Here is a 139,232-nt window from a genome sequence, read left to right on the forward strand (position 1 = left end):
CATTGTTTTCACAGTGTCATAAGTATGTGCTCGCAATATGTTCACAGTGTGTTCAGAGTGTGTACAGAGTGTGCTCACAATGTGTTCTTAGTGTGTTCACAGTGCGTTAACAGTGTATTCAGTGTGTTCACAGTGTGTTCACAATGTGTTCACAATGTATTCACAATGTGTTCACCTAATTTTTAAGTGGCATAACTATGTGATTACAAAATGTTCTCAGTGTGTTCACAAAGTGTTCACAGTGTGTTCGCAGCGTGTTCACAGTGTGTTCTCAGTGAGTTCACAGTGTGTTCACAGTGTGTTCACGGTGTGTTCAGAGTGTGTTCACACTGTGCTTACAATGTGTTCACAGTGTGTTCACAGTGTCATAAGTATGTGCTCACAATATGTTCACAGTGTGTTCAGAGTGTGCTCACAATGTGTTCTTAGTATGTTCACAGTGTGTTTAGAGTGCGTTCACAGTGTATTCAGTGTGTTCACAGTGTGCTCACAATGTGTTTACAATGTATTCACAATGTGGTGTTCACGGTGTGTTCAGAGTGTGTTCACAGTGTGTTCACGGTTTGTTCAGAGTGTGTTCACACTGTGCTTACAATGTGTTCACTATGTCTTCACATTGTGTTCACATTATGTTCACAGTGTTTTCTTAGTGTGTTCACAGTGTGTTCACGGTTTGTTCAGAGTGTGTTCACATTGTGTTCACAGTGTGCCTACAATGTGTTCTCTGTGTGTTTACATTGTGTTTTCACAATGTGTTCACAGTGTTTTCACAGTATCACAACTATGTGATCACAATATGTTCACAGTGTGCTCACAATGTGTTCACAGTGTTTTACAGTGTCATAACTATGTACTCAAAATATGTTCACAGTGCGTTCACAATGTGTTGACTGTGTGTTCACAATGTGTTTGCTCTGTGTTCACAGTGTGTTCTCGTGGACTATGTGAAGATACGATTCACACTATTTAAATGCTCTCAATAGCAGTGTGAATATATTTCCACACTGTAATACCTGTGGAAACCTCGACAGTGTGACAGTTCACATGGTCGACGATGAGCAAAATGTGATCCATGCTGTTAAAAATGATAAAATTCAACAGTGTGAAGGTGATTTCATTTTGTGTTCCACACTGTGAGCACACTGTGGAACACATTGTTGACTTCGTGATCTTTCCAGTAGGTATACATTTTTATGATCACGATCTTCGTGCTTTTTTTTTTTTAATATTCTGTTCATCCCTCACCTCTATCTCCTACTCCAATGTCCCCTTTTCCTCCTCATTCTCCTTTCTCTCATTCCAGTTAGGCTGTAGTAATCATTTATAAGAATATGATTATATTAAAAAACCCGGAAAATTCATTTACCGTTAGATTACATTGTTGCATTGATATTTTTGCATGTTATAAAATATTTTGACCATATCATATATATATAAACAATTTAATACAATCGTTTTTAATATACCATAGTGTACAGTAGGGCATATGCTTATATTTATTGTTATCATATTGTTAATATTAAATCGCTCGAGGCGTGATCTTCTATATATAGCATCGCTCGTAACTGTGATTTTTTTTTCATTTGGTAAATTGCTTGATTGTCTTCTCATCGCGTAAACTTTGAAGACTTCGAAAATAAATCTTTGCACTTAGCATGATTATCTCCATATTGCCTGTGATATCAAGCAATATGGAGATAATGCTAGTTACTATTATTATTAATATGATTATCATTATTACTATTCTGATTATTATTAGTATGATCCATTATGATATCGATGATTATTACTATTATTTTGTTATTATTATCATTTTTGTATTAGTAAAAACATTGCATTGTTTTGTCATTAAAGTAATCGATAACAGCGTTGTCTATGTTATCATACGTTGTGCACCATCAAGGTCAATATCATTATCTGTGACTTTACAGGAGAGGTGTCACGCATTGGAAAGCAATGATCAATCAACTCTTGCTTCATAAATGGCATTACAGTCGTCTAGTTCTCCTGGGCCTCGTCTTACAAAGAGTTACGATTGATCAAATCAATATTAACTGTATGAAATCCATCCATACTTAGTAAATAAATCCTTAGTAAACAAAGACAATCACACCGAATCTTCAAGAAAATGATGAATGTACGAATAAGCATCATATTATCTAGAAAATATTTAGTGAACAAATTCACATTTTAGATGTTGACGTTGCTGGCCGTCCATATGGTGGTGATTGATCGGATCCATCGCAACTCTTTGTAAGACGCGGCCCCATAATCCTATAAAATGGAATAAAGATGAAAGTTTTCTCTTATCAAAGACTCATTCCATCCCTCTTCATGCAAATTTGTTTGTATGAATATTTAAAAGAGATAAAACAAGCATGACGCTGAAATTGTTAATATTAGAGTTGGATGTCAAATAAGAGAATTACGGTACATTGAAAATCACAGCACATTGGATATGCAAATGAGGGAAGAGATGACGTCATCTACAGACTATTTATTTTGTACATGACAGGTGTCAATGTTTCCTCGTGCACAGTGTAGTGTAATCTCTCCTTGAATGTGTGGTATTGCCGCGTATTCTATGCTTTTCTGACTCAAGACCTTCCTTACTATATCACATCTAACAGGAAAAAAAAAGAAGTTGAAATACTCTAGATATATTCAAAATGATAATAAAACAGTGAGTGTGTGACATCATCGGCTAGCTCTTTGGCATATCACCCGCGAATGTCATCCGAACCGTCGTATTGCAATACCCCCTACTTGTCTTCTTTCACACCCACACACACTTTAAAAGGCTAGAGCCCCGTTTCATTGAAAAAAATAATTACAACAACAAATGTAAAATGCTATAGCAAGTTTACTATCAGCCAATCGAATCGAATGATTTCATAAACTTTAAAACGATATCATAATATGTTTTATGGAATGATCCGCCCCTGGTTCCACCACTCAGGGGCGGATTCAGGATTTTTTTCAAATGGGGGAACATTTTCCCAATGAAAATTTGACAAGCAAAAAAAAAACCCACGGCATATTTACATTATAAAGTTTTATTATGGCTCTCAAAGGGAGGGGAGGGGGCACTGGCCGGATGCCCCCCCCCCTGGATCCGTCACTACTGCCACTGTCATAATATATTTTGTATATAGGCCTTTCACCTACCTTGGAGATAAAGGTAAATGGGGTGCAATTCAAATGAAAATTTGAGATGGTTCAACTTGAAGGAAAACAGTTGTATGACAACCATACTGATTATTTACCTATACATGTATAATCCCGCGACACACACAAGGTAGGCCTATACATGAAATGGACAATCGACAATGAAACTGCCTTCCGGGGATGACGTTTTGTTAGTGATTTTTACAGACTGATTTGCCCTTTGCCAATCAGAGACCTGTTGCATAAAACTTTTACCATAAAAAACTCTGACAATAAGATTTGCCAGAGTTTTTCTTTTATGCAAAGGAAAGTAAAATATTACATCATTTTATCAATATCACGCCAAAATCTATCACAAAATTTGACTTTAATTGAAAGGGTCAACATTTTTGCTCGCTCGCAGCTTTTCAGAAATATTTTACCATACGTCATAGGGTACCCTCATTTTGGAGCTCATTACTCTACTGGTCAAAGTAACTAAGAAAATATCTTCATGGAATGGTCTCCTAACTATGCTTCCTAAATATCACGAAGCTACATGTAGCATCAATGAAGTTTCAAAGCGATTTATTCATTTCATGCCGATCCGTGCCATTTGGTACACTTTTGGACATCTCACTATGCCTTAATTGCATTCGAGAAGTTCCACAACTAGTGTTTAAAGAGAGGTTTTTGTGCCTTGGGTATAGATGCTCAAATCAAATGGGGTTTCTCTTAAAGTAGACGGTTGTTGTACATTTTTTCATAGAACGGCAATGCTTCGTTGGCCAACTGAACGACATCAGAGGTTACTGTATCAAGCGACGGAAGGTCTTGAGGTTTAGAGAATCCCGTGCTTGAGATCACATTTGTTAGGTAACTCGTGTCCTGACTGATTTCAAAAGGCCACTTCCAGGATTGAATTACACCTAGAGATGGTTCCCATTTCAGCATTTGTGTTGTATACGGGAGTCCCACAGCCTTGCAGTACTTAGGCATCATCACGTCAGGGTTCTCCAGTAACTCCGAAGCATCAATGATAGGTGGTGCAGGATCGATGTTTTCTTTGATGTACAACCAGACGTCGTGTAGACTGCTGAAGAATTGGGAGGGGTCTCCCAGCAGCTCCTTGTGTCTTCGTAGATCGAACTCATCCTCGTTGGTTTCGTCTGCATGAAGTAGACTAACGTTTCTCAGTTGGTTGTAGTTGGCTTTATGCAGAGATGAGTACACCAAGAGTGGATGGCGGATCAGAAAAGAGTGCCGATAACCTTTTGGAATAAATTCTCTCAGATCCCTTGATTGCATCGCTAGACCAATGTCTTTCACGAATACGTTCTCTGCAGTGCAAGTCTCCAGCACCATTCTTATACTCTCATATCTGCAGAAGGACAGAAAATAATACATTGATTTTCTTTTGATCTGTGGGTGTGTGTGCGCGCGCGCGTGTGTGTGGGTGTGTGTGTCAGGGGATGGTGAGTTGATATTTCAAAGACGAAACAATCAGATCGGGTCTATAAAGCCAGGGTTACACCGGAGCCGAATCAGCTGCGAATCCATCCAAATACACGTATTCGGGTGGTTTCGGGATAGGTTCTGCTCTCCCTCCGCGAATGCAAAAAAATTCAGGAAGGACTCGGAAATATTCGAATCCACCTAGCCATCCTAAATAGGCCGAAAATTCGGTTTTGGTGTATAACCCTGGCTTTAAAGGAAGATATAGGAAATATGTTCTGCAACGCTCCCCCCATCAAAATGGGTCTACAATAATTATATTCATAACAAATAAGGAATTCTGGTTATAGACTTAAGGAGAATGGTCTAGGTAATAAATGGTTTTGTCGGGGTATTAATAACATTATCATAATTATCAGGACCGCCAGAGGCGTCGATCCTGGGAGGGGCAGTGAAATTAAAATATTTGGGGGGGGGGGGCAAACAAATCGTTTTGCCCCCCCCCCCCCCTCAATAATTCCGCATATGCAAAAATAAAATAAGATTGTAATGTTACACATAAATCAGCAAGCGAGATTGAGATACCAACTCGTTCTTTATTAAAATCGTGCTCAAAATATCCGCTTTTCAGATTGGAATATAAAAATTTTCACCTCGAGCTTCGCGCTCGCATCATTTCTGTAGCAAAAACCCATACTTTTCATGATTAAATAGGTGAATAGAATGTCCCGTTCTCAGTTCTAAACCTCAAAAGAACCTGCTTCGATTTGAAATAATCTTTTGTTGGATATATATCTTGTTATTTATTAAAAACGTCCATTAAATTGTTTTTCCAGATCGAAATATCTAAATTTTCAGCTCGCGCTCCGCGCTCGCATCTACTGTTCGTTTAGATACCCATCTTAATCATTGGTATAAAAAATGCTTAGAATATCAAGCTTTCAGGTCAGAATATAAAGAAATTTCAGCTCGCTCTCGGCACTCGCATTATTTGTGTAGTGAGATACATATATCTATCCTCCTCATGAGTTACTACAAACAGTCCTAAACAGGTCCCTTTTTTCCTGTTTTCATGTCAGTATACTAAAAAGATTCAGCTCGCGCTTCGCGCTCGCATTAATTTGTTGGTGAGATATGTGTTTCTTTCTCATGAGTCGTATATATATATATATGCATATATATAATATAGGCCTATGTGTGTGTGTGTGGGTGAGTTTGTTCGTTTTGTGTGATCGAGCGCCTTTTGGAACGTTGATTCATGATTTTGCCCCCCCCCCCCCCAATCTGAAAAATGGATCGACGCCCCTGATCAGGACCCACTGGCAGAACAGTTTTGGGAACTGAATTGGCCACCTTGGAAAACATTACGTTATTATTATTATCATTATTGTTATCATCATCATTATTATTACCATTATATGACAGAAATAAAGAGTTTGCTATAATTTTTACCAATGTTTTCTAAGTGTAGGCTGTAAGTTTTCTTCCTAAATGATATTAATTGTGCGATCACCAAACTTTTAAATGTGGTAATATAAGAGTACATCCTAAGTCTAATAACTTCTACATTTTTTTAATTGTTATTTGAAATGTGATTGATATGACTCTTACATTTCATGTCTTCGTCTATATGTATTACAATGAATTGAATTATTTTAGAGCTCAATATCTCTTTATTATTCATATATAATTCATCTATATTCAAATTTTAATTACCAAATCTCATGAAGTACTTTTTCTGTACATTCCATATCAGATATCCACAAACTTACTAACAGTTTTAATAAAAATTGTGACTCTGCATGTTTCATTAATATACTTTATTATCAGCAAAAAATATAAAATTAATAAGTGAAGAACAAGTAGGTAAATCATTTGTATACAGTGGCGTAGCTACGGGGGGCATGGGGGGCACGTGCCCCCCCCCCCTGAGATTTGGTTTGCCCCCCCCCCCCTAGGTGCCCCCCTGAAAAAAAGGGAGAAAGAAGAAAAGAAAAAGAAGGGGAATGACAGAAGAAAAAAGAAGAGGAAAATAAGAGGAGGAAGACAAGTGAATAAAATAAATTTTGGGGGAAGACTTGTAAAAAAAAAATGTTCATGTTACTAAATGAAATTTTCTCTCGCGCTTCGTGCTTGATAAGATTCATATCTAGCTCAATAGGCTGATATGGAGCTTAAACAAGTTTTGAAGTCAATGTACAAAACATATTTCTGCTCGGACATCGAGATTTCATTATATTTGTTTCCATTTACAAATTTAGTGCACTCTGTAAAATGTCCGTTAATATGGCCTACATAATTATCAACATTTTAAGATCACGCTGGGTGGTCGCATTATTTGATTTGCCAAGTTCCTATTGTCTTTGTGTATTCCATCAAGTTCTCAAAATATCAATTTCAGATGTGACTGTCAAAATGTAGGCCTATTTAGCGCTGTGCGCTCGCATTTTGATTGGTTAGTACACTATATCAATTCTATATAAGCAAACAAAAACCCCAGGCCTTTTCATTACATTGTATTTTTTTAAATTCAGTTCGCGATTAGCGCTCGCATTAATTGTTAAAAATGTATTAACCATTGTAATGACTATTCATAAGTTAAAAATGCTCAAAATTCCTTCCATACTGTCACTACGCATATTAGATTAACAAATAAAGAAAATATCATTTTCATGAATTCCTATTAACCAATTTGGGTCTTTTCAGAATGGAATATCGACAAGCTTAGGAATAATAGGAAGATAGTCATCATTTTCATATGACAAAATATCCTTAGAATGTGCCGGTCCTTGTTAAAACGATAAAAAAATATCAGCTTGCGCTTCGCGCTTGCTAAATCCATTGAGTGTGATCCACATCCACTTCTCAATTTTCCTACACAATACCTAAAATAGTGTGTAAATTGATTTTTTTCAGATTGTAATATCAAATGTTTTCAGCTCGCGCTTGCAATATTAATCTTCATGATTAAAAAATGTATTCAGAATGCCTAAATTATAGGTCTAAATCTAAAACTAAAACAAGCACACGCATGTTTATTGAGACAGCCTGCATGTTCTTTATTTAAAATATGCTTAAGTTTCAGATCAGAATATCAATAATTGTCTGCTTGCGCTTCACGCAGAATATGAATAGAGTGACCCGCTTTTAGGTCTAATATCTAAATTTTCTTCCGCTCGCGCTTCGCGCTCGCATCAAGTGTTTTGTTACATACCTATCCAATTAATGATTACAAAAAGTGCTTAGGATGTCAATTTTTCAGGTTGGCATGTCAACAAGTTTTAGCTCGCGCTTCGCGCTCCCATTATTTAAATATGTACCGTATTTGTGGGTAGCTGTAAACATGTCCTTAACAGGTCCCTTTCCGATCATGATAGAAAATTTATTAAAAGTTTCTGCTCGCGCTTGTTCGCAGTAATTATCTAGTTACATACGCATCTTGTTCAGGGTCACAAACATTGTCCAGAATGTTAAATTTTCAGGACAAGATACATGAAAGATAACAAAAAATCGCTCGCACTTCGCGCTCGCACTGTTTTATATTGGGCTTATGAGATTATTTCATATTTATGTTGTTTTGTAAGAATAAAGCTAAGAAGTGACTGATCGGGACAATATAGGTGGAGATAATTTTGGGCCCCATCCCTATTGGCGAAAGTGAGATCAGCCCTTGTGACACATACACACACACACACAGAAAAAAGGTGCCCCCCTGAAAGAGCAAGGATCCCCCAGTGCCCCCAAATAAAAAAATCCTAGCTACGCCACTGTTTGTATATGATTATATGGAATAAAACTGGGCCTGAAATGGAGCCTTGCGGTAGGGTACATTTTACAGATTTGAAAGTAGATTTAAAGGAATTGTATAAAGTATAAAGTGGCATTTTCGTTTAGAAAATAAGCCTATTAAAAAGCACACAATGATCAATATGTACAGTCCAAGGTTTTTTTTATGTAGAACCATCTGGACTAACAATAAAGCACGACATTAACAAATTGTTTGTATTGTTCATAGTATGATAGTTTCTTATTTTCGGCACATCGTGCAATATACGATTCAACACGACACATTATATACTTACGACAACGCTTCTGGTTGGATCTTTCGCGCTACCAATTTCCCAATATAATGAGCTGCCTTATCAAAGGCGGCCTCATTTCCCTCATACGATGTCGGCAGATCGATGCCCTCGTTCAACTCATAGTTGATCTTTGCGATATTGGCATATCCGAATGGCTCGGGCCATATCTCGACCCCAGTAATCTGTCCCATCGAGCGTGTAAACGCTGTGGATACACATCTGTAGGTAGTCCACAATATTACTCGGTTTGGCATGTTGGAAGAACATACGGGCTGGGATGGTCCGGACATTCTGGTAAATGTATAGCACACTTGAAGATTGGATTGAAATTATTACTTTCTTCTGGGCTTATGGCTGCCCCGAGCTGTGTACTGTAGATGTGTATCGTTTTGATGAGCGTATTGCAATATCAGATCTCAATATATAGGCTGCTCACTGTCATGATAATACCGTTAATGCTACATTTGGTACGCAAACTTGGTGTTTTTATAACCCGACGACCTTGGCAGTACTTGGTATTATTGTTGTTTTCCGTTCATCTGTTTCGGTAAAGAAAAACACTTTTGTTGGGGCCGATGTCTGCCACAACCATTCATTCATCAAGGGCGACAAGAGAAGAACATATGAGGGCGTAGAGACATGCAGATAACGTGGTGTGTGGTGTTAATTATTAAACCATAAACAGAAACAGAAAAAACGGACACCCCTGCATTGTCCAGAAGACAAAAGAAAACATCATGAGTATAAGATAACATAAATTATTATTACAAGTTGTACCATCAGTTATCAGACTTCTGTACAAATAAGCAGTTTGGTATAAGTAAATCGATATGAAATATCAATTGTAGTTATTTCACCAAGCAATATACAAAATTCATGTTATCATATTATAATATTAGTTGGATGGCTCAGAATGGAATACAAGAAATATTCCAAGAGTTCGGTAAACATTCCACGAATCGCAGATGAGTGGAATATTTCTGGTATTTCATGAAATAACGCCATCCAATGTAATTATTATCATCTGTCCCATGCACTCCCCCCCCCCAAAAAAAAAAGAGGGAGAAATTTGATTTAACACGTCATATCACTTTATGTCATTTATCGTTTTTTTGGTCGTTGACATGGGACTTGCATGTAGTTCATTGTGACGTCATGGAGCGTAGGTGCGCTCTATGCTGCGCATCGCATTGCTTTCATTGTTGTACGCGTTGTATATTTCACGCATTCGCGCATGCGCCCTTAACTGTTGAATAAGCTCTCATATTCAATAGCAAATTTTGTATGGACATTCGTCGGATTTCGGTCCTTTTTAGGAATACGCTCTGATACTGTACGGGCAATTGATGAAGACCAAAATACGCGTTTTTATTGCATCGCTAGTACACTCTATCAGGGGCGTCGATCCATTTTTCAGATTGGGGGGGGGGGGCAAATTAATGATCCAACTTACCAAAGGCGCTTGATCACACAAAACAAACAAACTCACCCACACACAAACACACACACATAGGCATGTATATATATATATACATATATATAATTTGTTGGTGAGATATGTGTCTTTCTCACGAGTCATATATATGTATATATATATATATATATATATATACATACATATATATGACTCGTGAAAAGGAGACACATATCTCACCAACAAATTAATGCAAGCGCGAAGTGCGAGCTGATTTTTTTTAGTATACTGAACTGAAAACAGGAAAAAGGTACCTGTTTAGGATTGTTTGCAGTAAATCATGAGGAGGATCTCACTACACAGATAATGCGAGTGCCGAGAGCGAGCTGATTTTTTTTATTCTGACCTGAAAGCTTGATATTTTAAGCATTTTGGTACGATTAAGATGGGTGTCTAAAATAACAATAGATACGAGCGCGAAACGCAAGCTGAAAATTTTGATATTTCGATCTGAAAAAATTGACAGTTTAATGAACGTTTTTTATAAAGAAAGAACAAGATATATACCCAACAAAAGATTATTGCATATCGAAGCGGGAGTTCTTTTGAGGTTTAGAACTGAAAACGGGACATTCTGTTCACCTATTTAATCATGAAAATTATGGGTTCTTGCTACAGAAATGATGCGAGCGCGAAGCGCGAGCTGAAAATTTTTATATTCCAATCTGAAAAGCAAACATTTTGAGCACGATTTTAAATAAAGAACGAGTTGTGTATTTCAATTTTGCTTGCTGATTTCTGTGTAACATTACAATCTTATTTTATTTTTGCACATGATAAATTATTGGGGGGGGGGGCAAAACGATATGTTTGCCCCCCCCCCCAAATATTTTCATTGGTGGGGCGATCGCCCCCCCCCCCCAGGATTGACGCCTCTGCACTCTATATAGATGATGATAAAGCAATATTGACTGGCCTCAGGGCGATACGGTGTATATCGCCCGAGTCCTAGACGAGGGTGATATCAATTTAGTGAGGGCGATACTCCTTTCGCCCCCAGGCCAGTCAATATTGCTATTATTAACCAAATCAGACATCAAGAGCAAAAATCGTTAAAATTTAGATATTTTAGAGCTTCAGAAAGGGAATCTATTTTGTCATGTTGAGCAGACTGGGTCTCTGAACTTTACCATTGTGACGTTATTGAAATGATGCATCCCTGGCCTGGACATGCAATATCCAGCGTTGTCTCAACTTGATAAACATTGTGACGTATAGCACTGCGCGGTTATTTAACCAAATGATTTATGCCACAATCACATATAACCATCGGAGTCAGAAATGCTTTGATATATCATAATTTCAGGTGTTTATTCTTTTCCGGAAAATTAAGCTTACATGTATAATATTATATGATAATGTATATTGTAATACGACAATTTATATTATTAACCATCGGAGTCAGAAATACTTTGATATATCATAATTTCAGGTGTTTATTCTTTTCCGGAAAATTAAGCTTACATGTATAATATTATATGATAATGTATATTGTAATACGACAATTTATATTATTAACCGTATCAGATATCTGAGTAGGGCAACTTTAAGACATTATTGGTTGCTTATGACTGTGGTCAAATGGTCGGTCAATAAGTTTCCAATTGTTTATCCACGGACCCAATTTATTGCCCGCTCAGGAAAGTCAATGAGAAAATGCGTGGAATTGTAGCGGGCAATAAGGCAGAGCTAACATCCGGAAATTCTACGCGTTTTTGTACGCGTCCTTGAACCGCGCAGTGCTATACGTCACAATGTTTATCAAGTTGAGACAACACTGGATATTGTGTGTCCAGGCCAGGGACGTGTCATTTCAATTACGTCACAATGGTAAAGTTCAGAGGCCCAGTCTGCTCAACATGACAAAATAGATTCCCATTTTGAAGCTCTAAAATATCTAAATTTTAACGATTTTTGCTCTTGATGTCTGATTTGGTTAATAATAGCAATATTGACTGGCCTGAGGGGCGAAAGGAGAAATATCGCCCTCACTAAATTGATATCACCCTCGTCTACGACTCGGGCGATATAAATCTAGTTAGGGCGATATACGTCGTATCGCCCCGAGGCCAGTCAATATTGCTTTATTGTCGTATTACAATATACATTATCATATAATATTATACATGTAAGCTTAATTTTCCGAAAAAGAAAAACACCTGAAATTATGATATATCAAAGTATTTCTGACTCCGATGGTTATATGTTAGAATTTGGCATAAATCATTAGGTTGAATAACTCACCCTACTCTAATAATGGCCCAGGAATATATGTCTACTGGTCAGCTGCGCCCATGCATGGTCAGCAGCCATGAATACTCAACAGCCTCTATATCAGCGGCTATAAAAAAAGGAATAGATCCGTTATCTACTATGTATTTCATCATATAAATCGTTACTTTAAAAAACAACAACAACAATTAATTTCGCAAACCCAAACCGGGTCTGATACTTAAGACTATATCATCAAATATTGCAAGCAAAGATCACAAAGAGTATGCTGATACATTCCATCACTATTTTGGTGAATAAAACATGCCGTATAATAAATGCTAAGTGATTAAATATCATCACTGTCAATCAGATAAGCTGCATGAAATATTAAACAGTCTATTTTCTGGTACATAGTGAATATTATTGTGTGCTCCAAGATTCAAAAGTTATAAACTGGATACATACCGACACACTCCAAAATGTAAAACAGTGTGTTTTTCTAACACTACTGTGTCAGGATAACAATGAACAATTCCATCAAAACAAGAATATTCTTCATGTAGCAAGATCCTTCCTATGAATTCCAGCAAAGTAATAATTGGTGCAAACATACGGTCAAATGCTAATGTGCAGCTTCCAAAAAGGTCAACAAGCAGAAAAGCCGCGACGACTTCGTTTTGTGTTGTGCGCGGAATAAATGTCACTGCCCAGCTACCGGGCCTTGCCTAATATATCTCCGCATTTAAATATTTATGACGTCACATTCTAAAGCATCAAAATATGATATGCTAGTGAATACAAAGTTAAATCGACATCAATGTGTCATATTTATATCTGTGTATTTATATTCATGTATATATGTCCAACAATTGTATAGTAATATATTTTTTTTTAATAATAAAGGGGAGGACTATTTTTCCTCGGTGGGATGATACGAGACCCACGTGACCCCAAAAGTGATTAGGTTTCGCGTTCTGTGATAAAATTTTACCACACCCGAATTGGTCGTATGGTGGTAAAAAATAGAAAAATCAAGGAGAAAAGATTAAGAAATTAGTTTGGTCACTACACTTTTGACCATGCTTACTGACCCGGTGCCTGTTGGGAATAGTTCATTTTTGCTGTTCTTTACGAAGATAAAACCTTGAAAGACAAAGATATCATTCTTTTCTTGTCCTCTTAGAAAACATATTTCATATTTTTGCCAATTTTACAGGGTTTTTTTTGTTCAATGTGCATTAAGGTTATGTTACTTGATTTATTATTCGTTTGAGTATTTTGTCCTTTATCTTTTGATCAGAATGCTACAAAAAAATATGAAAACATTTAAAGATGTTTATTTGAAAGATATAGATTTAATCATCTTAAATAATTGTACGTCATTCGCTGATAACAAGGCAGACATTCGTTACCTTGCGAACCTATATACCTACTTATACTGTCCATATCAATTCATTCCTTTATCAGACGTAGTCTTCATAAACCGATGTATGACAATAATAATAGTGATAATAATAATGATAAAATTAATAATGATAATAATGATGATAATGATTATAATGATAACAATAATAATTATTAATAATAATTATGTAAGTTTGCCAAATCGGTTAGAATAACTGCCTCTGGCCACCATAATGGGCCCTGCATAACATAACACGTTATAATTACCCTTCTCCAATCTAAATGCTGAGTGAACAGCAAGAAGACAGACTGGGCCATGATTCGAACTTACGACCGTCCGTTCATGAGGTGGGTCCTATACCAATGGACTTCCACGCACGGTTGTACTTTGCCTCATCAAACAGGGGCGAATACAGCTTCCGCATTTTCCCGGAAAGGCCACTCAATTCTAATAAACAAGATAATTGTATCTTATCAAAAGCAATGCGAGCGCGAGCAAAACTTTTATATACTGACATGAAAGTTTTTTTTTTCTAAGTCTTGATCCCCTCATGGCCTCATCTTATTTCATTCACTCGTCCTCGTCTTATTTTCATCTTCCTTTTTCTCCCCTCATTTCTCTTCTTTTTTTAAGTGTTCACTCTTGAAGTGCATTTCCTGATGTTTCCTGATGGAGGTATTCTGGAGATATTCATTTTCTGTAAAAGGGGGATAGTGCCTGATCTAAGTTTCCAAAGAGACTTCTCCATGTTTTGATATGCAAAAGAGGTAATCTAGAACATGAGCTAGCCAACTACAGGTCTATCATCATTATTAACGACTAATGACTATCGTTCATCAGGGGCGGATCCAGCCTTCGCGAATAGGGGGGGGGGTGGAATTTTTTTATCAGCCACATTTTCCCCGATCGGGCGCTCGAAGTTGATTTTTGTTTGTTTCATTGAAAGGGTCACTTCTAACCTTTATTCTTATGAATCAACATAAATATATATAACAATCTCATAAGCCTTATTTAAATAGTGCGAGCGCCAAGCGCGAGCTACTTTTTTTATTTCATGTATTTTGTCCTAAAATTTGAACATTCCGGGCATTGTTTGTGATCCTAAACGAGATGTGTATTAAACTAAATAATTACTGCGAGCGTGAAGCGAGAGCAGAAATTTTTAGTATACGTTTTGATCTAATAAAAAAATGATCTGTTAACGGCTGCTTGCAGTAAGCCTTGAAGACGTAACATATTTCAACAATCAAATAATGAGAGCGCGAAGCGCGAGCTGAAAATTTTTGACATTTCTACCTGAAAAATGGAAATCCTAAGCACTTTTTGTAATCATGAAAAGGATAAGTACATGTATGTAACTAAACAATTGATGCGAGCGCGAAGCGCGAGCGGAAAAATTCGAGATTTACACCTAAAAATGGGACACTCTATTCATATTTTGGAAATCATGAAAAGGATGAGTAATTGGATATCTTCCAACATTCATATTGCGAGCGCAAAGCGTGAGCAGAACATTTTTTGATACTGTGAAATGAATCGGGATAATGATTTAAACAGAGAACAAGCTGCATATCTGAATAAACATGCGGGCGCGTGTTTCAGATTTCGACCTAGAATCTGAGTGGGCATTCTAAATACCTTTTTTATCATTAAAATCGATAAAGTGAGCGCGAAGCGCGAGCTTAAAATATTTGATATTCCGATCTGAAAAGGGTCAATTTGAGCTCTGTATTTCAAGCACTTTGTAGGAAAATTGTGAGGTGGATATGGATCACATTAAAAAAAAAGAGCTTTTATGTTTCATTATTATTATCTTTAGTTTTGACATAGGACCATGACATTCCAAGAACATTATGTCATCATATGAAAATGATGACTATATCTTATTATATCTCTTCCTAAGCTCGAGATGAAACTTGTCGATATTCCATTCTGAAAAAAGGGACAACTTGATTATTAAATTAATATCTTATTTATTAATCTAATAAGCCTAATGTGAGAGCGCGAGATCTATTAATATTATGGCCTGAAAACTGGACATTTAAAACACTTTTGTATTTATGAATAAGATGCATGAGTTAATATATTTTCAACATTATACGAGTGCAAATCGCGAGCCGGAATGTTAATATTCAGACCAAAAATGTTTTACAGAGCACTTTTTAAAAATCAATTTGTAAATCAAACAAAATAATGAAAGTTCGATTTCCGAGCTGAAATATGTTTTCTATGTTGACTTCAAATTTTTGATATTTCAAGCTCCATATTAATGTGTTAATCACCTAACAGGCAATGCGAGCGCGAAGCACGAGCGAATTTTGTTTATAGTGACATGAAAGATTTTTAAAATTATTTTCCTAGTCTTCCCCTCATCTAATTTTATTCACTCGTCTTCATCTTTTTGTGTTTCCCCTTCATTTTTCTCCTCTCTTTCCCTTCTTTTTCTTTTTTTCTTTCTTTCCCCCTTTTTCGTTTATTTTTGCTCCGCCAATAGGGGGGCTCGGGCCCCCTGGATCCGCCTATGTTCATTTTGGTCATATATCTCGCCAAAAAGACGCCTCAGCGACAGTGGCGTACCTAGGATTTTCCACAGGAGGGCAAAACATCCGCCAAAAAAATTGACAACCAAAAAAAAAAAAAAAAAAAAGAGCTTCAAGCTCGTCAGGGGGGGGGGGGGGCAATAAAGGTCTTCAAGCTCATCAGGGGGGCAGGGATACGTCCTTTGCATGGGTTGTGGCTCGTCAGGGGGGGCAGACTGCCCCCTCTGCCCCCCCCCCCGTAGGTACGCTAGTGCTCAGCGACATCTAAGAGACCATACGGTGTGAGTAAAAAATGATACTTCATAAATCGGCAATTTAAGGGGAAATATGTCATGAACACGAAATTATTTTTTTTGCCTGAATGATTATATTCTCCCAAATTATTTGATACCATATTTATGTGGTATGTGTTTACGCTTAGATGATCAGGAGGTATTCTTTGCAGTGATGTAAACTTTCATTTGCGTCAAAGTAAGGCATGACTGTTATGAATGAATCCAGATGTCAATGATGTCATAATACGACAAAGGTTGCATTTAAAATCCATTAAAAAAAGCTTTTCAATAACTTACATTATAACTGTTTCATAAACATTTTTAAGTATCAATTCTCAAGTTAATTTCATTGAATTTAATTAGTGGTAAATTGCTTGATTGTCTCCTCATCGCGTAAACGTTGAAGGATTCGAAAATAAATCTTTGCACTTAGCATGATTATTGTATGGAACCCAAGTCGAGTGATTTCCGAAGTATACATTGTTTGCTCTCTATTGACTTGTCACTTAACTGCTACTGTAACTGCATCTAAAGAATGGATGAACATTCTTGGCCTTTATACTAAGTCAAGAAACTCTACGGATCAACTTATTATGACTTTAAACACATACCTCTTCTCAGAAAGGTCCTTTCCCCCTTTTTTTCTTTTATTTCTCTTTCTCTTTACTATTATTTATGCTCACATCGTTATGTTGTATTCATGAAGTTTTATGATTATATTGTTTATATCATGGATGATTTTGTATGTTGCATATTATTATGTCACATTTGATATTGCATTATTTTCAACGCAGAAATAAAAGTAGACAAACAATAATTGATGCTTATTCTTTGTAAACACTGTGATATCAGGCAATATGGAGATAATGCTAGTTACTATTATTATAAGTACTATTATTATTATTCTTATTATAATGATGATGATTATGACTACTATTATGACTATTATTTTATTATTATCATTATTTGTTATATTATTAAAAACAGTGCATTGTTTTGTCATTACAATAATCGATAACAGCATTGTTATTTATTTATTTATTCAGTTTTATTTAAAAACAGGGTAGTCCTTTCAGAGCCCAAAGGCCTGCTTTACAAAAGAGCCCTGTAGACATAGAAAGATTTACAAGATAAATGAAATACAATTATTATAAAGTAAAATATAGTACACAATCAAAATTACATGACATCTCAATGCTATCACATTAAATAATTCAAAACAAAACTTAAAAACCTAGATTAAAATCAAAAGACGGTTTAAAAGACGAAGACAATCATAGAAATAAAGGAAATTACTTCAAAAACATGTGACTAAAATTAAACTAAGTAAAATTAATAAATAAGTTATAAAATTGACAATTTAATTGTTTATGTTATCATACGTTGTGCATCATCAATGTAAATATCATTATTTGTGACTTTACAGGAGAGGTGTCACGCATTGGAAGCAATGATCAATCAGCTCTTGCTTCATTAATGGCATTACAGTAATAATAATATAATAATAGCCAATTTTTATAAAGCGCTTTTCCCTGAATGGCTCAAAGCGCGTTACAGCATATTATTACCCCGGTCATTGGATTCATTTCAATCCCGCACGAAAAATGCACAATTTCCACTCCCTGGGGAGCATTCCTTGCATTCATCGCAGCCTCATTATGGAGCTGGCAAAATCAAACATACAATATCTTTCGCATCCTACCGGGTACCCATTTAGCACCTGGGTCGAGAGTGGCAAAGTGTGGATTAACGCCTTGCCAAAGGACGCTAGACCGCGGTGGGATTCGAACACACGACCCTCTGTTCATAAGGCGAGAGTCAGAACCACTACACCACGGCTCTTCCTCTTACAGTCGTCTAGTTCTAGCTTTTGGGCCTCGTCTTACAAAGAGTTACGATTGATCAAATAAATATTAACTGTATGATATCCATCCATACTTCTTAGTAAATAAATCCTTAGTAAACAAAGACAATCACACCGAATCGTCAAGAGAATGATGAATGTACGAATAGGCATCATATCTAGAAAATATTTAGTGAACAAATTTACATTTTAGATGTTGACGTTGCTGGCCGTTCATAGTGGTGATTGATCGGATCCATCGCAACTCTTTGTAAGACGGGAATAAAGATGAAAGGTTTTTTTTATCAAAGACTCATTCCATCCCTCTTCATGCAAATTGGTTTGTAGGAATATTTAAGAGATAAAACAAGCATGACATTGATAATGATGATAGACCTGTAGTTGGCTAGCTCATGTTCTAGATTACCTCTTTTGCATATCAAAACATGAAGAAATTATCATTAAAGTTGGATGTCAAATAAGAGAATTACGGTACATTTAAAATCACAGCACATTGGATATGCAAATGAGGGAAGAGATGACGTCATCTACTGACTATTTATTTTGTACTTGACAGATGGTAATGTTTCCTCGTGTACAGTGTAGTGTAATTTATCCTTGAATGTGTGGGATTGCCGCGTATTCTAAGCTTTTCTGACTCAAGACCTTCCTTACTGTCACATCTAACAATGAAAAAAAAAGAAGCTGAAATACTGTAGATATATTCAAAATGATAATAAAACAGTGTGTGTGACATCATCGGCTAGCTCATTGGCATATCACCCGCGAATGTCATGCGAACCGTCGTATCGCAACACCCCCTGCTTGTCTTCCCTCACACCCACACACCCTTGAAATGGCTAGGGCCACATTTCATTAAATAAGAAATAGGGCAATTCCATAAAATGATCACCCTTTTTGTACGTCCGACCCCCATTTTTCTCAAGTTTTACTTCACTTCATAAATTGACCAAGTAACCGTCCTTTGAGAACATTACAGACTGTCAAAAGAACAAGGAATCAGAGACAGAACATTTCATGATGGTCCCACACACAGGGGGTTGGACGTATATATTTTATGGAATTGCCCAATAACAACAAATGCAAAATTCTATACCAAGTTTACCGTCAGCCAAGCGAAGCGAATGATTTCAGTAGCTTTAAACCAATATCAAAACGTGTTTTATGAAACGATCGAGCCCCTGATTTCAGCAATGCCATGATAGATTTTCAACTACCTTGGAGATGAAGGTAAATGGGGTTGAATTTAAATTAAAGTTTAAATGAAAATTGAGGTGGTTCAACTTGAAGGGAAACATTTGTATGAAAAATGTTGGGGTTTTTTACCTTTATAATCCCGCGACACGTACATAGGCCTATACATGAAATGGACAGTCGACAACGAAACTGCCTTCCAGGGGAAGTTTTGTTAGTGATTTTTACAGACTGATTGGCCCTCCGCCAATCAGGGTTCCGTTGCATAAACCTTTGCCATAAAAACTCTGGCAAACAAAATTAAGGCATTGAAGCTTACACATACAAAAATTCTGACCAAAAAATAGCCACAGTTTTTCTTTTAAGCAAAGGAAGATAAAATATTACATAATTTTTTCTGATTATTCTGCCAAAACTTTTGCTCGCTCGCAACTTTTCAGAAATTTTGCCCCATACACCAAGTCTGGTCCCCTCATTTTTTTTTTTTGGGGGGGGGCGAGGGGGGTGCTCGTTACTCTACTGGTCAAAGACTTTGACAAAACGCTTCATGGAATGTTCTCCTAACTATGCTAGCTAATTATCATGAAGCTGGATCATTTAAGATTCAAAGCGATCTATTGATTTCAAGCAGGTCCAGGTCATTTGGTATAGCCTACACTTTTGGGCGTCTCACTATGCCTTCATTGCCAAGTTCGAGAAGTTCCACAACTAGTGTTTAAAGAGAGGCTTTTGTACCTTGGTTATAGATGCTCAAATCAAATGGGGTTTTTCTTAAAGTAGACGGTTGTTGTACATTTTTTCATAGAACGGCAATGCTTCGTTGGCCAACTGAACGACATCAGAGGTTACTGTATCAAGCGACGGAAGGTCTTGAGGTTTAGAGAATCCCGTGCTTGAGATCACATTTGTTAGGTAACTCGTGTTTTGACTGATTTCAGAAGACCACTTCCAGGATAGAATTACATCCAGAGACGGTTTCCATTTCAGCATTTGTGTTGTATACGGGAGTCCCACAGCCTCGCAGTACTTAGGCATCATCCCGTCAGGGTTCTCCAGTAACTCCGAAGAATCAATGATAGGTGGTGCAGGATCGATGTTTTCTTTGATGTACAACCAGACGTCGTGTAGACTGCTGAAGAATTTGGAGGGGTCTCCCAGCAGCTCCTTGTGTCTTCGTAGATCGAACTCATCCTCGTTGGTTTCATCTGCATGAAGTAGATTAACGTTTCTCAGTTGGTTGTAGTTGGCTTTATGCAGAGAAGAGTACACCAAGAGTGGATGGCGGATCAGAAAGGAGTGCCGATAACCTTCTGGAATAAATTCTCTCAGATCCCTTGATTGCATCGCTAGACCAATATCTTTCACGAATACGTTTTTTGCAGTGGAAGTCTCCAGCACCATTCTTATACTCTCATATCTGCAGAAGGACAGAAAATAATACATTGATTTTCTTTTGATCTGTGGGTGTGTGTGCGTGCGTGTGTGTAGGTGTGTGTGGTCTGTGTGTCAGGGGATGGTGAGTTGATATTTCAAAGACGAATCAATCAGATCGAGTCTATAAAGCCATTACACCGAAGCCGAATCAGCTGTGAATCCATCCAAATACACGTATTCGGGTGGTTTCGGGAGTAGGTTCTGCTCTCCCTCCGCGAATGCCAAAAAATTCAGGAAGGACTCGGAAACATTCGAATCCACACAGCACAAACTGCGGTGTTAACCGGTGTACAGAGAGGAACACACCAGTTATTTTACACCGGTGTTAAATTGACAGTGTGAGTTTAGCACCTATAGGTGTTATTGCAACACCTTTGGTTGTTACATGTACACTCTTTGGTGTTATATTCAATCTCTAGGGTGTAATTTTAACACCAGAGGGTGTGGTCCTCTATTAACACCCACTGGTGTCAGTTTTAACACCACAGTTTTTACAGTGCACCGAAGCCATCCTAATTAGGCCGAAAATTCGGTTTTCGTGTATAACCCTGGCTTTAAAGGAAAATATAGGAAATATGTTCTGCAACGCTCCCCCATCAAAATGGGTCTACAATAACTATATATTCATTAAAAAAATGAATTCTGGTTATAGACTTAAGAAAAATGGTCTAGGTAATAAACGGTTTTTTGGGGTATTAATAACATTATCATAATTATCAGGACCAGAGGCGTCGATCCTTGGGGGGGGGGGGGGAGGGGCAGTGAAATGAAAATATTTGGGGGGGGGCAAACATCGTTTTGCCCCCCCCCCCCCAATAATTCCGCATGTGCAAAAATAAAATAAGATTGTAATGTTACACATAAATCAGCAAGCGAGATTGAGATACCAACTCGTTCTTTATTAAAATCGTGCTCAAAATATCCGCTTTTCAGATTGGAATATAAAAATGTTCACCTCGCGCTTCGCGCTCGCATCATTTCTGTAGAAAAAACTCTTAATTTTCATAATTAAATAGGTGAATAGAATGTCCCGTTCTCAGTTCTAAACCTCAAAAGAGCTCCCGCTTCGAAATGAAATAATCTTTTGTTGGATATATATCTTGTTATTTATTAAAAACGTCCATTAAACTGTCATGTTTTTTCCAGATCGAATTATCAAAATTTTCAGCTCGCATCTATTGTTCGTTTAGATACCCATATTAATCATTGGTACAAAAAATGCTTAGAATATCAAGCTTTCAGGTCAGAATATAAAGAAATTTCAGCTCGCTCTCGGCACTCGCATTATTTGTGTATTGAGATGCATGTATCTATCCTCCTCGTGAGTTTCTACAAACAGTCCTAAACAGGTCCCTTTTTTCCTGTTTTCATGTCAGTATACTAAAAAGATTCAGCTCGCGCTTCGCGCCCGCATTAATTTCTTGGTGAGATATGTGTCTCTTTCTCATGAGTTATATATATATATATATATATATGCATATATAAATAATATAGGCCTGTGTGTGTGTGTGAGTTTGTTCGTTTTGTGTGATCGAGCGCCTTTGGAACGTTGATTCATGATTTTGCCCCCCCCCCCCAATCTGAAAAATGGATCGACGCCCCTGGTCAGGACCCACTGGCAGAACAGTTTTGGGAACTGAATTGGCCACCTTGGAAAATATTACGTTATTATTATAATCATTATTGTTATCATCATCATCATTATTACCATTATATGACAGAAATAAAAAGTTTGCTATAGTTTTTACCAATGTTTTCTAAGTGTAGGCTGTATATTTTTCTTCCTAAATGATATTAATTGTGCGATCACCAACTTTTAAATGTGGTAATATAAGAGTACATCCTAAGTCTAATAACTTCTACATTTTTTTAATTGTTATTTGAAATGTGATTGATATGACTCTTACATTTCATGTCTTCGTCTATATTTATTACAATGAATTAAATTATTTTACAACTCAATATCTCTTCATTATTTATATTTAATTCATCTATATTCAAATTTTAATTACCAAATCTCATGAAGTACTTTTTTTATACATTCCATATCAGATATCCACAAACTTACTAACAGTTTAAATAAAAATTGTGACTCTGCATGTTTCATTAATATACTTTATTATCAGCAAAAATTATAAAGTTAAGAAGTGAAGAACAAGTAGGTAAATCATTTGTATATGATTATATGAAATAAAACTGGACCTAAAATGGAGCCTTGCGGTAGGGTACATTTTACAGATTTAAAAATAGATTTAAAGGAATTGTATACAGTATAAAGTGGCATTTTCGTTTAGAATACCGTGAATACCTTTCACGCTATTACAAAATAAGCCCATTAAAAAGCACACAATGATCAATATGTACAGTCCAAGGGTTTTTTTTTAATGTAGAACCATCTGGACTTACAATAAAGCACGGCATTAACAAATTGTATTGTTCATAGTATGATAGTTTCTTATTTTCGGCACATCGTGCAATATACGATTCAACACGACACATTATGTACTTACGACAACGCTTCTGGTTGGAACTTTCGGGCCCTAAATTTCCCAATATACTGAGCTGCCTTATCAAAGGCGACCTCATTTCCCTCATACGATGTCGGCAGATCGATGCCCTCGTTTAACTCGTAGTTGATCTTTGCGATATTGGCAAATCCGAATGGCTCTGGCCATATCTCGACCCCAGGAATCTGTCCCATCGAGCGTGTAAACGCTGTGGATACACATCTGTAGGTAGTCCACAATATTACTCGGTTTGGCATGTTGGAAGAACCTACGGGTTGGGATGGTCCGGACATTCTGGTAAATGAAGCACACTTGAAGATTGGATTGAAATTATTACTTTCTCCTGGGTTTATGGCTATAGTCTGCAGGCACAGACCCTGATTGAAACTTTGATCAGCAAGTGTGTCTCCACGCAAAAACTAGCACATATAATATATGATATATTCAATACTTGTTGTTTTAGCGAGAGGGCCTTCAGTATACACAAGGCATGGGAAGGCTATACATTCAGACCCTTAACTCGAGTGAAGGTTTTGCACAGCTGACTAGTTTATGGCTGCCCCGAGCTGTATATCCTAGATCTGTATCGTTTTGATGAGCGTATTGCAGTATCAGATATTCATATTATAATGATATAGGCCTGGTCACCGTACCATATTATGATATTTCCGTTCATATCATATTTGGTACACACAATGGGTTTTTAACCCCGACGACCTTGGGCAGAATATCTGGTATTATTGTCGTCATCCTTTCATCTGTTTGGTGAAGAATACTTTTGACCGCGCTTACTGACCCAGTGTCTTTCATTTTTGTTGTTCTTTACAAAGAGAAAACATTGAAAGACAAAATATCATCTTTTCTCGTCCTCTTAGCAAATGTTTATCATAATGGCGGACCAAAAAAGAAAAAAAAGGGGAAGAAAGAAAAAAAAAAGGGAAAATAGAGGAGAAAAAAGAAGAGGAAAAATAAAAGCAGGAAGACGAGTGAATAAAATAAGATGAGGGGAAGACCTGGAAAAATAATTTTAAAAAAAAATATTTCATGTCACTATATAAAGTTTTCGCTCGCGCTTGCATTGCCTGTATTATATGTGATTTGTATATCTTGCTCATTATCGAGCTTAAAATATCAAGTTTTGAAGTCCATGTACAAAACATAATTCAGCTCGTTATTTCATTATTTTGTTTGATTTACAAATTGATTTTTAAAAAGTTCTCTGTATCCAATTTTATGGTCTGAATATTAATATTTTCTGCTCGCCTTGAGCGCTCGCAAAATTTGATTTGTCAGGTACCTATTATTTTCGTGTATTCCACAAAGTTCTCGAAATATCCCTATTCAGGTCTGATTGTCAAAACGTATTAGCTAGCGCTACACGCTGCATTTTGACTGGTGAGTTATGTATATCTCAATATTAATTCTATAACAAATTACTTAAAATCCCAAATTTCGTTACAATTTACAAACATTTCTGCTCGCGATCTGCGCTCGCATTAATTGTTAAAAATATTAACTCATGCATCCTATTCAAGTGCTTGATTGTTCAGTTTTCAGGTCATAATATTAACAGATTTTGCGCTCTCATTATATAGGCTTATTAGATCAATAAAGAAATTAGATTTTAATTTCATAATTAAATTGTCCCTTTTTTCCAGAACGGAATATCGACAAGTTTCATCTCACGCTTGGGAAGAGAAATAGGAAGATAATCATCATTTTCATAAGATGACGAAATATCCTTAAATGTCCCGGTCCTATGTCAAAACTCAAAGTAATAATAAAATCAGCTCTTTATCAAGTGCGATCTAGATCCGCCTCACAATTTTCCTTCACAGTACTTGAAATATAGAGCTTAAATTAACACTTTTTCAGATCGGAGTATCAAATATTTTAAGCTCGCGCTTCGCGCTCGCATTATTAATGTAGGAAGATCCCCAAGTACTCACCCTTTCATGATTTACAAACCATGAATAGTGTCCGGTTTCTAGGTCTAAATCTCGAATTTTTCCGCTCGTGCTCGCATGTTTAGTTTATCATAATAACGATTAGATTACAAATTTTCATGATAAAAATTGTATTTAGAGTGCTCAGATTCTAGGTCTAAGTCTGAAACACGCCCACGCATGTCTGTTGAGATACACAGCCTTTTCTCTATTAAAATCATCCAATTTCAGATCAGAATATCAAAAAATTTCTGCCCGCGCTTTGCGCTCGCATAATTAATGTAGGAAGATCAATTCGCAGCCACAAATGCGTAGTCTTCGCCAGATCAGACGTATCTTTTGCGTTAAGCATAACAGCAAAGACAATAACTGCAGCTTCCGCCTAGATTATAGGCTATTGTGGCTATGGCATTTTCTCTATTAAAATCATCCAATTTCAGATCAGAATATCAAAAAAAATTTGCCCGCGCTTTGCGCTCGCATTATTAATGTAGGAAGCTCGCCAATTACACAAAAACTGCAGCGGCCGCCTTGCTTCAATTCGCAGCCACAAAGGCTGTGACTGGGCGTTGTGGCGTGCGCCTGTAATCCAAGCTGTGGGGAAGTTACAAATTGATGCAGAGGTTCGAGCCCTGGTCACGTCTTTCGGATGGTGACGTTAAAGGTCGGTCCCAGACGTAAATAATCATATCTGATTGATACACGTCTGACAAAACTCAAATACACACACACACATACATTTTCGTTTAGAATTAACGTTCTTTGTTTGCTTGTTTCTTTCGTCTCTTTGGGTTACAATTTTATATGCTTTGAGAATTCTACACGTGCAATAAAGAGTCCGAGAATAATACAAAAATAATATATAAAAGATATATATTTAATGGTCCGCAATGATTGTACAACATCCACTAACCAATAAAATGCAGGCATCCGTTAGTAGGGAGTTCTTGCACTGCGACGCAGAACGCTTACAGGTGCATAGAAAATCTATTGTCAATTTGCCTCATGACAAAGAGCAACCAAAAAGAATTAGTGAATCAAGACAGCAGTTTCTTCCAGTGGTGTGTTTCATAAAGCTGTTCGTAAGTTAAGAGCGACTTTAAGAACGACCGGTGAACCTTTCTTACGCGCTAAACCATCGCCAATGAACGTTTTGGTGTATCCCACTTACCACAAGAAAGGATCACCAGTCGTTCTTAAAGTCGCTCTAAACTTACGAACAGCTTTATGAAACACCCACCTGGACTCTAGACAAAAGACATATATGCAATTTTCGTCAGCTCCGAAACTGCTGTTCCGGTTCACCAATTTTCGACACCCCCCCCCCCCCTCCGGCTGTTTATTTTGATTTGATTTGCATTTTTAGTAAAATGATTTTGTTCTTGGATTCGTTCTGCGATGCGGTGGCAAAAACTCGCTATTGCACGAATACATTTAGTACCTGATTATTGTATCACGATTGCTGGCCTACTGCCCACATCAATCAATAAGGGACATTAGTTTTCATAAACATGTTATATGAAAACAAAACATGGGACTTACATAGCTGGTGTTCGTTTCATAAAGCTGTTAAGTTCAGAGCGACTTTAAAAACGACTGGTGATGCTTTCTTACGCGCAAAACCATCGCTAATGAATATACCATTTGCCATAAGAAAGGATCACCAGTCGTTCTTAAAGTCGCTCTTCACTTACGAACAGCTTTATGAAACACCCACCCGGATTCATATCATTTTTTTTATTTAAAGGAGAACGATTTCACACAGTGTCTATAGTAGATTGGAAGTAGGAATGATTTAAACTTCGATTTCATATGAATCTATCGAAACTTTAAGTTAGAATTTCATTTATCTTATATTATACATTAAAGTTTTTATTTCTATAATATGTTTTTCTACTCATGTGCATATTCGCAGTAAAAGACAATGAATACAATCATACAATAATACAATTTCATAAAATATAAATATATGTGCCTATGGAAGATTTCATCCATTGAATATTAAATGACCGTGCTACGTGCAGGCCTATATTGCATTCCAAAATATGTTGGATAAAAATGCGATTCGGCAATTAATAACATGAGATACATTTTGCGATTTCGCAAGCTCGAAATCCCCTCGAATACATACAATGCAATGAAATGACAAAGCCTATTACATTCAAGAATATATTTTCTATGTTCATTAAAGGAGGTGAGATTAAACCTACAACATATACAAGTTTGTCATCTTATTATTCTGTTATTGATAACAAAACTGTATATTGTTAATATTCGATTATATAGTTATTTCAAGATTCAGTTACAAAAAAAGAGAAGTGCATGTATATTCACAAATATAATTTGTATAATTAGAAAGGACGATAAACTTGATAGAATTTATAAATTATCATTCCTATTATCTGAAAATAATATTTGGTGCATGCTCATTTGAAATAAAACATGTTGGAATGGGGTATGTATCGAGACAGCACTCCTCCAGTTCTAACGGAAAGCAAGAAAACAAATATGAGAATGAAATGGAAGATAAAAAAGAGATAGGGGTAAAAGGAACAACGGATATGAGGAGTAAAAGGGAAACCAAGAAAGAGTAAATAAGGGTGTAAATAAAATAGGTCTCTACTCCGTTATCTAATTGATACAATAGATGACGTCACAATTCAGTCGTATTGGCCTGTCCCCCCCCCCCCCCCCCCCTCTGAAACATTATCCTGTCCATTTCTCACTGTAAAAACGCTGCTTAAAATTTTAAGCACGTTGTTTAAGCCCGTAAGTCTAACAACAATTGTTTTAAAAAAAAAAACAACTGTTTAAACTTTTTAACAAGTTGTTTAAAAAGTTTAAACAATTACAACTTTTAAACAAATTGTTGTCAGAGTGACATGCATAATCAACGTGCTATTTTTTTTTTAATGTGTGCACTGTTTTTGGAATAAATATATCCAGCCCATTTCTCTTCTCCTGATGAATTCTGTGCTCGCAGCAATATGTCAGGAGATCCTCTGACAATGTTTATACTTGATAAGGTCTTCATGATAGATACATGTATGAGCATGGTGCACGTCTCTGTCAATCCGCACTGTAAAAAAAACATAGCCAAATATCTTGAGCTGAAACATCGAAACTCATTGAGGATATTACGATTATTATATCTAAATAAATAGAGTATAATTTGTTGAGAAAAACGCTGAAAGTTTCGTGAAAATGTGATGACAAATAACGAAGTTAATGAAATTGAAAATTGAATAAAAATTTGGGAGAAAGAGTTATATGCACGCGGTCATGAATATGCAGTAGATGGGCCGATGATGTCATACCCCCACTTATATCCAATTACATGAAGTCATAAATATTTAATATCTCCAAACAAGTGTGTATGATATGTCTCTCTTGCAACAAAATACGTTATAGCAATGATTTTCTCACACATTAAATCAGTCCATCTATATTATATATATATTTTTTTCCCATTCTTAGAGGACAAAAAAAATAGATTCAAATTAAATAATTTCATGTAATCAAATATAAAATAATAAGTGGGGAAGTGATATCATCAGCTTGCGTTATCATGAAAACATGCTTAGAACTGTAATACCGAAATAATGCAAAATAATAACAAAGGTCAAAACTTTTTTGCTACTTGTCGTCAGTCTTTGTTTGTCTGATTTCACTTCTTTTCTGTTCAAGTCATATTATTTTCAGCCTGGAGTACCCCTTTAATTTCAAGACATTTCATTACATCCGTTCCATTTCCACATGGTCTATTTTATACCGCTTTTCGATCAAAATGTCAATCCGTTAAATTGTTTTTTTTAATATCTTTTTCCCCTCCACAGGGATTTTATTGGCAATCAAAAATCAATAGATACAGAGTACAATGAATACAATCACTGATATAAACAATGAACTGACAAGTGTAACAAAAAAATTTTACATGTGGAAGTCAAACAATAAAGAGATTTTTCAATCGAAACCATCTTTTGTCAATCTGCGTTGTTTAAAATTAAGTTGGGCAATGTATTTCTCATTTTGGTAATAATTGATTATTGCGGATTTAATGATACTGAAAAGAGGAATTGTATTTGATTCATATTACTTTGCATCATGTTTGAATGGAATATGAAATGCAGAACTGAATTTAATTTAATTGAAATGTGGATGGATAGACGGGTGGTTAAGTTCATAAATTATGAATTTGTTAAATGGATATTATATCTTACACTCTTTCGCAGAGAGTCCTGGGCCGAATCCACGTACAAGACCAATCATGCAGTCTTTGACCAAACAATAATACTACACAATTCTCCGAATTGTAAGAGTTTGGTTGACCTGGGTGCCATAGATCTAGACAACATCAAATAGAGATTTTAAAAAATGAGAGTAGGCTCCAGTGTGTATAGATAGGAAAGTAATTGTGGGGGTAAAATACATCAGAACAATGAAAAATACATAACCATATCATAATGTGAAAAGAAAACGTATACTAGTACTTAAAAAAGTCATAATAATAGACAAGTGTTGAATATGGAATGATAATGGAGAAGGGGGGGGGGGGCAATTTTGTACAGAAAAAACAAGCCCCCCCCAAAAAAAAAAAAAAAAAAAAAAAAAAGAGGATTTCACACTCAATTAATGGTGATCTATCACACTAAGAAATCCCGGTGCAAATGGGGTGTACGATACGTGCGTACACCTCGCAATACCATCGAGGTGCAAGTTAGCTCTTTTGCGAGAGTACGTGTCTGTTGTGCACCCCTGTACTCTTTGCGTGCACCCCACCAGTCTCGCTGATAGACGTATGGTATAGATAAAGTTGATTTGTGATCGAAGATTACCCGAAATAACAATGCACTAACGCCACACTTTAATAATTTTTAAAATATTCAATATTTATGTGATAATTGTTTAAAAAACACATTTGATTACGTATACATTTGGAGAAACAGTAAATAGAGCTACTTGAATCACAACTATCAGCACAAGTCAAAAAAGAAGCGGATCATATCCCTAGAGACCTCCTCCCAGATTCAGCGCTTCTCGTTGGCATAGCGGGAAGAATCTTGATTACAGAAACAACGAGGTGAGTTCGAGTCCCAACCAAGGTAACAAAAAATCGATACAGAAAGTAAATGGACCGAAAGTCTCGACAGTCTTCTTGTTATTTTAGGTGGGGTACATTATGCACCCTCAGGGGTAGACGTTTACACCCTCTAAGGTGCAGATGGACACCCCAAATACGTGTGCACCCCTATGGGTACTCGTATAGGAACAAGCCTGTGCACCCCTAGGGGTGTAAAATTGAACCCGAATTTCTTAGTGTGTATGTCAGGAAAAATTTGACAAGCAAAAACGTCCTCGCTTGCGAATGTACGGCATATATTTCCCTTACAAGATATTTGTTAAGGCTACGAAGGAGGTGCCGGGGGGGGGGGCACGGGTCGGGTGTGCCCCTACCTGTATGGCAGGGGCCGCGCGGAACCAGGGGGGGGGGGCTTTTTTCCAAAACCGTTTACAAAAACGTAAAAATTACCATATGATTGTAATTTTTAGCATGGTCAGCCCCCCCCCCCCCACTTTTGGCTCAGCCCCCCCACTTTGAAAACCGTTCCGCGGCCCCTGTATGGATCCGCCACGGGAGGGGGGGGGGGTTATCGAGGATAGATCACAGATAGTCGCAAGACTAATTGGGTAAGTCCATTTATTAATGGTCACGTCATAGTACATCCTACTGAATCAATACAAAGCTATATCCAATTCAATTAAAACAAACATTTATTTTCTTCTATTTTTCACAATTTTTTTTTGCTATAAATTATACATTAAAAATCATTTGTCATAATATGAATATAGGCTATAACATATTTGTTTTATAAGCATTTTACACTCACTGCTCTGCGATCCAATTTGACTCCCATCCAGGCAATCAAAACGTCTTTGTGTATCGTTGTCGTCACATCCAACCCAGACAAACCCGATACCGACATCGCCCAGGAACTCGAGGACGAAATCCATTTCGGACCTCGAGTTCGGTACGAAGGGAATAGAATCGAGTTCGGAGCATAGTTGCACGGCCTGCTCGTAAGTGACCGGGTCCGCCCAGGCGAGGCGATAGCATCCGTCTGTTCTCCGCAACCACCCAGCCGGACACGTCCGATCTAGGAACAGGACAAAATATGAAATTCATTCATATCTTTTCATCTATTTAATCATAGGAACAGACTGAATATATTTTTATTAAAAAACTAACAACAAAAATAGACAGGATATAACGACACTTGACAATGGTGAAAATCGTCATCATCGTCGTCGTCATTATTATCAATAGTTTTCCCAGCTTTTCACTAATCTTCTATTTATTTCATTCGTCCAATGAGATGAAATGTAGCCATCGACTTCGGGGGCAGGGGTGATGATTTCAAGTAGTAAAAGGAGAAGAGGGAAGGAAGAGAGAGACGAGAGAAAAGTATTTAAGTTGATGTTATTGAACGTACAATCCCGCCCCCCCCCCCCCCCCCCCACTCCGGGGTCGGAAGGACCGCATGCGTGTTCCCAAAATGTCCGGTAAAGGAGTACTTTTTCGCGGGACAAGTCCGGCCCGCGAATTGTAAAAAAGGGGGTGTATTTGTATTTTCACTCGGAGATTTCTTTTAAAAGGGGGTGTTTTTTATCTCTCTCTTTGGACTCTTGAGAAATTTTTAAAAGGGGGTTATGAAATATCGTGAATAACATAGAAAAATAGTTCAAATCCCGGGATTAAATTCCTAAAATTCCTGCTAGTTTTGAAAGCTCATTAAGGATTATTTCATTTTGAAAAGTAAAGTACGGACCTTTTGTTGGAATGAGAGCTCACCTGAAATAGGGGGTACATATTGAGCAGTGTTCCGGATTTAGGGGGGTCTCCAAGGCAGAAAAAGCCCGCAAAAATCCCTCGAAAGGGGGTTCAGAAATTTTGGCAGACCTTCGATAGGGGGGTGCTTTCAAAGGGAGGGAACGAGCATAGGCGTACCCTAAATAACACTGAGTGGGAGGGGGGGGGCCGGGCGTACAATACCCGATATAATATACAACTGAAGAACAAGAATTATGTCGCGATTGAACGAACATTGGTCTGAACTCCCACCGAAATACTATATGGCCCGGCGTATTCTGAACTCTGGTTTAAAGTTGTGGTTTAACTATGGAGAGCTAATTGGAGCACAAATCCCTAACAGTACACATTCAATTTATTAACTCATAGGACACGCAAATTGTTCATAATTGTCTTGAAATGATAACTGAAGTATTTTTCTTCATTATGAAAGCAAAAGGAAACAAAATAGTAAATATAAGGAATATAATATAGACAGAAATTTTGAATTTTTGGCTCCCCACAATTTTAGGACAGAGGTAAACCGTGGTCTAAGTTAAACCTGACTTCAGAATACGGGCCTATGTGTTAAAAAAATGCAACAGGCCTTCCCCTATAGAAATCATTCCTTCTATCGAAGTAGGCGAGCATCAATGACAACAAAATAATTTAATCATTACATGAGTTTACTCTACATCAAATTGGGTCCAAGATTATAACTTGTTTAGTTTAATTAGTGATTTTTTGCAACGGGAAGGGGTTCAAGAACACAGCAAATGCATTAAAAATACCCGTCACAGGACAATAAACAGTTGGGAGGTCTTTGTCGAAAGTAATTGGTGAACCAGAATAGCAGTTTCATCCTACGTTTCTGACCTGACAAAAAAAATAAACATATTTCGCTCGTCCACACTTCAGATTCACGGAGGAAACTTTTGCTCTGATTCATTAACTCTCGGCAAAAACCTCTTTGTTATTAAGAGCTTTTGACAATAGATTATCTTTGTTCTTGAAGCCGTCCCTGTTGTAGTTGCGAGTACCTCCCTAATAATGACATATGAGAAACGAACGTAAAATGGTCGGAACAATTTTTCTATTTGAGGACGACCACTTGTTATACCTTTAACGGTAACATTGAACGAACATTGGTCTGAGTTTCCTGAGGGATCCATTGCCGTGGCAACTACAGTATATTCCCCGGCATCCCACGATCCTTCGGTCATATCGGTCGTAACAGTCACGTGACCAGAATCGTCATCGACTTCGATGGGAGGCCATGATACATTCGCAGAAAACTCGCCCGTCTCTAGGTACACGACTTTGTCTTCTGGGCATACAATGGTAGGTGGTGTTGTGTCTTTGAGAAAAAAAAAATATCATGATTCATGTTTTACAAATTATAGTGTACAGTACTGTTAGAAAATTATCTTACCAGATTGCGTAATCTTACAGGAAATTGGTATTTGGTGTCTGGAACCTTAAAAATTTCCTTAATTAAAACACCCTTTTCCCCTTTTTAAACAGACCTGTTCTGTTAAATTGCAAGAAAAAAATCCTGTTTTATGAATTTACAGAATGATTCTGTTATTGCTTTCTGCAAAATCCTTTTTTCTTGTAAAATCAGGGTTTTTTAACAATGTACATGATAACGATTCATAGAAGAATATTTTCAATCTTTCTAAAATTAGAGAAGATTAGATTTTTAGTTTGGTAGTTATATTATATACCATGTTAGCGTGATAATCTCTGAAGAAGAATAATAAGTAGGAGGGAAAATAATTGAACAGTTTTCAGGCTGTATTTTTCAACATGGACTCAAATAAACTTGACTCATCCGTTAGAGCAAACTAGCAATCATTATAATCTGGTTTATGTCAAACTTGACATTAACTTTATATTTTTTAGGAGAAAACCATCATTAACTTTCCCCCTAACTCAAATTAAAATGTCAAATTAAAGGCACTTATACTACTTTCATATCTTATAAAGATAGAGTATACTTCCATATCTTATGAAGATATAAAATATCCTAATTCACCTGGTGTTTGTGTTGTCTGTGGTATTTGTGTTGTTACTGGAATTGGTGTTGTTGCAGGTGTTGTCGTTTGTGCTGATGTTGTCGTTGGTGTTGTCTGCGTCAATGTTGTACCGGCGGACGATGCTGTTGTCGGTGCCTCTGTAACGACACGGACATCCACGCCAACTGAAAATTATGAAAGATAAATATATCATGGACTGTTATACAAATTTAGTCTGATCGCAAACTGAGAAAGCAGAAAAATGGCCGAATGCAAAAGTTTTTCCAAGGGGCAGGACGCGAAAAAAAAAATCGAAGAAATTTTTAAGTGAGCGAGCGAAGCGACCGAGCATGTAATTGGGGCGATTTTGCATTTTCCTAAAATAAATGAATTTGAAAGATATTTTGCACACTTTTTGTGTTTTGTTGTTGTTGAAAATTTACAGTAAAAATTTAAGTTTTTCAAATTTCAGGGGGGGGGGGTAACTGACCCATGCACTCCACACCTATTGCACAGGGGGTGGATGAACTATTGTTTAACCCCCCCCCCCCCCCCCCGAACAAAAGGTGTAACGCAAGGATTTATGCCATTGTAGTTGACATAGACTTACCGGTTAAATTACGATGATTAAGAAATCATAATAAAAGAAGGGAATCTCCAATAATACGAATCGAGAGCCAGAATTTGCGATGAATATTGGCATCTTTCCAACAAGACCGAAGATTTTGTTTGTCCACATCGAAATCATTTTCTACCTATAAACCTTGCTTAAGGATAGATATGTAACTTATATGTGGTTAAAATGACTACAAATGTTGCATACAGACCTGTCAGTTTACATTGAAGATCAAAATCTTTCGCCTTCATGGCACAAGTGACGCCAAGCAAAATAATAATGAAAATTATAACAATAATAATTTTTATATTTAATGATAATAATAATAACTATAAAAAAATGAATACCATCGTTGACAACAAACGATGTCGAATCGACACCGAGTTCGTCCAGATTTCCTTCATCAGCAGCCTCCTCGATGACCTCCTGGACTGCGGCTTGAACGTCCTCCTCAATCTTCTTAAGTCGGTCATCGATTGAGCCTGCAGGCGTGGTCGTCTCCCCCGGGGCTGTCATTGGCGGAGAGAGAAGCATGATTACGAAGTCAACGATGATGCTGCCAGGGCTAGGGAAGATAAAACCATATTCCTGATTCCTCGGAGTGACATTAGATACCAAACCATAACTACATTCTTATTGGAAATCAATATTATTAATTATCAATTATTTACTTTAAACCGTATTTTGGTTGGTCGTACAATGACATGCGCTCAGATTTTAATATCAGATATTAGGCCTATATACAAAAAAGAGAATATGTCAATTATCATTATCAAAATGATAGTGTTATCAACCATTTTGCGCTTATGGTAATTGAACATTTTTTTTTTTTTTTTATTTTTTTTTTTTTTTTGGGGGGGGGTTTCGTTAACGTACCCCTCAATGGCCTTTGGTTAAATTAAAGTTGTTTAAGTATGTATTACTTTGTCTGAGAATTTTATACTAAACATGCTAAACGAACCTAAATCCATTGACTTGCGTCCCATTGTAGACGTCACCGAGATCGCTTCCATAGAAAACATCGTCCATCTTCAATGAAAAAATAAGCGATAAAAAGATAATTTTCAACATGCCATGGATCTGGCCACGGAGGATTATCTATTGTTACTTGGGTGCTGTCAATATGATCATCACCCCCAGTAACAACAGAATAATCCTCCGTGGACAGGGCCCTGTAACACGCTGAATAGAAAACATGAAAACCCTGTAATACCATCATTATTCTCCAATATGAATCGGGCACCACGGATATTGTGGTAAAATGGATGAATAAATCGATATTATGATAACAGAAACTCAAGATTTCAGACGACAAGATTTGAATCATGGAGGTATAAACCAATATGGAACGTTTTAATGTCAACGATCTCAAGAGGAGGATCTTAAACGCTTAAGCCTATAGCGTACACCATAATTATGATTCGTTGACATCCGAATATCAAAGAAATTCTATTAACTTCTGAATAAATTTTACTTTCATAGCCTTGAAATTAACTTAAAATGTTGTCATTGTTTTAGTCTCCATTTAAATCCAATTACGATTTGAATTTTTAATTGTCTAATATTCATCATCTTTTAATGTAGTATTTTATTTTTATTCTATTTCATTATATTTGATGAATTCTTATTTACACTTGCTCTTTAAACATTATTTATTATTTATGTACACCCCAAGTCCTTACATATGTACCTGTTTTAATTGCAAATGTTGCTTTTACCCATGCATAACTTGTGAACATTTTATTGTAAACAGGCTAATTTCAGCCTTTTTGGCTGTGTAACATGACATTGTATTGTTTTTATACGAAATAAACCATGATTGAATTGAACTGAATTGAATAATAGCATTTGATATGAACATTCTATCCAATAAAATCTTAGAGGTCAGAGTTCGGTTTAGTGGTATGACTACTTTCAGTCTAGATCGAGCCTCCCTGTAGGAGTAAAATCAAATTCTGCTCCAAATCGTAATGATGTCATCATCGGCTGCGACTTGAAGCCGATTTGGACTTTCAGTTACTCAGACCAAAGGGCATGCCGCAAAGTAAAATTCTGATTTTATTATTCCTAACATTGTGCTAAACATCGAATAAAACAATTTTATTTCTTAGAAATAAGACTAGGAACTCTCATATTTAATTAAAAATGCGATTTTATCCGAAACGGCGTGGTATCGGATCGAAAGCGCTGGGCTTTAAGTTCTTACCGTGTTGGTAAAATTGTCTGCCAGCGAGCGATATTGAGGCGATAGGTCGTTGTTGTACTGAGGGATGAAAGCACGATTGGACAGCCTAACCGTTGCATCCAGATTAACCCCAACTAGAGAAGGTAGAAGGAACATCAAGTTAAAAGATATTGAGTCACGGTGAATTTCAATTAGTGTTGGACTGTTGGGTCTATCCAGATGAAACCCCGTAGCGCAATGAGCCAAACATTTTGAGGGGGCAAGACATAACGCATGGGGCAAACAATTTCATCAAAGTTGCTAGCGAGCGAAGCGAAAAAGCTTAAATTTTGACATTTTTGGTATAGAAATCGAATTTTTGGGACACATTGTGACATGCTATTCGAAGAAGGATAATATGTTTCACAATTTTTTTCTTTCCTTTTCTTCCTTTTTTTCTCGATCGAGAAACTTTTTTCTTGAGGGGGGGTGGATTGTCCCTCAACATGGCCAAGCCCCTTACGCCGGTGATGAAACCTTTGCAGTAGACCCTCACGATCGCAAGAATTTTGGGGGAATGGGGTTGGAGTTAGTGAAAAATTGCCTTAGATCCATACTCGGGAATAGTAAAAGTGCATACAAACAGCGTTATCTTTTCTGAAAGGGGCTACTTCTCGTGAAAGTTTTTTACAGCGTTTCTTATCTGAATACATAGAGATGTTAATTATAGACATCTTTGTCATCATTATCACCATCATTATCATCATTATTCACATTAATATCACCATCGTCATCATATTACCTTCATCATCACATCGTTATTATCACCATCATCGTCAACATCATTGTCATCATGATCATCGTCAACGTCATTACAGCCATTATCATCGTCATTATCATAAACATCACCAACACCACAACCAGCACCATCAATAGCAAACAGTTCTTCGTCTATGATGGGAAACCCGTTGGCTGTTTTTTTTTTTCATTCCCTATAGTCAGTGACCACCCGGTTTCGGTAATCGATGGGTTAATGACACTTACCAATGACTATTGATCCTCCTGTGTCTGTCGGGCCAGCATCAGTTGGTTGCATTGTTACTGGATATAAAACAAATAATCATTAACGTAGATTGGGGTGTTGCAAGAAAACTACAGTGAATAAGTTGGTGCTAACTTTACACCATCGGTGTTCATATGGACCGCACAAAGGAATTTACATTAGTGTAAAATTCATTACGCCATTATTTGCCATTTTCAAGGCCAAAAGTAAACCACAATATGATATTTTGATGCCAAACTTACGATCTGAATAATCAATAACTATTGATCACTTTGGTCCATATTCGGAAGTCAGTTTTCACTTAGACCACGGTTTAACTCTGTGCTAAAATCATGGGGAGCCAAAAAATATAATGAAGAAATATACTTCAAATACTTCATTTATCATTCCCAGACAATTTTTGAACAATTTGGGTGTCATATGAATTAATAAATTGGGTGTGTACTGTAAGGGATTTTTGCACCAATTGGCTCTCCATAGCTAAACCACAACTTTAAACCAGTGTTTGATTTAAACACGAGTTCAGAATACGGGCCTATGAGACCTAAGTATTTCGAGGGAATTTGGGTATATTCATGTATGCCATAATAATCTGAACTGCCGCCATATTGATTGACATTGTTTAACACAATTATTTAATAACTGAAACAATGTGATTAATTATGCAACTCACCTGTAGGTAATGACTTTTGTCCTGAATAAATTTGAAAAAAAAAAGAAGGAAAGGGTAAGAACTACAAAGTCCACAAAATCATTTTTTTTTTTATTAATGAAACATTCATAAAGAAATTTTGAATTCGCTAGTAAAAGTTATCGTGTGATCATACAAAACAGTACACAAATCAATACAGTAGTGGGTTTGAAAATTTTCATTAAAGAGGATGAAAATAAACACAAACAGAAAGAAAAGAGGAAAGAAAGCTACCTTAGTTGAGGTTTTGCAGGCATGGTCGTTTACATGACATCAATTTTGACCAATGAGAGGAACGGATTATTCGACATTCTTAAAGAGAGGTTTATAATGAAATATAACCTATATTACAAATACAAAGAATACAGTATGAAAAACAATTTTCATTACATGAGGAAAAGGAAGAAAAAGAGGATTTATACGAAAAATACGAAAGGAAGAAAGAAGAATAATAAAATAACATGGGAAAGTCCCATAAGAATTAGCGAGCAAAGAGACCCGCCTTCCACACACCCTTACACACCATAACACACCCCCACCGTCTCCCACACACAGAAACCTACATGCACACATACACCCACACCCCACACTCACTGTTCACATGCATAGTACGACAATAATACATATACCTGTCGAGAAGTAGATGATCATGAAAACGATGGCGATTAGAACAGCGAATAGACCCAGCGAGATAAGAATCACCACCGTCCGATTCGCTTTCGACCCCGCCTTCGACACCACGTAATCCAGCATCTCATCTCCCCTCGACCTCGCCCTCGATTTCCAGCTCATCCGGTCGCCAGCTTGGGCCGCCGCTTTCTTCTTCTGCGCGGCGATGTCGTCGCTTTCGTCATAAACGGGAACTTTCCGAGAGCGGTAATCGCTACCGCCTTTGAGGGCGTGCACATCCATCTCGTCGTAGCGCGCATTGGTCATTTCCTGGGCGGGAACCGCTGGCAAGGCGTCAAGCAGTTTTCTTTGATTTGGCGGCGGACACGATGGATTTGATGAGTGCTGGGAAGACCATTGGAGCTTCGAAGCCTCGCGAGCAGCCGCGGCGTCGAATTCCTTTACCGGTTTGGTCGAGAGAGCGTCAGACTGTTGGCGGTTGGCGTGATACGAAACGCGGTTGTGAAGCGGCGGATCGTTGTGATAGAATGTCTCTGGATCATCAAGATAACCTTCTGGTTGGAAATCATCTTCAGTTTGGAACTCTGGATTTTCATGTTGTTCTTCGTGTTGAAATGATGGTCCCAAGTCTCCCTCTTCTTCCGTATATTGATTGTCCTGTAACAGATGAATAAATGAATAAACATATCATGATTTTAATTCTTCGTAGAGCGGCTCATATTGTCCTAATGGTTTTTTTAATGCATTTTTTCAAGTGAACTTTTTGGCTTGATTTCATTGTAGATTATAATATTACATGATATCGTACAGCTTCCCCCACCCGCGAAATAAGGGCATGCCTCCCCAATCAGATGCAGCGGGACGGTTCAGTGAAAGGGGGGGGGGGGGGTAACCCGGTGCCAAAAAAAAACGTAGTAAGATGGTAATTTACGTTTTTACACTATTTTATGATTTTTTTTGGGGGGAGGGGGGGCTCATCCTGATGGGGGGGGGGTGAGTGGCCTTATCCCCCTCCGTTTCGAGGCCCCTGCCCATTCACGGCCTTTTACCGACATTTTCCCGTTATGAATGGGATCTTCGTACAATCTGCGATGTTTAACCCTTAGGTCGAGCCGGATATGCTATTACCACTTGCACCCAAATAGATCTTTTATTTTTGTTTATTTCTATTTTTTTACAGTGTACGATTTAAATGGGTGTACTCACTGCTGGAAGATCTGTATTGACGTTACGTTTGATCACTGGCAAGCGTCTTTCCGGCCCATCCGCGGACTCTCCTCCAAGATCATGCTCCTCGTACTTCCGCACCAGTCCCTTGACATCGACTTCGATCTCCTCGTCGAGAACGCATCTCACTCCTTGCTTCAGACCCTGGTCGTCATCGGGGTTGGTCAATGAAGGGTCCTCGTGGACCATCCGAGGGCCGAGGTCAGGTGGTCCGCCCGGGGGTCCGTCTCCTTTATTTGGAATGGTCCAATCCTTGTAGTCATTCTGTCACAATGATCATGATGATAGTTAGATTTGATGAAGTTACAAAGAGTTTTGAATGGATAGAATAAAATATATCATATATTGTCTTCTCACCCCCCCCTCAAAAAAAAAAGATAAAGAGAAGAGGTTTGCTATACAATATATTGTACATACGATTGCAGATGAACCCCAAAACATTATCAAACTCAAATAGGCCTACATTCAATGAAAAAAAATATATATATCTACATGTACCTACAAACTAATAATCATATTATCAATAATGAAGTTACGAAGACATGAACATTGAATGAAATTATTACATAAGCATAAGTAAACCCAAGAGACGGAATAAAAATACTGATGACAAGAAGAGAAGGATATAGCAAAAAGTGAGGTACATAAATAAATATTAAACAAGCACATCGACTCTAAACTGGCACCCTCCTCCAACTAGAGGTAAGTTCAAAATATATAAATACAGAAGAAAGAATGGATGGAAGGAGAAAGTTACAGAGAGGACAGTGATAGAGGAAAGGGGAAAGAGAGAGAGAGATTAAACAAAACACAGTTACACACCACACTCACACACAAGCGCACCCCCTACGCACACCCTCTCTCACAAACACACACACACACTTTACAGGTGTTACTCCTGGCTCTGATATTATATTTTATGATTGACAGGTAAAAATAAACAGGAAACGTTCAAAGTTTTATTTATTTATAAGGCATATTAATTGAGTTTTGCGTGAATACCAGATACACATGAATTAATGGTTGGAATGAGCAGATGATGTCACGTCCGATTTTTTTTTCTTTAGTACATGAAGTTATGTATATTCACATTATTTCTCCAAGAACTTAAAGGAGAATGAAACCCTTGAAAACAGCTGAATCCATATCAAAGAGAAAAATCAAAGAAACATATTGTTGAAAGTTTGAGGAAGATTGAATGAATAATAAGAAAGTTATGAGCATTTGAATATTGAGATCACTAATGCCATGTAGATCCTCCTATTGGCAATGCGACCAAGATCTGTGATGTCACACACGTACAACTCCCTCATTGCTTTAGTACTTATTTCACTTATATTCTCACTTTTATAGAATCTATCACAAGGTGAGGTGTTCTCTTTATGAGAGGACAAGTACCGAGGTTTCACAACATTATATCATTGATGAATCATTTTTCATATGATTAGAATGAGCAAAAAGAAATGTTTTGGGGTATATTTTCAGTGTCCCAAAGGGGAGAGTTGTTCATCTGTGATATCATAGATCTTGGTTGCGTTGCCAATGGGAGGATCTCCATAGCATTAGTGATCTCGACATTCAAATGCTCATAACTTTTCTATTGTTAGTCCTATTTTACTCAAACTTTTGTTGATCTTATTCTTTGATTTTTCTGCTTTTACAAAAGCTAACTTGCTCCAAGAGTTTCATTCTCCTTTAACAAAAATGGATTGATAACTGACTTAATGCACAAGATTCGGGAGGCGCGATAGCTCAGTCGGTAGAGCGGAGGTTTCGGATTCCGGTGACCCGGGTTCGATTCCCAAGTGGTGCGCTAGTGCCCTTTGGTAAGGCATTTATCCTCATTACCAGGTCCCTCTGAGAGGCCTTAAGCCGTTGGTCCACTGGTTGCTTGCTCACAGGCATTCGTGCTTTCTTAGCAGTCAGGTAAAACAACCTCGGTATATTCATAGCTGCAACTTTTTTTAAAATGAGGGAGACATAGTGTATAGTATGTTTCACGGTACACCATGTATCTTTCTTGGGCAAGTGTTGGTCCTGAAAACGACCACCCAAACTTGACGTTTCGACAAGTGTGTTCTTGACGTCTTCAGTGAGACATATCACACACACATGCATACAAATATGAAATAATTTGGATTTCATGTAATTTCATAAGAAAAAAGAAAAGTGGGGATATGTTACCATCAATCCACCTCATGGATATTCATGATGACGTGCACAAAATATTGCTTAACTTAATTCAATAACGTTGTTCTATGCTTTCAGATTTTGCTGAAATTCTCAGCATTTTGCTCAGTGAATTTTACATTTTATTTATTTTCAGCCCAGAGTACCCCTTTAAGCAGTAAATTAGTCAATATACTGTCTTTATACTGAAGTCAAATAAAAAACAAAAGTGACATAATTTTACTCACATCACACATCATCTGTGTGATATTCTTGCTTAATTCACCGAAGCAATTATTTAAAAATTAGATTTTCCTCATTAATATACTTCGTATCGGGTTTTTTTCGTGGTGGTGGGGGGTTATATTATACATATCATATTATATGCAATCTGAATTTCCTTTTCAACCCCCCCCCCTACCATTCCGCTGCCTCTCAGTTTCTCCCCCTCACTCCCTCTCTTAATTTCTGGCTTTTAAACATGCAAAGCGAGTTACTGCGCACACACACACACACCCTCGAATGAATTTGACTTTCGAAATAAAATCTCTTCCGAAAATGATAAACATACACAATAAAAAATTAGATTGCGATCACTTTACCTTCTTAGCTTTTGGCATCCCTTGGTCAGGAGTCCTTCTCTGTTCCTTCAATTTTCCAATATAAAAGACTCAAGCCTGGTATAGCTTACAATAATCTACAAATAAAGGCGTTCCTTCGACACTCCGATTAAATTCCGTAAAACTATATCCTGAAAATCATAGGTGTATGTGACAATAACATATACATATCGACATCATACAGATGTGTCTTCGGTTCCCCAAGATTTGGCCTTTCTGAAATTATTTCCTGGTACGATACAATAAGGAGTATTAGTAAACCTTTTCAGACAGGTAAATGTAAACCTTGTTACGTAATCGTCCTCATTCATTCGTGCATTGAAGCGCAGCCATTCACACGATTTCTCGCTGTTTTAGAGATAGAGAGAAAAGGAGACAAAAAAGTGCAACGTGAAAGAAATAAGAAGGGGCAATTCACTGACGTCACAATGTCAATTATAGAAACTCGGCAGTATCGCATTGAACAGTTTATAATTACGATTTAGCGACAGATGTACTATACATATACAGATAAAAAAAATAAAAACATCAGTTATCAACGTAATAATGTCGGAGTATATAAGATTAATGGACGATAAAGATTCGCAAAGGCGCATCAGCTAGTTTTTGGGTGCGCCGTATGGGCAGATCTAGATTTTAATAACACTTTTTACAGGCACCAAGGGGGCAGGTCCCTGCCCCAGTTGGAAGCATTGCTAACCATGCAAAGAAAAACCGCAACCAGGTTGTAAATTTTACTTTTTTAACGTTTATTGGAAAAAATTTGGGGGCCACTATCCACATGCTTTGGTCTAATTGCCATATCGTCCACTCACCATTTCGTCTAATTACCAGTTGTTCCAATGGCCATAGTCCATATACCATTTGTTCTAATAAATGGACGAAATGATTGAAAACAAAATGGGTATTAGACCAACTGGTTATGAGACGAAATTGTCACAGACGAACTGGTGATTAGTCGAAGTGATAATTGGACCAAATGGTTGTTAGATGTATTAGAATTATATTAGATGTATTATAATTGTATTAGACTTAATGAAGATAGTGCATGGTGAGTGGACGAGTTGGCAGTAGACAAATTGCAATTTACCCTTTGAACTACCTTTACCATGTTTATACCCTTACCAAATGTTATACAAGATTTGAAACACCAACGACGAGGTGTTTACTTTAATATGAATAATTATGAAAAAAATACATGTAAGGCAATTTGACTGATGCTTAAATGTTATTTAATTAGTCGTTGAGAATGTCTGTTTTGCAGATATTTCACCTTGCTTATACCACTTTCAGTGACTCGCTGATCCTGCGGACCATGCAGTCCCGAGCTAATTCGTAAAAATTTTAGTTTATTAATGGCGCGGGCTAAAATAGCACACGCCATGATGCCCGGGCTGGTAAGGTGCCGCGTTTATCATCACCAGACCCATTGGCGTAAATCCCGGGGGGATGTGGGGATATATCCCCCCACTTTTTGGAGAGGGGGGATGGCGTGTACAAATATCTCCCCACTTTTTAAGAAAGAAAATATATTTTAATTAATCCGTTAGTAAAATCTTTGAATATATGTCATAAACAACCATCATATTTTAGAATTTCTATTTGAAAATGCGATTGAAAACCAAGAAAGTGGTTATTTTTGGCTTGCTCGCTTTGCTCGCTTATAATTATTTAAGAATTTCTGTTAGAAAATGCCATTAGAAACTAGAAAAAAAATTATTTTTGGCTCACTCGCTTCACTCGCTCGCAAAATAAATATTAAAATGTGTGTAAGAGGGTCTGTGGGGGTCAGTGAGAGTGTGTGCTTATACCTAAGTGTGAGATCGACAGAAAAAAAAAATCGTCAAAAAAGTCAATCGCCCCCCCCCCCCCACTCCTCAGAGTAGATTTACGCCGGTGACCAGACCAGCCCCATCCCTTATGTGCCCGAGTATGTGAATGGGTGATCGTAAAAGGCCGACAAAATTAATGCACTGTCGGGGAATCGAACCCCGGTCACAAGAATGGGAATCTTGTATGATACCACTACACTAACAGTGCTTTCTTGACAAATTTGCTGGAGTCTAATTAAAAGATTCAAAGATTAATTTCATTAATTCTCTCTTGTGGCTTGTGCAGGGACCGCGGAAGCGGGGGGACTGGGGGCTTCAGCCCCCCCCCCCCACTTTTTCCAAAACCGTGTACAAACACGTAAGAATGACCATAGAACTGTGATTTTTTTTTGCATGGTCAGCCACCCCCCCCCCCCCCCACTTTGAAGTCCGTTCCGCGGCCCCAGGCTCTTCCGTAAAAAAAAAAAAAAAGATTATTAACGGCGCGGGCTAAAATAGCACACGCCATGCCCGGCTGTTAAGGTGCTGTGTCAGCACCAGACCAGCCCCATCCCTTATGTACCCGAGTATATGAATGGGTGATCGGAAAAAGGCCGACAAAATAATGCACTGTCGGGGAATCGAACCCCGGTCACAAGAATGGGAATCTTGTATGATACCACTACACTAACAGTGCTCTCTTGACAAATTTACTGGAGTCTAATCGAAAGATATATAGCTTCATTTCCTTCTCTCTTATGCGTTATTCATGCAGTTGGATGCACATCTTTGTTGCTCTCATGATATGCAGTATCAGTAGATTAAAATGTGCATATATTATTCGGATATTTGGGAATGAGTCTATATTATTTCGATCATAGAATCCAACTATCAGTGGCGTACCGTGGGTCAAGGCATTGGGGGAGGGGAGCACCAGCAAAAATTTCGAGTCACATTTTACTATTTCCTATGAGATTGCTTCTCTTCTTGGGTTTTGGTGTCCTTTAAAATGGGGCAATCACTTTTAGTAGTCATAAAAAAGAAGCATATGCCACTCCATAAAACAATAATAACTCGAAGTGCGAGGAAATATATTTGGTGTATATTGACATGAAAACGGGAGATTTTAGTACAACAGGATTATATATCTCGTTAAACCGACAAAAATAATGCGAGCACCAGGAACAATGAAGATATAGGCCCTGAGCAAATTATGTTTCATAAAGTTATGAAAAAATGTTTCTTATGTAATATAGCATAGCATAATTGAAATATAATATAACATTAAAATGAACAATAATTTCTTCTTTCCCGCTAAATTTATCTTCCTTTCTCCCTCTTTTTCTCCTTGTCGCCGTTTTTTTTTGGCCAGCCGATTGGGGGGGGGGGGGGGCACGTGCCCCCCATGCCCCCCCCCCCCTCCCCGTAGTTACGCCACTGCAACTACTTTACCAATTCTACTGGTTGATTGTGGCGCTTGGTAATTTTTTTTAAAGAAAATGTGTCCTTATTAACAAGTTGTAAATATCGTTTTAATCTGGAAATATCCCCCATGCAGTGGCAATAAAAGTTGTGGAACGGCAATTTCATGTTTAACCATGTGCATTTGAATTCACGCGTTATCGTTTTCCCGGAGATATCGGTCATTAAAATTTTAAAATCAGACGATGGGATTCATTCAAATACAGTAGAATACATTTATAATCATTTGAATAAATTTATGGTTAAGTCTATTTCAAATTTGATCACTTCAAGATTTGTCATGTGCTTTTGATTTCGTTTTAAGGCAAATTAAAAAGGTTCGTTAATGGTCTTACAAATCAACGAATGTACATTTTTATTCAAAACTATGGACAACGAAATTCGGCTTGAGCAACCAATTTAATTTTTGAGAGTTCAAATTAATGATGTGTAAATTCGTTTGTTTTGCATTGCATCTGTATTTATTATGTAAATGTATAAGTATCATAAAATTAAAATTGTTGTGCATTGTGACTAAATTAGTGTTTGTTTAGCCAAAATTTGAATTTCCAAAATATCTTAATAGTTTTCATCAAAAACACAATTTTTTGCATCTTTTGCAAAGGGTATTGCGTTTCGTTTAAAAAGGTATTAAGGACAATTTTATATTTTTCCTTTTCACCGACAATTGTGTGGGCATTTTTATGAATATATGTTCTTTTTAACTTTATTAAAAGTCCCAACAAGGGCAGATCAAGGAGTTTCCAAGGGGGATTTTGTCGGTCAGGAAATTTTGACAACTAAAAAAAATTAAATTAAATTAAAAAAAACACTGCAAAATCGAGGTCATTTGTTCAAGGAAAAATTTGACAAGCAAAAAAAAATACCTCCCAAATTGCCTGTGCATGACACATTCCAGTAAAAAAAAATGTGCCTAAAAAAGTGGGTCCGCCACTGACATGTCCTTTTTAGGCCTATACATATTTTCAAATTTATCATAGGGGATCCTCTGTATAATAATAATATGAACATTTGTAATGCGCCGGTATCCATCATAAAAAGATGCTCATGGCGCAATAAAGAAAAGAAAAGGAAAAAGAAAAAGAAAGGAAGGAAGAAAGAATGAAATGAAACCTACTAAAAAGAGGGGTAGAATAACAATTACCTAAAAGCTTGCGTGAATAACCAGGTTTTAAGAGAACTTTTGAAAGTGGTGAGACAAGAAATATTGCGGATTTCTATTGGCAGTTTATTCCATAGGAAAGGCCCAGCATGTTGAAATGATCGACCCCCCCCCCCCCATGAATTATGAGATTGTGGTAAAGCGAGTAAGAATGAACTAGAAGACTTAAGGTTGGTGACATGGTGACGATACGGGCAGCATTATGTTGGAGTTTCCTAAGGCGATCTAACTGAGATTGTGAAACATTATATACTAAAGCATTGCATGGCATATTTGGAAGGGATGGCTCCATACCACCGTCTATATAGTAGGTCCATGATACCACCAACCGGTGCCATTATTAGGCCTTATTTCTCGAAAAAATATATTATTAATACTAAATAGGTTCATTATTGCGGAATGAAATAATCGCTAGAGGGTATTCATTTGTCTCGCAATCTACATATGGTCAACAGGGAAATTCGTGATCGCTCTCGCAAAAAGTGTTCACTAGCTTTCTAGGAAATTCGTGATCACTCTCGCAAAAAGTGTTCACTATAGCTTCTAAAGCCCCTCTCTACTTCTATCTATCTATCTATCTATCTATCTATCCATCTCTCTCTCTCTCTCTCTCTCTCTCTCTCTCTCTCTCTCTACTTCTATCTATCTATCTATCTATCTGGCTATCTATCTATCTATCTATCTATCTATCTATGTCTCTATCTATTTATCAGTCTTCTATATCTATCTTTCGGCATCTAAGTGTATCAATCCATCAAACTTCAATTTTCTTTCTATTATATGTATCTGTTTATTTTTATTTTGTCTGTCATTCTATTCATTTAGTTAATAATTTATATTTAGAAAAAAAACTTTTTCATAACTTTTCATTAAAAAAAAGTAACTGCAAAAGCATGTTCGGATTTCACTCATATGACTGCTCTCTGTACATGAAGTGCCGAGGAACTCTATATGCTCTGATCAGTAACTGTGCAGATTGCATGCGGTGGTGTGGGACTCGCCTGTGTCGCACGCTGCAACCAGCGACGTGTGTAGACTCTTCACTATTCGCTTTGTGGCTATTTTTGCGGAAAATGCCTTCGCCAGGCCAGGGTGTAAAACGGAAACGCGCCCCCCGGCGACGCTCGTGAAAGCTACGGCTAGTACCGCCCACTGACTGTCCAGTGTCCACATCCTGAAGATTACTGCTGGCTAGCGACCGACGGGTTTCCATTCTCGGCCGTTCTCTGATTGGTCAGTTAAGACAGTGCGGTGTCTGTGTGTTCCGTGTGTGTATGTGTGATGCGAAGCGTGCTGTACATGTGTTCACTGGATTTGTGGGCATAGACTAGATACCCAGTCGTTTTATTGATTTTAACCTTACAATTAATAACAACGCGATTAGGGATATTTTGTTGCTGTGTGTGCATGTGAAGGATAGAAGTTTCTTACAGCTCTTAATTAACTGACTCTCTTTCCAAGCTTAATATTTAAATGATAATTGCTACATTCCAAGTTTTTGGAAAATAAGGGGCTTTTATTTTTTCCTCAGTGTATTAATTCTCCCATTACATCGAGACAAAACAATGTCCACTGTACATTGAAACCTGCCATTCAATTGACTATATATGTTTCAGTGTATAATGAAAATGGAAACATGCCGGTCAATTGACTATATTTATTTCAGTGTATAATGAAATTGGAAACATGCCGGTCAGTTTACCATATGTTTCAGTGTATAATGAAAATGGAAACATTCCGGTCAATTGACTATATATGTTTCAGTGTATAATGAAACTGGAAACATGCTGGTCAATTGACCAGTGTATAATGAAATGGAAACATGCCGGTCAATTGACTATATGTTTCAGTGTATAATGAAAATGCATGGAAACATATGCCGGTCAATTGGGTATGTGTTTCAGTGTGTAATGAAAATGGAAACATGCCGGTCAATGGACAGTGTAAATGGAAACATGCCAGTCAATTGACCAGTATAATATGAAAATGGAAACATGCCGGTCAATTGACTATATGTTTCAGTGTATAATGAAAATGGAAACATTCCGGTCAATTGACTATATGTTTCAGTGTATAATGAAACTGGAAACATGCCGGTCAGTTTACCATATGTTTCAGTGTATAATGAAACTGGAAACATGCCGGTCAGTTTACCATATGTTTCAGTGTATAATGAAAATGGAAACATGCCGGTCAATTGACTATATGTTTCAGTGTATAATGAAACTAAAAATAAATGCCAGTCAATTGACCAGGATATGAAACTGGAAACATGCCGGTCAGTTTACCATATGTTTCAGTGTATAATGAAAATGGAAACATGCCGGTCAATTGACTATATGTTTCAGTGTATAATGAAACTAAAAATAAATGCCAGTCAATTGACCAGTATAATATGAAAATGGAAACATGCCGGTCAGTTTACCATATGTTTCAGTGTATAATGAAAATGGAAACATGCCGGTCAATTGACTATATGTTTCAGTGTATAATGAAAATGGAAACATTCCGGTCAATTGACTATATGTTTCAGTGTATAATGAAACTGGAAACATGCCGGTCAATTGACCAGTGTATAATGAAATGGAAACATGCCGGTCAATTCTGTTCATTTTCTCTTTCTCTTTTGTTCTTTCTATCATTGTCTATCTACTAAAGACATATGTAATAAAGATCAGACGCATGGGGATTTTTTTTTTTACTTTTTAATTTAATTTTATTTATTTATTTCCGTTTCACAATTTCATATTCTTTGAAAAACAGAAAGTAACAAGAACGTTTTTCATCAGCTAGATCATGATGCATGTATTAATCATTCATTAAGATTTCACATTGTGAATAAATGTGCAAATTGAAAATCGCAATTTAAAAGACAAATGAACTTCATTCTTTCATTTTTTCAATAAATTTTGTTTGTTTAATTTATTCACCATGCAACACAAAAATAAAACGTCAGAAATATAGTATACACATTGATATAATGATACATATAGGAGGAGCTGAACATAAACAAAATATGTTTGAAGTGCAGATAGCATCATAGGTAAATATTCGAACTAAACCATTGGCTCTATCTATATAAGCATTCATTAAAAAAATAATAATAATGCCCTATATAGCATGTATATCATCTTGAATTAAATTTAAAAAACATATGCATCAACTATATCTCAAAGAGGAAAAGTATACTAAAAAAAAATACAGTATAAATCCATACAAATTTCAGGATATTTTTATGATGAATTGGGGAGTGTTAAGGGGAGGGGGGGGGGGCATCACGCCCCAGCCCAGTTTGGGGTTAAGAAAGTGTTAAATTATTTTCAGTAATTAATACCCATTTGATTGCCTTGACAAATTATTGGATATATCTTTCAATAAAATGACAAATATTTTTTCCATATTTTCAACAACGTGTATTGTAAAATCAGAACAGCTTCGATAGAAATATCACTTCGCTTACTTTGGAAGTAGTATTGCATTGCAATTAGTAATCCATATATATGTTCCATTTAAAGAGATGGTCGATCCAGGCTGGGAATATTTCTACCAAATTAAGAACTAAAACAATGGGATTGACTGATTGCGTGCATTAGTTATTGCCGCAACTTTCATCTTATGGAGACACATCATTTACACACGTATGAAAAAATGAAACATTTATGACTTAAGTTCATGTAATAATAAGAAAGGAAAGTGGGGATTTGACATCATCAGCCCACTATAATATTCATGACGATGTGCATAACTGTTTTCACAAAATATTGATAAACTTTAAAATTCAATAACTTCCTTATCTGTTATCCGATTTTAAATTTTCAACATTTTGCTTGGTGAATTTTATTATATTTACTTTATAACAATATCAAAGTAATGTGGAGGTTCCGGTCTGCAAACTTCTCTGTTGAGACTCCTCCTATACACAAAAATATAAGTAAATGAAAAAAGTAATAGGCATAAACATTCCTAATTAAACCTTTCTTTAAATAAAGCTAGGGAACAGCTAAGTGTTAAATATACATTCGATGATATCCATAGGCAAATTACTCTTCTAATAAATACTACAATAGTCCCTGAATAAAATATGCTTTCTCCGCATAATACCCCCCCCCCCCGATAATACCCTAACACAATAATGGTGTGTTAATCCCTTGTACTCAGTATTGATTTTAAGGTCATAGTCAGAGTCTCATGGGAATTTAAAAGGGGATTACAGCGTGAAAGTTCCTTTTGATTAGTCCCATATCAATGACATATGGATAGTAATTAAGTCCCTTTAATAGTAAACTTGTCAGACATATCCTGCCATAATCAACAAGTACATGCAGTCAATATAAAAAAACTTCCTACTATTATGCTTTACAGGCAACCCAAACGTCCACATTTTGCAATGAAACTTGTTGACAGGCATGTTTCCATTTTCATTATGCAGTGAAATATGACCGGCATGCATATGTTTCCATTTTCATATTATACTGGTCAATTGACCGGCATGTTTCCATTTTCATATATACCGGTCAATTGACCGGCATGTTTCCATTTTCATTATATACACTGATATATATGGTCAATTGACCGGCATGTTTCCATTTTCATATATACCGGTCAATTGACCGGCATGTTTCCATTTTCATTATATACACTGATATATATGGTCAATTGACCGGCATGTTTCCATTTTCATTAAATACACTGAAATATATGGTCAATTGACCGGCATGTTTCCATTTTCATTATAAACTGAAGCATATGGTCAATTGACCGGCATGTTTCCATTTTCATATATACCGGTCAATTGACCGGCATGTTTCCATTTTCATTATATACACTGATATATATGGTCAATTGACCGGCATGTTTCCATTTTCATTAAATACACTGAAATATATGGTCAATTGACCGGCATGTTTCCATTTTCATTATAAACTGACGCATATGGTCAATTGACCGGCATGTTTCCATTTTCATTATACACTGAAATATATCATGGTCAATTGACCAGCATGTTTCCATTTTCATTATACACTGAAATATATGGTCAATTAACCGGCATGTTTCCATTTTCGTTATACACTAAAATATATGGTCAATTGACCGGCATGTTTCCATTTAATTAATTGACCGGCATGTTTCCATTTTCATTATATGCACTGAAAAAAGTCAATTGACCGGCATGTTTCCATTTTCATATACAATGAAATATATCGTCAATTAACCGGCACGTTTCCATTTTCATATACACTGAAACATATGGTCAATTGACCGGCATGTTTCCATTTTCATTATACACTGAAATATATGGTCAATTGACCGGCATGTTTCCGTTTTCATTATACACTGAAATATATGGTCAATTGACCGGCATGTTCCCATTTAATTAATTGACCGGCATGTTTCCATTTTCATTATATGCACTGAAAAAAGTCAATTGACCATCATGTTTCCATTTTCATTATGGTCAATTGACCGGCATGTTTCCATTTTCATATACACTGAAACATATGGTCAATTGACCAGCATGTTTCCATTTTCATTATATACACTGAAATATATGGTCAATTGACCGGCATGTTTCCATTTTCATAGTACCGGTTAATTAACTGGCATGTTTCCATTTTCATATTATACCGGTTAATTGACCGGCATGTTTCCATTTTCATTATACACTGAAACATATGGTAAACTGACCGGCATGTTTCCACTTTTATAATACACTGTCCATTGACCGGCATGTTTCCATTTTCATTATACAGTGGACATTCTAATGTAATGAAACACAAGTGTGAAGACTCTTTAATTGACATGTAATGGGAGAATTTTCTAAAACAAACAAATTAATTGGAATTTAGCAATTATCATTATAATTTTAAGCTTGGGAAGAGAGTCAGTTAATTGAGAGCTGTAAGAAACTTCTATCCTTCACATGCACACACAGCAACAAAATAAACCCATCCCTGATCGTTGTTATTGTAAGGTTAAAATCAAGAAAACGACTGGTTTTCTACTCTATGCCCTCACGTCCAGTGAACACATGTACCGCACGCTTCGCACCACACATACACACACGGAACACACAGTCTTAACTGACCAATCAGAGAACGGCTGAGAATGGAAACCCGTCGGTCGCTAGCCAGCAGTTGAAGACTGAACTCGAATATCGGGTAATATCAGCCCTGGATTTCACATCTAAGCTATCTAAATGGCGGCTCTAATCGACATTCGTCTCAAGAAAGCCAATAAGATATATAACGAAGGGGTAAGTTTTTAACTTATGTCATGACATGCATTGCTACAATTATCTTTCATCATAAAATTGGGCCGTAAAACTTTGTACAGTCCCGCGTGCTGTATTTTCTGTCGGTAGATAATTGACATGTCTAACTTGGTCAAAAGTGCAGCCGCTTACATGCTTATCACTCATTCAATGAACAAGGTTATGATGCCGCTCATCCAAAATGTCGTGCACAAGGCAGATAACCTTGTTGTCAGTTATGACTCCCTGTGTGGTCACTGTGGAGAAATGAGGTTGGCAATGCATGTTTCATTGTTTGGAAATTGAATTGGCTTATTCATTGTCATTGTTATTCAGAATTCTTGCGGAATCTTGGCCCTTGTTTGGGGGATTATTAAAATAAATGCTTGATTTTTTCACAGTCCCAGCACTTTAGACTGATCTAAAGACGTTAGATCTAACGTTTACGAGTAACGTGTCAAGGCTCATTCATTAATTAGAGTCTAGAATTCGGTGAAAATTAAACTCAATAGACTCTAGACTAGACCTAATCTTTCTAAATTATAAGTAGATCTAAATCTGCATGTAGACTAGATCAAGGCCTAGAGAGTGTTTTGTGTAATTTAGACCACTGCACTTTCCACCAACAGAGGGCCCACACAAATATATCCTCAAAATGCGATCTGGGCCTGGGGTTAGTTTTGCAACACCGGAACAAGTTGAGTCATATTTTATCCACCAATCACGAAGTTAGCTCCAATCTTACTAAACCTGTTTCGTGAAAGGCTAACCAACAAGAATTCCTTGGCTTGATATTGATACTGTGGCGTAACCGAGCTCTGTCGGGGTAGCGTTCTGCCGTCTCGCAGTCTCCAGAACCCAGTCCACGCTTCTCCTCACTCTTATATCTCTTTTTGGGCAGGTTCGCTCACAAAAGTCTATTGTGCAACGTGGTACACTCTCTCATTCCTCTGAATACACCAGATCATCTGCTCACTCACCCTAAATCATGCAAATGAAGCAACTTGGGAGATATTCAGTATACAGCTCAACTTGATTTATTCGGAGCTTACATCTTACAACCGCACGCCACCGCAGCTCCCAGCAAACTGACGTACTTCTCCAATAATCGCAAAGCATATCACAACAAAAAATATCGCCCTCTACGACTAAACTATGAAATACATCTTAAAGGTATAACTCATTATGCTACACAGCCCCTCCCCAAGTCTGGGCTGTCCTCGGACCAGGTATATTAACAACAAAGCATAGAAATGAATTTCTTTAAATGTTATCTCGCTCTTCCCAGAACAGAAGTATAGAAAACATTAAAACATCGTTAATAGTATACAGGTTTATACATTGGCATAGTACATAAAGGAAGTAGCGTTCTTACATTAACAACCAAAGTAATCTATATACAGAAACAGATTGAAAGAGAGTTGTATTGAGATCAGGAAAATATCGAGATGAGAATGATATAAGGAAGGTTAGAAAATAGGAATAAGGAAAACATGGAAGCAAGAAATATAAAGCATACATCAAGGCATAAAACAACATTTTGAATACAAAAATCAAATGCGTGAGAGTCTTTTACTGTTTCTGGCACAAAGTAATACATAGCGAAAGTTCTGTCCAATATCTATTCTGCGGATTTGTAAGTGCTAGAGGATTTCTTCTTGGGGTTTCTTTAAGGCGCATGTCTAGAACTACTTTTCATCATCTCGATCTCTCTCTAAAGACTTCTTTGGAGGCCAAGGCGTTACCCTGTCGTAACAATCAGCGAATGTGCATTCATTCCAACGCAATTCCTACGAAATATCTATCTGAAGAGCAACATCACATGCCAGGTTACATTCCGAGTTTCCGACCTTGGTCACACTCCTACTTCCTGTAGAGTATGTCTTGCTTCATCTCTAGCTGCGAATCCTCCAATAGGACTTCGCCACACTAGACTTTGAAGCCACCTTTGACCAATCGGGCCGGCCGACTGACTGATGCTCTGCTTCCAAGATCTACCTGATTGAAGGTTCTTTCTGTTGGTAACTGCTCATTGCTGATGTCAAGTTCCACGGCAACCACCCTTGCCTCTGCAAAGATCCAACCAAGTGCCCGATGATCCGTCCTGATCTCCGCCCATAGAAGTTCTGTTGCGGCTCCGAAATACTACCATGGCCCATGACTCTTTATGAGCCCCATAGTAATTTTTTCTCTGCTTTCTGAATGCAGTACCCCACTAGCATAGGATATGACTTGCTCCTTCCCAACATAGGACAGCTCCAGTTCCCTCGTTGCTAGTATCTGCATATCCAACAAGTACTTCTCTTCGACGTTCAGAGATCCCCATCTCCACGCTGCACTTATCCTCCAAGGAATTTCAGATCCATTCTTCATAGCCACTCATCGTAGGCGCTATACATGTACATGTATAAGTGCTATCCACGCTGTCGTCTAAACACCGACTCAATAGGCGCTATTCACCCACGTGTATAGGCGCTCTCTTGCCTCTCTCCAGGCACCCTTCCTAGCTGCTATACATTAACGTGCATGGGCGCTACCTCCGCCACACACACTCCGGGCGCTGTTCACCAACGCGTGTATTGTAGACGCTCTCTCTTGCCTCTCTCCAGGCAATCTTCATAGGCGATATACGTGGCGCTCCCTGTAATATAAGTTGTCTGAGCTTCCAATACCACGTTGTTCAATCCCACCGCGGCCACCAGTGTGGCGTAACCGAGCTCTGTCGGGGTAGCGTTCTGCCGTCTCGCAGTCTCCAGAACCCGGTCCACGCTTCTCCTCACTCTTATATCTCTTTTTGGGCAGGTTCGCTCACAAAAGTCTATTGTGCAACGTGGTACACTCTCTCATTCCTCTGAATACACCAGATCACCCGCTCACTCACCCTAAATCATGCAAATGAAGCAACTTGGGAGATATTCAGTATACAGTTCAACTTGATTTATTCGGAGCTTACATCTTACAACCGCACACCACCGCAGCTCCCAGCGAACTGACGTACTTCTAAAATAATCGCAAACCATATCACAACTAAAATTATCGCCCTCTACGATTAAACTATAAAATACATCTTAAAGGTATAACTCATTATGCTACAATACTATTGGCAGAAAGAGCAGGCAAGACATAGCTCCTAGTCACAAAATAGCATATTTTTCAAAAACCATAATGATGATTAAACTGCAATTATTGTGATGAATCAGGAAATAAATCAAATTAAAATAACAGCAGATGCTACATGTAAATATGCATCATATATTCTTAACCCATGGAGACTGGAGCATTCAATTGCAGAGAAAATGAAATTATGAATAATTCATTTCATGATTTAAAAATCACATGATCATGGACGTTGAGATGGGTACATGTACCCCCCGGATATCAGATTTTAATAAATTGTGGAAGTAAGCCATAAAAGTTTCTTAATTGCAAAAATGATGATAATTATATGCTTTTTTATTTCAAACCCCATCAAAACATGGTATAAAAAAAATCTTTTGATACCAAAACGTTTGGGCATTTTCACCATGTAGGCCTATTTCTGTAAAATCAAGAAAAAAAGTGGGAACTGTTTAATATCAACGAATGAGAAATAAGGATCAGATTGCACCAGTGATCATCTCGAAACACACGGCTTCCAGGGGCCTTAGTGCCCTCGAGATGCGCATTACATGCACATAATTTGACCTCACTTGCAAATTGTACTTCTGATTTCCAAAAATTTACTGCTAGAATCTGAACCACACCCCAAAATACATATTTTACAATAATATAGGCCTACAGTTATTAATTCAATTCAATTTATTTCCACTTTAAAAAGCAACAATATAGGCCTACAGTTATTAATTCAATTAAATTTATTTCCACTTTAACCCTAACTAGGCCGGGCTTTTTTGGCTGTTCTGTGGCCGGGGGGGGGGGGGGGGGGGGGGTTGATTCAACCCCCCCCTGAGATCTCGGCCGCTGATTGCGCGAGCGCCGCAAAAATTTGCACGCTGGTAGTGTGCGATGTAATCTACAAGGCTGTATGGTAAAATTTTCCAAAATAATGAGATGTTATTTTATATGAATTAATTATGCTAATTTATGCATAAATCATACTTTTTGCTCTAATTCACTAAATAAAGCTCCTAGAATGCTAATTTTTGGTTAAAATATTCTTTGTAGCATTCTTAACAATGGTAATTGAAAAAAACTTAGGTTTGGAAATCAATTTCTTATGTATTTTATTGTTTTATGAATTTCTTATGTATTTCATTGTTTTTCAACCTTTTGTTTTTCTTTGTTTTTTTCACCAGATTTATTGCACAACCTTTTTGAAGCATAATTATGCTAAAATCAATTGCTTTCAGCTGTTTAAAGTAAAAATAATCATATCTTTATGAATAAGATGAGAAAACTCGATTTGCATTGACTTTGTACACAAAATCACGTTTTGGAACAATTTTTGGTCTGACACGCACTTACAAAATGTTGCGTAATTTCGGAACCACGTACCCGGGCGTCGTAAATTTGGTCTCAAAAGATGCGCGAGACTTAAAAGTATAAACTCTGCGATTGCCGCGGTCAAAAAATTTCGCGCGGCGGAATAATCGCAGAAAATGTTGAGGGGGGGGGTTGATTCAACCCCCCCCCCCCCCCGGCCATTTTAGGGTTAAAAAGCAGCAATATACAAATCAATACAATGTTCAATATATCTCAATACTAATATAGTGGGGGATCATAAAAGCACAAATAATGGCTTATTAAAATGACCCCTTACAGAACAAGTAAACATGCAAAGATAAAATAACACAAATGACAACAATGTATAATACAAAATAAAGGAGGGCAAGAACAAAAGGAAGAAGATAGAAAGGAAACATTTGGTATATGTGAGTTTTGAATCAATCAGTTAAATTAAATAGGAGGTATCTTTTATACAGACGTTTAAATTGTTTTTCAGTCCTAATATAAAATTTTTAGATTATTAGAGTTTATAAGAAAAATATTGCTTCTTTATTTCTGAAGGATGTACTTGCAGGAGTGATTGTCATACAAACAAAGACTGAGTTTCAACATCAAGGAATAACATTGGTCGCTGACGGATCGGTTAATCTTCAACTTAGCAGTAAAAGCGTTGGTCACTTTGAGGCATTCTACAACTCTATCAAGGTAATTAAAAAATAATAATTTGCAGTTTATGATATAAGTAAAGGGGAAGTTCACCTTTACGATAAGTTGGTTTAGATAAAAGCAGAAAAATGTAATACTGTAGGGAAAATATTTGGGAAGTTTTGATGGAAATCCTTCATACAGTATATTTTGAAAGGTTTCACTTTCTGATTCCCTCATATACCCATGGTAGATCGTACCCCCCCCCCCCCCCTCCCCACATATTCAACTTTCAGTTTTGAAAAGTAGCATTTAACAAAAATGTATAATACATGACATAGGAATGGACTGTTTGATGCTGCTGATGCCACTGCTACTACTACTCCTACTATTACATTTACAGTAATTTACTTAAGTAGTATTAGTATTAGTAGTAGTAGTAGTAGTAGTAGTAGTAGTAGCAGTAATAGTAGTAGCAGTAGTATTAGTAGAAGTAGTAGTAGTAGTAGTGGTACAACTACTACTTCAACTACTTTTCCTTTTCCTTTTATACTTCTCTTACTTTTACCAATACTATCAAGACTACTGCTACTACTACTACTACTACTACCATTATTACTACTGCCTCTACTACCACTTCTACTACTACTACTTCTACTACTACTACTACTGGTACTACTACTTTACATCTGGGATAATAATAATAATAATAATATGTCCATTTATATAGTGCAGTTACTATGTGCATATACTCAACTGCGCTTTGATACTTGGTATCATATTATTACCCCGGCTGTAGCTAAGCCGCCATATTAATAGGCGCTAAAGCGTTCAAGGAATAATTCCTGCCGGGTACCCATTCACCTCACCTGGGTCGAGTGCAGCACAATGTGGATGAATTTCTTGCCGAAGGAAATTACGCCATGGCTGGGATTCGAACCCACGACCCTCTGTTTCAAAGTACGAAGACTAATCCACTGGGCCACAACGCTCCAGAAGATGATGATATTACATATATATATATATGAAAGGTAATGATAAAAATGCACTGTAGTGGAATTACACATATTGTGAACCTTTCTTTTTTTCTCTATCTCTCGCTGTCCAGCCCATTCAACTTCTGACGGTTTCACTTAATGCTGCCAAGCCAGGCAAAATCCCAGCAGGAAAGACGGAAATACCCTTCGAAGTGCCACTGAAAGCCAAACTCAACAAAACCCTCTATGAAACTTACCATGGTGTGTTTGTCAACGTTCAGGTCAGTATTTAGCACGCAAGTTCTGGTAACATTTCTTTCAATGTGTTAATTTGTATTTATGTTATTAAATGTTATTATACATGTTTGTCATGATGTTATTATTTCTTCCTGTTGGAAAGTAATTAAATTGAATTTAGATGCATTTATTTGTTAACAACCTAAAGATTGTTTCTTTGAGACAGGGAAAATTTGAACACATTCTTTTCTTCTGTAATTAGTTCTGGAGAAAGAATTAAAAAAAGAGGAGGAGAAGGAGGAACAAGAAGAAGGTGATGGAGAATGAGAAGGGAACGGAGGAAAATAAGAAGGATGGGGAGGAGGAGGAGAAGAAGGGAAAAGAGAAGAGAATAGGAAGGGAAGATGGATTTTGAAGTAGATTTAGGAAGAAGGAGAATGATGAAAGAGTTCCTGACAAGCTGGATGTTATTAAAGATCAATGTAGACCTTGCCTAATTAATAGTTTACCAAGGGCGTGGCTGGTTTGAGCATAGGGAGGTGCACATCTTGGGAAGATGGAACTAAAGTGATAAGGGGGGTGCACATCTTGGGGAGGTGGAACTAAAGTGGTATGGGGGGTGCACATCCTGGGGAGGTGGAACTAAAGTGGTAAGGGGGGTGCACATCCTGGGGAGGTGGAACTAAATGATAAGGGGGGTGCACATCCTGGGGAGGTGGAACTAAAGTGGTAAGGGGGTGCACATCCTGGGGAGGTGGAACTAAAGTGGTAAGGGGGTGCACATCCTGGGGAGGTGGAACTAAAGTGGTAAGGGGGGTGCACATCCTGGGGAGGTGGAACTAAAGTGGTAAGGGGGGTGCATGTCTTGGGGAGGTGGAACTAAAGTGGTATGGGGGTGCACATCCTGGGGAGGTGGAACTAAAGTGGTAAGGGGGGTGCACATCCTGGGGAGGTGGAACTAAAGTGATAAGGGGGGTGCACATCCTGGGGAGGTGGAACTAAAGTGGTAAGGGGGGTGCATGTCTTGGGGAGGTGGAACTAAAGTGGTATGGGGTGCACATCTTGGGGAGGTGGAACTAAAGTGGTATGGGGTGCACATCTTGGGGAGATGGAACTAAAGTGGTATGGGAGGTGCACATCTTGGGGAGGTGGAACTAAAGTGGTATGGGGGTGCACATCTTGGGGAGGTGGAACTAAAGTGGTATGGGGGTGCACATATTGGGGAGGTGGAACTAAAGTGGTAAGGGGGTGCACATCCTGGGAAGGTGGAACTAAAGTAGTAAGGGGGTGCACATCTTGGGGAGGTGGAACTAAAGTGATAAGGGGGGGTGCACATCTTGGGGAGGTGGAACTAAAGTGGTATGGGGGTGCACAACTTGGGGAGGTGGAACTAAACTGGTAAGGGGGGTGCACATCCTGGGAAGCTGGAACTAAAGTAGTAAGGGGGTGCACATCCTGGGAAGGTGGAACTAAAGTGGTATGGGGGTGCACATCCTGGGAAGGTGGAACTAAAGTAGTAAGGGGGTGCACATCTTGGGGAGGTGGAACTAAAGTAGTAAGGGGGTGCACATCTTGGGGAGGTGGAACTAAAGTGGTATGGGGGGTGCACATCCTGGGAAGGTGGAACTAAAGTAGTAAGGGGGTGCACATCTTGGGGAGGTGGAACTAAAGTAGTAAGGGGGTGCACATCTTGGGGAGGTGGAACTAAAGTGGTATAGGGTGCACATCTTGGGGAGGTGGAACTAAAGTGGTATGGGAGGTGCACATCTTGGGGAGGTGGAACTAAAGTGGTATGGGGGGTGCACATCTTGGGGAGGTGGAACTAAAGTGGTATGGGGTGCACATCTTGGGGAGGTGGAACTAAAGTATTAAGGGGGTGCACATCTTGGGGAGGTGGAACTAAAGTGGTATGGGGGGTGCACATCTTGGGGAGGTGGAACTAAAGTGGTAAGGGGGGTGCACATCTTGGGGAGGTGGAACTAAAGTTTTAAAAATCAGCTGTTGAAAACGGAAGAAGGGGTACAAATTTTGTGTTGCTTGCCAGTGTCGGAACTCCTGTGCCTCAGCAGGAGGGTGCGCCCCCTCCTCCCAGCCTACGCCCTTGTTTACCTTTAGTTTTTTTTTATGATCACAGTACACATTAAAGGCCCAGGTGAAACGCTCTCTCCTTGCCAAGGATCTGGTGAAAACGACAGAATTCATCATTGAATACAGGGACCAGAAGGTCAAAGCGGAACTCAAGCCTGTACCATTCTCCATCACGCCACAGTCCCTACAGAACGTCAAAGATGTGAGCATGAAAATGTTAAATTCCTATCATTTTTGTCTCACCTGCATAGCAGTGTGAGACTACAGGCGCCGCTTTTCCGACGGCGGCGGCGTCAACATCAAATCTTAACCTAAGGTTAAGTTTTTGTCAATGAACTTTGGCCGAATGGGGGTATCTGTTGAATTACCATCATAACTTTGAAAGTTTATGGATCTGATTCATGAAATTTGGACATAAGAGTAATTAAGTATCGCTGAACATCCTGTGCGCATTTCAGGTCACATGACCAAGGTCAAAGGTCAATGAACTTTGGCCGAATGGGGGTATCTGTTGAATTACCATCATAACTTTAAAAGTTTATGGATCTGATTCATGAAACTTGCACATAAGAGTAATCAAGTATCACTGCATATCCTGTGCGAGTTTCAGGTCTTATGATCAAGGTCAAAGGTCATATAAGGTCAATGAACTTTGGCCAAATTGGGGGTATTTGTTGAATTACCATCATATCTCTGTAAGTGTATTGGTCTAGTTCATAAAACGTGGACATAAGAGTAACCAAATATCACTGAACATCTTGTGCGAGTTACTGTAGGTTTCAAAGTCAGCACTGCTGCTATATTGAATCGTGTGACGCAGGTGAGACCGCCAGAGGCATTCCACTTGTTAGCTCATCCGGCCCGAAGGGCCAGATGAGCTTATGCCGTGGCGTGGCGTCCGTCGTCTGGCGTCCACAATTTCAAATTGCTTCTTCTTCGCCATTTCAAGTCCGATTTCAATTCTGTTTGCTTTTTATGATAGCACTAGGTGGGGGATTCAAAACTTCTACACAGCATTTTGAAACTCATTAAATATGCTAATGTATGCACATTTTTTTCAAAATTCACAAAAAATGCTTCTTCTTCTTTATTTATTGACCGATTTTTAATTTTTTGCTTCCATCTGGTAGAGCTTTATGAGGTTTACCAAACTTCTACACAGAATTTTGAAATTTTGACTAGAACAATTTTTATGCTAATTTATGCGAAATTAATTTATGCATATTTTTAAAAATTCACATAAAATGCTTCTTCTTTATTTGTTGACCAATTTAGATTTTTTTCTTCCATCTGGTAGAGCTTCATGAGGTTCACCAAACTTCTATACAGAATTTTTAAATTTGGAGTAGAAAATTATGCTAATTTATGCAAAATTCATAAATCACAGAAAATGCCTCTTCTTTATTTGTTGACTGAATTTCAAAAGCTTCTTCTTCATCATTTCAAGTCTGATTTCAATTCTGTTTGCTTTATATTATAGCATTAGGTAGGGGATTCAAAACTTCTACACAGAATTTTGAAACTCATAAAATATGCTATTAAATTTATGCGTATTTTTAAAAATTCAGATAAAATGCTTCTTCTTTAATTGTCGACCGATTTTGATTTTTTTTCTTCCATCTGGTAGAACTTCATGAGGTCAACCAAACTTCTGCATAGAATTTTGATATTTTCAGTACAAAATTATATACCAATTTATGCAAAATGTATTCATAAATCACAGAAAATTCCACTTCTTCTTTATTTTTGTTCCATCTGAGAGCTACATGAGGGTCACCAAGGTTCTACACAGAGAACCTTTTTAGGCAATTTGCTTCCTCTTTTTCACATATACAGATTTTTTTTCTTTCCTACTATATAGTCTTATGTTTTTTCCCGTCACACCTAGCGGATTACCATATCAGTTACACCATATGTGTATATATTTATATATTTTTTCATATACATTTCTTTTTTGGATATATTTATATACATATCACTTATAGATACATATTTACACTTACCTTCTTCTCTTAGTTTGTTTAATGCTTTATCATATATACTTATATGTCTTTTGCACATTATCAGTTGTTCCCCATTCTTTTTCTTCTTCCCCCCCCCCCCCTCTTATGCACCAGTTTATTAAGCCTTTCTTTGTAACCTGTTTGACCCACCTCTCACTAATTCTCTAGTTATTCATCCCTCTATCACTGTTTTGTTCCAGATCCTGTTTGATGTTGCCTGCCTCATTATCTTAATCCCTCTTGGCCTTACTTACACTAACTTCCCTTTGTGTCTGCCTACTCCTTTTCTTTCATCCCCTTCACTAACCTGATTGGTCTTCTCTACTCACTAATGCCCCTTTTGTCTCCTTGTTTCTAGTGTTGCTGTAGCTTGTTTGTGGTCTATATTATGGTTGTTCCACTTTATATGTTTGTCATTTTGCCTCCGACGAAGATTCTGCTAGGATCGAAAGCTTAGGCCCCTTTTTGACTTTATAATTTATGTTCTACACAGAGTTTAGAAATTTTGACTAGAAAATTATTTATGCTTAATTTATATGAAATTTATTCATAGATCACAAAAAATGCTTCTATGTCATTTCTTCATCAATTTCAATTCTATATCCTCAATTTATGTCACCAATGTAATTCACTACAGTGTCAACTGGGCTGAAATTAAAATTGTGTTAAATTTTGTGGCGAGATGCCGGATGAGCTCCACATCGTTGATGTGCTACTTGGATTTCATATTCCTGCGTTTTACTCCTTATATACAATCTAAAATAATAAAAAGCAATTGCCAGAGTTATTTAGTTATTTTATTATGTGCCCCACTGCCCCTTGTTCCAAGGGAAATGCATTATTCCAAGTGGATATTAGACAAAATTTATATAGCCTAATATAACTGGACATAAAACACAACAGATCGCAATTAGACTAAATGGTTGTAGACAATTTAGCATTAGACCGTTCATGAAAAGAAATGGAAAGACAACAATGTAGACCAATAATTCATTGAAATTATTGCAGTCGATTAAATTTGGAAAGTGAAGTGGGGTCAGAAAAGAAATATTACTGGCATGTTCTTAATACAGAGATACCAGACTGTTGCTTGATCTCATGTAAATATCATAAGATTTTCCTTATCAGGCTTTTCAGCCTTTATAGTGTACAACACCTAAATACACTACTCAAAAAAAGTTAAGGACCACTTTTTAATGTGTGTATACAATTTTCAAACCGGGTGTTGTATTTCTAGAAATACCCGAATATGGCTGTCTTGAATCTCCTCAAATACCCTGTAACAATTTCACACATGGGTGGTTTCAGTTGTTGCATGATGTCTCTCGCATTATTGCATATCCTGAAAAGTGGGCCCATTGTGAAGTGGTACAAATGTGGATTCAAATGCATTTTCTGTCTTTAGTCTCTACAATCAACAAATTGCTGACAACAGCAATGCCAAGATACAGCTGTCCAGGATGCCATCAAACACAATGAAATCAATTTCACACATGCAGTTCTTTCATGTCTCTTGCATCATTGCAATGTGCCCGTACAAAAGTGGCTTCCAAAGCATTTTCTGTCTTTAGTCTCTACAATCAACAACTTGCTGACAATAGCAATGCCAAGATACAGCTGTCCAGAATGCCATCAAACACAATGACATCAATTTTACACATGCAGTTCTTTCATGATGTCTCTGGCATCATTGCAGTGGGCCATAAGACAAGTGTCTTCCAAAGCATTTTCCGTCTTTAGTCTGTACAATCAACAACTTGCCTACAACAGCAATGCCAAGACACCACCTAAGTGAAACAGATGTAGCCAGAGCCCTAGGGATGCTGGAAGCTGGCCTCAGTCAGCGAAGAGTAGCCAGAATGATGGGCGTGTCACACAGTGTCATTAGCAGAGCAAATCAAAGACACCGAGAGACAGGGCTATACTCCGAGAGACCCCGCAGTGGCCGACCAGTTTCGACAACCCCTAGAGATGATCGCTACTTGACGAATCTCAGCCTCCGCAACCGCTTTCACAGTGCACGCCGCCTCAACAATGACTTCGCTGCAGCAACTGGAGTGATTGTTTCCACTCAAACAATCCGTAACCGACTTCACAGAGCCAATATGCATGCCAGACGGCCAGCTCAGTGTGTCCCACTCACCCCTGCTCACAGAAGAATTCGTCTCAACTGGGCCCGGGAGCATGTCAGATGGACCAGACAGCAATGGCGTAGAGTTCTGTTCACAGATGAGAGCAGATTTTCCCTTGACCACAATGATGGACGTTCGAGAGTCTGGAGGCGACCAGGAGAGAGATTTGCAGACCCCTGTATTGCAGAACATGACCGTTATGGGGGAGGCAGCGTCATGGTGTGGGGAGGCATCACCTACGCCAACCGTACTCGTCTCTACGTGGTCCCAGGGGGAGCAATGACAGGAGTGAGGTACAGGGATGAGGTCCTTGAACCTATAGTGGTGCCATTTGCAGAAAATGTGGGACAAAACATCATTTTCATGGATGACAATGCCCGTGCCCACCGAGCTAGGGTGGTGACCGAGTTCCTTGAGGGCCAGGGGATTGAGCGTATGGAGTGGCCAGCGAGGTCCCCGGACTTAAACCCGATAGAGCACGTCTGGGACATGATGGGGAGGAGTCTCGAGCAGCTCGAAGCCCATCCACTTGGACTGCAGCAGCTGGGTGTGGCTCTGGAGGCTGCATGGGATGCACTGGACGTCAGAGACATCAATCGCCTCATCAGCTCCATGAGACAGCGCTGTGAAGCCGTTATTGCTGCAGGAGGTGGTCACACTCGTTACTGAACTGCCTGAAAGACACTCAGACATTCGTTTTTACCACTTCATGTCGGTAGCTGATACCCCTCGGGGCCCACTTTTCAGGATGTGCAGTGATGCGAGAGACATTGTGCAACAACTGAAACCACCCATGCGTGAAATTGATTACAGCGTGTTTAAGGACATTTAGGACAGTTGTACTGAGGTATTTCCAGAAATAAAACACCTTGTATAAAATCTTTATGTACGTTTTAAAAAGTGGTCCTTAACTTTTTTTGAGTAGTGTATAACAAGAATAGATGGATCATCAGCAGCGGTCATAACATTTCATGGAATTAATCCTACTGGGTATCCATTCACCTTAACTTGGTCGAATGCAGCAGGGCAATTCCATAAAATGATCAACCTTTTTGTACGTCCGACCCCCATTTTTCTCAAGTTTTACTTCACTTCATAACTGACCAAGTCATGGTCCTTTGAGAACTTACAGACTGTCGAAAGAACAAGAAATCAGAGACAGAAAATTACATGAAGGTTCCACATGTAGGGGGTTGACGTACATATTTTATGGAATTGCCCAGCACAGTGTGGATCAATTTGGAAATTATGCCATGGCTGGAATTTGATCCCACGACCCTATGTTCTAGAGTCCGGAGACTAATCCACTAGGCCACAATACTCCACTTGTATAGGTCTTTGGGACTATCTGGCTTCCCTTTAGGCCATTGAGTAAAACCGACTGGCTTCCATGTCTTAATATGACCTTTTTCTTCTGTTAAATTTCTGTCATTCCAGAAAACTTCACTCCCTCACTTCTCCATCAAAGGGAGACTCGACTCAGCGAGCTGCTGCATCAAGAACCCTCTCACGGGTCATGTGATCATCGAGCAGTGTAACGCACCAATCAAATCTGTGGAAATCCAGCTGGTCAGAGTGGAAACGTGTGGGTGTGCCGAGGGCTACGCAAGGGATGGTAAGCCTACTCGCTTTCATAACCTAATTAACGTTTAATATCTAAACTGGGTTCCAAAAGAAACTTATCGAACTTCATAAGCGCACTACACAAATTCCACCCAGTCAAAATGAGCAAAATTTTGACACAGACTAGCTTCAATAATCTTTACTAAGCACATGTCAATAATTAAGAGATTAGTTGAATCACAGAGAGGCTGTAGCCCCTCAAAGCAATTGGTTCCGGAATCCTAAGTCACAAAATGGCAAATGAAAATGAGATGGGATTGAACAAACTTACCAGTTTATCAAAGTTCACAGTATGATCTTTGACATGTTTAATTGATTGCCTCAATAAGTAAGAAGTTACAGGAACTTAAAATTAAAATTTTGAACACACCTATTAAGGTCAAAGAAGCATAATGCATGAAGGGGACTCAATAGCAGTCAAGCAAAGAATGACCATTTGGTTTAATCCCATTTCATTTTCATTGGTCTTTCTTCTGCCATTTTGTGACTTTGTGCGCTTGTTAACCCTCAATCTCCCGGGGTATTCTGATTCTTGTCATTCCCGGGGGGGGGGGGGGGGGGGGCATAATAATAATAATAATAGTACATTTCTTAAAAACGCATAACACCTACAGGTCTCTATGCGCCATTATGGCCCCCCCTTAAGATCTCAGCCGTGGATTGCGCGATCACAACGAAAATTTGCATGATGGTAGAGAATGACGTAATCTACGCAGTTGCATTGGTAAATTTCACTGAATTCATATATTTTTATTTTATATGAATTAATTATGCTAATTTATTCATGAAATCATACTTTTTGCTCTGATTCACTAAATAAAGCTCCTAGAATGCTATTTTTTGGTGAAAAATTCTTTATAGCATTCCTAACAATTGTGAATGAAAAAAATTCTGGTACCAAGACCGATTTCTTATGTATTTTATTGTTTTTTAAATTTCTTATGTATTTCCTTGTTTTTTTACTTTTTGTTTTTTATTGTTTTTTCAATGGAAATCGTTCCAGACTTAATTCTAATCATAAACAAGGCAAAATTAATTAAGTTTGATCATTAAAAGTAGAAATAATGATACATTTATGAATTTTGGCCAAATACACAATTTGCATTGGATTTGTACATGAAATCAAGTTTATGAGCAATTTTGGGTCTGACATGCACTTACATAATGTTGCGTAATGTCGTAACCGCGTACCCGGGCGTCACAAATTTGGTCTCAAAATTTGCGCGAGACTTGAAAGTAAAAAGTCAGTGAGCGGCATGGTCAAAAAATATTGCGCAGCAGATATATCGCAAAAATTGTCGAGGGGGGGGGCCATAATGGCCCTCCCCCCGGCAGAATTAGGGTTAAGTTTGATAGGTTTCTTTTGAAACGCAGTTTATATAGTTTATATATATATATATATATATAACAATATTCCTGAGAATTTTTTTCCCCTCTTTCTTATACATTTAATGTCTCTCATATTATACCCTACTCTTTAATCCTAACTTACCTGGGCTATTTTGCGAGGTTTAAGTCCTGGGGGTGGGGCTTTAGGCCCCCTCTCCTAAGATCCCAGCCCCGGATCGCGCAATCGAGACAAAAATTTGCACAAAGATAGAGAATGACATAATCTACAACGTTTCACAGGTAAATTGCTCTAAATTCATATTATATGAATTAATTATTCTAATTTATTCATGAAATCATACTTTTTGCTCCAATTCACTAAATAAATCTGGAAAGCTAATTTGTAATTAAAATATTCTGTATGGTATTCTTAACAACTGTAAAATGATCCAGTACCAAAATCAATTTCTTATGTATTTTATTGTTTTTTTAATTTCACATGTATTTCCTTGTTTTTAATCTTTTTATTTTTATTCTTTTTTTTTCGACAAAATTCATTGGGGATATTATTTCAGTCATAAATAGCATCAAATTAAATTAATGATGTGAACAAATGTGCGAAAAATCACTCATTTATGAATTTTAGATGAAACAGATTTTGCATTGACTTTGTACATGATATATATGTTTTTTCGATCAACTTTATTCAGACATGCACTTACATAATGTTGCGTAATTTTGTAACGGCATGTCCGGGCATCACAACCTTGGTTTCGAAAGTTGCACAAGACTCAAGTAAAAAGTTGGCGGATATATCGTGGAAAATGTTGAGGGGGGGCTGAAAAGGCCCCTCCCCAAGTAAGTTGGGTTAACCAAGCTCAATATGTAATGAAAATTGATTGATTCATTTGCATTATCTTTCGCTTGTCTTCAAAATATTCAAATTCTGCCCCCCCCCCCCTTCCCCATGTAATTTCTATTAAGTTTTTCAGCCATTTTCACATTCCTGGCATCAGGAAATTGTATACCTTAAGCATTCTTTTTTTCATTTTGATTCTGTAGCCACAGAGATTCAGAACATCCAGATCGGTGAAGGCAACATCTGCAGAGGTCTGACGATACCAATGTACATGGTCTTTCCCCGTCTTTTCACGTGCCCTACGTTAGCCACTAGTAACTTCAAAGTTGGTAAGTTTACCGTCATTGAATCATTGAAGTTTTTCATTCTGTAAACGATCAAATTATTACCCAATGCACATGGTTTTTTCCTTGCCTCTTCACATGCCATACGTTAGCCACTAGTAATTTGAAAGTTAGTAAGTTTGCAATAAATGATGACAAGTATGAAAGGAACCAACGATGCAGGGTCTGCAAAACCGGGGGGGGGGGGGGGGGGGGGTTGTAGGGCTGCCCCCACTATTGTTTATAAATGTGCACAAAAATGTAAAAGTAACCATCTGATTGTGATTTTCTATATGGTCAGCCCCCCCCCCCCCACTACTTTCAAAATGTTTCACGGCTCCTGTAATGGAGCCTCCACTTTTGTCTGTATGTTTGCTTAACAGCAGGTTAAACTGTTTCTATTCCAAGGGCTTATAAAAACTTTTGATTGCCTATAAATTAGGCTTATAGGGCAAACAAACATCACACAATTGTGAAGTCACATGCTTGATGCCCAGTAACAGTGCTTCACAGCCAATCAGAGTCAAGGAAAGATGTCAGAACTAAAGGCCACCGCACACCTTACGACTGTTCACGATTCAATTTTGGAACAAATCGTACCTTGCTCATTTTCTGAAAATGTGAATGGAACATATCATTATATTTGAGGTTAAAATTGATTGAAAGTATACTAATATAACCATTTTGAAAAATTGCAAACCTTTATTTTGGAGTAAAGACCAAATTAGTTTCAAATTGTAGCCAATCGTACAACTGCTATGACGTCATTACGACTAGATATTAAATTTGCTTTTATTCTGAGAAGGATGATAGCATAGTCACAGATTTGAACATAGGTATTTGTACGATGATTTCGAACATTACACAGTAAGATATTCCAAGTCTCAATATTAGCATCAAATTCTACATTTTATTCTGAAATAGGGTCGCAGACCAATCGTAAGGTGTGCGGTCGCCTTAACAACTTGTCTGACAAAAATTTTGATGAAATGCTCCCCAGCAGTCAAAAGGGGGAAAATGACAGAGCCGCTCTCTACAATGCACCAATTCCTTTGAAAATGTAAGTCAAATCACAATAGAGAGCTGAGAGGCTTTTGTCGAAAGTTGGTGGACCGGGACAGCATCGGAATCTCTTGACTCTGGACAACGACATGTTCGCAATTGTTCGTCCGGTGCAAGTCTTTGGATGATCACCTGTCCCTGTCCACCAACTTTCGACAAAAGCCTCTCAAGCTCTCCATTGTGATTTGATTTGCATTTTCAAAGGCATCGGTGCGTTGTAGAGAGCGGCTCTATAGTAAATGCGAAAACTTTCTAATGTGAATACCAGGAGAAATAGATTTAGATCATAAAAATTAATCTTGATAATTTCATCATAATTTGTTGCCTTTGATTAGTTATATTAGGCTCAAATATTTTGTTTTCATTTTGTCAACCAATGCTTTGTTTGCATTTACTTAAACTGAAATCGTGATTATGGATGCTGCCCCGGAAACTGAATGCATAACCAATCATTACCCGAGATGTTTTCCTCTTTCTTTATCCTTTCTGCAGAGTTTGAGATCAACCTTGTAGTGGTCCTGCACGATGATCACCTGATAACAGAAAACTTTCCCATCGTTCTGACAAGATTTTGAGATACAGCAAAAACACCAACTTCAAAGCAACTTCTATACAGACAACAAATACCAAAATCATTCAATGTATGATTATGTTATTTAAGGCCTTGTCATACACGTTGCGTGCAGTCACCCTCAACAGGTTTTGAGCATGTTCGAAACTTTTCTGCTTGCAAATCAGACTGGTGTGCGCTCCTGCTGGCAACTGCGTGCGAGATATGTCAATGCGGGCGACCTGCGGGTAGCAAAAGTAGTCACCCGCAAGGCTTGCACGGAACGATGTGACAGGGCCATAAGGCGACCGCACACCTTACGATTGGTCTGCGACCCGATTTCAGAATAAAATGTATTCGAAGTTGATGCTAATATTGAGACTTGGAATATCTTACTGTGTAATGTTCTAAATCATCGTACGAATACCTATGTTCAAATCTGTGACTATGCTATCATCCTTCTTAGAATAAAAGCGAATTTAATATCTAGTTGTAATGACGTCATAGCAGTCGTACGATTGGCTACGTTTTGAAACTAATTTGGCCTTTACTCTGAAATAAAGGCTTGCAATCTTTCAAAATGGTTATATTAGTATTCTTTCAATTAATATAAACCTCAAATAGAATGATATGTTCCATTCACATTTTCAGAAAATGAGCAAAATGCGATTTGTTCCAAAATTGGATCGCGAACCGTCGTAAGGTGTGCGGTGGCCTTTAAACTTAAAGCCTTATACCTTGCAGTTATCCATTCATCTTCTAGATGAAGAAACTACAACTGAATATAGGGCAGGGGCGGATCCAGGATTTTCCAAAGGGGGGGGGTACATTTTCCCCGGATGAAAATTTGACAATCCCCCAAAAAAGTCCTCAATTTCAAAGTGGGGGAGGGGGGGGCACACTTCGGTAAAAACGGCATATTTACATTAAAATTGGTATTATGGCTCTCAAAAGGGGAGGGGGGCACAGGCCAGATGTCCCCCCCCCCCCTGGAGATCGGCCACTGATAAAGGGGTGTGATATAAATGACTTGAATATACTCCCTTTACATGGTAACTCTTCATAGACATAATTCTGAGAACTTTGTACTCATATTGGTGACCTTAAACTTTTATGGCAAGTGAATTAGGATTTACTGACACAAGGCAACCACTGGAAATCCCTGTATAATAATTCCATCTTTGAATCTTAGCCACTCTATCCCATATATCCAACTTCAGACTTCCTAGCAGGGATGGCCTTGAGGTCTAATTTTGCCAGCCTTGGCCTCTGTCGGAGTCACATGTACAAAGGCTATGGAAGAAGGTTTTCCTTGTGACTCACAAGTATTGGCTTTGACTTCATCCCTGCTTTCTAGTCTCATTTTCGGACAATATTGGAGTGTTCACTTGGTCTACTAGCAGATGGTTGAATGTCTCAGATCAGCTAGATCATCATGGCTAAACCCACTTCAGTTTGGTTTAAAAACCATAATTACTATCTAGTCCAAACATTAGATGGCCTTAATGGCTTTTAGTCAAATGCCAAGGTGGTTTAATTTCCACTTCATTTTACTTATTATTTTCCACTTTGTCAGATAAAATCTTTTTATCAATAAACAGATCATCTAATCATACACATACAGGTGTAAGACCTTGTGCATATTAGACAAAATGTTTACAGCCTAAATAGAAAATAGACAAAATGGTAAATGGGCTCAATGGAAGTTAGACCAAATGGTTTGTAGGATTTTGGGGATTTAATTTCAACTGAGCACCTGATGATATATCAATGATATGAAGACATGCCATTATATAGCAACTCTATATTTCATTTAATTGATCATGAAGTCAAGAAATTGTATTAATTCAAAAGCATTCGGTAATCATTCTTTTATGAATTACATGGCTTATAAATTATGCAGTAACACTATGTCATACCTGCTAAATGTTCCTTTTAAATAGGAATATTTCTAATTCTTGAAATGAAATTTGCTGTTTTAACATGTGTGATCCTATTTTTGAGGAAATCTCTCCGCAATTTGTTCCTGTTTCTTGGCTGTCGGGATTGGCAGGTATGCTGTGTCTTTGGAAATCCTGAACAGTGTCCATGGACTTGTGGGAAATAAAAAGCCTAGTATAAAGACAGATAGAGCCACTATGACTGATTAACTAAGACTAAGTTAAATAATTGGTCATAGTGGCTGACCATTTAGATGACAACAATTACTCTGGGGTCTTTTCATATTAAAGTTAAAATAGGCGAGTGGGGATTAGAACTCACAACCACACCCTAAACCAAGCAACCCCTGCTCTTTTGGGGGTGGGGAAGGGTGGAAGCAGTGTAATATGAAGATTTGATTTGGAAAGAATTATATTTGTTTTGTAATGAAATTATTACATGTAATGTATATTCCATTTTGTATAAAGAAAGAATATATCATTTTCATTATTCAAAATGCTTTGTCTTACTAGTATTTCATTGGTATACATGATGTGTATGAGGGAAACGATGATGATAATCATTGGCAGAAAGAGGAGTAGAAGAGGAAGAGGTGAAAAGACAGAAAGAGAGAGAATAGAAAGAGGCAGAAAAATGGCAAAGAAGAAGCAGAATAAAAAGGAAATGAGAAGATGAAGGGAAAGGAGGAGAAAGAGAAGAAAGAAGAAGCGGAAGAAGAGGAAATAAACAAGGAAAAAGAGAAAGATGAGTTGGAAGAAATGAGGAGATGATGAAGATGAAGGAGGAAGAAAGGAGATAGAGGAGGAAAAGGAGGAAGATGAGTTCGAGGATGAAATGGAGAAGGAGTCGATTATGTTAAAATTTCGTTTGCAATTTGTTACATGGAACATACATGTAAATTTTTAAGATATGTAAATTTTATAATAAGGGGCCTGTTGCATAAAAGAAAAACTATGGCATTTTTTTGCCATAATTTTTGTTTATTTGCCAGTTTTTTATGGAAACAGTTTTATGCAACAGGCCCAAGGATGTTCTCCATGACATCATAGAAAATTATGATTAAGATCTTTCATGAGATATTAAATTGTGTATTGTTAATTATTGATTCATAAACCTGAAGAAATAATGTGTCAGTGTTTGTGATGTCATCAGTCCCCTCATTTGCATACCACCCACGATTTGCATATCAATCACTGTTATGTCCAAACAAGCGAAACTTGAGATGATCGATGCAACTCTCTTGTTTTATTTTAGATTTTGATGAGATATTAAGTGTTACACGTTTTATTCCAGTACTCGAATCAACTTTTATTGGGATTAGCTCGACATTTAGTCAAATTGAAATGAAAATGATATGTGAATGGAAGTTGTAAACAAACAGAAATATAGATAGTGATTCAAGGTATTTATTGTCATTAAAATTGAAATTTCCATTTTACATAAATTACGTAATATCATACAACTTTATTACATACGCACCTATTCTTCATATACTTACACATATCGTATTCTAACATGATAATGAATAAAAATATGTTAATATGCAGTGCGTCCCAGAAAAAAGGAAACCGGGATTCTCACAAGTTTCTTCAAATGCAAATTAGTTATATTTCATTTACATCATCAGACAGTTCAATTATTCCTCTACTCTTCATGCTGGCCAATATCATCATAAATGAAGTTAAATAAGGTTAGAGAAAGTTCAAACATGATTTGCCTAATGTCCGACCTGGACCCTACTGCATAAAGTTACAGTTATGCCTAAGGCTTGGCTATATTTGCCATCCAATGTTTCTACCATGGTGCCAATGCTCAACAGCCGATCAGAATACATGCAATGCAATACATTATAAGTTCCACTTGATAGCAATGATACTATATAATCTGCGTATAAGTCAACTTTCCATGTATCGAATAATTTATTGCCGGAGTCGGAGCATTACTTTCAGACCAGAAAATACAAACTCGAGTTATTGCATCTTGTACGTGAAAATTTATCAAGGTTTAACAGACTTATTTGGTTTTAAAAGATTTGACTTTAAGATTGATCTTTAGTTATTTTATTTTATGCAACGTGATCCTGGCTATAGTGGCCAGAATAAATCAGTCATTCCGGAGGTTTTTATCCGCTCAATATTACTGCTCGATGTCATGGATATTTCTAATCATCAAAGAGTGACTTCTGTTGGCGCGACTTTCTTAGTATTTTTCTTCTCGCCGAACTTCTTCTTCCACCACGGCGGTGTCATCCTAACATTGTGTCCGGGCATGATGAGTGGGTTCGACATCGCATCGAATGACGTCATCCCAGCCCCTCTTTCCAAACCTATGGGGATAAAGAAAAATATGTGATTATAAGTACATCTTGCATTTCTTATTTGTCAGAAAAAACAATGGAAATGTAAACAAAAAAACTTGCGTTACATAATCTTGAATAAAGCAGAACTGTTCTGTCTTATATAAGATTACATAATGCCTGTTTGTCTGTAAGAAATTATCAATTACTAGATAATTTACTTTTGAGGTAGTTTTATTTTTCAGAAAAAAGATAATGAAAAAATGTCAAAAACGCGTTTTTTAATCTCGAACAAAACAGAATATGAATTGATAATTTCTTACGGAAAAAATGAGAAATTATGTTTTCACTCAAAACTAAATAAATTGTCACGGGTACCCCATCAGTCAGTAGACCTATTGAAAGTGATAGGGACGAAGAAAAAAATGTGAAAGTACAGATCAGTAAAATACATTTTGTTCGTGGTAGTTGTTATTTGTTAAAAAAAAACAATGAAAATGTACAAAACATGCGTTACCTTCTCTCAAAATTATAAAACTGTTTCTGGGTACCCCGACCATACAGACGAGGACCCTAACCAGACCAAACTGATTGATTTCAATTATTAATATAATTCCTGAAGTGAATTCTCAACTGTAGAAGGCGGAGTTATACACTTACTGATGTACTTTGAGAGGAATGCGATCATGGCGTCGTTGTTGGTTTCTATGGCAACCTTAGGATGCAATTTGTCTCGCATCTTGAGAATCTTTGCGATGAAAGGAGGGAAGACGAATCCCAGGTCTGTTTGACATTGATGATCCATTCCTCTGGGCATGGGTGAAAATGAGTGGGTATGAAATGAGAATAATTGGGATATTGATGTTTGACCCCGCCCCCCCCCCTCCAGCTTACCCCCACACTTCCCTCCAGATCTATGTCCATATAGTGTCCCTCCTTCGTTCTTTCTCTTTCTCTCTTTCTCTCTATGCATTATATCTCTCCCCTCCCATATTCTCTATCTTTCTCATAATCATTTCATCGCACTCATCTTCATCACCACTTCCAAATTATCATAGATATATAGCCATCACCAACCCTCAATCTGCATCTCAAAAGACAGTCCTCCAGGCTACGCTCGATCCCTATCATTTCAACCATCAAGACCTACTCGATCATCATCATCATCTGCCATCATCATTATCATCACCATATTATTGCCACAAATATTCATAATTAAATCTTCATCATTTAATCACTGCCACCGTCATCACAATTTACGCCATCATAATTATTGGCAATCATCGATCGTCATCACTGCCATTATCATCATTATCATCTTCGCCATCACCACCACTGCCATTATCATCATCTTCATCATCATCACCACTGTCATCATCAGCATCACCATCATCAGCATCATTATCATCATCATCACCATCATCAACACCACTGCCATTATCATCATCATCATCATCATAACCACCACCACCACTGCCATCATCATCATCGCCACCATACCACCACTCCCGCCTGCCACTATCATCACCGTCATAGTTCCCAACACCACCATCATGACAGACCATTAAGCACCATTTTGTTTATAATGACAATTAATGTCAGTCCCCCAACTCATAATATGGACCTACCATGCCCAACTCAACATCAACACCACCCACATAGGCCTACCTTATCGTGATCATCTGCCTCGGTCCCGACGTCGCCATCGGATCCGGCATAAAACAGAGGAGATGCTCGATATTGTCTTTGAACTGAAACTTCTCTGTGTTGATGAAGAGCATCGGTTGATCCATGCACCGGAAACTCGTATCAAGAGAAAGAGGATAGCCCCATGGGTCGCAGGCGACTCCACATCTACGAAATAATAACCATGAAATCTTTCATTTAAGTTCAAATTCAAATCCGATTCAAAATTATTCTTTATTATATATATCTAACATAAAATTAGCAACCGAATCCAAAATCAGAAATTGAATAACAATCTTGAAAATTGAAACTTGAAATACTTGTGTTTGAAGTATTGAATTTAATAATTGATTTTCAAAATTTAAAATTCAAAAGTAAGATATGGCAACTCGAAATTCAAAATAAAAATTTAAATTTAGAATTCAAAGTTTGAAATTCAAAATTCAAAATCTAAACTTAAAATCCAAAATTTAAAATTCGAAATTCAAAATTTAAAATTAATCATTGGAATTGGGACAATTTGAATTTAGAATTGGAAATTCAAAATTCCGATTTTGAAATGCAAAATTTCAAAATTGAAAATTTAATATCCCACACTCAACAATAACAATTTAAAACGTTATTAAAAGATCATAAGAATGTAGGCCCTTTGCCCTAGATATTTGAAAATTCGATATACAATTAAATCAAGGAATTCTCTTTAAAAATCCTTGATTTTAAGATTAAAAACTATGTTCAAATGCCTCTATAATTTAATAAGCTTAATATGTAGATCGTGATATGGTTACTTACTTGAATCTTTTATCATGGCTAAGTGTAGCAATCGTTGTAGCACCTCCGTACGAATGGCCACAAATTGCAGCAGATGATAAGTCTAACCGCCCCTGAATATAAAAAACAAATCAAGATTATACCGTTTTGAAAATTAGGGCTACACTCATCTTGGGTAAATAAACGCTTCGATGCATCTTTTCACAGTAAGCTGCAATGTTGAAGTATATATTTCCAGCACCGTATCTAAATAATAATTTTAACATATTACTTTGATTAAAAGAAATATATAGTTTGGAAACCCTAAAAATGAAAAGAAACTCGAAAAGATGTTTTTTTCCCTTCTATATCAGATTAGCGGCCTAGTACTGTTTACATGATATGTTTGGAAATTTCATTTTTTGGGGCTATTTTTTATGTTGTTTCGCGAGTGTTTATATAGGGTTGCTTTAGTCATCTCTGCGACTTATGACCCGGCTTTGAACTTATGAAAATGGCCTTAAATAATGTATTTCTTCGTCTTTTTCATAAAAGCGTAAAATTTGCGTCCGTCACCAACACGTTGAGTCTGCCCCAGCTGATTATCACCTTAAACTGCAGCAAATCAAAGTCCCGATCGATGTCGCTTTGGTAGTTGAAGCCGTCATCAAGAACTTCAAGAAAGCTGAGGCTCGCGATACACTCGTCCCGTCTTTGGGTGATCTGAGATGATATGAAAGAATGGCAGATCATTAATGTTTAGTTTCACCTTTTGGGGCGGGAAGGTGGGGGTCGAAATTAAATGTTAAACTTCATTCCGAATCGGTTTGATATAAAACGCGTGCTGCAGTACCACCCGGCTAACAACAACTGTACCCTCCTTGCCTACCCCTCGAACACCCCGCCCCCTTTCTCAATTTGTATATTTTCATATCATAAAGGGATGGTCCGGGCTGAAAATATTTATATCGTAATACATAGAGTAGAATTCACTGAGCAAAATGACGAAAATTTCATCAAAATCGGATAACAAACAATAAAGTTATTGAAGTTTAAAGTTTAGCAATATTTTGTGAAAAAAGTCGTCATGAATATTCATTAGGTGGGCTGATGATGTCACATCCCCACTTTCCGTTTTATTATGTTATTACATAAAAACATATTTTTTTCATTATCCCATACTTGTGTGAATAATATGTCTCTCTTATAAATGAAATAAGTTGCAGCAATAAATATCTTATGCAATAAATCAGTTGTCAATCCAATTTTTCTAGTTCTTGGGAGAAAAAAATTGAATAAACCTAATTTCATATAATAAAATACAAAAGAACAAGTGGGGATGTGACATCATCAGCTCACCTAATGAATATTCATGATGACTGTTTTCACAAAATATTGCTAAATTTTAAAATTCAATAACTGTCTTATTTGTTATCCGATTTTGATGAAATTTTCGGCATTTTGCTCAGTGAATTCTACTCTATTTAATAAGCTATAAATACTTTCAGCATGGACCATCCCTTTAAATAATTGATACCACAAATGAAAGATATATGCTTGCATGGGTCGTTGAGGGTGTATGTTTGTGTGTGTGGGGGGGGGGGGGTCGGTGATGTAACGAGTGAATAACATTCAGGTGGCAAGTTTGCATATTTGGAATAAGGGGGAATAAGCCTGTATCTGAAAGAAAAATACATGCGAGCAAAGATCGAGGGAGAGAGAGATCGAGAGAGCATTAAAAGTACATTTTCCATATTTTGTCTAAATCACCGTTATAATTATGTCGATTCGACCTGACATTCGAAAGTACTACTTTGATGAATACAAATTATGATGAATATGCCCCCTTCCATTATTTTTGAAAATTTTTGGGGTTCTACATATCCCATTCAAAATCTATCTGACTGAATATTGTGCACCATGACTTGAGACCACAATTTATACCCAAACCCATCACTACCTGTTTTAATCGTAGATCATCGACTTCATACGGTGCTTTTATGAAGTCTACCGCCTTGTAGTGCGGCGTTGATTGCTGCTCATTGCCATTGGTTGGGATTGTTTTATCTTTGCTAGATTCAGTCAAAAAGAACGAATGGCAGGCAGAGTTTTCTCTGTTAAAAAAAATAAAATAGAAAATAAAAAACAACGCTTGAAATTCATATTCTAATTGTTTCACCTATTTCATTCATTATTTTGTTCATTTGGATATTTATTCATTTATTCGTTTATGAAATTATTACCAATTAGTTTATTACATTATTAACTTATGATTTATTCATTTATCAATCTATTTGTATTTTATGTATTCATGGATGCATTTTTTTTTCATTTACTCATCTATTTATTTATTTATTTATTGATATTCATAGTAATCTCATATATTCATGTCATTTATTTCTGATATATATTCATTCAATCACTTACACATTAAGTGACTTATTTATTCTCGAATACATTAATTGTTTGTGCTTCTTAATTCATCTATCCAATTAATTATGATAATTAATTCATAACTGATGGATTAGACACTTCTTTTTATACCTGTGTTCTACCGCCGCCACGATGCATCCACAGGAGGCGATATCCATACATATGCTGGTGTATAATGTTCTACATCCACCAAGTCCATGGCTGAAGATGATGACTGGATACTTGGTCTTGGATTCACTCAGTTTACCATGCCAATGGGCAGGTAGCTTGATGTTTTCTACGGGCAGGGATTGAAAGATTGAAAGACAAATGGCAATGAATTTATCTCATATAGGCTCTCTCTCTCATATATATATATATATATATATATATATGTTGTTTTTGTTGTTAATTTTTCCGTAAGATTAAAAATATCATACAATTATACAAATAAAAATGTACAGTATATACAAGCAAGATAAAATTACGGCTGGTAGCCCATATTCAGCTGCAACTGTATTGTTGCTGCTGGTCTTCCATGGGGCCAATGCAATGTAAGACAATATGACAAATCATAACATGAAATATAATCCATTGATAATGATATAACGATATAATTAATCATTTGAACAATTAAGGCAGCGAACATGAAGACAGTTTCTTTGTCATGTTTGTTATTGTTGCACCTGCTGTTTAATAGCACAAAAAACAATGGAATTAAGAAAAAAAAACTAGGCTTGTACTCAGAAATAAGCTGGCTAGCAAATCAAACTCATGGAAGCATAGCAACTGTGAAATAATGACTGCCTGGTGATTTACTCATGATACAAGAAATAAAAATTAATTTGATTTATGAGCAGTCGATATACAATCCTCATCTCAACAACATGACTAGTCAATAGAAGTAGTTATTATTACTAGTCATCAGCAAATTGGGGGAATTAAAAATAAATCAGATTCTACAACGCTTTTCAATCATTTTTTTAAATACTTTTCTGGGGGAAAACAAGCCGTTACCATGGTAACGAACCCAATTGGAGGTATCTCGGTGATCTTGAATATTTCTAAATTTCATATGTATTCGATTGGACGCTTGAAAATGATCTTTTTGGCCATCTATTCCATGTCTATATATGCCCTACCATTTACATCGAATTGTATGTTATTTTTTGAGAAATTAATCCGTTGCCATGGCAACGGCCGAAAATGGCATTTATCAATTCACCTCTCATCTTTGAAACAAATCTTACGGCATATACTAATACTTGTGAAAGTTTCATGCTTTAGTCAAAATTTGCACAATTGTTCGGCTCATCCGCTCTACTAATAGCTAATACAAATGACGCGTATTTCAACAAATCATTTTGATAGGCTCTAAAACATGTCAGAATGGAAAGAGGTGCAAAATATATATATAATAATAATAATATAATATAGGGTATTTATATTGCGCACATATCCACCTTGTTAGGTGCTCAAGGCGCTCCTATATTACCTGGCTAAGCTAGGCGTTCATAGCGCACACAGCTTTTTAAGGAATTACTTCCTACCGGTACCCATTTACCTCACCTGGGTTGAGTGCAGCACATTGTGGATCAGTTTCTTGCCGAAGGAAATTACGCCATGGCTGGGATTCGAACCCAGATATAGATGTTATAGATATAGGAATATCCCTCCAATATAGCATTTGGACACCTACCTAACAGCTTCTTAATCCTTGTTCCTAAGAACTTGACCCCACCAATATCGGCGAATCCATGGGCATAATGGTCGCTAGGCAACCAGGAAGGGCGTTGCTCCATTGGAATCCCATTTTCGAGGTGGTCGATTGGATAAAATAATCGCAAGAGTATACTGCAAAAGATAAGAATGTGGTTATTACAATACTTAATTTGTTTTCATTTTATGTTATTGTATACAAAATAACAATAAAAAAAACATACACTTGACAATTCTTGTTACATATATACAGAAACAAAATGATGAATACTTTTAGGGCCTACTTAACATAAACATGAACATACTGAATAATATTTGTGATTGTATAATTTTTTATTATGATCTTTTGATATCGATTTTTTCGTTATTTTTATTTTGATTTTTGTAACATTTCCCTCGATAAGACATTATGTACCAACGTTGGCATTTGCTTAGCGAGCTTGCTGACTTAGATTTTCAACTGATTGCCATGTTCGTTAGTTCTTTCACTTAACGAGCTCCAAGGTAAAAGTAATGACCTAATTCCTAACACAAGGGGCAGGGCTTACAAGGGCAGGGCGATCGGCCCTTACATTTATTTCTTCGACATGTTCGAGTAGTCAGGGGGAAAAGGAGGAGAAAAAAAAGGAGGGGAAGAAAGGGAAGAAAGAAGGAAGAATAGTAAGGTGGTTCACAAACCATGAGATTCGCCTAATACTGTGTATCGCGATCGACAAAATATGCAATGATCTTATAATGATAATAATAATAATGGACCCAGGTAACAATACAGCGTTGGACCAACGTTGGATCAACGTTGGGAAATTTTTTCCCAACGTTGCCTCAACGTTGGCAGGCCAACGTTGCATCATCGATAGAAGTGCACGCGCATACATCGTCAGACCAACAACATTTCCAACGTTAGTTCAACGTTGTCCAGCAACAATGTTTCAACGTTGTCTGGCAACGTTGATCCAATGTTGGCTAAATAGTCAAATACAACATTGCTACAACGTTGGTAAGCAACGTTGTATCATCGATAGAAGTGCACGTCCATACATCGTCAGACCAACAACATTTCCAACGTCAGTTCAACGTTGTCCACCATCAATGCTCCAACGTTGGTATAATGTCGGCTGAGTCATCAATAACAGCGTTGCTGCAACGTTGATGGGCAACGTTGAAGCAGCGATGGACGTGCACTTGCATACATCGTCAGTCCAACTATGTTTACAACGTTGGTTCAACGCTGTCCAGCAACAATGCTCCAACGTTGTCTGGCAACATTGCTCCAACATTGTTACAACGTTGTCACAACGTTGCTCCAACATTGCTCCAACGTTATTCCAACGTATGGCAGTAATTAACAAAACATTAATTGGTTTCAAGGTGAAGTCCACCATTACAACTCTACACTCAAATCTTTATCATCATATGTCTTATCCTATCCTAAAATCCTACATCCTAATCCTATATCCTATTCCTATCATCCTACACCTATCCACTGTATCCTGTCATTGACTCCTATATATAGAGCAACTTTGCTATACTTGGCAGAATACAGTTAATATAATTTTCCACACTTAACCTTGAATATTTATTTAGAATAATATGTTTTGATTATATATGATATGGTAATGGAGCCACATACTTTTCTGAAACTTTTCATGGTGGAAATATTGAATAAACATAAATACTCTAATTATTATAGCAATATTACCTAAAATTTTGGTCATTTACTGATGTAATGAATATTCATGAGTGCATAATCATTGTCCAGATGAGGCAGGTATGGCAGCGTTGGTCCAATGTTGGTCCAACGTTGGGTGACGTTGATCCAACGTTGGTATAATGTTGGTCCAATGTTGATGGAAAGTTGATTCAACTTTAGTCCAATGTTAGTCCAACGTTGGCGTAAACGTTGATTCAATGTTTGTCTAATATCGGTTAAATGTTGTTGTAACGTTGATTCTTTGTTGGTCTAATTCTAAACAAATCCAACGATGCGCCATCTCCATCAAACAGTTTTCAACACTGTGCCATCATCATCTGTAATCTGTTCATGATTCTATCAAAAAACATTACAACTATTATTACAGCTATTCATTTCTTTTCATTCTTTCTGTTACAAGTCTCTTCACATAATTAAGAGAAATCAAGATAATTACGTGTGATATTTATTGAGGCCTTTGTAGCATTCAAACTTTTTTGACATCCTCTTTTTCTCAAACAAGACTAATACCAAAAAAACATATGCATATGTAATAAAAATTAAGATGTATTACATTTTCTTGCGAGTTGCAATCTCTGTTTCTGTCTACAATTGTTTAATGACTCGGTATGCAATGCCAATTGCAACGTCAGTAATCATCACAAAAACTCACATGTGTAATTGCAGTCTCTCAGTATTTACAAAATCAAAAAAGGAGGTCGCGTAACTTGGCCTCACTCAGAGTAACGTAGCTACTGCCTACTGTAACTAAAGAGTGCCTCTTTTTGATTAAGATAGAAGTCAACTGATATCTCAATATGCATGGCCATGGCCTAGTCTCGCTCGTGCCATAACTATTAAATGATATTTCAGCGTCAAGAGTAGCATGCCTCACATAGCAACTACAGGTTTGACTGCAGTTGGAAAACACTCGGTCCAGGCTAGGCCATGCAGGACCGACCAAGTCAATTAAAGGCAGCGTATAATAAATAAGGCAGGAATGCCAGGTAGCAAGTCATTTGGGTGATTTCAAGTACGGTGTACGGTGTTGAGAGCGTGAAAGGGCTGCTGAACTGAGCTCCAACACCAAGCGTAATATTATTTTTCATTGCATGAAATGTATTAAAACTCTAATGATTTGCTCTCATCTTAAATGTAAAAAAATTTTTTACGGAGATGGTTCGTCGTGTTCGCCCCCTGTTCGTAATTAAGCTACAGTTCATCAACACCAACACTGAACTTTAAATCACGATTCTCCCAATCCCTGGGGTACGTCGGTGTTGCTGAATGGGGAAATTGCTTGTAGATCATCAACACCATGCAGCCACAGTGCAGTGTTGGGTTCAGCAGATGACAATCAACACCAGCCTTCAACACAAACTGCCGGAAATACACCATATTTTCCGAGGTCAATCTTAACACCAGCCTGATTCAAGTACGGTGTTGTCACAACACCAATACTAACCCAGGGAGCTCCGGCCCGCTCAGCGGGCCGGAGCCCAGGGGCTTACCGTGTAATTCACCATACCCACGGTAGTAGCGTGAAGTATGGTCTAAATAATTATCCGAATAAATAGTTAAAACAGAAATTAAGCACTTACCACGATTATATGGATGAAGGTCTAACGATTGGCAGCTTCCTGACATCGAGGCACAGACTGGAACCTCAAAAAACGAAAAAGTTATGTCGCGGTAGCTCTCCTTCTTTCAGAATTCATAGCAAAATGGCCGTTCGAGACCGGTACCGAGGGTGTAGGGCGCATGCGCGAATTTGACAAAGTCTATATCATAGAGATGTATACTAATGCACTATAGTGCTATTAGTCTCGGTCTCAATCGGCCATTTTGTTTTGAATTCTGAAAGAGGAGAGCTACAGCGACAGAACTTTTCGTTTTTTTAGGTTCCAGTCTGTGCCTCGATGTCAGGAAGCTGCCACTCGTTAGACCTTCATCCATATAATCGTGGTAAGTGCTTAATTTCTGTTTTAACTATTTATTCGGATAATTATTTAGACCATACTTCACGCTACTACCGTGGGTATGGTGAATTACACGGTAAGCCCCTGGGCTCCGGCCCGCGCAGCGGGCCGGAGCTCCCTGGGTTACACTCACACGTATTGCCAGGTACGGGTTAGTATTAGTATACTAACCTCGCACCACGAACCGCGTTTGGCAGTGGATTTCTTACTAGTGGGTCGCACGTGCTGGGATCTCACTTCTTGGGTCCACAACACACGACTTCTATGGCTTGATTTTTCTGTGCGCGGCGGCATGTAATGAACCCTTGGGTGCCTGGGTTACACCAACACCAGATTTCAACACTGTACTTGAATTTTGAAAATCATCCAATGACTGTTGCCTTGCCATTGGTATCGCATACTCGTTCCCACTCACACGTATTGCGAGGTTAGTATTAGTCACTCACACAAGCTAATTACGAGGTTAGTTAGTATGTTATACTGTGCAGTGACTGGTTTTAAGTACTACTTTACTACTACTTACAGTACACGAATATACTAGCGTCGGACTGTACGCACACAGAAGCTGACTCCGGGATCTTTCGGAGGGGATCAATGGTTGCAGTTAATGCCTTGCAGTTACCGATTATCTGCAAGTGCAAAGAAAATTCAACTGTAGATTGTAGGTCCTAAATATACAGCTTATAAGTACTGTTCCAGATCACTAGATATTCTGGAATTTACTTATCTATATCCACTATCCAGTCCAAATTCTGCCAGATTCTTCAAGTTCAAAATTGAAGGAAGCAGACTACACAGACATGACAGAAGGAGTCCGACGTCGCGACTAATTCTGCGCATCAGAATAGTATGGTATTTTTAAATAGGCACATTTGGTACATTTGATGCTTGTATTTCCTTCTTCAATTTCTTCTAGTTATGTGACGGTAGGCCTATGACATATCTCGTACTTACTGTGAAAGGCCTTGCCAGCTGCAAAGGATCGACGAGGGCGTTTCTGGAAATTCTGGTCTTGAACTACATTTTTTTTCTTGTTTTTCTTCTTTATTTTCTATATTAATCGACACATTTGCATCGATCCCCAGGTGCATGCAGCCTCTCTATTCTACCCCATCTTTATTTTTGTTTTCCCCTTAGACTTAGTTTTAGTTCCTCTTTCCCTTCCCATTATTTTCCTTCTCTCTCGATTTCTTTTCCCCTTATTGCTGGGGGATACCAAGGGTGACATGGATAGACAAGCAAACTTACTTGATCGACCCCCCCCCCCTTAATTGGCCCCATTGGAAATTATGCCAGTAGTCTTGTCTTGTCTTGGGTTAAGTCGGCATATGCAGACTTGCTGTACTCCGCCAACTTTATCAATTATCAATTCTCCAATGAACCAGTTTCTAACGTTCTCAACACTGTGTATATTATGCCGGGATATTATGTTGACTGTCAAACAAATATCCAACAAACTATAGTTTCCAACATTGTGTCAATGTTAACTGCATGTCCAATAAACTATTCCAATTACGCTGTCCACGTTGTGCCATTGTCCGTTGTTCAACAACTCTCCATCAAACTAGTTTCCAACTTTGTCAACGTTGTGCCATTGTCGACTGTCCAACAAATCTCCAAGAAAATAGTTTCCAACGTTGTTCCTTTGTCGGTTGTTCAGCAACTCTCCATCGAACTAGTTTCCGACGTAGTCAACGCTGTGCCTTTGTTGGCTGTTCAACACCTATCCAATCAAACACGCGTTTCCAACGTTGTGACGTTGTTGGCTGTCCAATAAATCTCCAACACACTAGTTTCCAATGTTGTGCCATTTATTGTCTGTTGTTCAACAACTTTCCAACGTTGCCAACGTTGTGTCATCGTCGACTATCCTACTGATCTCCAATCTACCAGTTTCCAACGTTGTGCCAGTGTCAGTTGTTCAACAACTTTCCATCTAACTAGTTTCCAGCTTTATCAACGTTGTGTCATTGTATACTATCTAACTAATCTCCAATCTACCAGTTTCCAATGTTGTGCCATCGTCGACTATCCAACAAATCTCCATCGAACTAGTTTCTAGCTTTGACAACGTTGTGCCATAGTTGGTTGTTCAACAACTTTCCATCGAACTAGTTTCCAACGTTGCCAACCTTGTGTCATCGTTGACTATCCAACTAATCTCCAACCTACTAATTTCCATCGTTGTGCCATTGTCGACTGTCCAACAACTCTCCAACTAACAAGTTTCCAACGTTGCCAACGTCGTGTCATTGTTGATTGTTCAACAACTTTCCAGCGAACTAGTTTCCAACGTTGCCAACGTTGTGTCTTTGCTGGCTGTCAACAACTATCCAATCAAACGTGTCTCCAATGTTGTGACATTGTCGACTGTCCAACAACTCTCCAACTTACTAGTCTCCAACGTTGTGCCATTGTCGACCGTCCAACAAATCTCCAACAAACTAGTTTCCAACTTTGTCAACGTTGTGCCATTGTCGGTTGTTCAACAACTTTCCAGCGAACTAGTTTCCAACGTTGCCAACGTTGTGCCTTTGCTGGCTGTTCAACAACTATCCAATCAAACGTGTTTCCAACGTTGTGACATTGTCGACTGTCCAACAACTCTCCGACTAACAAGTTTCCAACGTTGCCAACGTCGTGTCATTGTTGATTGTCCATCATCTTTCCATCAAACTAGTTTCCAACGTCGATTCAACGTTAATCCATCAAGTTTTCCCAACGTCCAACGACTTTCAAGTTTCCAACGTGGAGCCAACGTTGGCTTGTTACCTGGGGATATCTAGAGGTACCACAGCGCGTAAAATGTATGAATAATAATTTACTTTTGCAATAATAACCACAATCAGTCATTCGAGATAAAAGGGAAATTAATTATGGAGGAAAAAGGTATGTCTTAATTAAGGGAAGATTTGAAGCTAAGAATACTGGAAGAGGGATGGCATTATTTTGACCTTAACATCCCCATGAACACATGGTATCACCCAATGGCTATTTGTACCAAGTGTAAACACAATTGATGCAGAAATTAAGAAATTAGAGCAATTTGAACAAAAACATACCCTTTTGACCCCTAGAGGACCTTTAACCCCATTATCTTCAACACAATTGTGGTATTACGCAAGGGTCATTTCTACAATGTGTATAGGCACATATTGATGCAGAAACAAAGAAATGAGGGTAATTTGAAAAAAAAGACCTTTGAACCCCTAGATGACCTTTGACCCTATCACCCTCATGGACACACATTACCCAAGGATCATAATTATGTATCAAGTATGAAGAAGTAACGAAATGAGAGCATTTTTGTAACAGAGTTATGGACCAATAAACAGACTAAACAGGAAAAATGATAAGCCTACTACATGTAGGTCTCTGCCGGCCTTCGTTCAGGCGAGACAAAAAGGGTATATGGGTTGTGTAACCCTATATCTCCTCAGTTGTTTGTGAAAAAGGACATCGCATTTAAGGTCGTGTGATACCCTCACCCCTCAAAAAATATATATATGCATAAATCTATCATGCTATCAACAGATTATCGTCAAAATAAACAAAAAAACATTTACAATAATCCCCAACCCATGATCATCGTCATCATCGTCATCTACACCTCACCTTGGTTCTACGATGTCCGTCATTATGTCTCCACAGCCGACATCGTACGGTCCGCGGCCTGCTGGCACTGCTCGACCTTTGGGCCTACGTCGAGTTTCTCGCAAAGATGTCATGATGATCGTACATTTATAATACGTTATCTAATATAGTTAATGATAGTAATAGAAGTTCACTGAAAGAATGTTTGAAAATACTGATAAATTTGCCATAAATTTGCCATAATGATAAATTTGCCATTATGTTGGATATCGGGCAGTTGCCACCATGAATTTTCAAACCCGATTTATTGAGATTAATAAAAATGCATGCCCCAAACGCCCATGTGATTAGAAAAGTCGCATTGCTCCCTCTTTTTTAAATACCAAAATGTTTTGTATAAAATTCTTTTTGATATGCATGGAACGGATGTACATTATTCTATGCAGATTGAGAGTGCATCTCATTTGACCAATATATGACCAAGGTATTCAGCTAATATCACGTAAAATGAAATTTAAATGGCGTTTTTTACATTTTACATGTTTTTTCTCACAAACTATAAATGAACAGATATCATAATGATCGAGGAGGGATAGAGTTTGATCTGAATTATGACTGCATTTTGCCATGTAACAAAGTAACACGAAATCAATCTTAAATAAACTTTTCTAATTTACTTACCTATGGTGTATTTAGTTCTTAGTATCGGGGTTTTTACAACCATTTCTCGAGCTCCTTGCCAGAGGTGACCACACTGAGCTTTCCTATCAATAGGTCAGTTCAGAAAGGGCATATATTGACCAAAAGAGCTACAGCAAACATAACTTATCCTCTGCACTCCTGACTTCTGTAATTCATCACAAGCAACCATATACTTTCTTCATGTATCAACTGGTTCCACTTGGCAACAGGGTAAAGTTGAGTTCAGACCTGATCCAGAATTGTGTTTAAGTACGTGCACCCCTTCCAAGGGAACCTCTCTTCATTATTCAGCAGAAAGGTACAGATAAATGCCCGGTAGTAATGGTGGAGACATAGATCGGGCCTAAACAACCATGATTGGCATACAATAACACTTCAATAATGTCACCGAAACATGCATCAGTATTGTTCAGATTCGTCTATCATATCCCCATTATAAACCCCACTGACATTTTTTTCTGCTTGCACTTTTACTATGAGATTCCCTCAGCGAGTAGCAGAAAAAAATAGGCAAAGAATTCCTCTTTTGATGATGCTGTTGTAGCAAGTGTGGTGACATATCAGGAACCGGTCGCAAACATTAATATGTCCTAGCTTTTATACCGTGAGGCATACTTACCCAGCTATAAACAAAACAAAAGTTAAAGAGGAATGAACGAACACAATATCAGTCGTGTTCAGGGAAAATTATTTATTTTAGCAGGCTGTGTAGACATAGGCCAGACCAGTTAAGGCTCGCAGTGTTCTCTCCTTCCGATGTTCCTCATTACCATCCTGATAAATTTCCTAAGGTATGCCTCATTATCATGATTATATAGTGCACAAAATCATTCCACTTCCAGGGTCCACAGATAATCAATAAATTATTGCCTATTTTCTTTTCGTGATGTTCATGGACGCCAGGGTTTCAAATCACTAGCCTACGAGGTGTATTTAGTTCTTAGTATCGGGGTTTTTACAACCATTTCTCGAGCTCCTTGCCAGAGGTGACCACACTGAGCTTTCCTATCAATAGGTCAGTTCAGAAAGGGCATATATTGACCAAAAGAGCTACAGCAAACATAACTTATCCTCTGCACTCCTGACTTCTGTAATTCATCACAAGCAACCATATACTTTCTTCATGTATCAACTGGTTCCACTTGGCAACAGGGTAAAGTTGAGTTCAGACCTGATCCAGAATTGTGTTTAAGTACGTGCACCCCTTCCAAGGGAACCTCTCTTCATTATTCAGCAGAAAGGTACAGATAAATGCCCGGTAGTAATGGTGGAGACATAGATCGGGCCTAAACAACCATGATTGGCATACAATAACACTTCAATAATGTCACCGAAACATGCATCAGTATTGTTCAGATTCGTCTATCATATCCCCATTATAAACCCCACTGACATTTTTTTCTGCTTGCACTTTTACTATGAGATTCCCTCAGCGAGTAGCAGAAAAAAATAGGCAAAGAATTCCTCTTTTGATGATGCTGTTGTAGCAAGTGTGGTGACATATCAGGAACCGGTCGCAAACATTACTATGTCCTAGCTTTTATACCGTGAGGCATACTTACCCAGCTATAAACAAAACAAAAGTTAAAGAGGAATGAACGAACACAATATCAGTCGTGTTCAGGGAAAATTATTTATTTTAGCAGGCTGTGTAGACATAGGCCAGACCAGTTAAGGCTCGCAGTGTTCTCTCCTTCCGATGTTCCTCATTACCATCCTGATAAATTTCCTAAGGTATGCCTCATTATCATGATTATATAGTGCACAAAATCATTCCACTTCCAGGGTCCACAGATAATCAATAAATTATTGCTTATTTTCTTTTCGTGATGTTCATGGACGCCAGGGTTTCAAATCACTAGCCTACGAGGCGCGAAAACAAAGGTAACGTAAATGCCTGCAAAATAACTTTCCAGAATTTCGTTCGAGGTCTACGTTGACATACAAGTATGTGTACCGTATGAATATAGGCCTACATGCGTCGAGATTAATATTCCGAATCAGAGTTGCGTTTCTTCAGAAGGTAACCGGATTAAGAACAAAACAAAAAAGCTTGACTGATGACGTCATCGTCCAGTTACCCTTCTTGTGATGATCTATGTGAGAGGACTAACAGATCAGTGGTTATTCTCCGTGAATCAAAATTCTTCACTCCTATTCAGTTTCTGTTTTGGTGAGCAATTTCACATAAAGGATTTTGACGGACGCTTAACCTAAGAAGCTCGATCCGCTTCACGAAACTTGGCTAATCAGATAATCTCCATCGGTATTCAATAGAGATTAAATTCTTCAATGGTTCTTTCAAACGTTCCTCGGCGAATACTATCAGGTGGTTTTTGCTTCACGACGGACGGAAAACAGAAAATGTATTGAAAATGCCCTCCAAATGACAATGAACAGCTGGTATATAGGTCTTTGGTGAAAATTGGTGAATCCTAAGTTTCGGAGCTAACGAAAAATTTCAAAAAAAAAGTTGTCCAGAGTTCACGATGGAATTGATTTATCAATTATTTTCAGCAAAGACATTTTGGTTTCTCATTGTCATGAAGGGCATTCGACAACATATTTTCTATGTTAAATCTTACAAGCGTTCTGCGTGGCCCCTGTAAAAACTCCCAGCTAGAGAATAGAAGAGGGAGGAAGCGCCGACTGATTGACAGAGCTATGTTTTTTCCCAGGACTTATCATGTTGGCTTGTCTTGTAGGTGCACAAAGATTTTGGCGATGAATCAAGATCCAAGGGTACGTTTTCTAAGGACATGGAACAAGGGCAATTGAAGCAACAGGATATTGATCCCTTAAAGACCTAGACCGGAGCCATAAGTGGAATTGATAAATGAGATCAAACTATTAAAGCTAGATTGTATAAGGTTTATGCATATTCACCTTTTGACAGCCGGAATATTTTGTCAGGAGGGTTGTGATTGTATATAGCTGTGTGCGTATAAAATAATTATTACGACTTGTCAATTTCACTTTAGGGTCCATTAGGAGTCTTTAAAACATGATTTAATCTTACAATTTACTATTTGAAAGCCCGGGGATCACTGATATTGAAGAGGGAACAAGACATGCGCGACAAAATAAAACGCGGGAAAGGGGGTGTTAGTTTCGCGGGTAGGCGCAGAACACGAATGGAGTGTCAAACAGGCCCAAAATGAGAAAAAGCCCCCTTAATCACGATGGACTAAACCTCGAATAGAGTAGGTATGTAAACCGACCGTTGGGAAGCCAATTTCAGAACACACACACTTCCACAATACATATCAAAAAGCACAGCAACAAAAAATGTCGATAACCAAGATTGCACAATGATAGGAGGAAAAACTACTTTTAATGTTCCATGATAGATTTAAAGTTTGCTTTCAAAGCAGTTCTACAAAATTAAATGCACCTCACCACTCATATCCTGCCTAGATAAAGAGGGTTAAGAGAACTTGGAGAAGAAGGGGAGAGAAGATGAAGAAGAGATATATTTAATAAATGAAAGGCGAAAGCAGCAGATAATAATAATAATATTCCGCATTTATATAGCGCTTAACACATCGGAACGACATCTCTAAGCGCTTTACAGATATATTATTACCCCGGTCATCGGATCCTTGCATGCCCGCATACAATGTATGCACCTTCTCCATTCCCTGGGGAGCATTCCAACAAGAGTTCTAAGACTCAATTGCTAGGCATACTACATAGGCTTTCGCATCCTACCGGGTACCCATTTAACACCTGGGTGGAGAGTGGGGATGGGAGCTAAAGAAAAGAGATGAAAAAGATCAGACAAGAGAGAGATAGAGAGAGAGAGAAGGGAGAAAAAATGCTCCACCTGTGTAAAATATCAGGCAGTGAACTGTCCCGGGGAGCTATCGTTAGATAAAAGGGGATAAAAATGATTTGACCATAATTATCTTTTTCAACTTATGAAAATTAAGTTTTCCTGGTTTAAATTATCAATTATTCTGACAGTTTAGGCAGATTTTCCCATGAATAGGCAAAATACGGAAAAGGGGCGAGAAATTTCGGCAGCCCCCTGAAAGGGTAGGCTCCAATTCCCTAGCACTTTCATATATCTATAGCTGATAGATAAAAGCCTACTATTTTGTCCCCACTCCCCAGGTGGTTTAATTACAATAAAAGTGGCTTTACTACATTGCAGAAATTTTATTTTTGCCTCCATGGGGCCTCAAAATGGCAGATTTTTTTTACATAAATAGACAAAATACTGAAAATAGCAGAATGACTTTGAGAGAGAAGGTTGCAGCACCTCTTTATTAATAACAGATATATAAAAGGTTACTCCTTTGTCTTAAAGTGGTTTCAGATGAATAAAAGAGGGTTTACTACATATTAGAAATGCTTCCTCTCTCAATAGGGACTTCAAAATGACAAATTTTCCAAGAAATTGACAAACTTCGGAGAAAGGATGGGGTGACTTGGCGCCCCCCCCCCCGGGGGAGGCCATTCGGTCAATGAACCCTTTAAAAGAATTTAAAATGTAAAGAAATTAGAAAAAAAAAAGAGTTTGAAGAAAGAAAATGGAATATGGTTGGGATCAGATGATTTCCCCAGTGAACAAGAAATGCTAATTGATTCATAAAGCGTTGGATCTCAAACTAACGGCACTACAAGATTGTGAAAACTAGCCCATATATGGTTGTTAAAACATATTTGAAACGTTTAGAAATATTGCGAAAATCTTCATTTTTTTATGAATAACACATATTGTAGTTATATAAAGCTCCTCATGTTTAACAACACAAAACACGTTATCGTATCAATGTTTTCATATCTACTTGAGATGGAAGTGGATATTGGCCATGAGTGTATTCCTTTTTTGAAGGTTTGATATCTAAATCTCATTTTGTAATGTTACTATTACGTTATAGCTGTCACCCACCAACATCTTGATACATGAATGACGTACTATGGCATATACAAGCGGAGATATGGCAACATACATTTCACCTTACCCTTAAAGGTTATTGATTTTTTTACATTTTTTACATTGCTCTTCAAATTCGACTTTATAGAAAAAACTGATTCCACAATTTTAGACTACTACGTACCTAGCAGTAATCTAGAGGGTCCATACTATCCCCCTATGGTGTCAAACCTCTATTTTCGTGTTGGTTCTACGTGAGGGCCTTGTGGGCCCTATGAGATTTTGATCCCGGACTAATTGCTGTAAACGATAGAATATGCCCTTTCTATTCATAAAGCTATTCGTAAATTACAAATGACTTTACGCACGACTGGTGATCCTTTCTTGTGCTAAATGGTATCCCTGTATAATTGATATATGACTGAAGAACATGTTCCAGTCGTACGTAAAAATGTGCGTAACTTTACGAACAGCTTTATGAAACACCCACCTGGTGTGTGGGTGAGTGTGGCGTATGTGCGTTGTGTGTTTTCATATCTTTCTCTATGTGCTGCTCTACTCGTTTTTTGTGCGTGCCCCCCCCCCCCCCCTCTTTCTCTAGCTCTTTCTGTCTCTGAACGATTGAGCTCAACGGCTTCAGGCCAACATCCTTTCCGAGATACCTGGTAATGAGGATCACCTCTTCTTTTTCAGTAGGAGTATTTATTTGATTCGTTCCTTTCGGTACATACAAAACACTGATACAAAGTGCATATATTTTTATTTTTTTTGGGGGGGGGGGGAATGATGACAAAATGATACCCAAAAAATGTACAGTGATTATCTTACTATCAAGTTGCAGAGTCAAGGTGAATGAATGAGTTTATTCAAAACAAAACATCAACTCATTCGCCGCCCCCCCCCCCCACCACCATCATCATCCCATCCCAAACAAGCAGCAGGCACTTATAAATAGGCCCGTATTCTGAAGTCGGGTTTAATTTAAACTCTGGTTTAAATTTGTGGTGTAACTATGGATAGCCAATGGGGCACAAATCCCTAACAGTACACGTTCGATTTATTAACTCATATGACGCCCAGATTGTCTGGGAATGATAACTTAAGTATTTCGAAATATATTTCTTCATTATAAAAGCAAAAGAAAACAAAATAGTAAACATAAGAAATAGACAATATAAACAGAATTTTTGGCTCCCCATAATTCTAACAGAGTTAGACCTTGGTCTAATTAAGTTAAACCTGACCTCAGAATACGGGACATAAAAACAAAGGAAACTTTATAAAAGAAAACAGGCCTGGCCAACCAGAATAAAGTAAACACAATCATCTACCCAGACGAAAAGGAAAGCTAAACTATAGCACGGGATTTTTAAAGCAACACCGGTACAACAAAACTTTCATTTCAGCATAACGGTGAGATCAGGGACGTCCATCGTCCATCCATGTTTCGGATGGGGGGGGGGCAGAAGTGAAAAACTATTAAGGCCTACTGCATTGCACGAGCGGAGCGCAAAAAAAACACAATTGTATATTTAGTAGTATTTTTACTTACAATCTAAGTGGTTTTATAGTACTTTTCAATGTTTGTTGAGAGTATATTATTTACATTGCACATTTTAATTTGTTCGAGTTGTCAAAATTATTGGGGGGTGGCAAATCGATGGTAGGGTTCTATCGTTCTCACGCCCCCCGGAATCGACTCCTCTGGTTGAGACATCGGTAAAAGATAGACTGGTAGACGCAACGGCACGCATCGGGTATGCTTGGGGTGATGAGAAAGAAGGCTGAGACCAGACTGACCGAGCCGAGGAAAATGAAAGACGCGTCGTACGAATTAGACTTGTCAAATAACCAACCTGAAGTAGATAAAACCAAAAAAAATGGTAAAGATAATCAGAATAGTCATCTGTGCCCATGCAAGTCTTCTTTTTTTGCCAAACAGTTATTAAAGGACAATATCTCCTCAAACAATGTGGTGAAAGATGGAAATGAACCATTAGCTTGTGATACATTACCCCTACACCCCCCCCCCCACTCTCACACACACGCCGTCACACACACACACACACACACACAGTTTTAAACTGGCTTTGAATGAAGTTTGAGAAACAGTTGCGAGTAACTTACCAACAGTAAAGCCACCGACAGGAAGACCTCCTCCGACTGCCATAAGAAGCAGAGATATCACGCCCTCTACGTCCCCGTCCCCGTCAGGTGCTGTATCCCGGGAAAGCAATGTTATCATACCTGTCATAGCACCTAAGGTACTACCATTTAAAACTGCAAGAATGCACAAGTCCCAAAATCGAGTTGCAGAGATGTTCATCGTGTATGCCACGAAAGACACAAAACATAACATAACAAATAGCTTGTTGTTTGAGAAAAGCTGCCACTTGCTTACGAACCCTACGATGAAACGTCCAAAGACATTGGCAGCTCCCCCGACTGTGGCAAGGAAAATTGAATTTTCCAATGGATATCCTTTCGCGATGCCGTTTGGTACGATAAATATAACCCAACCGCTATAAGACATGCCTAGCATAAACATGGCGAATATGACACTCAAAACATCTGGCTTCTTTTCCACAATGTCAAAACATGTAAGAGCTTTCAGCGAATGCCAGACTGATTCTTGTAACGTGCTCTTGACACCGTCTGTCTCTTTCTCGGTGACAATCGTCTTTGAATTGGGCTTCACATCTGAAGATTCCGTTGACTGTATATCCGCTTCTGCTTTACTTAGTTCCCTCAAGTGATTTTCCTCGTCAGGATTATTTTCTCGATTGCTGATCGATGTTGACTCCAAAAGCGGTTGTGAGACATTCCCTCTTCCCTCTTCCTTCACCAACGCACCGATGGGGATGTTGTGGAAGCTGAATGCACCAAGAAGTAGCATGGCTTGTCGCCAACCGTATATGCGATTAAGTTGTTCAGCTATGACGGGGATCAACATCATGCCTAGACCACCAGCTGTCATTATGATGCTAGAAACTAATTCGAATTTATCTGGGAAGTACCGAACCGGAAGTGCGTGTGCAGGAAACGTCACCATGCTGTAGCCTATACCTGGGGATGCGAAATATTGCTAATTATGGTAATTTATATAGCATTACATATATAAATGACAAAATTACACAGCTAAACAAAAATATGAAAAATTCCATGGGAGTCCAGAAAATTTTGAAGTTCAAAATTTGACCCGAAAGTAATCATTTTTTATTATCATATCCATGTTTTTACGGGGAAATGAGATATTTTGATGAAGGAAAAAAGTAAGTTTCCTTGAATTTCCATACCTTTTCCACCGTGAAGGTTTCAAAATTCCCATACCTCTCTCTGCCGTAAAGGTTTATAAGTATGTACACCTTGATCTGACATCAAGGTCTCAAATTTTGTAAAACCTTCTCCAGAATGAAGGTTTGCACTTGACTGTAACCTTGCTTAGATATTAAGGATTACAAATTAGCAATACCTGTTTTGACAACAAGGTTTCCAAATTTGCAAACCTTGTTTGGAAATGAAGGTTTCCAAATCTGTAAACCTGGTTCTGACTTCCAGATTTCACAAATTCACGAACCTTGCTCTGACATAAAAGTTTCCAAATTCATACTACTTGCTCTGACATCAAGGCATACAAAATTATACATTTTGCTTTGGCTTCAAGGTTTCTTAATATTTACATCCTGCTTTGGATTTCAATGTTTCCAAATTTGCAAATCTACCTTTTGCATCAAGGCTTGTACATTTGTCGACCTTTTCCTGCCGTGAATGTTTACAAATTTGCAAACCTTATTTCTCACCAACGTTTACAATCTTCAAACGTTGATGTTGGAAAGAGGTTTGCACATTTTGAGACCATAACGTTAGATCTAGGTTTGCAAAGTTAGAAATCTTCACGGTAAGAGAAAGTTTTACAAATTACGAAACTTACTTTTTTTCTTTCATCGAAATCTCAGTTTTTGGAATGAAAGTTTTAAAACAAAACAAAAAACAAGCATTGTTATATAAAAAAAAAGACTTGAGATTAAAAGTTTGCATTCCGAAGTTTCCTTTTAGAAACATGATGAAAGATAAGACAGTAATTGGGGGTTTCTATAGAAATTTTTATTTTCGTTTAGACTGTTATGATTATAAGCTGCATATGGAATATATAACTTATGAATGTGTGGTTACAAGGGCATATAATACTTCGGACAAATCTGCGCCGATTTTAGACTAAAAACTATATCAATGAAATACATAAAAAAAATAAAAAGGTAATGACTGAACATGTGTGCTTGTAATCTTATATCTGACGAACTATCTGGAAATTCTCAAAATTCTTCCCAATAACTCAATCGAATTAATGCTTTATATTTACTTGAATCAAAGACAGTATAATTCCACATGGGCTATGCAAACTACCTCTATTTGCCGTTCAGTCTATATTACATTTGGTCTTATAATACCCACTTAATAGTCTAATTGTAATTTGATAATACCCAAGTGGTCTAATTTCTTCTTACTTTGTCAAACAAAAATTTAGTTGGTAAATAGTTTATCCAAACATTATAGACTAAGTGGTGTTCGACCAAATTGATTTAAGAAGAAAAGTTATAATAGTCTAACTGGAAGCTCTACAATATGGTTAGTGGGCTAACTTGCATTTAGACCAAAATGGTAAGAAGAGCTGGCTCAACTAGAATTGGAACGAGTAGGATTAGACCAAATGGAAAATAGACACAACGGTGTAGACCAAGTGACAATTTTCCCTTTTAATTACCATAATTACCTGATGAGAGCAAAGCAGCTCCAAACTGCCAAGATGATTGTGAAAAAGAAGTCATTATATAGCATGAAGTTCCAATTATTGCTCCTAGGATTATAATCTGTCGGACCGAAAAATGTTTCGTCAAGAACCGACTCACTGGGGCTGAAAGAGTGAAGAAAAAAAATAATTCACAGAGAAATATTACACTGCAATGTGAGGTAAGTTTTCTTTATCTTCAAATACAACCCTTTGGACTCCGTCTTAAAGAGAGTTGTGGTTGATCCGATCAGAATTGGACACGTAAAGGCAAAGACAATAACTGCAGTCCTATCCTAAATTATAGGCCAACATTGTACCAATTTGCTGTAGACCTATGAAAAATATGATCTTGATAGATTTCCAAAATTGAGATTGATTGGATTAATCACAACATCGTGTATGTCTAGACCAACGAACGTAGAGGGCAGCAACACAGGGCAAACCATAGTTGGGCAAACAGAGTTATGAATAGATAAAGTGTTGCTGCCCTCTACGTTCATTGGTCTGGTCCCTGAAGGCTGAAATAGTATCCCTAAATTAGACCCCCCAAAAGCCAATCTGGAATAAAATTATTGGAAATAGTTTTTCAACTGATCTGAGTAGGTATGGGTGTCAACAATTCACCCCAAAAAAGTTAGGAGGAATACGGGTTTCATATATACTGTGTAATGGTATCTCTGAGATGGAAAGGCGCAGGTTGGTGATAGGTGTGTCAAAATGCACAAATTTTTTACCAGAATATCAAATAAGATAAATTTTAGTACCTAGAATGCACATTCACCGATAAAATTCAAGGTCAAAGCCTTTCAAAGGTCAATGACCTTTATTTACATTATATACCATACAGTATTACGGTTTCTCTGAGATGATAAGGTGCAGGTTGGTGATCATGCATGGTGTCAAAATGCACAGATTCTTACAAGAAGATCAAATAAAATAAATTTTAGTACCTAGAATGGACATTCACCAATACAATTCAAGGTCAAAGCTATTCAAAGGTCATTGACCTTTTTACATTATATACCATATACCTTTTCATATATACTGTGTAATGGTATCTCTGAGATGGAAAGGCGCAGGTTGGTGATTATGGTGTCAACATGCACAGATTCTTACCAGAAGATCAAATATAATAAAATTAAGTACCTAGAATGCACATTCACCCATACAATTTAAGGCCAAAGGTCAATGACCTTTAACATATTACATACCATATTATATAATGGTATCTCTTAGATAAAACGGCGCAGGTTGGTGTTCCTGGTGTCAAAATACACAGATTCTTACAGGAAGATTAAGTAAAAAAAAATTAAGCATCCAGAATGCATATTCACCTATAAGATTCAGGGACAAAGGTCAATGCCCTTTTTAACATAAAATAATAATAATGATATCTCTGAAATAAAACATCGCAGGTTCGTGATCTTGGTGCCAAATGCAAAGATTTGTACAAGAAGATTAAAAGACACCAAAATAAGTATAAAGAATAAACTTTCACCCTTGAAATCCAAGATCAGAGGAAATATATCTATATATATAATATGTATGACATAAAAATAACTAAACATTTTATCCTTTGTGTTCATATTTTATTCGTGAATAATGTAAATAAATATGGCTAAAATTTTGTAATGAAAACAAGGTTTCATAATTTCAGTCTGAAATATTGAAGGTCATGGAGAATGTATTTAGGGGTCAGAGGTCAATGAACTCTTTCCAAAATATCAGTGGAAATTAAGTAAAAAAAAGTTGATAACCAAATAACACTTCTTTATATATTGTGATGCATTGCCAAAAGCAATAAAAAAAAGTGAAATCAAGTATATAATTTGAAATGATTTTTGTCTCGCCTGCATAGCAGAGCGAGACTATAGGTGCCGCTTTTCCGACGGCGACGGCGGCGGCGGCGGCGTCAACATCAAATCTTAACCTAAGGTTAAGTTTTTGAAATGACATCATAACTTAGAAAGTATATGGACCTAGTTCATGAAACTTGGACATAAGGTTAATCAAGTATTACTGAACATCCTGCTTGAGTTTCAGGTCACATGACTAAGGTAAAAGGTCATTTAGGGTCAATGAACTTAGACCATGTTGGGAGAATTATTTTCAAAATCTTAACCGAAGGTTAGTTTTTGAAATGACATCATAACTTAGAAAGTATATGGACCTAGTTCATGAAACTTGTACATAAGGTTAATCAAGTATTAGTGAACATCCTTCCTGAGTTTCAGGTCACATGGCCAAGGTCAAAGGTCATTTAGGGTCAATGAACTTTGGCCAAGTTGGGGGTATTTGTTGAATTACCTTCATAACTTTGAAAATTTATGGATCTAGTTCATGAAACTTGGACATTAGGTTATTCAAGTACCACTGAATATCCTGTGCGAGTTTCAGGTCACATGACCATGGTCAGTGGTCATTTAAGGTCAATGAACTTTGGCCGTGTTGGGGGTCTTTGTTAAATTACCATCCTAACTCTGAAGGTTTATGGATCTAGTTCATAAAACTTGGACATAAGAGTAATCGAGTATCACTGAACATCCTGTACGAGTTTCAGGTCACATGACCATGGTCAAAGGTCATTTAAGGTCAATGAACTTTGGCCGTGTTGGGGGTATTTGTTGAATTACCATCCTAACTCTGAAGTTTATGGATCTATTTCATAAAACTTGGGATATAAGAGTAATCAAGTATCACTAAACATCCCCTGTGAGTTTCAGGTCACAAAACCAAGGTCAGTTAAGGTCAATAAACTTAGGCCATGTTGGGGTAATTGTTGAATTGCCATCATAACTTTGAAAGTTTATGGATAGAGTGAATGAAATGTGGACATGGGTGTATTTGACAAGTCTTAAGTCACCGTTCAAATGTCATCTATGGTCAATGAACGTGGTATTATGTCATTATATGAATGGTGTGTTTGTGAATGATTATTTTATAGTAGTTTTCAAAGTTAGCACTGCTGCTATATTAAATTGCGTAATGTAGGCGAGACTGCCAGAGGCGTTCCACTTGTTATCTTAAGTAGCAGCATTTAATGCATCATAATATCTAAATCAAGGTTGTCGTGTCTTTTTCTCTCCAGCGATAGGCCACTCACCTCAATGCTATAATAAATACTATTAGCTTAATCTTCTGAAAATGTATAGGATAGGTCTAACTCTCATGTCACAGCTAGCATCATCTGAGAGCATTTCCAATCAGCAGAGGGATGATGATGAAGATGAAATGAAGGCCATCATTAGAGCTGCGGCTTCTGTCATAGTAAATGGCTTTAAGTGTCTGACATTACATATCTCAACTTCAACAAAGATGAATTCCCGTATTATTATTAATTACCTCTCATTGCGAGCTGCCAGAATCTCTTGAGGTGCTAATGCTGCAGGACAAAACTTCATATCTGCTCTTTGCCTTACGTCACACAGGATGCTATTTCTACTAGGTATCAGTTTGAACAAGGATCATGTATTTGGTCTAGAACAACTTATTGTTATCATGCACTAATTGGGCATATAATAATGAAATTCAAAAGGAGATTATAGCTTACAAGTACACATACATCGACCTAAACTAACAAAACTCCTACAGCACCACTTCCAGTTCTTGAGAATCAAGCTGTGCAATATATCAGTAATAATAAGATTCTGGTCTGATATCCCTTGACAGAACGTTAGGCTTTCATTGAATGGGACAGATCAAAGTCCTGAAAATGTCAGAAGGTTTTCAAGAGTTTAATCACTCTTTGCTGAAGTTGAGACACTTAACTTCATTTACTATGACAAAATCTGCAGCTCTAATGATTGCCTTATTTTAAATGACCTTAATTTAATTTGACCTTGAACTTTTTGGATTAATATGCATTCTAGATGATTGAATTTATCTTATTTGACCTTCCTGTAAGAATCTGTGCATTTTGACACAAAGATCACCAACCTGTGCCATTTCATCTCAGAGATACTATTATTATATACAGTATTATATAAAGTATGATACAAATGTAAAAAAAAGGTCATTGAACTTTGAAAGGATTTGACCTTGAATGTTATTGTTTAATGTGCATTATGGGTACTTAATTTTATTTTATTTGATCTTCCTGTAAGAACCTCTGCATTTTCACACCAAGATCACCAACCTATGCCTTTTCATCTCAGAGATACCATTATACCGTATATGGTATATAATGTATAAAAAGGTCATTGACCTTTGAAAGGCTTTGACCTTGAACTTCATGGGTGAATGAGCATTCTGGGTACTAAATTTTATTTTATTTGATCTTCCTGTAAGAACCTCTGCATTTTGACACCAAGATAACCAACCTGCGCCTTTTCATCCCAGAGATACCATTATACCGTTTATAATGTAAAAAAAGGTCATTGTCCTTTGAAAGGCTTTGACCTTGAATTTCATGGGTGAATGAGCATTGTGGGTACTTTATTTTATTTCATCTTCCTGTTAGAACCTCTGCATTTTAACACCAAGATCACCAACCTGCGCCTTTCCATCTCAGAGATACCATTATACAGTATATATGAAAAGGTCATTGACCTTTGACCTTGAAAAAAAAAAAAAAAATTTCCCCAACCCGTATTCCTCCTAACTTTTTTTGGGTAAATGTTGACACCCATACCTACTCAAATCAGCCAAAAAACCATTTCCAATAATTTTATTCCAGATGGTTACTAATTACGGGATACTAAAAGTAAAAATGGAGCGCAGTATAAACCATGTGGAGCGTTGTGGCCCAGTGGATTAGTCTCCGGACTTTGAAACAGAGGGTTGTGGGTTCGAATCCCAGCCATGGCGTAATTTCCTTCGGCAAGAAATTTATCCACATTGTGCTGCACTCAACCCAGGTGAGGTGAATGGGTACCTGGCAGGAATTTATTCCTTGAAATGCATGTGCGCTGTAATCTTAGTAATTACGGCTGCCAAGCTACAGCTGGGGTAATAATATCCAAGTCCTTTGGAAGCGCATAGAGACATTATTCATAATCGTGATATGCGCTATACAAGAACTGTTTATTATTATTATTATTATTATTAAAAGTCGAAGTGCATAGAGAATAAAATATGCTCGAAATTTATCATTGTGCAGGAAATAACATAAGGAACAGTATTAAACTAATCGCCGATTAAAAGGAAATATGGAACGCAGTATAAAGCATTTATTTGGACGCCCCCTCTGAAACGCCCCCGACTACGTACCCCTACAAGTTCCCCAAATTCACGACGTCAGGATATGGAATTGCGGCGTTTAATAAATTTACTTTTGGGTTTGCTGGCTTTTGGCTTTCGAAAGCGCGTGCGTGTATTATACATACGGCACCCGGGAATTGCATTTTGGTTGTTCTGTATCTGGCCCTTAGCACTCTTCTGGCCAATCTTTTTTTCTGAACACTGTGATTTTCGTTCCTTAATTTCTGAATGCTTCAGAATAGATAATCCTCAAGGAATTTTCTATTTTTGGGACAAAGAAATTCCAAGCCCAATGTTATATCTACGCCTTAATGGTTTTTGAGAGATTGTTAACATAAATGTTGGTTTGTAATAATTATCCATTTGATGGAGGTTGATTCATATTACTCCTGTTGGACATGTTGGAATGCAACATGTTGTAATTATTTCACGGACGGGGATATTCAGTGCTAATCCTCCTAAATAAAACCAAGGTATCAAAATACCTGGGAAGTGTCCCGAGTGTTGGATTATTTATGTTCATTGGCAGAGAATAGCCAACTTTCTTTATTTCAATTAAGTCACAAACTTGTGTCGTTAGTGGCGCTTGTAACAGCGCAACGTATACAGACACTCAATCATCTGGATATTTCTTTCTTGCACATTTCTGATAATCGCGCATTTTTTTCAAGTTATGGAAATCTTGAGAACCACAACTCCAAAACGGAGTATTGCAAATCAACTAGTTGAACTTCCTTCCTTTCCTTTGAAGAAGAAATTGTGTGTTTTATCAACCCTCAAGGAATATCTACATCGTACTAAACCGCTTCGTGAATGTCATGGCGAATCAAAGCTCTTTATTTCTACTAAGAAACCTCACAAATCTGTATGTTCTAGTACTTTGGCAAGATGGCTGAAAACCACTTTGTATGCTTCGGGCATTGATACCACAGTGTTTTCAGCTCATAGTTTTAGAAGTGCAGCTACTTCTTCTGCATACGCACATGGTGTCACGTTGAAAGAAATAATGAAGAAAGCTGACTGGTCAAATGCCCAAACTTTCTAACAATTTTACCACGAACCAATCGTCGTTACATATTCTTTTGCATCTTATGATTTAGGACAAACTTCATAAATAAATGGTTTTATCCCATGACATATCACTATGATGTAGAAGTTCAAGCTGTAATTGAATAGATTTTGTTATTTTAAGAAGGATGAAGTCATTTAGTCTGTGCGTTATCCGATCACTCATGATAATTCTACATGGGTATGAAATGTTGTTTTTCTTTTTAGTAAGAAGGTGTTAACTTCCTCCGAGTGTTTTTTCCTCTTAGCGTTTGAATACATTACAATTATTTCATTATATAGAAAATGAATATCCTACCAAAATAAAGAAGATGAAGGATAAGAAATTAAAAAGAAAAAGAATTTAAAAAAGAAGAAGATGAGGAAGAATGATATAAAGAATGTTACACATTCAGGATGATACGAAAGGAATTAAGTATAATAAAAATAAAAAACCTTGTTATGTTTGTTACCAAGGTTCTTGACATGGGTAAACGTGATTATAAACTCAGATTAAAGTGTTGTGTTATTCATGCCTTATCCTATATCCGTTTCATCTCAGTTTCTGTGATTTTAGCTTTGAACATGCTAACCCTCTGAAGACTTGTACAAATGTTACGTAATATATAGGATTCCTAAATTATGCAAATAACATGAAGTATATAATTAGAATTCTATTAGTAATAATGTAGTAAAAGTCGAAGAGGGTCCCACCCTAAGGATATTTTTAAAGATCCCCTCCCTTCCTCTTTGGGTTTGTATTGTTCAAATCACAGAATCTGCCATGTTTGCCTTGTATGTAGTGTACTATTATCATGATTATGTGTTTTGTGATTGAGTATGAGTCCATTGTGATAACAACCTTTTCATGCTTGGTATTTTTTTTATAACCTTCTGTGAACCAGTTAGTGTGATATGTTTGTTTGATGTCTGGATGTGATTATCTGGATGAATTTCTTTTAGGTGTCCTTTTTTGGCAACATTTCACTCTTTTTTGTCGCGTGTTATTTATTAGAGCCTCTCTTCACTTTGAAAAGATGATTACATGCGACATCGACTCCTATTTATAGGGTCCCTTACCTCATTTGAATTTTAAATTACTTTGAATTTCTTTTGTGTGGTCTCACTGCCTAGCACCTGGAAATATGCTAACCCTCTTCGACTTGTACTACATTATTACTAATAGAATTCTAATTATACTTCATATTATTTGCATAATTTAGGAATTCTAATATACTTTACACACTCCAAAAAGGACAGTTTACCCAATTAACATTTGACAAACGTGGAACATGCACGCTTGTTGGGTAAAATGATACCAAATACTCCATGTAATTTTTTTACCCAAATACATGTTTTAATGGTACATTTCTTTTCAACGCAACTTTGGCAATGTTGCGTTGAAAAGAAATGTACCATTAAAACATGTATATATTTATACGGGTCAATATCTTACCAACAAACATGCATGCTCCCCAGTGGCGTACCTGGGATTTTTCGCAGGGGGGGCAAAACCGTCCGCCAAAAAATTTGACAAGCCAAAAAAATAAATAAATAAAAAAATAAAGGTCTTCAATCACAAATGAAGGATTTCGTACCAGAAAAAAATTTGACAAGCAAAAAAAAAAAAAAAAAAAAAAAGGTCTTCAAGCTCGTCAGGGGGGGGGGGCAGGGATACGTCCTTTGCATGGGTTGTGGCTCGTCAGGGGGGCAGACTGCCCCCTCTGCCCCCCCCCCCCCCCGTAGGTACGCTAGTGATGCTCCCCCTCCACCCAATAATGGACAATTTTGTACACAATCCTTTCTAAAGTGCAGGGGGAAAAAAGAAAAGGACTTTTTTGCTATCTCTCCCTCTCCCCACTTCACAACCCTTTGTCGTCCCACAAAGAACCCCCAAGGTCCCAACACAATAAATGGGTAAGTGTGACAGTTAACTCGGTAATGGTGTGAGTGGTAATTTTTTTTAACTGATTGCTAAGAAATCCAAAATGGTTTTAAGCAAGCAACCAGGGGACGTATTTGGCTTTACCCCAATGGAGCCAGGTAATTTGGACTCGAGATCTCAGCGCAAGCGCCGCAAAATTTTGCACATAATACATAACTCGATACTGCCCCCAAACTGCTAATTTTCTATTCGGAGAATTTTTGTAGAATTCCGGCCAAATGTACGAATAAAAAATCGGTATCGCAATTGTTTACGTATTCAGTTTTCTTTTTTTCATATTTTATTTGTTTCGACTTTTTGTTTTTAATTGTCTATTCGATGGAATTCGGCGACTGAATTCTGACCATAAACACAGTTAGTTGATTTTAATCAGTAAAAGTAGATATAACGCGACATTTATGAATTTTGGCTGAAAAGACAATTTGAATCGTACATGAATTCACTCTTCTTTTTTTTTAGCAAGTTTGGGTGTGACATGTGCGAAGCAGATTAATTGCGAACAAAATGTCGAGGTGGCGATTTCCGGCCGCCCCAATCCTTGTAGCGTTATGGTCCTCCCCATGGACCTGGTAATGGGGATACATTACCGAGCTGAGCGATCCGTCGTGAATTCAATGCAATGTTTATAGTTAAATCATAGAGCTATCTGTAATAGCTCTATAGTTAAATCATGCAGGGGTGTGAGTGGTCACAAATAAGAAGATCTGAAAAAAGCTGAACAGTGTTGGACAATTCTGAAATAGAAAGAGCTCCCACACTTTTTGTACGGAGGAAAGCCAAAAAGGCTGAAATTAAACTGAAAATAAAAACAACAAAATTAAAAACAGCTCAAAATCTGAACTCTCACACTCCTGATCATGATTCGCAGTCCCATTTGCCCATACTGGATTTTATTTGTTTATAACATACCAGTTGATCGAGGTGTGTGACAAGAAAAAAACAAACCGTGAACACTAAACATACTACGTTACAAAATGGAGATTGAATAGATTGTGATATGCTTGCAGTTAATTAGAAATAAGAATATCAGTAATCAATAAGAATTTCAACAACCATGGGTTTGCATTTGTTAGACAAGGTAGATCACAATTTTGGGTTAAAATTCAATTCTCGGTTTTACTTACTAAATTTTCGTTAACTTTTTGATCCGGTTGAATGAAAATGAAAGATTTTGAACAAGAGAGCTCAGGGCGAAAACAGAAAAATCAAAGAAACAGATCAACGAATGTCTGAGAAAATTGAATAAATGGTAAGAGAGTTATGAGCATTTTAAGTTTAGATCATTATTGTAATGTAGATCCTCTCATTAGCAATGCGACAAACATGTTTGATGTCACTTGTGAGCGACTTTCCCATTACTTTTCTATATCATATTTCACTCAAAGTGCCTCTTTTATCGCATCTATCAGTAGATCATATTTTTTTTCTAAGGAGGGCATGTAATACATGTACAGGTTTTCAAAGAATAAATTATGGATAGAGAGTTTGTATCACCGTAAGAGCAAAACGAGACATTTTGGAGGTATTTTATAGTCCACCAAAGGAAAAGTTGTTCATATGTGACATCACACATCTTCGTCGCATTGCCAATGGGAGGATTTCCATAGCATTTGTGATCGCAATATTCAAATGCTCAAAACTTTCTCATAATTTGTCCAATTTTTCTCAAACTTTCTTTGATCTTTTTCTTTGATTTTTTTCTATTTCCACACAAGCTCACTTGTGCCGAATGTTTCATTCCCCTTTTACATGTTTAACTCTTTTAAGTTAAATTATTGATTTTTTTTTCTTTGTCAGTTCTTCCATCACCCCGTCACTTGCGCATAGAGGGAGGTGGCACTTGTGGGGCTGGGTCGGCACCCCTCTAAATGTTACAAGACTAAGAATAAACAAAACAGTCATGGGAAATAAGGTAGGGCAAGAAAAATCATCTTTAGCATTCAAAAACTATGTCGAAATCTATCACAAAATTAGATTGTGTCGCTCGATTCGCTTTATTGCAATATCTTTTAAAGATTTTGCCCTAAGTGCAGTGTTTCGCCCTCTCAGAATTATTGACTCATTACCGACATAATTAAAAATGATGATTTTTATGATGATCACACACACGACAACATTATCGTAATCAATGGTGTTCAACTGTAAGATGATGTTACTGTTGATTCTGATGGCCTACCTCGATATCATCAACATCATTTCATATATCAATACATTTCTAGGATCAAAACCCACAGCAACATTATCATTACCATCATCATCGTCGTCATATTGTCATCATCACCACCATCATCACCATCATCACCACCACCAACATCATCATCACCATCATCATCATCGTCATCACCATCATCATCATCACCATCATCATCATCATATCGATAATGAACTTACCCAATAAATATGTAAGTCCTTGAGCAAGTCCTGAGACGAGTCCCACGAGGCCTGTAGTCGTATCAAGGTCCCTGGTGATATCGTTCAGGAAGACGCCGTAGCTCTTCAGGACACCTACTTCAAGGAAGATGGTCAAGGAGACGCCGGCGAGAATGAGCCACCTCCTCAGTGACGGTTTGTATGACTCCTCCACCATCTTGGTATGTATATGCACGTCTTTCTAAGTCGGGATTTTGTCCTAGTCGAGTCTTTCTTGTTCAAGTCTTTCCTTGTCAAGACTTTCCTTGTCAAGTCTTAATATTCGGGTGTATCCTAGTCAAACCTTCACTTGTCACATCTTTCCTATTCTGATCTTTAATTCCTATTCTAGTCTTTCTTAGTCAAGCCTTTAATGGTCAAGTCTTTCCCAGTCAAGCCTTTCCTGGTCAAGTCTTTTCTAGTCAAGCCTTTCCTGGTCAAGTCTTTTCTAGTCAAGCCTTTCCTGGTCAAGCCTTTCCTGGTCAAGTCTTTCCTAGTCAAGCCTTTCCTGGTCAAGTCTTTCCTAGTCAAGCCTTTCCTGGTCAAGCCTTTCCTGGTCAAGCCTTTCCTAGTCAAGCCTTTCCTGGTCAAGTCATCCCCAGTCAAGCCTTTCCTGGTCAAATCTTTCCTAGTCAAGCCTTTCCTGGTCAAGTCTTTCCCAGTCGAGCCTTTCCTGGTCAAGTCTTCCCTAGTCACGTCTTTCCTAGTGATATATTTCCTAGTCATACCCTTCCAGGTGAATTATTTCCTATAGTCAAGTCTTTATTCCTTGTCAAGACTTTCATTGTCAAGTCTCTAGTAGTCAAGTCTTTCTTGTCAAGACATCCTTAGCTTGTCACATCGAAAGAGAATTTGATTGTGTCAACATAAACAAAGTTCCTCAGAGCTGTATATACTCTAGTCCAGAATATGACCTGTTCTCCTATTCCTTTTCCTTCACTTGACGAATGTCAGCAAGTGCGGCGTCATCGGGCGAGGAAAAAGACTGACAAGTCTGCAGAAGCTGAAGATTTAGTTATTACAGTTCTTTGTCATGCCATCTGGGGGAATTTCGGAGGGTTATTGATATGATTCCCGGGTTTAAGAAGGAAGATGCTCGATACACCGAACAATGGTTAAAACAAACTAAACTTGCCAGTCACTACGAATTATCAAGGCCAAGTTTAAGGCTGTCACAAGCCGGCATCTATTAAATGTCTTACTCGATAAAGGCCTTCGGTTGATGTGAGCCACATACCGGAACAACAGTAACTTACATACGTACGTGTAGCTACAATTTTCTTTACTGATACCGTGGGATGTGACCTTATGACTCTATTCAAAATCTGAATACAAACATAAAGGATCGAGTTGTGTTATTGAATGATCGACTGAAAAATCAATTTTCATCCCAGACGAGTCTCACTTTATTATGTACATGTACACATTGATCCACATGACTACGCATAGTTATATAGACACTGCAAAACTATACTGTATATATTTCATACGTCATGTATGTTGTTATCAGGGCCGTAGCCAGAATCATTTTGTTGGAGGGGGGATGTACCAGCTAAATTTGCCAAATAAATCTGGCGCGATAGCGCCAACGTGCGCGCACGGGGGCTGGTGGGGGATGCGCCCCCAGTGGGTAACGGAATGGGGGAACCAACAAAAATTTTGAGCCACTTAGAGGGCGCGCGAAGCGAGCTCAATAGCCAGGTATTGTGACCTAATAAAGACATTTTAAGGACTGTGCCATTAAAATTATAGGTATCTCACTGATCAAATAACACGAGCGCGAAGCGCGAGCTGAAATTTTTAGATATTCAGACCTTAAAAAGGGACATTATAAGCATTTTCTTTGTAATCATAATGCACACCTGTCCCACTAAACAAAAAAAATGCGAGCGCGAAGCTCGAGCTAATTTTTTTGTATATATCATCCCCGAACAAGGATATTTATTTTTAAGGACTATTTTTCTTTAAAGAATTCACAAAGAGCATACAGTATATGTACTGTATGCTGTTTTTTTTTTTAATAATTACACCTATAAACATGAAGTCATTGTAATCATGAACATGATACGTATCTCTCTAATCAAATATGTGGGCGCGAAGGACGTGGTGATTTTTTTTTATTCAGACCTGAAGAGTGGCATTCTAAGGCTTGTTTGTAGGAATTCGTTAAGACCATACGTATTTCACTAACCAAATGATGCGAGCGCGACGCGCTAGCTGAATCTTTTTTTATATTCAGACCAGAAGAAATTGGCATATTAAGGACTGTTTTTAGGAATTCATAACCAGATGTATCTCACCAATCCACTTATGCGAACGTAAGCACGGACTAGAAATGTTTTATATTCAGACTTAAAAGGGGGCAATCACTTTAAGAAGTCATGAAAAGAAGCACATGTTACTTCATAAAATAATAAAAGCTCGAAGTGCGAGGTTGTTGATAGGCCCAGGGCAGTGTCGGACGTACCATGGACCTATGAAGAGATGGACATTCATCACTTAGATAATTATGAATTCACTAACAGGTGACTTAAATTGTCATGTGAATGACATTCTCTTCATACTAGTCTTCTTTGGTCCTATGGTGTCACCGTGAGAAGGGACTGAAGCAGTTCGTGACTGGACATTTTTTATATTTAACAAATTATATGCGCAATAGATAACAAATCACTTATTGGAAAATCGATATGCAGTTATTGTTTACCTTTGGTAATCTTAGTTCCATGTGTTTTATTTGGGGACATGTCTGCATATTTTAAAATAGAGGCAATATTGTGATTGATCGTTTACCATTTAAAATGTCATTTTCCCAAGTTTCTCCATAATATTCCAGATATTCGTGGTACATACCATGTATGGATCGTGTATCTCTCAATGTTATTGAGGTCCTTATGTGTGAGCGGTAATTAGCGGATCGAATTATGTCATATTTCATTATCATAAAAATCGTCTGCTTCTCAAGTTTGCTGCTCCAAATATGAAGCATGTTGACTGAAAGGCACATGCTGAAACAGGGTATCAGCCAACAAAAATCAAGACCGGGAAACTGTTCCGTCTTTGGGTGATCAGATCATGGACCTATGAAGAGATGGACGATTAACACGAGCATTTCTTTGGTCCAATGATAGTCACCGTCGCCTGGTTATGTGTATCTTAAAGGTAAATTATGTCATTGGTTTATTTCAAAACTTTCTTTTAAATTTCGCTCTTTGCTTTCCACGATATTCATAAACAAGTTCTGAGTCCATACAATGTATTGCATTGGCCAGAAAGAACTGTTTTTATTCTCAAAAAAATATATAAAGATGAGAAGATTTGCCGAGTGAGCTTTTTTTTATTTATTTTTAGAACTAACATAAAAAATGAAGAGCGCCACCTTGAGACCAAATGACATCAATACCTGCTCATGAATATTCATATCTCTAGCTCTCGCCTCTGCGCGAGTGTCAATCAAGTGACGATACACGGTACGGACGCATGGGCGGGTACGGAGTCTGTACACCGTGAATGCACGGGTTTCTTTCCCGGTTTCTATTGCATTTCGTAGAAAGCGTGTACATTGAAAACAAAGTCTGACGGCTTTTTCCTTGCTTTCATCTTTGCTTCGTTGATCTGTATTGTTTCTCTATTTCTCCAGGGTATGGAGGGAGGGAGGTAGGGAGAAAGGTGCTTGTGAAAGGGAGAGAAATGGCTATATTCTTATTTATTATATTTTTTCTAGTTTTTTATATGTATTTTTGTTTTGTTTCCGATTCACTGAATTGTTATCAGTTTCTTCAGGTTCTGTATTTTGATGTGTTCATTATTATCACGTGTAGTAATAGACGTTGTAATTTCTTAATTGTTTAAATAATAGGTCTATGCTACAAAAATTAGAAATCATTTTGTATTGAACTAGCTTGGCCGCCAATTTCGTTATTTGCTTTGTGTGTCATATAGCTCTCCACCACTGAATTCGTCATATACTGCCTCAACGTATTTATCAATTAAATTGGACAAATACCGCGTGGCCTAGTGTTTTTTACAATATCCAGGGGCGGATCCAGCTTTCACTAATAAAGAGGGAGGGGGGTTGAAAAATATTTTCCCCGATCGATCCGCAGCTCAAAGCTATTTTTTGTATCTATAATAGTCGTAACAGTTACTCATAAGCCCTATAAAAAATGCGAGCGCGAGGTAAAATTTTCGGAAATCGTGTATTGTGTCCTGAAAAATGACGGATCCATGCTGCACGGGCCGGCTGTGCCCCCCCCCCCCCTTCAGAGGCACAATCAATATTTCTTATGTAAAAATCTATCAATATAATCATTTTTTTTTTGCTTGTCACATTTTCCTCGGGAAAATGTGCCCCCCCCCCTTTGAAAAATCCTAGATCTGCCTCTGAAGATAATCATAATAAAACAAAATAATTCTTCATTTCCGTAAACCGTTCTCCCAGCGGGCCATTCTAATACCCCGGCAATAGCTGGGCTAACTGCGCTCAAGCATTTGAATGAGTAAATGGTAGTTCCCTTGTTTGTTACTAAGGCCTGTTTTTGTTTATATCGATTAGCTGATATTTCTTTAATTTGATATGAATAATACCTTTTTATTGTAATCGCTATTACTATGTTTTATTATACAAGGACCAAGATGAAAAAACAGTAATTACAACTCTGATCTTGTGAACCTGTTTAAATATGACTGAATGAATAAATAAATTAATAGGTATTGATAAATAGATATTCCATCGAACCCGAGGCAATGCGAACACGAAGCGCGGGCTAAATTGTTTTATGCAGTGACATGGTCGATCCCGGGCCCCCAAGTCTGAATTACCCTCACCTTATTTTATTCATTCTTCCTCCTTATATTTTTTCTTCTTCCCCCACCCTCTGCTTTACATTCTATTACTTGTTTCCCTTTCTTTCCCCCTATTATGCACCGCCAATAGGGTGGGGGCGCCCCGTTGGCCTCCTGGATCCGCCTATGATACCGGTACGTCAGGCCTGTATATTATAAGCGATTGATGTTTATGTAACATCGATTAACCCCCCCCCCCCGAAAGTTTCTCTTTGTATTTTTCTTTTCAACTTGTTATGGTAGTATTTACTAAACAAGTATCACGTTTGACTTTGTCCAACTTTGTGACCAAAACTTTAGTACGGTTTTCTCAGTGAAATTGATGATGACGTCTCCTGGGCGGGTGCCTCCCCCTTCACCCCACTCCTCCTTGGTCCTCTGGGCTTGGCGAATAAAATTGCGTACGTATCATGGAGAGATATATCGAGGACATACAGCTAGGCGGAATTATTTGGGGAAGGGGTCTTCCATTTCTTTGTTATTCCGAATTTCCGATGATGGTTCAGCGAATGTGCTCTATGCAAAATCACGTTTTTTGCACGACTTCTAAGCGCTGGGCATGTCAACGGACAATAACAAAATAAATGCAAACATGTCATGGATCGAAATGGTAAAAAATATATATTTTAAAGAAAACCATCGTTATCAAAATTTGATGCAGTCAAACCAACATGTTTTGTTAATACCAGTTTCAACTTACATTAAAAATTATAACCCGAGGCCATATTAGCACCGGGGGGAGGGGGGGGGGGCAGAGAGCACTTGCACCCCCCCAAAAAAAATCCCAGTAGGAAAAAAAAAATCAAAATGGAAAGTGCCCTTCTTTCAAAATGATGTGTGCCCCTTTTCAAAATAAAATACCTTTTTTGAAGTCAAACAATACATTTTAGGTTAGAAAATCACAAAAATTTTTGCTCGCGCTTCGCACTCACATCATTTTGAAAGAAGGGCACTTTCCATTTTTTCCCTACTGAGATTTTTTTTGGGAGAGGGGTGCAAGTGTTTCGGTTACAACTTCTGCTTACAATGTTCAATTTTCAAGTTTGAATATCACAAATTTTCAGCTCGCGCTTTCCGCTTGCATCAATTATTGTTTATTCTTGGTTTCAAAACTTAGAATGTCCATCAGGTTGAAATATCACAAATTTCGGCTCGCGCTCGCATCAATCATTATTTATTGGTTTCAAAAAGTGCTTAGATTGTCCAGTTTTCAGGTTGGAATATCGCACTCGCGTCCATTATTCAGTTACATACACATCTTTTTCATGACAACAAAAACAATTGCTCGGAATGCTTGATTTTAAGGTCTTATTAGTACATGCAATATCCAAAATTTTGACCCCGCGATTTGCGCTCACAACATCTCGCAAGGATGCTCTTTTAACAATAATTTGCGCGGTAAATTGACCAAAAAGCGAGTTTCACAACTTCAGATTTGAAAATGTTTCCAAACCGCTTGCTTGCTACGCTCGCTCCCAGAAAAATAAAGCCTGATTACATATTTAATCAATCAAAAAAGACTTCAAAAAGGCTTTGCTCAACTTAATTAGTATAAAACGCACAACTACTTAACGCAGATGATAATCTCATGGTGAAAATTTCAATTGCATAAAAAATACATATTAATGCCCTCTTTTGCCCCCCAAATGAAAATACTTTCCGCCGCCCCTGATTATCACCCATCGCACTTGCTGGTATTTTTATTTATCGTCATTCCCCCCCTCAAAGAAAAAACTTATACTTTTGCCCTTTATTTAGCCTGCAATGGAACTTGCAGGAAATTTTATTTAAACGCGAGCATATCAAACAGGATGCAAATGGAGGTCTATTCAGCCGGGCATTATTTATACGCTTTGGATTCTTGTTTGCCTAGAAAATGTAAAATATTTCAAGAGTTCTTATATTTTCATTACATCTTTGTCCTTATTTCTCTATATCCGTAGCTCCACCATGCGCGTATTCGAGGGCCCTCGGGGCACGCCCCCCCCCCCCCCCGGGTAGGCAAAAAAGGGGCGCCAAAACTAGGGAGAAAAGGGGATAAAAAATGAGGGAAAGAACAATAGAAAGAGAAAAGGGGGAAAGAAAGAGAGGAAGAAAACAAAAAAGGGAAAGGGGAGCGCCGAATTGATGTTCGCCCTAGGGAGGGGGGCACCCAATCGATAGTCGACCTATAGGGGCGCCGAATTTAAGTCCAACATAGATAGGGGAGCCGAAATGATGTTCGACATTGGGGGCATCGACTTGATGTCCGAATTAGGGAGGCGCCGAATTGATGTTCGACCTAGGGGGTGCCAATTGATGTTCAGCCTAGGTGGGGGGGGGGGGGATTAATGTTTTACCTCGGGGCGCCGTATAGATGTTCCACATAGGAGGGGCTGCATTGAAGTTCGGCATAGGGGCACCGAGGGGGCGCCGAATTGATGTTCAAACTAGGGGCTGGGGCGCCGAATCGATATTTTCTATAGTGTTGCCGAATTGATGTTTGACACAGGGGACGCCGAATTGATGTTCAACATAGGGGGTGGCAAATTGATGTTCAACCTAGGTGGAGGGGGGGGGGGCGAATTAATGTTTTACCTCAGGGCGCCGTATAGATGTTCGACATAAGAGGGGGCCGCATTGAAGTTCGACATAGGGGCTGGGGCGCCGAATCGATATTATTCATAGGGTTGCCGAATCGATGTTTGACATAGGGGGTGCCTAATGGATGTTCACCACACGAGGGCGCCTATTTTATGTTTGTCCCGGTGCGCCAAATTCAGGTTCAATTAATCAAGGGAGGGGGGTGGGCGCCAAATTCATGTTTGCTCGCATCAAATACTCATCCTGTTCATGATTACCAAAAGTGCCTATAATTTTAGATCAGAATACAAAAAAAAATCATCCTACTCTACGTTCTCGCATTAATTGTTTAGTAAGGTGACGATCCTGTTCATGGTTAGATAAGTGCTTAGAATGTCCGACTTTGGATTGAAATATTAAAAAAAATCAGCTCGCGCTTCACGCTCGCATAAACTGTTTTGTTAGTGCTCATCTTGTTCATGATAATCGAAAATGCTTACTCGAATGTACAAATATTAGGTAAGAATATGAAAAATTTTCATCTCGCTCTTTGCGCTCGCATCGATATTGTTTAGTTAGATGACAATCCTGTTCATGATTACAAAAAGTACTTAGTCAATGTCAAAATTTTAGGCCAGAATATCAATAAATTTTTAAGCTCGCGCTCCGCGCTCGAACAATTGTTTAAATAGATACCTATCCTTTCCATGGCTATAAAATATGCTTAGAATTTCCAGTTTTGGGTCGGAATACCAAAAATTTTACGCTCGCGCCTCTCGCTCGCATTAAATGATTTGTTAGATACCCATCCTTTTCATGATTACCCAATAATGCTTAGAATGTCCAAATTTTAGGTCAGAATATCAAAAAAATTTAACGCACGCTTCGCGCTCGCATTAATTATTTAGCTTGATACCTATCCTGTTCATGGTTATAAAACACATGTGAAAAGTGCTTATAATGTCCAGTGTTGGGTTGGAAATTCAAAAATTGTCAGCTCGCACTGCGCGATCGCATAAAATGTTGACAGATACCCACCCTGTTCTTGATTACCAAAAATGCTCATAGATTTTTCCAAATTTTAGGTAAGAATATGAAAAATTTTCATCTCGCTTTTTGCGCACGCATCAATATTGTTTAGTTAGATGACAATCCTGTTCATGATTACCATAAGTGCTTAGTCAATGTCAAAATTTTAGTCCAGAATATCAATCACTTTTAAGCTCGCGCCTCGCGCTCGTTCAAACAATTGTTTAAATAGATACTCATCCTTTCCATGATTACAAATTAGAATGTCCAGTTTTGTGTTGGAATATCAAAAAAATTAAGCTCGCGCCTCGCGCTCGTATTAAATGATTTGTTAGATACCCATCCTGTTCATGATTACCCAATAGTGCTTAGAATGTCCAAATTTTATGTCAGAAAATCAAAAATTTTCAACTCGCGCTTCGCGCTCGCATTAATTATTTAGTTAGATACCCATCCTGTTCATGATTATAAAACACATGTGAAAAGTGCTTATAATGTCCAGTGTTGGGTTGGAAATTCAAAAATTGTCAGCTTCCACTTCGCGATCGCATAAAATGTTGATAGATACCCACCCTGTTCTTGATTACCAAAAGTGCTCATAGATTTTCCAAATTCTAGGTAAGAATATGAACAATTTTCATATCGCTCTTTTCGCTCGCATCAATATTGTTTAGATAAAACATATACCCATCATGTTCACGGTTGCAATAAAACTCAGAATGTTCGATCGGAAAAGAGATGAAAATATCCCCTCCCCTATTGGCGAAAGCTGGATCCGCCCCCGGTTAAGAAATTACAGCTCGCGCACATAATTTTAGTATGGTCTGCCACTCTGATGAGAAGTTGAATTAAATTGAAACCCAAAAATGCTTAAAATTCTGTGCTTTCTGGTCGCATTTATTTTTTTCATTCATGGATGTTTTTTTTCATGAACACATTAAAAAGTGGTCTTCGATGCCTTTTCACGTGATTATGAAATACGATAATTCAGACTGCATTTTAGGCACCTATGATTGCCGTGCTGGGCAGGTCGGGGTGCCATTTCCGAAAAGTTCACAGGGGCGCCAAAATAGTCGGGCTCAATCAGGGATCCTGGATACGCGCATGTCCGTTGGACATCGTTTCCAACATTGTACCTCCTTATCTATACCGGCGTGATACTAGGCGCTAGTGCATGGATCGGATCGGTTTACTTCCATTTCGTCTGATGCCAACTCGTCAACTATCATTATTTGGTTACCATCAGTTCGTTCACTATCCACATGCATGCATTCCGTCTAATAACCATGTCATTTAGTCCATATACAATTTGGTTATTGGACGTGTTATTGTGCAAAATGAATGAAAATGAATTGGATACTGGACTAACTGGACCAAATGGTTGTTCGATGAAATGTTGATGGACGGATTGGCATTGCATGGACTAAGTGAAAAAGACCATGTGGTGAATGGATGAGTTGGCAGTTGACGAATTGGCAATTTACCAATGGACCTACTAGTACTAGGCCACTGAATTGAACTTGTCATGTGCCATAACACCTAAACTGCTTCTTATATCCGATACCCCCTCCATCCTTAGCTCGGCCGCCCCAATAAAGGGAAGGAGGAGAGAGAAGAAAGAAATAGATTGTTGAAAGGGAATCAAAAGAACGATCAAAAGGGCATTTGAACGCAACATAATATTATACTCTGTTATTGTTTGAATCGTTTCTCTCTCATGAAATTTATATTTTGAATATATATCGTTTCAGTCATTCTCATTATTTTACTGCATAGCGAATTACAAAACGTCCTATCCTCGTTTCCGCTGACCACACATGACATTATTTATCATTTTATTATTATCATGCAATGAAATTCATACTGTTTTTACACGCTGCGTCGGCTGCCACTTGACTACCTTGTAAATATTTTTCTGATGATATTCAGTTGAAATCAGTTGCGTTCAAAATAAGGCTTGGGGCTGTATGGATTCCCAAATTTGTCACGGCCAAGAAAAAAAAGGAAAGAGAGAAGGGAAACTATTATCAGAATATCATGTCAAAATCTATCATAGATTACAAAAAAAATCAAGATTTGTGCCCTATATGTATATCTGGCCCCTTCATATGTGTTATGTTCATTATTTATGCCACTGGTTAAAATTAAATTCAACTTAAAACATTTTCCCTTTATCATTGCATTATACATTCATGAATAGTGAAAGCATGTTCATAACATCTTTCTGTATGTTTCGCTGTTTATACAATTCCTAACCTTATGTTGTGTGTATTCCTTATATTCGCATTCTCAATGTTATTTTTCTCTTTATTTCAATATTATTCTCACTTTATTATGGTATGCCTATTCAAGAAAGTATTACTTGTTTGCTTGCCCCATGACAGCTTTGCCTTCACTTTTGCAGATCGGAGTGTCTCTCAGTCAGTATTCAGAGCTATTACTGTATTCTCCTTGACCCCCCCCCCCTGTGAGTTGTAAAACACCCATAAAGGCAAAATATTATATTTTTATCGGCAACATATTTGCATCACATCACCATAAATTAAATACATCAGAATGGGCGTATACCCATTTAACCTCGCCAGAATGGGCTTGCCCAAAAATTTCAAACACAAATTTCTTTTTTTCCCCGAAAGTCATCACCGCTTGGAAGTATTTAGGCGACTTTCCCGCCCCAAAATATTCTTATTCCTACAATAGTGCAATCCGTCACGAACACCATGCACGATTGGCCTTTCATAACTGATCTCCAAAATAGTTGAACCATATTCCAACACTTTCTACGATCAATACGATCGCCTTGACTGATCTGATACTTTCTGATACGATTAACTATTCCGCGATTATATGCCTCTTGGAAGCGGGGGGGGGGGGGGGGGGCTGGGGAGCTGGGGATGCGGCATGTATTATTTTCCATGGGCAGCACCCCCTGCAATTCTGATAGGTGTCAAATTTGAGAAATGTATGGAATGACCGACGATGTTTTTCTTTTGCTTTGTCAATTTTTTTTCTGCAGGTAACCCCACCAAAAAAAATTCGTGACAGTGTGAACTGAGAGCACATTTTTTTTTCAATCATCAAAAATGATTATTATATTATTTTCCCCATGAGTTGTGAAATTTTGACACGCCGGGATCTCCTTGGTCCCAATCCCAATGAAGAATACATTTCCTCGGCTATAAAACAACAGTTATCATTCGTTTTTCCTATATTTATAGCAGGAAAATGGGAGTCCCAATTCCCGGTTCCACTTTCATCGCTAAATAAGTCTACGTTATGCCAATCAAGATGTGAGTGATGTCTTTGTCCTGCTCACGTCGCCACGCACCACAGTCATTCACATTTTTCAACAGTTGAACTGCTCGTGCACCCACTGTATGCGTGTATCCCGGAGGCCTATCTTCCTCTCATTTGTTGCAATAAAAGTTCATCTTTCCATCTATTTTTATTTGTTTATTGTTTATTTAATAAGGGGTAGCCCATTCAACAACAGCTCCCATGGGGCGCCCCTATCTATTATTCGTCATTGGTATCCATTTGTCTTTGTCCATCCATTCTTGGGGTTAGGCCTATACATTTATCGGATGATCCATTCATATATATGCCTATTCATCCATCTATTCATTCTTTCAGTCATCCATCCATCCACTGATGGATTGATTAGGCCTATACGCTACCCCCCACCCTCCCCATACTGGAGAAATACTCTGCGACCCATTCTCTGGAAATCCTTATTGATACACGTTTCATAGCAGACGTAAATTACTATCCCCTCGGACGTTGCTTCTCCAAGTTTGCTTAGTCTTCTTTCACGTACTTCGTTGCCCTGTTTCAAACGGCATGACTTGTAAAGTTCTGTTGTAAAACATGCCGGTCGGCCCCCGGGGTCGGCTCCGAAATTCACCCCTCTGCATACCATAGACCGTAGCGCCGCGCAATATTGAATACACTCAACTTCTCATTACTCCATATCTAGCTACAAGCTTTCTTGTGTGGCTGCAAGAATAAGAGTTTTCCGAGAAATCTTGCCCCTTACGTCTACCCCCCTAATTTTTTTTGCTTTCGCTCATCACGCCTCTGCTCTGCTTGTAAAGATTGACCAAATAACACTGTACATATTGGTCGCATACACACACTGGCACGGTCTACACGATGTAGACTACGCTACATACTTCGCATCAACAGGTTTCTCAGTTCAGTCTAAACAACGAAGAATAATCCTACTTTCATGACAATACTGTGTGTCCTCCATGGTCCCATCAACTTTTATCTTCCTTTTATGTTTTACTATTTTGTATCCCGCCCTGAAAATAATCGTTTTTCTCTTCGCCCTTCCCTTTCTTCATACTCGGCCCTAGACAGAATGGGGGTGGCCGTCTATATATATACATATGAAAAATTTTCATCTCGCTCTTTGCGCTCGCTTCAATATTGTTTAGTTAAAATTAGATGACAATCCTGTTCATGATTACCACATGTGCTTAGAATGTCAAAATTTTAGGTCAGAATATCAATCACTTGGGCTTAAAAAGTGATTGATATTCTGAACTAAAATTCTGACATTCGAAGCACTTTTGGTATCATAAACTGGATTGTCATCATAGATATCTCTGATTGTCATCTACCTAACAATATTGATGCGAGCGTAAAGAGCGAGGTGGCCGTCAAATCAAACTCGGCCCTTGCCCTTCTTTGGGATTCTCGTATCTCTTTTAGTCTTGGAGTACTTTCAGATTCATGACATTAGATTCCGAAAGTAAGCCGAATTGGGCAATCCTTTGCTTCGTCATTCACGTTCGATAATCCAAGTGTCTGAATCCTTATTCACGTACGATACAATCATGGAGCTATAGCTCCATATAATATGCTTGTCCAGTGTGCTATCGCTAATAGTGGATTATGTCTAAAGTAAACGTGCATGCAGAGCGCAAGCATATCGCTAGCTAGTCCACCTCCTGGACTGTTGGTATTTTGTACGATACGACTACAAATCACAACACACTACATCCCCATAACACGCATACACACACCCCCTGAATAGTCACACGAAACAACTTTTTTTTTTCGGGGAAAGTGAATCAGTGGTTAGGTGAATCACTGGGGGTAAGTAAATCAGAGGAGGGTGTGTGTGTGTTGGTTATGTGTGCACGTGGGGGTACCGGTACGGTCCGATAAGGTTTGCCCCTGGTTTGCCCAATCAATAAAAATCGTCCAGGACGTGGACTAATCGCTAGCCGGCTAGCATCGGCTCATTGAGCCTGCACGCAACGTTCGGTGTTTGCTTCTACTCAGCTACTTCTGCACACAGCGCTGCACTTTGTTGATACGGGGATTTCTTGATACCGCGCATGCGCCATGACGTATTTCATCGATATGCATGAGGTTGTAATGAATATGCATGATTCGAACGGTGTTCTAATATCAATTTATTTGTTAACTCGAGAGGGCGGAAACAAAATACATAGGTTAACCGAGATAATATAATATATATTTCACCCCTCAATATCATGAAAACAGAAGAGTTATACCAATTTCTTTTGAGTGATAAAGTAGAGCATTGGTATAGATATTTAATGAAAATAATATCTTTACAATTGATTCACTGACCTTGTCTGAGATTAACCAATCATACACTATACCTTTAATAGGAGTGGTCTATACATGGGTCAAAAATACTTTTTTGTCAATTTAATATGGCAACAGTTTTTATTTATTCCTCGAAATGTATCTCAACATGAAATGGTAATATTTTTTGTCTCGGGTACGAGAAAAAAGTGTGCCGGGCCAAAATCCAATATGGCCGCCACCCCCCCCCCCCCCCCCCCAATCACAGTTTTGGCCACAACTTCTTTATTTGGTGGTCTTTTTCTCTGGTTTTGGTGTCTATTGATGTGTTTTGTGGGGCAGGTTATCTGTTTTACCTGAAATTAATACTTGAAAACCATTATTTGTAGAGTTAAAGGGTGATTTTACCTAAATATACACCATAATGGTTAGTTTCGGTCATGTTCGCTCATTTGGTTTAAGTAGCAGACGATGCTAGCCAGCTAGTATATAGTATACTTACGCAGACCCTATTGCAAATTAAAAATCTATTCCGGACTCGATATTTGCTTCCTCAAACTGTAGCTATATTATGAATATCAGAAGGCAAAGCTTTATAGTACAAGGACATTGTTAGTTTCAACATTAAATGCGTTACTTAAGTTTGTTTGGATTGTATTAATTGTTTCAAATGATAAGGGTCTAGGAACGGTAACTATCATACGTTAGTCACGTCACGTTGTACACAGAAATATGCCATGTTCTGCCTGCTCGATCTCAAAGTTTGGGAGAACAAGGCAAAAGCGATTTTGTGTCTCGCCCACTTATGAAAATAACCAGAAATATCGTGATTTGCGAGGGCGCGCAACAGAATTATATCGAAACTTCATTGTGAAATGACTGGGATGGAATAACACTTGTCATAAGAGCCTTGCACGCAAACTTACAATGTGAGCTCCGACTGCAGCCTAACATGCAGGTCCCCCAAGTCCATCTACCATCCAAGTTTGGTTGAAAAGCGACTTACGGTTGCGGAGTTAAGTGTCATAAGAGAGTCTTGCATGTAAACTTTAACGTTGGTCTGCATGTAATCTTTAACGTTGACCTGAAAATTACCTTTGACCTTATCATGTGACCTCCGACTGCAGCATAACATGCAGGTCCCCCAAGTCCATCTACCATCCAAGTTTGGTTGAAAAGCGACTTACGGTTGTGGAGTTATGTGTCATTAGGTTTGTGACGGACGGACGACAGACGACAGACGATGCCGGACGACGGACGACATACGACATTTGGATCCCTCAGTCTCGCCTTCACCTCTGGTGGGCGAGACAAAAATGAGATGTAACCATTATATCAGTCATAAAGTATTATACATCAAACTGTAGGTAATCTATTTTGCATTGAGATGACAATCAATCTCGACCTCTTTGACCCATAGGGATATTCCAGTGGGAAAATAAAGGTGCCAGTGTCTCGAAAATATGGGTGATTTCAGACCGTTTGCCATCATGGCCATAGCAAGAGTTGTAAACAAGGACACTTTCAGAAATGGGGGATTAGATTCAAATTCCCGGGGGGACCACTTCCATTGATGAGTGGGTACCAGGCACGACCATGCGGTTTCGAAAAGCACCCTAAACAAGGGAAGCAAGGCTTTTTCATATTATGAAAATGCATCTCTTAACAAGCATTTGGCTTGTGAAACCCAATAAGTATTGGAAATATATCACTTTTTTCAGTATTTTAAACATCGTTTTTGACACCCTTATAACTTTACAAAGGCCTATATACGTAACGTACTTGCCCACTCTGTCCCCTTTACGCGTGGTCGCGCCTGGTATCCACTCTTCAATGGAAGTAGCCCCCCCCCCCCCCCCCGGGCGGCCTCTCGAGCTCTGGGAGGAATCAAATGTGGCTCTGGAAAGTCGTTCTAAATCGGATATATCGCTGTTACCATAGTAGCAACCAGAATTTTGCACACGAAACGCATATTGAATGTTTCCGTTGCAGATGCGAAACGAAAAAAAATCTCATGTCACACAATTTGCACTGCAGGACAGAGTTTAACGACCATGACGACGGGCCCAAAAGTCTCTTCCAAAATCAACTACCGTCGTAAATAAGCGTTCGCGTTCTCCAACGAAAGGTCGGGAACAACGCTTCTGTGCGGCCGCCACAGGTGACTAGAGAAGCACACGAATTAACACTTTATGAAGGTGTTTGTCGTATTTCTACTTTGTTGCACAATATGCAAACTGTGAAATACCAGTCGTTCGTGGATCGACGCATTGTGGTTTATTGTGGATGTAAATGAAAAACACAATTCAAAAGAATATATGAATAATCAAGGCACCAAAGTTGGTGCTTATCTCATTAAATTTTAAACCACCATGTCACTTTGGTACCAATGACCTTCCTCTGATCATGCGAAGAATCTTCTGACCTTGCGCATAGTGGAACTACGAACTGGCTTATTCAGGTGATGGGCGAAATATTCATGCACATTTGAGGCAGGAGGATGGATGTAGCTAGCTTCCCGAAGCGAAGCTGAGGAAAATAGGTCAGTGCATCTAAACTGGGTTCCAAAAGAAACTTATCAAACTTCACAAGCGCACTTCACAAATTCCAGTCAGTCAAAGTTAACAAAATTTTGACACAGGCTAGCGTCAATATTCATTACTAAGCACATGTCAATAATTAAGAGATTTGCCGGTTTAATCACAAATAGGCAGTACTAGCCCCCCCCCCCAAAAAAAAAAAAATCAATTGGTTCCGAATCCAAATTTGGCAAAAGAAAGATGAATGGAAATGAGATGGGATAAAAAAAAATTACCACTTTATTCAAGTTCACAGTTTGACCATCGGCATGTTTGATTGATAAAATAAATATATAATATAAATAAGAAGTTACAGTCAGTTAAAATCAACATTTTAAATACACATATTGAGGTCAAAGAAGCATAATGCATGAATGGACTGTTTTGTTTGTATTTATTTCCATATAAAAATAAAATATATACATGCTCAATTTAACATAACGTACACTCAGATCATATGGAGGATGGCCCATTTCAGCGGTATTAATAAAATACCACTGTTCTTCCATGGGGTCCTTTAAAACATAAATACATGCATATAAAACAAATATAAAAAATATACACAAAACTTAATTGAACAGCAGTCAAGCAAAGAATTACCATTTGGTTTAATCCCATCTCATTTTCATTGGTCTTTCTTTTTCCATGTTGTGACTTTGGGTTCCGGAACCGATTGAGTTGAGGGGCTATACAGCCTCTTTGTTATTAAACCAATATCTTAATTTTTGACATGTGCTTAGTAAAGATTATTGAAGCTAGCCTGGGTCAAATATTTGTTCATTTTGACTGAGTGGAAGCTGTGTAGTGCGCTAGTGAAGTTTGACGAGTTTCTTTTGGAACCCGGCCACTTTATACAGCTCGCCAATGAATATTTGTCATCTTTATTTGCAGTGACGTACCGTGGGTCACGGCATTGGGGGGGCACCAGCAAAAATTTTGAGTCACTTAGTGAGCGCGCGAAGCGTGCCCAGTTGCCAGGTATACTGACCTAATAGAGACATTTTAAGGACAGTCCCATTAAACGGATATGTCTCTCACTGGTCAAATAATGCGAGCGCGAAGCGCGAGCTTAAAATTTTTGATATTCAGACCTAAAAAGGGACATTATAATCGACTTTGTAATCATGATACGTACCTGTCTCGCTAAACAATGCGAGCGCGAAGCGCGAGCCGAAATTTTTTTATACATTGACCCCAAACAGGGAGATCTTAATGACTATATTATAGGAATAATCCCTTAATAGTATACATATCTCACCATAGTCATCTAATGCCAATGTCAAGCGCTTGCTGATTTTGATAGAATTACATTTAAACACTTATGAAGCACTTATACTCATTGTAATCATGAATAACATACGCATCTCACTAATCAGATATTGCGAGCGCGGAGCGAGCTGAAAATTTAGGAAATTCAGACCTGAAGAGGGGCATTCTATAGCTTGTTTGTAGGAATTCACTAAGACCATACGTATTTAACTAACCAAATGATGCGAGCGCGAAGCGCGAGCTGAAAATTTTTGATATTCAGATCAGAAAAAGGGACATTTTAAGGACTGATTTTAGGAATTCACGGAGAGCACACATATATCACCAATCCACTGATGCGAACGTAATCACGGACAGGAAATATTTTATATTAAGACCTTAACATGGGGCAATCACTTTAAGTAGTCTTGAAAAAGAAGCATATGTCACCGTGACTGCATAAAACAATAATATATTTGGTGTATATTGACTTGAAACGGGAGTTTTTCGTACAACAGGTTTATATACATGTATCTCTTTAAACAGACAATGCGAGCACCAGGAACAATGACAACATAGGCCCTGAGCAATTAATGTTTCATAGAGTTAGGATAAAAAATGTTTTCTATGTAATATAACATAATATGATTATAATATAATATACCATTATAACGAATAATAATTTCTTCTTTCCCACTACGTTCTTCTTCCTTTCTCCCTCTTTTTTCTCCTTTTCCCCGTTTTTTTTTTTTTTTTTTTTTTTTGGTCAGCCGATTGGGGGGGCACGTGCCCCCCATGCCCCCCCCCCCGTAGTTACGCCACTGTCTATGTGCATCATTAACTAACTATCAAACGACACCTGAATTTCTATGCCTCCAAATCGAATTTTTAAACCCACCAGGCCCCACACGTGAATCATACAAGGATTCACCGAATTGTATACATTTTTGTTCCATTCTATCGCTGGTGTTGGCCTATAAACAGTGCAGAATTCCGAAGGGCATGGAAACTGGGCTAAAATGATTCAGTCCATTGCACATATCAAAGGGGGGGAGAACAGGCCTGCGTTAGCAGGCGCGGATCAATGGAATGCAATAAATTGTCCCCGATAAACAAGCTAGAAATAAATAAAATAAAAACATACCGGTCATCGTTCAAAATGAGGCATTTTGTTAGATGTATGGACCTATGAAGAGATGGGCATTTATCGCTTAGATAGTGAATTCACTAACAGGTGACTGTTATTGTCATCTGAATGACATTCTCTTCATATTTGTCTACGTTTGTCCTTTATGATCGTACCGTGAGGGCCTGAAGCAGTTCGTGAATGGGACTTTATATTTCACAGATTATACGAGCAGTCGATAACAATTCACTTAAATCATGGAAAATCGATGTGCAGTTCTTGTTTACCTTTGGTGATCTTATAGTTCCGCGTGTTTTATTTCAGAAAATGTCTGCATATATTAATAGAGAGACAAATTTGTCATTGATTGTTAACCATTTAAAATTCCCATTTTCCCAAGTTTCTCCATAATATTCCAGATATACGTGGCAAATAACGTGCATAGATCGTGTATCTCTCAATGTTATCGAGGTCTTTACGCGCGTCCGGAAGTGTCCGGATCGTATTTTATACCACCACAGAAATCGTCTGCTTCTAAAGGCTGCTGCTCAAAATATGAAGCATGTTGATTGAAAGGCACATGCCGAAACTGGGTATCAGCCAACAAAACTAAGACCGGGGAAACTGATCCGTCTTTAAGTGATCAGATACGTCTTGGTATTCATCATGGTAATTGTTATTGTCACAACACCTGTATGCTCTCATTAAGATGCACATATAACCAGGTGACGGTGACTATCATTGGATCAAAGAAATGCTCGCGTTAATCGTCCATCTCTTCATAGGTCCACGGTAGATGCATAACCAGAATTATTAATGTTGTTCAAAAGTTAACTTGATAATAGTCGAATTTTTTTTTTCGATTTTTGTATCAATATTCTTCATTTCACGGCGGGTTATTTTGTAAATTGCAGCGACGAGATTAACCCCAGTTTCATTTTTTTCTCATTACCAATCTGCAATCTACATTGCGTAACTTCACTTATTCCTCATAATTCTACGAGGGAAAACAAAGAAATCCTTCATTGTCTTTGATAATTTTAATCTCACAATCATAATCATCATAATTAGAATCATCTGTAATCACAACCACCATTACCATTTCTGAGAGTGTATGAGAGTGTATGAAAGTGTATATGAAGTGAGGAAGGAAACATATTATATGCACTTCTATGTATCCAAGGAAGGAAAAAAAACCGCTGTAAACTGGTCATTTGCCTGTGTCGGGGTATATGTGCAATCATTTGAATTTATGTAACGCCCTGAAGGTCACATGTTGTTTTTCTCTTTTACTCTCCCCCTTTCACATTCCTTCTCTCACTTCTATTTTATTTCATCTGTGTATGTACCATCTCTCCCTCCTTTTATTTCCACCTCTCTTTTCTCAACTGCTTTAGTTCTCGTTTTTCTTCTACATACTGTACTTCTTTATAATAATTTCATGCTTGTTTTAATATTTTGATTCGGGGTAATTATAGTAATGTATTGTATATGCTGTTATGTTAATATACTCTATGTTATTTATGTATGCCCTGCTTGTTCTGTTACTCATACTAGCAGGGCCCGCTGGGAGAACAGTTTTCGGAACTGAAGTGGCTACCCTGGGTAAATATGCCGCTAATATTATTTTTATTATTATTATTACTCAGATATGTCCTGGGCGTTCTTTTCTTCTATGTTTGTATATATTTTATTCCTTTGTTTGAACGATTTGAATGTTAATAGGTGATGAATTATATATATATTGCGACCACCAATAATATGAATGTGTACCGGTATTCATAAATCATTGCCATAATAAACATAACATAATCACCATCACAATTGGTACTCATAATTACATCATCATCGTTACTATTTAATTTCAAACAGGGAGGGAACCGGGGTGAAAATCGATGAGTCGTTCACTCACTATGTCTTTTGTATTTTATTGTATTTAATTTTACTTTTTTTACAGATTTGACAATAAGGACCAACTTGACTGAACTATATAGTATTAAACAATGCTAGTTCCACATGTTCAGGGAAGAATTAATTGTTGTTTCACTTGACAATGAGGAGAAAATTAGAATATTTCATATTTCATATAATAAAATACCAAAAAAAATAGTGAGTGGATGACGTCATCAGTCTGATCGTTTGCATGCCGACCAGGAAGTGCATATAGCTGTTTTGAGAAATTAAGAAAAACTTTAAAATGTCATATTAAAGTTTCTTGTTTTACATCCGATTTTGATGACATTTTCAGTGTTATGCTTGTTGGATTTTTCTCTTTCTATTCAAGTCAACCTTTCATTGAGGTGGACTTGTCCTTTAAATGAACTGTTTGTGAACCAATTCTTTGTTTGACTTTGGGCAAAATAATAGGCAGATGACGTGGAAATTATACTAAGAAAGAATTAGACTATTGGTATTGAACCAAGTTTGCAGTATATTAAACCTGCTCGAAGATAATTTGTCAAGAACGTTATATCATGCCACTTACACAAATTATAGGGGGGAATGAAAGTACATGGTTAATTCTTAGGAGATATATATATATTATTCATTTACAATAGAGCATTATAAAACTGTATGAAATTTACTTACATTTGAGAGATTTCACTCTGTTTTAGAGATGAAGGAGTGACAATTGAAGGACATAGTATAAGTTATCTCAAAAGTTTAATCTGGGTTCTGTAACACAAAGGTTTGCGATTGATCGTACGCTTGATTTTTACAATGTTTACATTGTAGTCAATGCAAGCAATCGTAGAAAATTGTTCTACGATCATTGCTAAGCTTTCTGTTATGGGCCCATGGACTTAACTATGAGTTGGGACTCCTTTTTTATCAGTGAGCGTACAACAATGGAATTTATACATGTAAAATTTGTTACAAGGTCTTCAAAACGTTTTTTTTTTCTTATTTCTCTGTGATATAAACAGCACAACTCTCACTTCTTTCTTTTAAACATATCTTTAGTACTTGCCTTTACTTCTGTTAAAAAAACCCAAATAATAAATAATATAATATTTGTATAGCGCACGTATCCACCTTGCTAGGTGCTCAAGGCGCTCCTGGGTCATTCTCAGAAAAATGCTACAATTGATGGGGGGGGGGGAATCGTAAAAATAAAATCTACAAAATGGATTGAAATATACAGATTGTGAAAGTACCATGTATGAGAAAGTGGCAACAGAAAAGGGGCATGTCGCTGTTGCGTCAATTTGAAGTACTGACCGGATTAACTCAAGCACTGTATATCAACGTTACGGAGGTTAATCGTTAGCATTGTTCACTTATGTTACTCAATTAAATCACCTTTGAAATGATTGAAATAGAAATGCACACCAGTGTGGTATCAACAATTTTATTTACTGAAGCAAAAATGTTTGCAAGATAGAAAAAATATTCAATATTCTTTTTCAGAAGCAGGATTTTACCAAATAACATTTAACAAAAAGAACCATAAAAATCATTGCACATCTTTCGTTCAGTTTAATGTTCATAATTTGAATGAGGCAACCTTAAAATAACTTTCATCCATAACCTGAGATCCTAAGCAATGCATGACCAATGCTGGGAATCAAAAGATACTTTACCATCAAATCCTCGAGTGGCATTTACCCTTGTCAATCTTCGTTACGGAAGTTAAATGAAGTTACAAATTGCAGTATTTATTTGTTAGCTTGGGAAAATCCATATTTAGGTATTCGTATAACCTTTTATTAATAAATAAAGATAAATGTGGAACGCATAGCTTAATTTGCCAACCCCGCCCCCTAAAAAAATGTAAAAAACATAAACAGGAAACGGAAACTGTAATTTTATTGTCGTTCTTTTTCAAAGTTGGAATGAAAAAACCGAATAACCGGGCAACAGAATTACAGTTCATCTTTAAAGTTTCTGGCAATAAACAAAATATAACAATCGCAGTCCCGTTACCAGGATGAGTTCTCTGGGTTACGAGGAATCCCGCCGCCTGCCAATAGCCAAAAAAGATAGAAAAAGAGGGGAAAACATTTAAAAAAGGACATGGGGAAATGAATAATAAAAAAGTAAGGTGAATGAAACAAGAGGCTAAAAATTCACAAATACATAAATTATTAATGGAATCTATATGATCTAATCGCGATTTTTTTTCATCAGTTTGTTTTATCGAGATACGCAATTACGCATTCTATTCGTGATTTAAAAAAATGATGAAGAGCCAAAATTTTTGATTATCGAAATACGTATTTCATTTATAAATTCCAACAAACCGTGAGAGTTTGAAATACCCCTTTCCATGTTTTCATGTAAGTAGGCCTATATCGATTATTCAAGCGCTTTTCATGCACGTTAAAGGGGTCATCCAGGCTGAAAAATATGATCTGAACAGATAATAAGCAGACAAACAAAATACTGCAAATATGATCAAAATTGAACAAGGAATAGCGAAGTTATGCCATTTTAAAGATTTGCATTATTTTAGTGAAACAATATAGTCTATGCATATCTTCATGAATATTAAGAGTTGATTGATGGTGTACATACATGTAATCCCCACTTTTTTTTTTTTGTATTCTATTGCATGAAATTATTTTTTATTCAATTTATATCCTCTTTATTTGAAAGCGTGCTTAAGATGTCTGGTTTTCATATTGGAATGACACATATTTTCAGCTCGCGCTTCGCACTCACTGCGCATCATTTCCTTAGCAAGACACCCATCCTTTTTATGATTACAAAAAGTTAGTAAAATGTCCCGTTTTGGGGACTAAACCTAAAAAGGCGCGCGTTTTACCTTTGCAATAATTGTTTATTGGATATATATCTTGTTCTCAAATTACAACGTCCAAAAATTATTGTTTTCAGATCAACATAAAAAAAATTTACAGTCGCATCAATTAAGATACCCATCCTTGTAATTGGTACAAAGAGTGTTTAGAATGTCAAGCTTTCGGTCAGAATACGAAAAACAAATCAGCTCGCACTTTGTACTCGCATTAATAGTTTATTCAGATAACATCCTGATTCCTGATCATTTCTACAAAAAATGCTAGAATTTCAAGTTTTCAGGTTAGACTATTTACAAGTTTTAGCTCGCGCTTTGCGCTCACATTTTTGATCGGTGATACATTAACCCTCCTCATGAGTCATTGCAAACAGTTTTTCTGTCTCTTTCCTTGTCCATGAAAGCTTAATTGTTTCTCCTTCTTCCCTTTCTCTACACCATTTCTGCCGACTACAGCATTAGACAAAGCCATGTCACCTATTCTGGAACTAGAATCGTGCTATCAATCTTAGCAAAGTACAGCAAAGAAGTGTATTAACTTCCGTAACAGTAATTGTTACGGAAGTTAATGCACTTTATATAGCAAAGGAAATTAGAAATCTTAAGTTCTAAAGAAGATGCCAATATTCAAAATTTGTAGTATGTATTATTTAAAATTCTAAAAACATTAAATATCATATATAATTCTCGGGAAATTGTTTTCGCTGGCAATTTTCCCTCTTTTCAAAGTGATGTTAAAAATAAGGTGTGTAATAATAATTTGACAAGGATGAATAGCTATCATTTGTATGGGTAAGTAGGTGGACGGTACCTTATATGATTTATATCTGTATGATCCGGAGTGATTCAGTATAGCACAAATTTGTAGCATATTCAAGAAAAAGTGTTACGGAAGTTAATGCGTTACGGAAGTTAATGTCTTTATGCTTTATGGTCCAACGTGGTCCTTATTTAGCAGGCATACCTTTGAAAATTGTATTTATTATGAAAGGTGTCTCTTATCCTATAAGATACTGAATCCTTAACAGAACTGCCAAAGTGCATATTTTCTTAAGGTGCGTTACGGATGTTAAAGCTGTTTAGTCATACATTTTATTTTTTAAGAATAGTCCTTTATTTCCGTGTAATACAGGAAACACATATGATAATTCCCTATCAATTATTTATTAATGAATATCACTCTACTTGTAGACACATTATCATATAATATCATTCAGTTTGAATGGGAAAAAAAACTTGTGGCAGTATTCGTTACGGAGGTTAAAATGAATTTGGGACAAAGTTAAAAGTGAAATTAATCACAAAGGGATCATCACTGAATACTAGGATAAGCGCAGTATGTCGGACGTTTACACCAAGCTGCCCTCGCCAGACATTAATGTAGGTAAGAAATACAGACTACTTAGGAAAGAGAATGATAGTAAAATCTAAAACTGACCCGAGACAGCGTCGATTCTAACAAAAAGCAAAAATAAAAGGCTTTTGTAATAAAATTAGAGCTTTATTAGTCACTGGTCGTATATGCTTTGTGGAGCTAGTCTATTATTGTAATTTTCTTGATAATATTTTTGTAGAAAATATTCAGGGTTGTGAAGCTAGCGGCCATAAGATAGTCGAGACACGTTTTTTGTGAATTGTAACATTTTTTTGAGAATGACCCTCCTATATTACCCCGGGTAAGCTTGTCTACTGATTCTGGTGCGCACAGCTTTTTGAGGAATTACCTCCTGCCGGTACCCATTTACCTCAACTGGGTCGAGTGCAGCACAGTGTGGACAAATTTCTTGCTGAAGTAAAACATGCAATGGCTAGGATTCGAACCCACGACCCACTGTTTGAAAGGCGAGAGTCAGAACCATTTAGTCTGGTAGGGAGGTAGGGTTCCCATGCACCCGAATGATATATTTTTTTAACCTAAATTTTTGTAATCCTTAAGATGTCTAGTGAATGAATTTTGATGTTCCCAAAACGAAATATTGTCCCATGGGGTTCAAATTCAAGATGGCGTCCAAAATGGCCGCCATATTCATGGGATTTGGATTTTCGTACATAGATTCCGACACAAACATTCATTTGCCACAAAATTAGTGTCATATGAAAGATAAATAAATTTTCTACAAGTTGATACTATTCATGGGTGATGAAATGGTAATTCGGCTGAGATTTTAATGAGAAAAGTACAATTTTGAGAATTTTTTCCAAAAAATTGAAAATTTGTGAAATACATGATTTACCATAAATCTAAGGAAAATAAAGGAATCGCCTCGAAAACTTTTAGAAAACTTTCCTAATATACAATTATTAAGTGGACGAAATTCCAAATTGATATCATTATTAGTCACAAACTTATTATGTCTCAAACTTGAAAATTCAATTTTCAGAAATTTAGCTTTTTTTACTTCATATCGGAGACTTGGTTATATTAATGTATATTGTCACATTTTCAACCCAGAAAATGGAAAAAGGCCTTCATAAAATGCGAAATTATATATTATTTTGCTGGTAGAATTTACTACAATCCCTTTATTCTTCGATTTCAAGTCGGTTGATATAGTTTTTTAAAGAATTAAGACTTTTGGCCAAAATTTGTATGTTTTTGGTAAAAAAAATTGCACATGCACTGTTATTGATCAGATTTATTATGAATATCAGTAATAAATGCACAATCTCAACATTCGATATGAAAGATGATGTATCAACGAGAATATTTGCAGGCTTCATGCCACCATAAGTATCTTCATTTGCTTCAAATAGAAGGAAAATATGCTGAATGTATTGAGCGATTTTGCGCTAAAGTGAGGCCAAAAAGCAACCTCGGTGTGGCAGTCACACCTCTGAAAACGATTGCAAAGTGATGAATGGTATGTCATTCAAATAATACAATAGCTCTGATCAGCCTTTCGCATCGATTGAGTGTTGGTATGACTAACACACCGTAATGTACAGTATAGAATGTGCATGGTAATAGAAATGTATCTGATTCAGAAGGATGTAAAGGGAAAAAAGGTGTTTCTGTTACATCATAAAGAAATCTATTTATTGAAGTCTTTTGGAAACATTTATAAGATACACTAGCACTGCAGGTAACAGAGATGAAGTTCTGACATATCAATACATAACTGAAAGGAACATGTCAAAGCTACCCCCACCTTATCTGTATTTTGAATCTATGGCCTGTATTCCAAAATCAGGTTTATTTTCCAACACGTTCTAACTCTTTTCTAAATTTATGAAGAGCCAATATTCTGTTTATTGTATATCTCTTATGTTTACAACTCTGTTCCGTTTGCTTTCATAATTAAGGAAAAAACCTCAATTATCATTCTCAGATAACTATGAACCATTTGGGGGTCAATATTAATGGAATTTGCTCTCCACAGTAAAAATCATTAGGGGTAATTTTGTCGTCAGTCAAAAAGTGATCATAGTTGAAAACCATAACGTAGCTCAGATGACCGAAGATCTGACATGGTATGTGATGGTCGTTTACCAAAACAAAAGAAATCACGATCAAAATCAAAACGTCGAAAGAACTAACCAATCAGCGAAATGGACACATCACACGATACTATCACAGATCCTGATCATTATCAGTCTAAAGGCAGTCTATCCAACTTTGCATAATTTGACATAATACATACCAATGGACCACACACAGTTGTAAATTCAGAAGGCACAGTAGCATTTGCTAACATTTACATATGCCCACAGATCCGGGTAACATAAGCTCTACCCAAGAATTGACTCAAGTGCAAGTAATAACACTATCATAGTCCGTACGCCAAGGAAATATAAGTTCAAAGTGGGAATCATTAGTGAAACAGTAAAACTTGAAGCTTATGGTGAGATTCCAATTAAATGTAAAGGTACACTAATTCGACATAAAATGTTACAGTCCAAAATGGTAAACATAGACATTCT

At 37.6% G+C, this 139,232-nt stretch overlaps 7 protein-coding genes and 2 non-coding genes across 9 annotated transcripts in view; 2 read left to right on the plus strand and 7 right to left on the minus strand.

The window, feature by feature from the left end:
- Positions 1 to 1,880, plus strand: part of LOC135155103 (uncharacterized) — a 5,123-nt gene extending 3,243 nt beyond the window's left edge. The window contains exon 3 of the mRNA XM_064103778.1: positions 1 to 1,880. This exon is cut by the window's left edge and continues 821 nt beyond it. The gene's annotated coding sequence lies outside the window, so the exon portion shown is untranslated.
- Positions 1,881 to 2,845: 965 nt separating this feature from the next.
- Positions 2,846 to 9,144, minus strand: LOC129266711 (uncharacterized). The gene is made up of 2 exons (XM_054904528.2): positions 8,685 to 9,144; positions 2,846 to 4,528 (listed from the first exon to the last, which is right to left on the minus strand). The coding sequence occupies exons 1-2, from the start codon at positions 8,972 to 8,974 to the stop codon at positions 3,883 to 3,885; spliced, it is 936 nt and encodes a 311-aa protein (XP_054760503.2). The 5' UTR covers positions 8,975 to 9,144; the 3' UTR covers positions 2,846 to 3,882.
- An 8,446-nt stretch (positions 9,145 to 17,590) lies between these two features.
- Positions 17,591 to 24,237, minus strand: LOC135154896 (uncharacterized). Its single transcript, XM_064103124.1, has 2 exons — positions 23,595 to 24,237; positions 17,591 to 21,067 (listed from the first exon to the last, which is right to left on the minus strand). Exons 1-2 carry the CDS (start codon positions 23,882 to 23,884, stop codon positions 20,422 to 20,424), a joined length of 936 nt encoding a protein of 311 aa, XP_063959194.1. The 5' UTR covers positions 23,885 to 24,237; the 3' UTR covers positions 17,591 to 20,421.
- Positions 24,238 to 26,393: 2,156 nt separating this feature from the next.
- On the minus strand, positions 26,394 to 43,877 carry LOC129266221 (uncharacterized). The gene is made up of 13 exons (XM_064103779.1): positions 43,565 to 43,877; positions 40,773 to 41,057; positions 39,566 to 40,223; positions 38,919 to 38,939; positions 38,227 to 38,283; positions 37,225 to 37,337; positions 35,980 to 36,047; positions 35,366 to 35,583; positions 34,423 to 34,587; positions 33,505 to 33,741; positions 31,426 to 31,692; positions 29,758 to 29,881; positions 26,394 to 28,616 (listed from the first exon to the last, which is right to left on the minus strand). The coding sequence occupies exons 1-13, from the start codon at positions 43,580 to 43,582 to the stop codon at positions 28,607 to 28,609; spliced, it is 2,241 nt and encodes a 746-aa protein (XP_063959849.1). The 5' UTR covers positions 43,583 to 43,877; the 3' UTR covers positions 26,394 to 28,606.
- Positions 43,878 to 45,551: 1,674 nt separating this feature from the next.
- Positions 45,552 to 45,622, minus strand: TRNAG-CCC (transfer RNA glycine (anticodon CCC)). The gene has a single exon. It is a non-coding gene; the product is annotated as a tRNA-Gly (tRNA).
- Positions 45,623 to 46,019: 397 nt separating this feature from the next.
- Positions 46,020 to 46,090, minus strand: TRNAG-CCC (transfer RNA glycine (anticodon CCC)). The gene has a single exon. It is a non-coding gene; the product is annotated as a tRNA-Gly (tRNA).
- Positions 46,091 to 54,107: 8,017 nt separating this feature from the next.
- Positions 54,108 to 74,998, plus strand: LOC129266218 (vacuolar protein sorting-associated protein 26C-like). Its single transcript, XM_064103782.1, has 7 exons — positions 54,108 to 54,290; positions 59,295 to 59,438; positions 60,487 to 60,636; positions 62,727 to 62,882; positions 68,253 to 68,430; positions 70,830 to 70,955; positions 72,504 to 74,998. Exons 1-7 carry the CDS (start codon positions 54,234 to 54,236, stop codon positions 72,584 to 72,586), a joined length of 894 nt encoding a protein of 297 aa, XP_063959852.1. The 5' UTR covers positions 54,108 to 54,233; the 3' UTR covers positions 72,587 to 74,998.
- An 890-nt stretch (positions 74,999 to 75,888) lies between these two features.
- On the minus strand, positions 75,889 to 93,522 carry LOC129266220 (platelet-activating factor acetylhydrolase-like). Its single transcript, XM_064103781.1, has 10 exons — positions 91,310 to 93,522; positions 90,650 to 90,789; positions 83,346 to 83,500; positions 81,779 to 81,944; positions 81,195 to 81,348; positions 79,844 to 79,957; positions 79,277 to 79,368; positions 78,467 to 78,652; positions 77,459 to 77,607; positions 75,889 to 76,828 (listed from the first exon to the last, which is right to left on the minus strand). The coding sequence occupies exons 2-10, from the start codon at positions 90,760 to 90,762 to the stop codon at positions 76,671 to 76,673; spliced, it is 1,287 nt and encodes a 428-aa protein (XP_063959851.1). The 5' UTR covers positions 90,763 to 90,789; positions 91,310 to 93,522; the 3' UTR covers positions 75,889 to 76,670.
- A 1,123-nt stretch (positions 93,523 to 94,645) lies between these two features.
- On the minus strand, positions 94,646 to 101,119 carry LOC135154897 (monocarboxylate transporter 7-like). Its single transcript, XM_064103125.1, has 3 exons — positions 100,984 to 101,119; positions 98,340 to 99,278; positions 94,646 to 98,068 (listed from the first exon to the last, which is right to left on the minus strand). The coding sequence occupies exons 1-3, from the start codon at positions 101,036 to 101,038 to the stop codon at positions 97,893 to 97,895; spliced, it is 1,170 nt and encodes a 389-aa protein (XP_063959195.1). The 5' UTR covers positions 101,039 to 101,119; the 3' UTR covers positions 94,646 to 97,892.
- Positions 101,120 to 139,232: the final 38,113 nt, after the last annotated feature.

Source organism: Lytechinus pictus, chromosome 8, assembly GCF_037042905.1.
Source record: "Lytechinus pictus isolate F3 Inbred chromosome 8, Lp3.0, whole genome shotgun sequence".
In the NCBI taxonomy this organism is placed as follows: domain Eukaryota; kingdom Metazoa; phylum Echinodermata; class Echinoidea; order Temnopleuroida; family Toxopneustidae; genus Lytechinus; species Lytechinus pictus.

What these genes read in the sequence shown, in the direction of transcription:
- LOC129266711 (XM_054904528.2), bottom strand. Translation starts at nt 8,974, where the DNA reads ATGTCCGGACCATCCCAGCCCGTATGTTCTTCCAACATGCCAAACCGA. An exon ending in ATCCAACCAGAAGCGTTGTC is followed by an intron (nt 4,529 to 8,684) that starts GTAAGTATATAA and finishes GTCCTTCTGCAG; the next exon opens with ATATGAGAGTATAAGAATGG.
- LOC129266218 (XM_064103782.1), top strand. Translation starts at nt 54,234, where the DNA reads ATGGCGGCTCTAATCGACATTCGTCTCAAGAAAGCCAATAAGATATAT. An exon ending in CCCTACAGAACGTCAAAGAT is followed by an intron (nt 62,883 to 68,252) that starts GTGAGCATGAAA and finishes CTGTCATTCCAG; the next exon opens with AAAACTTCACTCCCTCACTT. An exon ending in CACTAGTAACTTCAAAGTTG is followed by an intron (nt 70,956 to 72,503) that starts GTAAGTTTACCG and finishes TCCTTTCTGCAG; the next exon opens with AGTTTGAGATCAACCTTGTA.
- LOC129266221 (XM_064103779.1), bottom strand. An exon ending in ACAGACAACACAAACACCAG is followed by an intron (nt 33,742 to 34,422) that starts GTGAATTAGGAT and finishes TTTTTCTCAAAG; the next exon opens with ACACAACACCACCTACCATT. An exon ending in TCAAATTGGATCGCAGAGCA is followed by an intron (nt 29,882 to 31,425) that starts GTGAGTGTAAAA and finishes GATGTTGTCTAG; the next exon opens with ATCTATGGCACCCAGGTCAA.
- LOC129266220 (XM_064103781.1), bottom strand. Translation starts at nt 90,762, where the DNA reads ATGACATCTTTGCGAGAAACTCGACGTAGGCCCAAAGGTCGAGCAGTG. An exon ending in AGCCATGATAAAAGATTCAA is followed by an intron (nt 78,653 to 79,276) that starts GTAAGTAACCAT and finishes ATTATTTCGTAG; the next exon opens with ATGTGGAGTCGCCTGCGACC. An exon ending in AGGCAGATGATCACGATAAG is followed by an intron (nt 77,608 to 78,466) that starts GTAGGCCTATGT and finishes ACCCATGCCCAG; the next exon opens with AGGAATGGATCATCAATGTC.
- LOC135154896 (XM_064103124.1), bottom strand. Translation starts at nt 23,884, where the DNA reads ATGTCCGGACCATCCCAACCCGTAGGTTCTTCCAACATGCCAAACCGA. An exon ending in TTCCAACCAGAAGCGTTGTC is followed by an intron (nt 21,068 to 23,594) that starts GTAAGTACATAA and finishes GTCCTTCTGCAG; the next exon opens with ATATGAGAGTATAAGAATGG.
- LOC135154897 (XM_064103125.1), bottom strand. Translation starts at nt 101,038, where the DNA reads ATGACTTCTTTTTCACAATCATCTTGGCAGTTTGGAGCTGCTTTGCTC. An exon ending in AGCTGCTTTGCTCTCATCAG is followed by an intron (nt 99,279 to 100,983) that starts GTAATTATGGTA and finishes TCGCATCCCCAG; the next exon opens with GTATAGGCTACAGCATGGTG. An exon ending in TGTCGGTGGCTTTACTGTTG is followed by an intron (nt 98,069 to 98,339) that starts GTAAGTTACTCG and finishes TATCTACTTCAG; the next exon opens with GTTGGTTATTTGACAAGTCT.